This window comes from Chlorocebus sabaeus, chromosome 27 (assembly GCF_047675955.1).
Source record: "Chlorocebus sabaeus isolate Y175 chromosome 27, mChlSab1.0.hap1, whole genome shotgun sequence".
NCBI lineage: Eukaryota > Metazoa > Chordata > Mammalia > Primates > Cercopithecidae > Chlorocebus > Chlorocebus sabaeus.
This window is the reverse complement of record NC_132930.1, coordinates 48,652,487-48,795,222: the sequence shown is the minus strand read 5'-3', so window position 1 is coordinate 48,795,222 and position 142,736 is coordinate 48,652,487. Positions and strand designations below refer to the sequence as shown.

The window sequence follows — 142,736 nt, the reverse complement described above, 5'->3', positions numbered from 1 at the left end:
TGGGTGTGTTGACCACTCAGGATTGTCCGCGCTGTGTCCACCAGTCCTGAGGCTTCGCACCCCTCCCCTGCCGCCCAGCAAGTGCGCCGCATCCAACTTGGCCTTATATGGGCACGTTCGGGTGTTGGATGGCGGGCGGCGGCCAGGTGGGCCTTATGCCACAGCACCTCCCCACCCCCCTCCTGCCCACATGGGCCTGGCTGAGCGGCTGCTCTGAGGGCCCGGCAGCGTCCTGGGCTGTGTGGGCACTCAGGCCATACTGGGCGAGCCCCCACCACCGCCAGTGGCCTGGACTTGCATTCTCTTTGATCTGTTTGGCCTCCCCCATCCCTGCACCTGCCTGTCCTCTGTCCACTCGGCCAGGGAGGCTCTGGAGGCCTCTGTCCTGCCATGGTCCGTGGCTGGGGCTGAAGCTGACTGGTGGATGGCCGTGGTCACCCATGGCAGTGGGTGGCAGAGCCCGCCTCTTCGTGGAGACGCCCCAGTAGCCACCCCCTTCACTTTCGTCCTCCTCAGCTGCGGCCTTGGGGCTGAGGATATCCAGCCCTGGCTTTGCGTGCGTGGCAAAGGCCCTGGTGGCACTGGGGAGCTGGGATTGAGCGGCTTTCCAAGGGCAGGGGCCTCTGTGGTTTGGGTGGAGGTGGGGAGGAGGTTCTTCCGGACTGTACTGATTTTCCTAGCATGGACTAGGGCTCGAGGTCCATCCAAGTGTGTTTCTCCTGCTCTGAACGGCCCACTGTGCACCTTCGTTAGGCCAAGGACCAGCATGCAGAGGGTTTGGGTTGTTTTTGAAAAGCCATTTCCCGCTAGGTCATAAGTTCTGGAATCGGCACATCGCTAGACTCGGATCATATTTTAAAAGTTCCTCTTTTCCCAAAGTTTCACAATCTTGGTGGATTTGTCTAAAAACTGCCTTTTTTTTTTTTCCAATTTGAAAAAAGATAGGAATTGGCTTTCTTCCTTTCCCTTTTATTTCTCACAGTGGGAACTTGAGAGTTTGTGGATGAAATACCTTTTACAAATAATTCTGAAGGAAGTCGTTTCAGGGCTTTCTGAGAAGTGCCACCTTTGAACTTTTGCAAGCATGGCCTTGGGGACCAGCTCTGAGCGGCCTGCCTAGGAGGCCACTCCCCTCTCCTCTGCACCCGGCCAGCTGCTGTGGGCAAGCTGAGCCCTGACCCAGGTGGGCAGGATGCCTGTCCAGGAGTGCCCCACGCCTGGGGGGTGGCATGGTCAGGGTCGGCTCCCTGTGGGGGCAGGAGTCTGAAGGGTGTGTGACTCGGGGAAGCAATAGCCGTGGGTGCACGGTGCTGACCTCGGCCCCCAGCCAGGCCTCAGGGCCCTCCTCCCTCGCCCCAAGCCCTTCCAGGCAGTGGCTGGCCAGTGTGTAGTGGGCTGAGGTGGACGTGTGGGAGCTAGGCCCAGCCCCTGCAAGGTGAGGAATCGGGCCAGCTGCCCCGTTTCCATCTCGGGGCCCCACTCCTGGAAGGGAAAATAAATCACTGTCCCCTTGGGGGAGGGAGGGAGCCGTGAACAAAGTCGCCTTTGGCTGGGCCTGGAAACGCCGACCGCAGACTCCTTTATCCATTGTGCGGGAATCAATGGGCCTCCGGGCTCCCTTTCAGCCCCAGGCCCGCGCTGCGGCCCTGTCGAGGGGAAATGTTGGTTTTTCCCCAGCCGTGGCCTCCAGCCCCTGGCTTGCCCAGCCCTGGCTCAGGAACCATGGCTGCGCTGGGAGAGGTGGGCTGTGCCCACAGGCTGGACCTCCGACTGCTGCATGCTGGCCCTCTCTGCAGCCTGAGCTTGCTTCTTGGCCCAGGGTGGACTCCTTTGCCCCATCTGGGCCTCTGCCGGTGACTCCAGGCCTGGTGTATCCAGGTGACAGCCTCAGCGGGTGGGTCAGCACAGGAGGGAGAGGTGTGCCCACACCCCTCTCCCCAGAGGCCTCCTCTAGGGCTGCCCTCCCTGCCTGCCTGCCTGCCTGCCACTCTCCCTGGCAGCCATTCCTGGAGCTGCTGGTCAAGCCCCAGGGTGTCTGGCTGCCCTTTGCAGGCGGCTCCAAGGTGGGCCACAGCGCCAGGGCCCACGGTCCAGGATGGCTGGGGTAGAGTGAAGCAGGGGATGGGAGAGGAGGGGTCATGGGCCAGGGCAGGCCTAACAGGAGAGGTGGGTACCAGTCCCCTTGGAGCAAGTCAGCGTGAGTGGGGGTCTCCCTCTAGGACATGTGTGGGGCAGGGGGTGCCGCCCATCTTGGCAGAAAGCCCAACCACTTTTCTTCTTGCCTGGTGCTGTGAAGGGGCTGATGAGTGAACATTGGCTGAGCAGTGACAGGGAGGAGGGAGCTGGGCTGCTGCCCTGGTGTGTGGCATGGGGCCCGCTGGGCACAGTGACGCCCTCTGGGCTACTAAGACTGTGAGCCCCAGGACAGTTTGGTGGCTCCCTGGGGAGCTTTGTCCAGGCCCACCAGCCAGTGGCTTCGGGCCCCTCCTCATTCCCTGTAACCTTCCTGCCCTGTCCCCAGTGGTGACCGTAGGGCTTGGTCTGGAGCGCAGTACCACAACCCAGGGCATCACTATGTGTCCCAGAGAGGCTGGGTGGCTGTGCCCTGTGGCCTGCAGGGGCCTGGGGAGCTGCAGTGGACAGGCCCAGTGCCCTCCTGTCCCCAGCCCTGTCCTTGAGAAGTCTGCCATGTGAGTGGGAGCAAGGGCCCCTGGCCTGGTGGTGGTGCCCAGTGTGCCTGGGCTGCTCAGTGGTCACGGCAGCCCCACCCGGGGGCCAAGAGCCCTGGCAGGGGGCAGAGCATCAGCTCACCCCTGATCTCTGGCCTCGGGGGTTCTGGGATCAGGAAATGTTCTTGTTGATGCTTCTTAAGTGGGGAAGGGCTGCCAAGGTCTGCAGGCAGAGCCCCTCTGAGGAGTTCTGGGCAGGGGAGGCCTGGGGACTGCAGCCAGGCAGACTGGGGTTTTGAGGTGGGGGTGGGGGCGTGAACTGGGCTGGGCCTGGTGAGGTCTGGACTGAGATGGCTACGGAGGAATCTTTGCCTGTTTCAGCACTGTGCAAGGTTCTCTTCAGGGCGTGGCACCGCCTCACGATGCTCTGGTGCCCACCCTGTGCCCTGGTGCATCAAGAAGGGGGAGTAGTGCCCTGGGGCTGGGGTTGCAGAAGGTTCTGCCTCAAGGCTTCCAGAGGAGGCCCCCCAGCCTGCTGACTCGCTGGGTGCCCAGGGCTGGGCAGCGTGGTGGGGCACAGCCTGTGGGGTAGCCGCCTGTGCTGCAGGCCCCCAGGTCCCCGCACATCCTCTGGGTCTGCTCCCCGAGGGCCGCCTGGCTAGCTGGTGACTGTGTGTGTCCTGGGTCTGTGCATGCGGGTGCACATGCGTGTGCCTGAGCGTCCCGGGCTGGAGGAGAGCCTGGCCCTGGCACCTGATGGGCAGCAGGCTGTGTAGCGGTCACCTGTGCTGTGGCTTCTGGGGGCGGCCGCTCTTAAACTTGGCTTCCTGCGGAAGGGATCGGGCCCTGGCACTGACTCTGGAGTTTCCTACTCACTCCTGCCCTGGGTGCCCCTGGGGGCCTGGCACGGCCACATAGTGGCCATCTGTGGTGGGGGCACTGTGTCTCCTCTTGGTGACCAGTGGGGGGCTGCCGGCTGCAGAAGGCTCAGCACCTGGATTGGCTCTACACCCCCTTAGGGGTCTGGCACAGTGTGTCCTGATTCCCTTACCCTCCATTTCTGGTCAAGGTGAGCCCCCTTCCCCAGGCCACCCAGCTTCTCCAGGAGGACACGGGGCCTGGCCACCCGCACCCCATGGCCAGTTCCCTGGCCAGGCCAGAGAATTCCTCCAGCTGGAAACTCGGGGCCATGCAGGGCCCCCCAGTTCCCAGGCATCCTCGCTCCACTCTGGCCCTGTTCGGCTGCTAGGCCACTCTTGGTCCAGCCCTTCCATGAGGGGAACTTAGGATTGGCCAGTCAGGGCTAGGGTTGAGGGGACCACACAGCCAGCCCCTCAGTGGTCAGCTCCACCTGCCCCTCCCTCCCTGGCGCACAGTGGCTTGGTCTGTCCCCACGGACGCCCCACCCTGCCGTGTTGTCAACCAGCATCTGCCCCTGCTGCGGTGGACGCTCCTTCCTCAGGAAGCCCCCGTCGTCCCCACTGGGTCAGGAGTCCTGTCTGACCTGGGCCAGCATTGCCCCAGGCTCTGTAGAGGGGCGGACACCACTGGCTTGGGCTATAGAGGCATCCTGGGAGGTGCAGGTACACTGAAAAGTAAGAGGAGGCCGTTTCCTGGTCCCAGCTCATGTCTGCTCGCGACAGAGGGATCATGACACTGCACGTGTGTCTGTGCCTGGGCGCCTCTCCTTACGCTGAGGGCTGTGTTCTGGGGAGCACCCCCTCCTTGCTCCCTGTGCTGAGGGCTGTGTTCTGGGGAGCACCCCCTCCTTGCTCCCTGTGCTGAGGGCTGTGTTCTGGGGAGCACCCCCTCCTTGCTCCCTGTGGGAGCCAGGCCCCATGGGGAGGAGCTGCTGTGCCCTCAGGAGGGAAGCTAGGCAGCCCGGCCATGAATCCCCTGTACCTGCCCTGGCTGGCCACCACCCCCTGCCATTCTCCCTACGAATGCCCACTGAGCGTCTGCTGTATGCCAGGCCTCGGGACACCGCAAGCACGGGAGAGGGGCTTGGGTGTGGGTTTGGACCATGTGGCCAGGACGGGCCATTCCAGAAGAGATACTGGAGACCCCGAGGAGCTGCGGGGTGAGGGGCGTCGGAGAGGGCACTCCAGACGAGGCAGGTGTGGGGAGCTGATCTGAGGGCCTGTGAAGACGGGGAGGGGCAGGCCGCAGGGGGTCCTGCCTCTGTCCCTCCAGACTGCAGCTTCCTCCCCTCCATCCCAGGGCCTGCCCACCTCCACCCTTCCTGGGCCCTGGGAAAGAGGAGCCTCTGTGTCTGGGGATAGTGTGTGTGTGACAAAGCGTGTGGGCAGGGCGGCCTCTCTGGGCCTTGCTGCTGTGGGAAGCCCCTGTTCCTCCTTCTTCCCCAGTTGTGTTTTTTACAGCTGGGCAGGGGTGGCGGGGTGGGAGGGGTTGGCGGCATCCCCCTTCTTGGCCCCCCGCCTCCGAGTCTAGTCCTCCATAGCTGACAGCAGTGAGGCCCTGTCTCAGACTCAGTTTACCCTCATGTCTGGCTCCCGCGTGGCCCTTGGTGTCCTGCCTGTGCTGGGGGCCTCTCGACTGTGGCTAAGTGTTTGCAGGGCAGGGACTGCTCTGGAGGAGGAGGCTGGGGGGGCATCTTGGCGGGGTGCAAACCCTGGAGGTGGCACGGCGCCGCTGTCATGCCCCAGCAGAGCCCCGGTGCTGGCTCCCTGTATTTCTTCCTGGTTGCGGTGCGAGGCGGCCAGTCTCCCCACCAGGTACCTGTGCCCTCAGGTCCTACCTCAGTTTCCCCATAGGCTGCGTGGGTTGGACACCCGTCCAGGTGGTGTGGGCTTGCCTCAACATAAAGCCCAGGCCGCTGTCCTGGCATGCTCATTTCCCAGGAATCTGGGGGGCTGGGCTTCCTCCTGGTCAGGCCCTCCTGCGGGGGTCTTGGGCCTGCAACAGCAGGGTGTCCAGGGAGCCCAGTGGGGGTGGGATAGGCCTGGCGAGGGGGACAGAGGGAGGCTGTTTGCTTTAGGATAAGGCTGGCTCCTCTGGCCTGGCTGCCTCCACCCGTGCCTACAGCACTTGCAGGCCAGCCTCGGGGGCCACGCTTCCGGCCAGCCGGCGGTCATTTGGCTCTGCCCCCTTTCTCAGCAGTGACCATGGGCGGGGGTCCCGCCTCCCTGTCTGTGCCTGTCATCCTGCACCTCCCGCATGCCTGTGGGGACTTTACCTCCCCAAGCCTTGCTTGTGTCTGCCTGGGGCAGGGTGGGGGCTGGGGCCGGAGGTAGCCCTTTCCCGAAGTGCAGCTGGGCTTTGAGCCTCTGAGGCGGGCTCCCTCCCAAGATGGGGGGGCTGGGTCCGTGTGCCCCCACCCAGGACAGGGCCAGGCACTTGCTCTCTTGCTCCTTCTGGGCAGTTGTGTGGGTGGGCACTCATGTGCATGCATGAACATGCTTGCACGTGTGAGACCTGCGCCCAGGTAGCCCCTCAGGAGGCCCAGGTACCCCTGCAGGCTGTGGGCCACAGGGGCTGGGCTGGGCAGGAGCCTTGGCCACTCCCTCTTGATCCCGGAGGCCCTGTGGGTGGTGGGAGTTTGGGCAGCGACAGGTGCTGGTGGGGTCAACCTGGGGTGGGTCTGGGACCTGGGCAGGCTGGGAAGGGGTCAGGAGGCCCCTGTGCTGTGGGCCCTGTAGCCCCTTCCTCCCCGGGACACATTTGCCAGAGCTGCCCCCAGCCCTGGGCAGCTTACAGAACCACCCTGAGGGGGAGGTGGGCTGGCAGCCCCCACAGCCGCCATCTCATTTCCTCTCCGGGGGGTTACAGGGAGGGTACGGAAGGAGGGGCTTCAGGGCTGGGGCCCATGGCCAGGGTGGGAGGGTCCTGAGTTGAGGGAGAGATACAGGTCAGAGGAGAGACCCCCACATGTTTTCTCAGAGAGGCCAGGGACTGGTGTGGGCCGGGTGGGCCAGGGCTGGGAAGAATCCCTCCCTCCAGAGGCTCAGCCCACCCTTTGTGTTTCTGGTCACAGTGGGGAGGCTCCATGTCTCCACGCCCAGCCCCAGCGGCCGATGATGCCTGTGGGATCAGAACCCGGAGGCCCTGAGCCGTGCCCCCTGTGCTATCAGCACTGATTAGGCCTCCAGAGAGGTGATAGGGATTCTCTGTGGGGGTCCCTGTCCCCAGACCTGGGGGGTCACATTGGGAGCTGCTACCTGAGTGTCTGAAGACGCCGGTGGGAGACGTCACGGGGCCACTGTTCATTGCGTTTCGGAGAAACACGCGGCCCCGGCACTGTCGAGATGGCTGGGAGCAGCTGCTGCCTCTTGGTGTCTCTGCACCCAGCCTGGACACTCCCAGACAGCCGTGGCTGCAGTTCGGGAGGGACACTGTCACCCATGGGCTGGCCAGAGGTGCCCTGGGAACCGTGGGGTGCCTGTGGCCACCTCTCAGATGCAGAGAGCAGTGAGTAGGCTGTGGTTGCCGCTGCAGGACTTGGGAGCAGCACGTGGGGAGTGGGGCACGCAGGGCCCTCCTCACCCAGGAGCTCCATCCAGGTGCAGGCCCTGTGGTGCTCTGAGTTTCTGAGGCCTGCAGGGTCTGTGTGTTCTAGGCTCATCCTCCGGGCTGGCTAGGCACTGCCCACTGCGGCCGGTCACACACAAACAGGGCCCTGGCCCTGCCTTCCAGCTCAGAAGCACCCAGGCAGCGGACGGGGTGCGGTGGGGACCCAGGCAGGGGACGGGGTGGGGTGGGGACCCGGGCAGGGGACGGGGTCGTTTCTTTCTGCCAGGAAAGGAGGACTTGGCTTCTCCACGTGGGGTGGGGTAGAGTGGGTGGCCATGTGGAGCTGCAGCCTGTCTGCTCCTGTGGGTTTCACAGGCAGTGGGGGGACATACTGGCTGCCAGGTACAGCCTCGGGGCTGCCAGCCAGACAGGAGCCGGCAGTGCCCATGGCCAGCCCCAGCCACTGTTGCTCCAGAGGCTTGCCCTCTGACCCCGGGGCCTTGGGGTCATGCCCCCTCAAGGCTAAGGTGCCTGGCAGGGTAGGGCCCTGGGGGTGGGCAGACCTGGGCATCTGTGGTCCTTGAACTCAGGTCTGATACTGACAGAAACGTGGGTGCCGCACAAACTCTCATCCACACAGTGCCTGTGTGCAGGCGGTCTGCTGTGCCCGATTGCGTGTGGATAGCTGTGGGGTTGCTGGCCTGTGTCCAGGCCCGGCTGGGCCCTGGGCTGATGGTTGGGTGGGAGTTGGGTGAGGGGCCTGGAGCCTCTTTGGGACCCACCAGGCCCCCCATCCCCCTGCCGCCCTTGTCCTTGGGGGGCCGCTGTCCCCTCTGACCTAGGGTGTATAGCTGCTTCCTGTGTGACCAGGAGGAGCCCCTGCCCTCTTGGCTGGTGGGTTTTGAGGGCTACCAAGCACAGCTGTTTTGCATCCTCTGGGGACCCTACTCCCCTCTCATGTCTCAAAGAGCCGGCCTCTGGGACCACAGGGCCGCCCCGGCCATGAGAGGCTGCTGATGTGGTGTTCAGTGGGCCAGCACTCAGGGGCTTTGGTGCATGTGGGCAGCTGAGGCCTGGGTCGGGGGCACTGCGCCTGGGCCCCTCTACTCACCTTGGGCAGGCGACCCAGGTGGAGCTCAGGCCTGAGGTCTGTGCTGGGCCGTGGGTCCCCTTTCGATCCCCCTTGGCTCCGGACCCCACGCCCCTCCTCGTTGACTGTTCCTTGGACCCACCCACAGGCCCTCCCAGGATGGCGGACAAGGTGGTCCCACGGCAGGTGGCCCGGCTGGGCTGTACCGTGCGGCTGCAGTGCCCTGTGGAGGGGGATCCACCGCCGTTGACCATGTGGACCAAGGACGGCCGCACCATCCACAGCGGCTGGAGCCGCTTCCGTGTGCTGCCCCAGGGGCTGAAGGTGAAGCAGGTGGAGCGGGAGGATGCCGGCGTGTACGTGTGCAAGGCCACCAACGGCTTTGGCAGCCTGAGCGTCAACTACACCCTCGTCGTGCTGGGTTAGTCGCTGCTGCGGTCAGAGGTCATGGGCTGGGTTGGAGCCAGGCAGGGGCGTGCAGGAGGGTGGACGGGGACACACCTGGGGCCTGAGAGTCAGCCAGCCCGGGGCAGAAAGCCTTCCTTCGGCGCCCTGCCTCAGCTGACTGCACCTCTGCCACCATCCCCCAGGCTGGGCTCCGTTCCTGTCCCCATCAGGTTCCAGCCTCTGGGCCTTCCTCCGGGTGGAGGGCGGAGGGCAGCGGGCAGAGGGCAGAGGCCGGGAGCCGCAGGCCGTGGTCCCACAGAAGGGCTGGGGCCCGAGGCCTTGGCAGGGTGTGCCGGCCGTCGGCTGTGACTTTGAGGCTCAGGTTTCGGAGTTCAGAGGAGCCGCTGGGATGCCTGGCCTTTCTGTTCTCTTCTGCGCCTGGGGCCTGGGTGTGGGGCTTGGACAGGTGTCCAGAGACACGCCCTCCATACCTAGGGACCGGGCACCCCGCCTGCTCCGCTGGGCTCCTGGGTGTGGGGCCCTTCGGTGGAGCTCCTGGAGCTGGGCTGGCCCGTTTCTAAACGCAGGAGGTTGGCCCAGGCCCCGGCAGGGTCTGGGGGTGCGGCCTGAGACAGCCTGGTCCTGGGCTCAGTGGAGGAGCGGCTGTCACAGGGTGGATGGAAGGGACATTCCACAGCACGCCCTGCCCCTCCAGATTGTGTGGAATGGGAAAACTGTGGCTGTCCCCCACCCCCACCCCACAGTCTTTTCAAAGGCGACGATGACCGAGAGGTATGAGAGTCTCGTCTGTTCACCAGCCCTCGGCCCCTTGATGTAGGCTAGGGTTACCGCAGCTGCTGGCCGGGCCCGGCTCCCTCCTCCCCGGGGCCTGCAGACCCCCCGGAGCCAGAGTGGGGGCCAGCCCTCCAGCCCCACCCGTACCCGTCAGGATCACCTGCGCCTAGTGTGGGCCAGCGGCCCTTGCCCAGCTGTCCCTGGGATTCTGGGCTGTGGGTGTGTGGTGCAGCCCCCTGCCTGGGTGTCCAGGACTGTCCTGGCTGGGGCTGGGGGCACTATAGGCCATGTGAGAATTGGGGGTGCTCCTCAGGGCCCCCCTCACCTGCCCTCCCTGTGCACCTCCGTTTCTCTGCAGATGACATTAGCCCAGGGAAGGAGAGCCTGGGGCCCGACAGCTCCTCTGGGGGTCAAGAGGACCCTGCCAGCCAGCAGTGGGGTGAGCAGGGGACCGCCGTCTGCCAGGGTGGGGGGTGTCTGTCCTGGCCCCTCGGCCGCTTCCCCATCCTCTGACCTCCATGCCGCCCCACCCCACAGCACGACCACGCTTCACACAGCCCTCCAAGATGAGGCGCCGGGTGATTGCACGGCCTGTGGGCAGCTCCGTGCGGCTCAAGTGCGTGGCCAGTGGGCACCCTCGGCCCGACATCACGTGGATGAAGGACGACCAGGCCTTGACGCGCCCAGAGGCCGCTGAGCCCAGGAAGAAGAAGTGGACGCTGAGCCTGAAGAACCTGCGGCCGGAGGACAGCGGCAAATACACCTGCCGTGTGTCGAACCGCGCAGGTGCCATCAACGCCACCTACAAGGTGGATGTGATCCGTGAGTGTGGCCTGGGGCACTGGCGGGCCGGGGGTGCTGGTGGGGTCTGGGGGCTGGCGGGCCAGGTGGTGCTGGGGGCTGGTGGTCTAGGGGCTGGTGGGCTGGGGGCGCTGGTGGGGTCTGGGGGCTGGTGATCTGGGGGCTGGTGGGCTGGGGGCACTGGTGGGGTCTGGGGGCGCTGGTGGAGTCTGGGGGCTGGTGGGCTGGGGGTGCTGGTGGAGTCTGGGGACTGGTGATCTGGGAGCTGGTGGACCAGGGATGCTGGTAGGGTCTGGGGGCTGGTGATCTGGGGGCTGGTGGGCTGGAGGTGCTGGTGGGGTCTGGGGGCGCTGGTGGGGTCTGGGGGCTGGTGGGCTGGGGGTGCTGGTGGGCCCTGGGGTGCTGGCGGGTAGAGTCTGGCGGGGCCCGGGAGCCATGCCCACGTGCCGTGTTCCCACAGAGCGGACCCGCTCCAAGCCCGTGCTCACAGGCACGCACCCCGTGAATACGACGGTGGACTTCGGGGGGACTACGTCCTTCCAGTGCAAGGTGCGCAGCGACGTGAAGCCGGTGATCCAGTGGCTGAAGCGTGTGGAGTACGGCGCCGAGGGCCGCCACAACTCTACCATTGATGTGGGCGGCCAGAAGTTCGTGGTGCTGCCCACAGGCGACGTGTGGTCGCGGCCCGATGGCTCCTACCTCAATAAACTGCTCATCACCCGCGCCCGCCAGGACGATGCGGGCATGTACATCTGCCTGGGCGCCAACACCATGGGCTACAGCTTCCGCAGCGCCTTCCTCACTGTGCTGCCAGGTGCGCGGCCGCCACGCCACGCCATGCTGGTGCCCGGACCTGCCCCCTGGGCCCAGCATCCCACCCACCCACCGGGCAGGACGCCACCCTTCCCTCCTGGGCTCCACAGGCCGGGTCCTCTGCCGAGGGAGGGCAGCCCAGGGGTGCCGTCTCCACAGCCCCCGGGATGGGTCTGGGGTACTCTCCTGGTCTTTGTGCCGGCGTTCCCCTCGCCACCTCCTTTCCTCTCACTCTTGCAGACCCAAAACCACCAGGGCCACCTGTGGCCTCCTCGTCCTCGGCCACTAGCCTGCCATGGCCCGTGGTCATCGGCATCCCGGCCGGCGCCGTCTTCATCCTGGGCACCGTGCTCCTGTGGCTTTGCCAGGCCAAGAAGAAGCCATGCACCCCCACTCCTGCCCCTCCCGTGCCTGGGCACCGCCAGCCAGGGACAGCCCGTGACCGCAGTGGAGACAAGGACCTTCCCACGTTGGCCGCCCTCAGTGCTGGCCCTGGTGTGGGGCTGTGTGAGGAGCATGGGTCTCCAGCAGCCCCCCAGCACTTGCTGGGCCCAGGCCCAGTTGCTGGTCCCAAGTTGTACCCCAAAGTCTACACAGACATCCACACACACACACACACACACTCACACACACACTCACATGTGGAGGGCAAGGTCCACCAGCACATCCACTATCAGTGCTAGATGGCACTGCCTCTGCGGTGGGCGCATGGGGCCGGCCAGACAGGCAGGCTGGGAGGATGGAGGACGGTGCTGTAGATGAAGGCGGGGGACCCATGGCGAGGAGGAATGGCCAGCACCCCGGGCGCTCTGTGTGAGGCATAGCCCCTGGACACACACACACAGACACACACTGCCTGGATGCATGTATACACACACATGCGCACACACGCTGCCTAAACGCAGGCACATGCAGACATGTTCCCGGAACACATACGCATGCGTGCACATGCACAGGCATGCTGCCTGGACACAGATATGCTGCTCAAACGCATGCAATGCACACAGACATGCCAGAACATACATGGACATGCCTGGACACATCACACACACACAGATATGCTGCCTGGACACATGCACACACATGCACAGATATGCTGCCTGGACACACACACACACATGCGCAGATAGGCCGCCTGGACACACACAGGCAGTTATGCTGTCCGGACACACACGTGTGCAGTTACGCTGCCTCGACACGCACACACATGCGCAGATATGCTGCCTGGACACATCACACACATGCACAGATATGCTGCCTGGACACATCACACACATGCACAGATATGCTGCCTGGACACACACACACAGATATGCTGCCTGGACACATGCACACACATGCACAGATATGCTGCCTTGACACACACACACACACATGCGCAGATAGGCCGCCTGGACACACACAGGCAGTTATGCTGTCTGGACACACACGTGTGCAGTTACGCTGCCTCGACACACATGCGCACACACGTGCAGATTTGCTGCCTGGACACGAGCAGATATGCTGTCCAGACACACGCACACACACGTGCAGACTTGCTGCCTAGACACGAGCAGATATGCTGTCCGGACACACGCACACGTGTGCAGATACGCTGCCTGGACACGAGCAGATATGCTGTCCGGACACACGCACACATGTGCAGATACGCTGCCTGGACACATGCGGACTGAGGTGCTATTCAGAGGGTGTGCTGCGAGGCCCGCAGTGCGTGTGTGGTGAGGCTCATAGTTGATGAAGGACTCTCCCTGCTCCACTGTCACTCCCCCACCCCTGCCCGCCTCTGCCCTCGCCTGGCCTTCGCGGCTGTTTTTGCCACCTGCCTTGGGTGTCCAGGAGTCCCCTACTGCTGTAGGCTGGGGCTGGGGGCACAGCAGCCCCAAGCCTGAGAGGCTGGAGCCCATGGCACTCCCACCGAATTCTCCCCCTGCCAGCAAGAAGGAGCCTTGGTATTTATATTTAAGAAATGAAGATGGGCTGGGCGCGGTGGCTCAAGCCTGTAATCCCAGCACTTTGGGAGGCTGAGACGGGTGGATCACGAGGTCAGGAGATCGAGACCATCCTGGCTAACACGGGGAAACCCCGTCTCTACTGAAAAATACAAAAAACTAGCCGGGCGAGGTGGCGGGCGTCTGTAGTCCCAGCTACTCGGGAGGCTGAGGCAGGAGAATGGCGTGAACCCGGGAGGCGGAGCTTGCAGTGAGCTGAGATCCGGCCACTGCACTCCAGCCTGGGCGACAGAGCGAGACTCCGTCTCAAAAAAAAAAAAAAAAAAAAAAAAAAAAAAAAAGACATGAAGATGATATTAATAATGATGGATGGAGGGAGGGCTGGGTTGCAGGGACTGTGGTCTCTTCTGGGGCCCGGGACCCGCCTGGTCTTTCAGCCACGCTGATGCCTGCACCCCGTCCAGGCCAGGCACCACCCCCCACCCCACTGTCGTGGTGGCCCCAGATCTCTGTAATTTTATGTAGAGTTTGAGCTGAAGCCCCGTATATTTAATTTATTTTGTTAAACATGAAAGTGCATCCTTTCTCTCCAGGCTGGTGTTTCTGCCCGTGTCTGTGTGTGCATGTGCATGCTCGTGTGTGCTCACATCTGTGCTTGTGTGTCAGGCCTGGTCTCTCGAACCAGCAGCCCAGCCCTCCTGGAGTCCCCTTGCTGGGCCGGAGCCACAGGGGCTGAGACCTGAGGGTCTCCAGGTCTGTCATCTGCACCTCCCGGCAGTAGAGTTTGGGTCTACTGGGCTTCAGGTGGTGGTGGGTGTGAGCACTACCCACGTGCCTGGCCAGGCCAGCGTCCTGCACCCGTCGGATTCGCACCCTCTCTGTGTCCCGGGGCTGGCCCCTGTGGCCCTCAGTGCAGGGCCTGGTCACTTCTCGGCCGCTCTGCAGTGGGTGGCCCTACGGGAAGCAGCAGACCTGCCTCGGAACTGGGGGTGGGGCCAGGCTCAGGTCACCTCTGACCTCAGGGCTCCGTCCAAATGCCCTCCCTGCCACCCTGCAGTGCTGTGACGGTGGCCGCCCCCATCTTACCCAGTCAGCAGGAGGGGTTGGGGCTGCCAGCTCCACCCGGGGCCCTTGCCTGCCCGGGGGTTCCATTAGCCTCGTAAGAAAAGGCACCGAGGCCTCTCGTGCATTCAGCAAAGCGTGAGGCCTGTGGCGTTCCCGGAGCCTGGCCTTGCTGGCATGCAGGGTACTTCCTGACCCGCGCTGGTTCTGAGAGCTTTTCCCTGGAGGAAGCTCACCCTGCCTGGCTTCAAAGATGACAGGTGGGCTCTGGGGAGAGGTGTCAGGGACCTCTCCCCAGCTGGGGCTTCTGAGGACCCCATGGCCTTCAAGATGTCCCCTTTCTGTCCTCTGTCCTCCCCAGGGTAGACCCTACTCCTCTCCCCTGAGGGAAGTCCTGACTGTGGGTGGTGACAGCTTCAGGCATGGCCCTGGTGAGGGCTGCGTGTGGCTGGTGGGTGCTGTGGGAGGCCTGGCCACCCTGACTGGGGGGCAGTGGGGGCTCCAGGCGGCCCACAGCTGGCAGCCAAACAGATGTTCCCCAGACAGGGCAGGCTGCAGGCCGACGCCTGGTCGGGTTTCAGTCTGGAGTAGGGGAGGGTGGAAGGGAGACCTCAGGCGTCTGGCCACCTTGGACAGCAGGAAGGCCTCAGGCAGCAGGTCATGGGGTTGCAGAGGACAGGCTGCCACTCCCCAGGAAGTGGGCAGAGGGATGGGCAGTCTGAGAGGGCTGTCCCCCAGAGCCTCTGAAGGAGACACTGGGACCGCAGACCCCACGCCTGCACCCTGCCTGCTCTGAGGTCCAGGCCCCACTCAGGGCCACCCTCGACTTGTGGTCCAGCCCATCTCACACCTGCCCACGGGAGGTGCTGACTGGTGCTGTGTGGCCCTTGACAGACAGGACAGGCCTGGCACAGCCCAGCCTCTGGGTCCTGGGCTCTGGACTTTGTCACGCCGTGGCCATGTTGGATGCCAGGCTGGGCAGGGGGGGCCCCAAGGAGTTAGGACAGACCCATCTCCTGTCCATGGGGCCCCGGCCACCCCCAGGCCAACAGCCTGGAGCTCAGACCCCTCAGTCTTTCCCTAGCCTTCCTCAGGGGCTGCCTAGAGCCCCTGCTTTCTCCCCTGCGACCTCTAGACCCTTCCGCCTTGGCCGTCCAGTCCCGAGAGCCCTTACACTCATCCCGACGCCCCTCTGTTCCTGCGGTCTCCAGCCTGACCGGTGTTCCTGGCTGTCTCTTGCCTGGCCCTGCCCCATGGACTCCTGTGGCTGTGGCTCCTGCCCCCCCCCCACCACACGGCCACCCCGATGCCGTTTCCTGCATCTCCGTCACGGAAGCACACGTCCATGCCCTGCACCAGCCCCCTCGCATCTGCACCTCCACACTTCCAAGAACAAAGTGGCATTCCCCTCCCCTCCGCGTGCAGGAGGACTGGGAGCACAGAGCCCCTGTGTGCTTCAAGGACTTGAGGCAAGAGGCGGGCAGAGGCTCCCAGGGCGTGAGTGTGGCCAGCAGGACAGAGGGCAGGACGTGGTTCTGACAGTGGTCCGCCCTGGCCAAGCACCTGAAAGATGGGGGGCCCTGCACCCCAGGTTCACTGGCTGGGAGGTTCAAAGGGCCGGGTGGGGCCTGTGGGAGGTGGGGGTGCCGCTCTGTGGGCCCCGTCTCACCTGCGCTGCACGGGGCACCTGCACACCATTGCACCATGGGGGCTCCAGGCCCAGGAAGAGACAGACACGCGTTGGGAGGCTCCTCGGGGGCCAGCGGGCTTCCGGGCAGTGCCCTTGCAAGGGTGGGGCAGGGGCATGGTGTCTGAGGGGCAGGGCGACCCAGGGGGTCCAGGGAGAAGGGAGGAGCCCAGAGTGGCAGCCGTCTCCCCAGGGAGGGGCCGCACCTGGGGCTTCCTGGCTCCTCCACCGTCACCCTTCACATGGGCAAGACCAGGTCCCGCGCCCTTGGCCACCACAGGAAGGTCATGGGGCAGCCTCTACTGCAGGGACAGGAACGGGGCTGGGCACCCGTCCCCAGCTCCATCCTGGGCTCCTGGGGATACAGGTTGTGGGGGTGGGGGTTGCAGCCCAGGAGGCAGCAGAGGGGACCCAGCTGTGTCCTCAGGACGGCCCCCAGGCCAGGCCCTTTGAGTAGGAGACGGCGGTGCCTGGGGGAGGCTCAGCATGGCGGGGCGGGGTGTGGGCACGGGTCCAGGCCCACAGTCCTCCCTGGCCCTGCCCCGGTGGTGATAAGCTGCTTCCCTGTAAAGCCCGGCTAACTTGAAAGGGCTGCCCAGGCTCCAACACCCCCGGGTGTGACCCATCCCCGCCTGGCCCTCCTGGCTTCAAAGGGGTGCCCGCAAGCCGCCTGCAGCTGTCCCGGGGGTGCCTGCGCCTACTGCCAGGGACAGGGTGGCAGCGTGAGGCAGAGATGGGGGGATGTGGGCAGCCCCACCCCATGGGCGTGTGGGTCAGAGGACCTGGCCAGAGATCACAGCCTTGTCCCCGGCCGGGGTTGGGGACCAGGGGACCGGGCTGGGAGTGTGGGACGAGGGGCGCAGATAGGGGCACAGGCCAGGAAGAGGGGTGCAGGCTGCGTGCTTGGGGTGCGGGATGAGACTCTCTGCACAGCAGAGATATGGCCCTAGGACACAAGGCTCCAGGGCGCAGGGGCCAGCCGAGCTACCCCGAGCCTCCCCGGGACCTGCTGCGGGGCTGGGGTGGGCCAGGGGCCCCCAGGATTTGAATATGGGAGCACCTCCTGGAGGCAGAGGCAGGGAGGCCGCAGAGCCAGGTGTGTGGGGCGCTGGGCCCCTCGGGCTGGGCTGTGACATGGGGAGTAACCCCCACCCCCATGGCTAGAGCCGGCTTCTGGTAGAAGCTTCCAGATGTCCCGGGGGGACAAGAGTGCTCGGTGAAGCCACGCTGGGTGAGGCGGGGCAGGAGGGCAGCGGGCGGGGCCTGGTGGTCTTGGGCTGTCTGTGCCCTGCACTGGCCTCACAGTGTGCCTGGCCCAGGTGGCTGCCCGGGTTGGGTAAGATGGGGAAGGGGCTGTCCTGGGGGCTGGCGGTGCCTGGCAGGTCCTGGGGCTCAGCCACACAAGACCCAGGCCTGCGTTCCAGGGCCCTGGGCTGCCGATTAATTTGAGGCTTGCATTGCTGCGCCCGAGGAGAGAAGGCTGTACCTGAGAAGCACTGTCCCTGCCGGGGGGACCGCACTGGCCACCGTTGGCCTCCTCTGCTGGGCCTGTCTCTCCCTTGCTGCCTGCCTTGGGAGGAGCGTGACCAGCGAGGGTGGACAGGTGGGCCTCCCTGGAAGGCCCCTGCCACTGTGCGGGCAGCTGCGTGCTGGGCCTGAGTGGGTGTGGCCAAGACTGGGGCTCCCTGTGGACTCCTGAAGCAGAGGCGGTCTCGACCCCACGGGAGGGTTTCCCATTCCCAGCTGAACCCTGGGGCAGGAGCCCAGGCGGGTCTAGGGTCTGGGCCCCCCTCTGACCTCGTGACCCAGGCTGGCCTTGACACACTCGGGGGTGGGGGTGCCACTCTGTGGTTCCTGATCGCGCCCGCCCTACACTGGTCACCTGCAAAGTCTGCTGCTCCCCTGGGGAGCACATGAAGGGGGTCCCCAATCTCCCAATGCCAACTGGCAAGCCCGTCCACCCACAGAGCCACCCTCACACCACACGGGCTAGCCAGGCAGCCTCCTTGTGACCTGTGCCCAGGCTCCAATCGGGCTGTTCCTCCTGGTGAGCCCCTTCCCCAGCCGCCTGGTCGCTGCCTGACCGTATGTGGCTCCTCTGCTGTCCCGACCCCATGGGCAGCTCTGTCCTCAAACCCAGCTCCGCCCGCTAGAGCCCAACCGGGGCAGAGAGGTCCGAATTCAAGTCCCCCAGGGTGCCCCAGCTCTCTTCAACCCTTGCCTAGACTCCAAGCCCCCCAGACCTGGGTTCCTGGGCTCTCGGGCCTGTGCAGGGGCAGGGGCCGCGCACTCAGGCAGTTTGATTCAGTGACTGGGGAGAAGGGGGGTCGGTGGCCGCAGAGTGGGGCTGGGGTCCCCTGGAGCAGCTGCCATGTTCTGAGGCTTCCTTGTCCCCATGGCAGAGTGCTGGGGGGCCGGGCTTGGCACACAGCACCCAACACAGTAGGGAGAGTGCTCATCCTGGGTTCAAAGGTGACCTCTCCAGCCCCCTCACCCTGAATCTCAGCCTGGGTCACAGCAGGGCCTTTGCCTAAGGGCCGAATCCAGGGGTCCTGCTGGGAGCATGAATCCTGGGCACAGTGGGACTGGGGCACTCGGGGTGGCTCCTGCAGCCTGAGAGATGGGGACCAGTGGGCGCCTAACGACATTCAGCCCTGCAGGACCCTGTGACGGACGCCACGCCCCGCCTGTCTCCCGGTGCACTGTGTGGACTGCAGCAGAAACTCCCCAGTGTCCAGCAGAAAGACCGGGCCCGGAGGGTGGCCAGAGCGTCATTTTATTCTCCTTTACAGGAGGTCTGGCCACCAGTCCTGGCCCCTGGCAATTCGGCCAGGGCCATGGCCAGCAAAAGGGGTGGTGAAGCTCCACTCTCCACAGAGGGACCCAGGGATCCTGAAAAGGCCTCAGATGCCCTGAGACCCCTGAGGAAGGCAAGACCGTCCTGGGAGCCCAGGGCCCAGCTGCCAGGATCCAGGAGCCAGGGGCTGCCCCAGGGCAGCCCTGGATGTGCTCTTCTGGGCATGCAGGCCGGTTCGGATTCTGCAGCCAAGGCCATCTGCGTGTGAAAGCCACAGACACAGGTGGGCTTGGAGTGTCTGCCTACCCCGAGGCACCTGCCCTGGCCCAGGCTCTCCTTCCTGGGTGTCGGAAGACCTTCATCCGTGCCCCTGCCCTGTGCCCACTCAGTGGGCTGAGCACGGGCAGGGTGTGGTTCTGAGGGGCGACCCCACCAGCCAGCTTGGGCCCCAGCGTCTTCTCAGCGTCTGCCTCCCGTGAAAACCTTCCACTCAGTAAAGGAGCACATAGGTCGCTTACTACGCCAGGCCGGGGCGCAGTGGCTGCTGGTGGCTCCTGGAGTGTGTGTCCTCTGGGAAGGTGTTCTCTGCTCCAGGGGTGGGGGTATCCCTTGTACATGGGCGTCAGACGTGGTGTGAGAGCCGAGGGAACTTTGGGACCAGCTAGGGGCGAGATGCCCATTCCCGGGCCCCCAGGTGAGGGCTGTGAGAGGAGGGGCTGAGGCAGCTGCAGCCCTGCCTGCTCTCTGCGGCAGCCGCATCTGGCCCAGCCGGCAGGTGGTGACAGCTGCCAGCAGCTGGCTGGGCGAGGGCTGGCCTGAGTCCGGGGTGGTGGTGGAGGTGGGGCTGTGTGCCCAGGTCCTCCAGGAGCCCCTGGAGCTATGGCGGGTGGGCGGTGGTCCAGAGAAGGGAGGACCACCTACTCTGAGCCCTGAAGGACCTTTGGAGACAGAGAACAGCCCTTAGCGTGGGGGGCCCGTGGGAATCTGCCCTGGTGCCATATGGGGCTGGGGGCTCCAGGAGGCTCTGCCTGCCTCTGGGGTCTCCTGGTGTCTGGGGGCTCCCGATGTCTGGGGGCTCTCGATGTCTGGGGACTCTCGATGTCTGGGGGCTCCCCTGGTGGAGAGTAGAGCAGCAGAGGGCGGAAGAATGACAGACGCTGGCTACAGTCGGGGTCCCAGCCTCTCTCGAAAGCACAGGTCTTTGCTAGAAAGCAGCAACCCCATGGTGGGAGCAGGCCTGGTGGGCTGCAGCCAGGGAGCCTGGGGAAGGAGAGGTCTCAGGCCTGGTGGGGGAACTCAGTAGAGCCCACCCTAACCTTGATTTTCCTGGAAGGGTCCAGGGTCTCCAGCAAGTAGCTCCTCCCACCGCCTAGACTAGGGTGAGAGAGGGGTGCAGCGATGAGGACCGTGGCCTCCTTGTCCTCCAGCCCCCACCCACCTGTGCCCAGCTGCATCTCAGCAGCCGTTTTGGGACCACCTACCCATGTTAGCCCTGGCGCTGGCTTCCCTTCGGCTGGGATGTTCCACCATCAGCACCCTGGGGAACAGGTGGGGTGCGTGGGTTTGTGCCTGGGACCCCAGGGGTGCCTGGCTTCAAGCAGCACCAGCTGTGGAGGGTAGACAACCTTCACTGCGGCAAGACCAGCTGGACCCCTCTCCGGCCTCGCTCCTGGGCCACCTGCCATCTGTGGGCCTCCTTGAGGACTGGGCGTTGGGCCAGACACCTTCCGTGGACCCCTTGCAATGCAGCCTGCGCCGGGCCTGGGCTCTGACCCTCTGATATGCGGCAGGGAGGTAGAGCATCCCAGGGGTGGCCATCCCCACTCCCTCCTGGCCCCGGGCTGCAGGGAGCGAGGACCCCAAGGTGGCCACCCCCACTCCCTCCTGGCCCCGGGCTGCAGGGAGCGAGGACCCCAAGGTGGCCACCCCCACTCCCTCCTGGCCCCGGGCTGCAGGGAGCGAGGACCCCAAGGTGGCCACCCCCACTCCCTCCTGGCCCCGGACTGCAGGAGGCAAGGACCCCAGCCTCCATCCTCGTTGTCCGGTGCGGCCTAGTCAGTGCCCTGAGCAGCTCCCCACCCACGGTGCACCTGAGCCAAGTCCTCTGGGGCCGAGCAGCCTCTCTGCACTGTCAGACTCCAGGCGACCACCTGGCCCCTCTGGCCCTCGTCTGTGACAGGGAGGAACCACTGGCGACTGAGTGGATGGGTGGTGAGTCCCAGTCGCCCCGGGAGCCCGCAGAGCTCAGGCCGGGCCCAGGCTCGGGGAGGGGTGGGGCGGTCAGGGTGGCGCCGGCCTTCACAGAGGCAAATTCCTTCTCTGTTCACAGCTTTTTCCTCCGTGTTTTTTTCCTCTTTCTTCCTCCACCATTCCTTCCTGGAGCCCCTCCAAGACAATCGGCACCCGGCTCCACTTGGCGGCCACAAAGCCTCTTTGACGGCCCGGGCTCCAACAGTGGGCGGTGGGGGTGGAGGCTGGGGCAGCAGACGCTGGAGGCCGGCAGGGCCCTGACTGGGTCCGGCTGGGTGGGGCGGGACAGAGGGGGTCTTCTGCTGGGGCTGGTGAGGCCAGAATCAGCCCCGGGGGGTGTTGGGGTGGGGATGTCCCTTGTACATGGGCGTCAGACCCAGACTTCCCTGCCAAAGGCTCTGCCCAGATGAGCTTGCTGTGAAATCGGTGCTCCCTGCCCGGCCAGCTGGGAGCTGTGTGCCCAGAGCTCAGCACCTCCCAGCTCCTCTGGTGGAAGAACAGATGGCTAGGGCCTGCTTGGGGCCATCCATTGTGCCCCAGGTGGTTTTGGGGCAGGCTTGACCTCACCGGCACCTCCTGGCCTAAGGCCTTGGAGCACCGTTCACCGTTCACCGTTCCCCTGACCCCGTGTCTCTCCTCAGAGCTGGGTTCTGAGTGTGGGCGTCCAGTCAGCCAGGGACCAGGCCTTGCTGGGGGCCCAGGCCCACCTGGTACAGGATGGTGCTTGCCATGGAGGATGGTGCTTGCCCGTGGAGGATGGTGCTTGCCATGGAGGATGGTGCTTGCCCGTGGAGGATGGTGCTTGCCATGGAGGATGGTGCTTGCTCGTGGAGGATGGTGCTTGCCCGTGGAGGATGGTGCTTGCCATGGAGGATGGTGCTTGCCTGTGGAGGATGGTGCTTGCCCGTGGATTACCTGTCTGCCTCCAAGGGCTTGGGTGGGCTTGCAAACAGGGGTGCTCATTAAATGCTTGGTCGGGGCCAGGCGCGGTGGCTCAGGCCTGTAATCCCAGCAGTTTGGGAGCCCAAGGCAGGTGGATCACAAAGTCAGGAGATCAAGACCATCCTGGCTAACATGGTGAAACCCCATCTCTACTAAAAATACAAAAAGTTAGCTGGGCATGGTGGCAGGCGCCTGTAATTCCAGCTACTCAGGAGGCTGAGGTAGTAGAATCACTTGAACCCAGGAGGTGGAAGTTGCAGTGAGCCAAGATCATGCCACTGCACTCCAGCTTGTGCGACAGAGGGAGACTCCGTCTTCAAAAAAAAAACAGCTTGGTTGGAAGAGTTGTTGGACTTACGCTGTTGAGGCCTGTGGTGCAGTGCAGTGTTGGTGAGGCTTGGCCACTCTCCCCTCCTGGGAGCAGAAACCTGGCTCCCTTTGACTTCCAAAAGCCAACCCTGCACATGGGCACCCTAGGGGCCTGGAGTCAGGGAGGCCTGGCCACAGAGGGACAGCAGAGCCACTCGTTCCTGGCCTGGCACAGTAGATGGGCAGTGGCAGAGATTGCCAGACACGGGGCGGGGGTGCAGGCAGGGTGGGCCAGGTCCAGACACCCTTGAGCCAGGGGTTATGGCACCAAGTGGCCGCACAGAGGGAGGTGCCCATGGGCACAAGCGAGAGGCCGGCCACTGTCCCGGACGTGTGGAGGTCGCCGGGAAGGAGCCGTGGTTCACGTAGCGTAGGACTGGTGGCTGGGCTCCTGGCCTGTGGCTGGTGCTGCTGTGCTGTCCTGGCTGGCAGGGCTTACGAGGGTCGGCCTGGTCAGGGGAGCGCAGATGTCATCCGCAGAGCCCTGCCAGGGCAGCAGCCAGGCGGAGTGAGCATCGGGCCAGGGCCGCGAGTGGCCCCAGAGTGAGGCACAATCCAGCCTTTGTTCGAGGCAGCCCGGCCTGCAGGCCAAGAGGAAGCGAGAGGCGCGCCAGGCAGCACCCCCGCCCGCCGGGCAGCACTCGGCCGCCAGGGCCCGGCCCTGCAGAGGAGCTGTGGGGGCCCCACTCCGGAGGAGCAGGCACAGCCTCAGGCTGGCATCGAGACGTGGGTCCTGGAGCACAGCCCCGGGGCCATCCTGCCAGGAGTACAGAAAGTTCTGGAATTTGGAAGACCATGCATGGCCCGGGGTGGGGTGGGGCCCAGGGAGCCCCCCAGGGGAAGAGACAGTGCTGGGCCCACGGAGGGGCCCCAAGAGGGTGGACCTGGGCGAGGGTCCCAACTGTGTGGGTCAGGAAGCTCCATCCCCAGCTGCTCCCCAAGCCTGTGACCCAGCCTCCCACCCCAGGAGGCTCTGGCACCCCTCCCTCCACCCCACACCCTCCCGGCCCTCCCCTTCCCTGCCCCGGCCCTCATTCCTCCTCCACCCTCCCTGCCCCTCCCCCACCATGCCCCGGCTGTGCACTGACCTTTTGGGTAACTGTGCTGGGGCACCCATGGGGAATTGGCCTGGCCTAGACCTGCAGGGTGCGTGTGGCCACAGCTGCGTGTGCCCCGTGCTGGCTGCAAGCAGGTCTGAGGTGCAGGTCCTCACAGACCCAGCTCCCCAGGCAGCCACCCACATTCCTCTGCCCTCTCGCCCCTCTGGACCCAGCCCTTTCTGGCTGCAGTGGAAGGCAGGGTCAAAACAGTGCCCAGCCCGGTGGTCTGGGGGGCTCTGCTCTTCTTGCCATTCCCCAGGGCCCCCAGATGTGGTGGAGGGGCCTGCCACACTCCTCAGTGCAGCTCCCACGTCCCTCTGCCCTCTCTGCAAAAGGGCAACCAGGGGCCCCACAGGGCAGATTTGCAGGGATGTGTCCTCGGCCACCTCAGAGTCCCACCGTCTGCCCGGATGGGGGCACCGGTGTGTGCTCGTGTGTCTGGGGTGTGCCCTGAGACCCTGTCTGCCCTCTTCCTCACCCCTTCCTTCACACCCCTTCCCTGGTGAGGCTGGGGCCAGGGAATTCGGGGGCTGGGGAGCCCCAGAGGATCCTCGATCAGGTCCCAGTGCTCCCTGGCTGGCAGCTGCCCTGGGCCCCACACCCCAGAGGCTACCCGAGGGGTCTCCTGGCCCAGGGCTGAGCTGGGATAGCTGCGAGGCCCTTCTCAGGAGACATTTCAGTCTCCTCTGGGCCCAGCGGAAAGGTGGTCCCTGCAGCACCCACAGTGGGCCAGATCCTTATCTCGACCTCAGCTCCTTCCCAGCCAACTCGGCTGCAGGGGCCTGGCTGTGACCCCTGTAGGCAGAGGTCCCCACAGAAGCCTGGACTCCCCGGGGGGCACACCTGGCTTTCCCATCCGAGCTCCTGCGCAGGCCCTGGGCTCAGCCCTCAATTGTGCTAGATCTACTGGATAGCTGGAGACAGCCCACCCTGAAAGGGAGGGCCCTGGAAGGGGCAGCGGGGCCTGTTGGGGGCCGCGGGTGTCACTACGTTTCTGAAGTGGTGCCAGGCAGACAGGGGCTGTCCAATTCCCAGGACTGATGCGTGGGCCAGAGTGGAGCCCCTGGAGCTGAGGGTCCCTGCCCAGGGAAGGCAAGGGGGCTGTAGTGGAGCCCCCTCCAGTGGGGCCTCAGCCTTGGCCACCCAGCAAGGAGGGACTGAAGGTCTGGGGCCCCGTGAGCCAGAAAGAGTAGGGCCCCTAAGGTCTCGGACCCCAGCTCCCTGCCTGGTGTGGGGGAGAGTCTGCCCAGGCCTGAATGGCCTGACCTCCCGGCTGTAAGCTGTAAGTGTGCATACACGTGAGTGTGTGGCCCTGGAGGCAGCTGTCCCCAACCAGGCTCCTGCAAGTAGCCCTGAGGCCCAGGCTGCGGTGAGGTGGCTGCTGCTACACACCTGGAGGACCGCATGGCAGGGCCCTCCCTGCCCCTAGTTTCAGCAGCGCCCCCGTCCCACCTGGCTGCCCTGGGCCCCTGCGGCCTCCTCCTGACTATCCCCGCTCCCTCACAGCCCAGGCCTTGGACCACAGCCAGCCTGGGTGGCCTTCTGGCTGGGAGACCCCAGGACTGGGGGTCCCGGCCCACCCCACGTCCCCTGCGATGCTCCCCACTCAGTCTGTGCCGGCTGGAGCTTCTGCGACATCACTCAGCGAGGGGCCTGAGCTTGCAGCCCCGGCTGTGCCAGGATCACGGAGTCCCCATGACAGGCCTACTTCCTGTGACCCTGGACGAGGCCCCAGTCCACCCTCTTCCCTGGCACCCCAAGCTGAGCAGGTGGCAGACCCCCCACCCTCCCACCCCGCCGACTGACAGGGACCCTCCTGGGCTGTGGGAGGCTGACAGTGTCCCCCTTCACTACCCGGCAGGAAGGGCCAGGGGTGCTACACACTCAGGACAAAGAGGAGCTACATCAAAAGTGCCAGGAGAGCCCCCGCCCACTCCCAGCTGGTCCTACAACCCATCCACAGACACGGACTACTTTAAAGGAGGCCTCCGTGGCATCGGCCAAGGGTGAGCCAAGATGGCTGAGCTGCCCGGGGCCGCCTGCCCGCCTTCCCCAGCAGCCCCACCTGCTCCCAGGGTGCGTGTCAGCTCAGGCAAAGGCGTGATCAGGGAGGTGCGTGTCAGCTCAGGCGAGGGCGCCTGCTGGGTCAGGGAGGGGCCTCAGCATCCACATGGGGCTGGCCTGGGGGCTAGACAGGCAGACCCTATGGGACATGATCCCCAGGGAAGCTTCTGTGCTATTTCTTTTTTTTTCTTGAGACAGATTCTCGCTCTGTCGCCCAGGCTGGAGTGCAGTGGCGCGATCTCGGCTCACTGCAACCTCCGCCTCCAGGATTCAAGCGATTCTCCTGCCTCAGCCTCCTGAGTAGCTAGGCACGCACCACCACACCTGGCTAATTTTTGTATTTTTAGTAGAGATGGGGTTTTGCCATGTTGGCCAGGGTGGTCTTGAACTCCTGACCTCAGGTGATCCACCCGCCTCGGCTTTCCAAAGTGCTGGGATTCCAGGGGTGAGCCCTGCACCTGGACCTTCTCTGATGTTCTGCCCAGCACCAGCAGCTGAGGTCTCAAAGGGCCACCATTTATTTGATCTTCTCCACAAACATCCACAAAGCACTGGGCGTGCTGCCTTCGAGAAGCTCTTCCCGGGCGTCAGAAGAGGCTGCAGTTACAGCTGTCACCGTCTGTGTCTGTTGCTGAAGCTGGTGGCAGGGCGATGTCCTCTTTCCAGGAGGACCAGCAGGCACAGGTTTACCCAGCCTGGTGGGTGCCCTCACAGCAGCTGCCTCAGGAGTGTGGGAGCAACAGGGTCCCACCATATCGCGCAGCACCTGGGCCCATGGACCCCGGAGGCGACCTTGCTCCTGCTGGCTTCGTTCAGGGGTGTGTTGGCCATAGGGGCCCCGTGGTGGGGAAGGGTCTGCCCTGTGGTTGCCGGGTTCTCTGTGGTACCTGGGGTCAGAGGGGGCCTGGCTGGCTAAGGCTGAGCTGCCCTTGATTTGAGTGAACACCCCTGAGACAGAGCCTACCCGGCCATGGCAGAGGGTCTTCAGGGCCTTCTGCCTGCCCCTTGCGCCCTTGTCTGCCCTGGGCAGCTGCCCTCAGCCTCTCCTGCACACTGGTCTGAAGGCTTCAGGTGTGTGTGGGGGTGGCGGGTGCTGGGATGGGGCTTCGGGAGCCGGCCAGGCTTGGCCCTGAGTAAAGCGCGGTGGTGGGTGGGGGGGGCCGGGCCTCTGTGCGAGCGGGAGTGGTTCTGGGCTCATGTTACATTTTCCACTGGAAAAACAGCCCCATTTTGAATGTTGGCTCTGAGTGTTTTAAAAATTGCAAATATATCCAGTTTCCCAAACGAGTGCTCACCAGACGAATGTGGTGGTTCATGCGGGCCCTGTGGAGGGTGGGCGCCCGGTCCAGCGGGAATGAGGGGCTGGGGGCCTCGGGAGGGGAGGGCTGGTGCTACAGTTCTGGGACACTGTTGTCACAGCCCTGTTGTCACAGCCTAGGGACACTGGGCCCCTGCCACCTAGATGGGCAATTGGGACCCAAGCCCAGGTCCAGGGAGGTGGGGAAACTGAGGTCCTTGTGGCCTGGAGCCTGCAGGCCTGTCACTGAGGAACCCTCGGTCCTGAAATGGGCAGCACCTGGCCGTGGCGGGCTGCAGCCCACACCAAGGTCAGGGAGCCCGGCTGTGGGAGGCCTTGTCTCCCAGGCGCGCCTAGGTTCTGCATTCCCACCACTACCTCAGACACCTCCCCAGCCTGGCAGGGCCTCACTGGCAGGAGGCGAGGGAGCCCGGTGCAGACCCAGGCTTCTGGGCTGAGTCCTGACTTGGGTCTGAGGCTCCACGATCCCTTTTCTGCAAAGGCGTCACCTGGTGCTGTAGTTGTGTGTGGGGCCGGGATTTCGTGTGTGTGTGTGTGTGTACACACATGCGTGTGTGCATGAGTGGGGGTGTACACGTGTACTGGCGTTTCCATGCACGTGAGTGCACATGTGGGTGCCCAAGTGTGCGTGTGTGTGCATGGCATGTGCGTTCGTGTGTGTGTCCCTCACTTCCCTACTGCCTAGGGTCAGGGCAGCGCTCAGGGTTCCAGCACCGCTTGAACAACGGGGTGACCAGGACTCCAGAGGGGCACGTGGCAAGGGGGTCCCAGGCAGCCTCGGTCTGTCCACCCAGGCAGGGTGGACCGCGGAGGGTGCTGGCGGGCAGGCTCCTGGTTGGCCTAGTGCCCCTGGGGAGCAGGCTCACAAAGGTGCCATGCACTCTTCCCACTGCGCCAAAGCTTTGGGGCCTGTAGGTGTGTTCCTGCCATGCCAGGCCCCTCCCCAAACCGGGGTCAGGGGCCATGCCCACTGCCCAGCACAGGCCTCCTGCTGGCTGGCTGATCTCCTAGGAGGGCAGAGAGCATTCTTCGGAGTGGCATGGTTATGGTTGCCAGACCAAATGACAAAAGTGCCCACTGGGTGGACCAGAGATCCCAGGCCCGCAGCCCGGCTGCACCCCCAATTTCACGGGAGGCACTTTAATGCCAAAAACATCTGGAAATTGTTCCAAGGACTGGATTCCAGCCTTTGCCTTTGGAAGTTCAGCTGCCCTGTGGAGGGTGCGAGGGCCGCTGGTTCTGCAGGGCTGGAGCTGGGGCTATGAGTTCCATGAGCGATTCAGCCTCATGGGTGGCAGACGCATGGCCACCGCGGGGCTGGCAGCACCCGCTCCCCTTCTGCTACCCCCACCTGCGGGCGCTTGCCACTTGAGCCGCTGTGCCTCTGAGTGTGGCTCCTGTGATGGCCAGTCTTGAGGTGGTGAGGGTGGTCATTCTAGAGCTGTGTGTGATGTGTGTGTGTCCGGTGCATATGTGTGCACGTAGGTGTGTATGTGTGTGCGCTTAGCTGAGGCAGCACCCCTGGGGGAAGGAGCTGGTGAGTGCACACACACACACACACACACCCCTACATGTGTGTGCTGGCACATCTCAGCTCTTCCCCTTGGGGGTGCAGCCTCAGCTAAGCCACCTTCCCCACCCCACCAGAGCAAGCGAGGAGACACGGAGGGGACCTCAGGGGGTGACCCCAGCCCCCGGGGGTCATGTGAATGGGGCTCCACCCAGGCCAGGAATCCGGCAGCACTTTTGTTCCTTTTCACAAAGGGCGAGCACGATGCCCCGTCTTGTTCACCGCTCAGTGAGCGTTATAAACGCTTGCCAACACGCAGCTCCCTCGGCGCTGCCCGGCTGCAGCCAGCCAGGAGTGTCCGTCGGCTTCCACAGCTCCACTCTGCAAAGAAAACAAACTCAACAGCAAGGATGTTCTCCCTGAATGCTCTGGGCCATGCTCTCGAATCAGCAGCCAGCCTGTCCTCAAAGGGGTCTTGGCTCAGAAACATCCTATGGTGCATCGTTTTCTGCCAAATTTCAGTCTAAGATGTAAAAGTGGAGAAACCAGAAGCACTGGAAGTGAAAATCAGATAAAGGGAGACATCCCGTGCGGGAGGAAAGTAGGAGAAGCGACCAGCACAGGGGGCAGGAGGGACACTGGTGCCCCCACATCCGAAGGAGCCAGGTGTCCACACTCCCGCAAGCCCTGCCTCCCCTGGGAGCCCCGCCCACCGGCCACACTCGCCGGCTGGCGGAAACATGGAGTCAGGACGAAATCACCTGCACCTGGGGTCAGAAGCTGAGCAGCCACCAAAGACCACCGTCCTCCAAACCATCCTCCAAGTCCAGGGTCCTGCTGCTCTCCCCAACTCCCTCAGCCTCCCCAAATACTGAGTCTGCGAGTGCCCCCCAGCAGGGGCTGGGCAGAAGTTTACACACATACAGACACACCCACACGCACACCCTCCCAACGCCCGACACCAACACACAGACACATGCAGTCACCCCCACCCACCCCCACACACCAACCCACCCCCACACCTACACCCACACATGCACACACATGCACACACATACACATCTACACACGCATGCACACCCACCCCCACACACCAACATACACGCCCACCCACCCCCGCACCACCGACACACCCACCAACCCACTCTAGCACATCCACATACACACCCACGACCCCCCACACCCACACACAACCCACCCGTGCACACCGACACACCCACCCACCCCCGCACCACTGACACACACACCCCACCCCCACACACCCCACCCCCACACACCCACACACCCCACCCCCACACACTGATACACACCCACCCACTCACACACAACCCATCCCTGCACACCTACACACACACACCTGCACACCTACACACACACACCTGCACACCTACACACACTGTCACACACCAACACACACATGCATACCCACCCCCACCCACCCCCACACACCAACCTGCCCCTGCACTGACATACACACCCACCCCTGCACTGAGCCACACACACCCCTGCACACTAACAAACACCCACCCACCCTCGCACACCCACACACACCCATCCACCCCTGCACACACATACACTCGCCCATCCCCAACCCACACAGAACCCACCCCTGCACACTGACACACCCCACCTCTGCACACTGACACACACCCACCCCCGCACACTGATACACACCCATCCACCCCTGCACACTGACACAACCCACCCATGCACACCCACACACACAGCCACCCACCCCCGCACACCCACCCCCAACCTCCCACATGCCTGCACACCGACACACCCACACACCCTCCCCCACACACCTACACACACCCACCCACCCCCACACACCCACACACAAACCACCCATCCCCGCACACTGATACACCCCCCACCCCCCACACACCCACTCCACACACCGACACACCCCACACCTGCACACCAACACACACGCACCCACCCCCACACACCAACACACACCACCCACCCCCACACACTGACACACACACACTCCCACACCTACACACACACTTATGCACACCCACACCCACCCACCCCAGCACACCCACACACACCCACCCACCCCCTGCACACCCACATATGCACCCACCCCCGCACACCCACACACACCTGCACACCCACACACCCCTGCACACTGACCCACCCACCCCCACACACTGACACATACACCCACCTCTGCACACCCACACACACTGACACACACCTACCCTGCACGCCGACATGCACACACCCACCCCTGCACACTGACACACACACCCACCCACCCCTACATGCACACACAGGCACACATACACACATACACACCCACATGCACACTCCATATACATGCATGCACACACATATACACATACACATACACCTACACACACCTACATACACCTACATGCACACATACACACACGTACACACCTACATGCACACACATGCATGCACACACACGTGTTCACTGGCACAGAGCAGTGATGTACAGACACATTTCCCAGGCTGCCTGAGGTGGCCACGTGTAGTGCTTTGTGGCTGGGGCTGCCCCAAGGGGTCAGGAGGGACTGGGCCACACCCCGAAGGGTCCACACACTGAGGGCAAAGGGAGCTGTGGAGGACCTCGTCCAGGAGAGGCAGGCTTCCTATGTGCGGTGTGCAGGCTGCGTGGGGAGCAGGGCCTCGGTTTCCCTGACTGCAGCCACAGACGGATCGTGTCCATCCCCACAGCTCCTGCCAACTCCAACACTGAGAGTCTGTGTTTGGACGCCTCCAGTGACCACTGGCTCCGACAGTGATGACTCACACCCATCACTCATCCCCTTCCTGAGTCAGCCGCGGGGCCCTCCGCAGGGAGGCGTGCGAGTCATCGAGGTGACGCAACCCCTGCTTGGTCACTTGCTGACTCACGGACGCCCCCCACCCCAGCTCAGGGCCTCCTCTTCTATCCTGGACGGGCCTGGGGTGAGCTGCGGCCGGGCTGGGACGGCAGAGCAGGGGGCAGGGACCTGGGGGCAGGAGAGGCAGCCGGCATGGGGTGGCCGGGAGCAGGGCTGCTCTGAACCCAGTCTGCTGGCCCTGGCTCCGCAGTACTCCCTCTGCTCTCTTGCTTGGTTTGAGGGACCCTCTCAAACCCTGCTCTCCACGGCTCATGTGGATTGAACCAGCCACCACGTGGTCCCAGGAGGCTCTGAGCTGGGCTGAGCCTGGCCCCTCTCATCCTGGTGTTCTGGTGCCAAGCCCCCAGCCCACCCTAGATGCAGGTCCAAGCCCTCCAGTGCCTGAATCACAGACAGCCCTTGGCTCTGTGGGGCTTAAGGTCCCATTTCTCAGTGTTTCTATGAGGGCAGAAAAGACATTTCCTGAGAGTGGATTCCTGAGGTTTCTGAAGGTCCGTAAGTCCAAGAACCACATTCTTTCCAGCCTCCTGAGTTCCTGCAGCCACGTTTCCCTTCTCTTGGGGAAAACACAGCTCTGAGGGTCTGGAGCAGATGAAGGTCCCGTAAGTCCTGCCCTCCCCAGCTGTCAGGGTAGGTGCCTGGTGCTCTGAAGGTCCTGGGGAGCCCCAGCCCCTTGCCAGGCATGTGAGGCCTTCCCAGCCCACACATTCCGTGAGGACGGAGCCAGGTCCTGCGTTGCTTTCTGCTGCCTGGACGACTGGGAACGGCACTGGGGTGTCCTCTGCCCTGTTTAAGGCCACTCCTGTGCTGTGAGCCCTGGTGGGGCCACCTGGCGGGCATTCGCCAAAGCAACCTCACTGCCATGAGTGTTTTTCTGTTCCTGCGGTCATATGGGCTCTTGTGAAAGCAGTTTTCCAAGTAAATATGGTGATGATTTAAGTCTACTATATTTGCAAAAATGAGGAATGAACGCTGCAGCCCCGGTCCTAGCTCACAGGCAGCTTTGGAGAAAATCTGTTGCTGCCTCTGGAATCACTTGGCCCTGCCTGGGGGCGGCCGCTGGCCCAGGCCAACTCTGGAGCTGCCCTCCTGCCAGACTTGGAGAGGGACTGAGTGTCTGTTCCCAGCCTCAGACCCCTGCCCATCACCTGAGACTGTTGGTCAGTCCCAGCCACGTGTCTGAATGAGCCTGACCCGAGGAACAGTGGCCCTGAGAGGCACCTGAGCCCTGAGCCCCTCCCCACAATGCAGGCCAGGGGTGGTCTCTGTTTCCCCCAAGATTCCAGGCGTTCTCTGATTTCCAGTGGCTCTGGTCATCCTCAGCCTGGCGCCTGTGGGAGACCCTGGTGATAATGGCAATGGACTCCCTTCCCCACACGGGTGGAAACTGCAGGTCCCAGCTCCTGGGGTCCTGGCTCTGTAGTACTCTCTGCCTCGTGTGGCCAGGAAGGACGCTGCCCAGCAGCCCCAGCCGCTTGAGGCCAGGAGAAAGTCAGGGTGGGAATGTCCGTCTCTGCAGCAGGTACCTGCCCCGTCCTGGCATCATGGCCAAGGTGGCCACGCGTCCGTGGCAGGCGAAGAGCAGGGCCAATCCCAGGAACGACTGGAGTCCGGCACATGACTGTAGGTGTGTGCAGCCCGCACGACAAAGCAAACAGACAAGCTGTCAACAGCAGGGGAATCCGTGTTAGGACAGCCGGGTTCTGGCATCAACGCTAATACTGTTAACTTTTCTTTAAGTGTGGAATTCCTTCCCAGCTGAAAGTCACAAAAGGCACTATTGATGGGGGTGTGGGTCGGGGGGGCCCTGAGCAGACCCGGTATGAACAGGCACAGCACCCTGACCAGGGCGGGTCCCGGAGCTGGCTGGGCGCTCTTCCGTGCTCTGTGTCTGCAATACTGGTCGTCCTTCTGCGGGGACACGGGGGCCTCTCCAGGGCTTCAGAGAAGACATTGGTGAGACCTGGAGTTCGGAGTCCGGCGGAGGGGGCGCCCGCCGAGCTGCCCCTCGAGGGAGGCTCTCAGGAAATCAAATCAGCCGCCTCCGCGAGGCTCAGTGCCTGGTGCCCTCCGCCTCTGAGCCCTTCCCCAGCAGCCCCCGAGTCCTCCCCGAGCCCTCCCAAAGTCCTCCCCGAGCCCTCCCCCAGCCTTCCCCGAGACCTTTCCCAGCCCATCCCGAGCCCTCCGAGTCCTTCCCCAGCCCTTGCCGAGCCTTTCCCCAGTTCGCCCTGAACCGTCCCCGAGCCTTCCCGAGCCCTTCCCGAGCCCTTCCCGAGCCTTCCCGAGCCCTTCCCGAGTCTTCCCGAGCCCTTCCCGAGCCTTCCCGAGCCTTCCCGAGCCCTTCCCGAGCCTTCCCGAGCCTTCCCGAGCCTTCCCGAGCCTTCCCGAGCCTTCCCGAGCCGTGCCTCCCCAGCCCCGCTCCAATGTGAATTCGGTGTGCAGTCTTGGGTTTACCACCGAAGAATTTTAGGAATTTCCTCTTAGTCTGAAAAGAAAACGTGTTTAAAACCTTTCTTCGTGTTTATAGTTGCTTGGGTTTGAACGCATTTTCATCCTCTCCAGAGCGGCAGCAGAGGCTTCTGGGCAACCAACCTCGTGCCTGGGGAGGGGGCTCTGCGCCTTCAGGCTGCCTGGCCCCAACCCCCCTTGATTTGGGGGTCCAGCTCAGGTCAGCGTCAGGGTGCCATCCGGAAGCTGGCGAGGTGCACGCGGCTCCTCCCGCCTGGCAGTGGGTGGGCACACCTGCCCGGAGGTCCATGCGGAGGCGCGGGAACCGCTGAGGCGACTCGGGCCCGGGTGCGGAGATTTGGGTGTCTCGGAGGCGGCGAGCATCCAGGCGGAGCCCAGACTGCAGGGGCGTCCACCGTGACAGGTCCGCAGGTGTGGCCGGACCCATCTCCTTCCAGCCTGCCGACTTCCTGAGCCTGGTTTCTCCCTGGCCTTCCTGTCAGTTCTGGGGGCTTTCTGGATCGTTCTTTCAATAAAAATCGGTCTGCTGGGGCTGGCGGTGGAAGGCCAGGGCTCCCCACTCCCTCCAGGCAGCCTGTTTGCTGCCACCCCCGTCCCCCGCAAGGCCACCTCATCTGCTCCTGGGTTCCCAACTCCACGCCCAGGGCAGGGCAGCCCTACTGAAGATGCTGTGTCCTGGCAGCGCCAACTTCGCGAAGGTCAAATCGTCACCCTCCTCTCGGTAGCCTGCAGGTGTTTACTTTGCTGCAGTTGGGGAAATTGTGCTAGCTGGAAATTCTTTCACTTTTGATAAACACATCTAGCGATTGTGGACCAATACCTTGCTTTACACTATTCATCCATGGAGATTTTAAAGCTAAGAATGAGACTTCTGCCAGATGCCAGCCAGTTGCACTCCTCAAGGTGGCTGCCAAGGAAGGCCAGGCCCCGCCGGCCGCCACAGTGTGGAGTGGGCAGTCCGCCTCGGGAAAGTCACCCGATCCGATGCGGAGTGAGATGCTCACTCAGGGAGGCCGGCCTCTTTCCAAGAGGTACCCAGCAAGCTTTGGTGATGACTTAGGTGAAGAAGGCGGGAAAGGGTGGTGGTGATGAAAACCGTTCGGGGCGAGGAAAGGGAAGGCCACCCCGAGGGTGGGGCCCCAGCGTCCGTGGGGAGCATCTGTTACCCTGGGGCTTCGTGCCGGCCCGAGGGGCCTGAATACGAACTTGCTCCTATTAGAAATGGAAGCACACCGAGTGCTCTGGACAGACGTCCGGCCTGCTGCAGGAGCTCCTGTGCCTTCGGAGCATGCACCTGCATCAGGCGACCGCAGCACAGTTAGACTGATGGGCAGCCCCGAGCACAGGGCACGAGGAACCTCGTGCCTCTCCGCCTATCTGGTGGGAGGCGCCCACACAGGGGTCTCCTGGAGGGTCCCTGCGGGAGGCTGCAGTACAGGGCAGAGGTTCGGATGTGGCCGGATACTCATTCTCCTGGGCTGGGGCCCTACACTGGCCACTCCGGCCACATGTGGCTGCTTCTGCTTTGTAGTGAGTGACTTTCTCAACCAAGCCTGACCATGGCTCTCCACACGCTACTCTCTTGGGCTGCAGGAGAGACCGCCAGATGACCCAGCCCAGTGGCACTGGCTACTATCCCCTTCTGTGCCTATCCCTGACTTGCCCCCAACGCAGCTCCAGCTCTGCCCCTCAGCCTCTCACCTGCCGCCCTTCCCCCATCTTGGCTGGGCCGGGGAATCACTCTTGCCTTTCCTCTGCGTTATTAGTCCATTCCCACGCTGCTATAAAGAACTGCCCCAGACTGGGTAATTTATACAAGAAAGAGGTTTAACTGACTCACAGTTGAGCATGGCTGGGGAGGCCTCAGGAAACTTATAATCACGGTGGAAGGCAAAGAAGAAGCAGGCACCTTCTTCACAGGGCGGCAGGATGGACTGAGTGCGAGCAGAGGAAGTGCCAGACACTGATAAAACCATCAGATCTCATGAGACTCACTCAGTATCGCAAGAACAGCATGGGGAAGCCACTTCCATGATCCAGTCACCTCCACCTGCTCCCGCCCTTGATGCGTGGGGACTATGGGGAGTACAATTCGAGGTGAGATTTGTGCCGGGACACCGCCAAACCCTGTCACTCAGCTTCCCTCAGGTTTCCTGCCCTCCTCTCCAGCACTGCCCCTGAGTGCAGCCAGCAGCTCCTGCCCAGGGTCCTGGGGCCCTGGCCTCCCCTGTGGCCGCAGATCCTGGCTCTCTGTCCCACCACTCAGGCAGGCGATGTTCAAATCCATCTCCTCACTGATGCCCTCCTATGTGGCAGCACTGAGCCCTGCTCCCCAGCCCTGTTCTATTAGGGCTGGCAGAACTCATCAGGGGAATTGTTAGAACCCTAGTCACCCTTGCCCCTCCAGACCTCTCAACCTCTCCCCACCCCTCCAGCCCCAGCAACCCCTCACCCCGGGCTGCCTGGGTCTTACCCAGTCCCCAGAACTGAGGCCAGCCTTTTGTTCCCCTCCCTCAGCCTTGCTCACCTCCTGGCTGTCCTGGGACAGGGTCTTTAGGGTGCTGCCTGCTCATGACTTGCTCAGGGTCTCAGCCCCCTGCCTCCCACTGCGCCCGTGTCCTCGGTCACATGTTCTGTCAGGGTGCTGGCCATGGCACCGACATGGAAGCCCTGCCTGTCTGCTCCTCAGTGTGCCCCTTGCAGCTTGGCTGGCAAGTGCCAAAGGGGCGGAGGAGCCTGGTGCCCAGCAGGAGATGCAGCCCAGGAAGACCCCTGGGCTTGGCTCGTTGCTGAGGACAATGAAGTGGTGCTCACGGCTGCGCTGTCTGTGACAGGGAAGAGGGGAAGCCATGGTGCCTCTCAGAGCGGAACACGCGGTTGTGGTTCACTTCTGTGAGTGAGCTACAAGAGCTCACACTAAACAAAGGGGCCAGTCCATGGAACAACCTCAAGTGTGACCCCAATTTTTTTTTTTTTTTTTTTTTTTTTTGAGACAGAGTCTCACTCTGTTACCCAGGCTGGAGTGCAGTGGTGCGATCTTGGCTCACTGTAACCTCTGCCTCCCAGGTTCAAGTGATTCTCCCACCTCAGCCTCTCAAGTAGCTGGGATTCCAGGTGTGTGCCACCCACTCCTGGCTAAATTTTGTATTTTCAGTAGAGACGGGGCTTTGCCATGTTGGTCAGGCTAAGTGTGACCCCATTTTTATTAAAATCAAAACAAAGGACTTCAGTCCAACAAAACAGGAATTCTGAAAGACCAGAAACAGGTCTAGAAGGTGCTATGAGTGGGGGAGCCTACGAAGGTGGAGGCTGGACCCAGCACCTGGGGAGAGGCCTGGGGACGCCCTTCAGCCACTCCATCTCCAGTTGTCTGCCACAGGAGCCATGATGGTGGAGAAATAGTCAAATATTGATTTAGTACCTACTGGAGTAAAATGCTGATTACACATCAATGGATTAGGTAGAAGAAGATGCAAATCACATCACTGGGCACATTTGAATATAATGCATCGTAAGACACAGCCCAGGCTGTGAAGCCGCCCTGAGAAGTTCATAGTTGGTCTCATCGTTTTATGTCCATGCTGTGCATTTGCTTCTGAAGGACCATTGTGGGGTCTGCACTACTTGTAAAAGCAAGAATCCAGTCTAAAGACTTACCCTGTGGCTCCGTGTGATATCTAAATATGGCAGTTTTTTTTTTTTTTTTTTTTTTTTTTGAGACGGAGTCTCGCTCTGTCGCCCAGGCTGGAGTGCAGTGGCCGGATCTCACCTCACTGCAAGCTCCGCCTCCCGGGTTCACGCCATTCTCCTGCCTCAGCCTCCCGAGTAGCTGGGACTACAGGCGCCGCCACCTCGCCCGGCTAGTTTGTTGTAGTTTTAGTAGAGACGGGGTTTCACCGTGTTAGCCAGGATGGTCTCGATCTCCAGACCTCGTGATCCGCCCGCCTTGGCCTCCCAAAGTGCTGGGATTACAGGTGTGAGCCGCCGCGCCCGGTCTACATATGGCAGTTTCTGAGCGCCACGGCCTGCGCTTCTATGTTCTTTCCTCGAATGCTGTGTCTCTCCTCGGCTTCTGGGTTTGCTGCTGCTGTTTGACAGACAGCACCCCACAGGGAGCAGCCTGAGGATGCCCCGCTGCTTCCCTGGTCGTGGACAAGCCGGGCAGCTGGCGGATGGCACAGCACAAGTGCTGGTTGTGCCTGCTGGGCACTGCCTTCACGCACAGCAAATGGAGCCCCCGAACCCTGCCTCATCAGCCCAGGTCGTTGCTTTGCTGAGGTGCTCAAGGCTTTTACACTCGGCGGGCGGGCGGCGCTCCACAGACGCTTTCCTGGGGAACAAACCCAGCCGGGCGCCGGCGCCGCTCAGGCTCCCTTGGTCTAGTGCCCTCTAGCGGTGCCGGCCAGCACTGCCGCAGAGGCCGCGGGTCGCTCGGATGGGAACGGATGGAAACGTGGCTGAGGCCACTGTTAACCCGGAAGTATTTTGCCTGTTTCTCAGGAACTAGCTGTGAAACTAAACATTCTCACGCTGCCAGCAAAATGACCATTTTTCACTTAATTTGCAGACAACAGCATTCTTAATGGCGAACATCTTGAAGGAAACTAAGTGTGGTCAAATTGAGCAAACATCACATTATTTTCCCGAAGAATGCTGCGTGGACTCACGGAGTCCGTCTGCACTAATCCATCCAGTGAACGGCTTCCTTCTTCCTGGCCGAGTTCCTTCCTCAGCATTTCCTCCAAATCCCGCCCAGCATTAGTGACATCTTTCTATAAACATTAGCTTCAGTTTCAAATATTTTTTTCCTTCAAAACTCAGAAGTTTAGCAAGAAAATAAAAATCACAACGGGAAACGTGTCCACTCCCCTGGCACTTCTGGACTTCCCGTAACACATAAAGAGCTCGAACCACATGCTCTTGTTGGCAACTGCCTCTCTATGCCGTCACTGCGAGGGCCTTGCTGTGCTGGTTGATGAGATGGACATGGTGCTCAGACGGGCAGGTGATATGGTTTGGCTGTGTCCCCACCCAATCTCCTCTTGAACTGTGGCTCCCATAATTCCCACGTTGTGGGAGGGACCCCATGGGAGGTAACTGAATCATGTGGGCGGGTCTTTCCCATGCTGGTCTCATGGTCTCATGAGAGTGAATAAGTCTCATGAGATCTGATGATTTTATAGGAGCAGTTCCCTGCACACACTCTGTGCCTGCCGCCATGTAAGATGTGCCTTTGCTCCTTCTTCTCTTTCTGCCATGACTGTGAGGCCTCCCCAGCCATGTGGGGCTGTGAGTCCATTCGACCCTTTTCCTTTATAAACTATCCTGTCTCGATTGGGTATGTCTTTAATATAATAGCAGTGTGAGAACAGACTAATACAGCAGGGAACCATCTTTTTTCACCAAAAAAGAAAAAATTTAGTAAAACATCCAGACAGTGGCACAAAGCTATTCTGTGGATAGACCTGATGGATAGCACTGCCGAGGCGGAACTCCCACCTGTCCTTGCAGCAGCGCGGGGCCTGAGGGATGATGTGTGAGGCTGCACAGCAGTGGGGGACTCAGCCCAAGGTTAAGTCTTGGCCCTGAATCACAGCTGCACCATGAGTGGTGGAGGCAGCCCCCCAACTGCCTGCAGCCCAGCCCATGAGACACCACTGGGCAGGACAACTCACCGTGGGTGGTGGGGGGTGGGGGGAAAGGCTTGGCTGCTGTACACCCACACGTGGGTGTGGTGGAGCCCGCAGAAAAGGTGCCGCCCACTTCTAGCCCAGGACGCACGAAGAGCGGAGGGCACTGCCCCTCCGTGTTCCTGCCCCCCTGCCAGCCTCTGCTGCTCCATCACGACCCCATGGCTCGCCCTGGGCTTTCACAGTCTTGTTTCACACAGCTGGTGCCTTCACACATCATCCCTCAGGCCCTGCGCTGCTGTTCCTGGGCTGAACGTGGGCTTTCAGGCACTGCGTGAGGATAGATGGCAGTTCCGCCTCGACAGTACTGTCTGTCGCCCCCATCCACGGAGTAGGCTTGTGCCACTGTCTGGATGTTTTACTAAATTGTGCCTTTTCCAGTGACAATCACTGGAAAGGGAAGAAAGGTGTGCCGATGTGGGCCAGTGGCAAATCAAGGCACAAGGGCTGCCCCTGGCGAACGTCTGTACAGAACCAGGTGCTGTGGGGTGGACCCTGGCCAAAAGCAGGCTCAACTGTGAAAAACAACAATAAAGAACAGGAAATTCTGTAAGTGTGGCCTCAAGTTTATGTCTAGAAAGGTGAAGTGATGGAAGAAACTAAGATTTTAAAATCAGGGACGAGTCATCAGCCCCCAGACAGAAGGGCCCGGCGCTGCCTGGAGAGAGGCTGAGGCAGCACGGCAGCCCCGGGGAATATTTCTTGGCAAAGTTTTCAAAGAAGCCCCTTAAGGAACACCTCAGGCATGAGGACGGCCCCGGCCACGTTCCTTTGCAGGATCAGCTCCAGCAAGTCCACCTGCCAGAACCAAGGCGGCGGCTGCAGACTGAGCAGAGCCCTGCGAGGTAAACCGCGAGAACGGCAGCTGCAGGCAGAGAAGCGATTCCTCCCGCTTGTATTTCTCATGCAGCTGGACGTGTGAAGCCCTCATGCACATAGCACACAGCACACACAGGGAAGGAAACATCAGCGCCATCATTCGATTCACGATTTTACGTTTTGAAATTTCCGGGAATGAAACTGACTTAGAACATGCACATTTCTAAAGGATTTCTGCATATCTGATTTTAGCATGAGTTTTGGAGCACAGTCAGCTCCCGGAGGGGACAGTCAGCTCCCAGAAGAGACAGTCAGCTCCCGGAGGGGACAGTCAGCTCATAGAGGGAACAGTCAGCTCCCGGAGGGGACAGTCAGCTCCTGGCAGAGGGGACAGTCAGCTCCCGGAGGGGACAGTCAGCTCCCGGAGAGGATAGTCAGCTCCCGGCAGTGGGGACAGTCAGCTCCCGGAGGGGACAGTCAGCTCCCGGCAGAGGGGACAGTCAGCTCCCGGCAGAGGGGACAGTCAGCTCCCGGAGGGGACAGTCAGCCCCCAAGAGGGGGCAGCCATGAATGCCGTGACTTCCAGAAGGACATGGGCACCCTCTGTCCTGCAGCCCAGGCATTCTGGCATCTGGAGGGCCTAGAGCAGGCGCCTGGGAGGCTGCTGTGAAGGCAGGGATGCCTCACCTGAAATGAAGTCTCTGTGTGCAGCCTGGCAGTGCCTCAGCTCCGCCTGCAGTGAAGGTGAGGATTCTCTTGCTTCACGTGGTGCTCGGCTGCTGTTAACTCGGTTAACTTGAGTGAGATAAAGCTGACACTTTTTAGGTAAATGCAAACTAAAAGATTAGAACTAACCCCATAAGCCTCTTTTCCAACCCTGTGTGGTCCCGGCTGGCGGGAGAGACGTGGGGTCTGAGCCTCTCTGGGAGCCCCGTGCACAGGGGCGTCCCCTGCAGGAAACCCCACCCTCCTGACGGAGGAGGCGGCTCCACGCACACAGGCTGCACCTGCAGGATGAGCTCAGGCCCGGAATCCATCTCCGGACCTGACAGATTTATCCGCTGAAGCTGGCATCACAGGCCAGCTGAGTACTGTGTGAACAGAACGCATAGTAATCACCTAACACAGGATGCGGCGGAGCGGACCCACGCGGCGTGCGCACCCCACAGCAGACCTGTTTCCCCCAGGAGCTGCAGCCAGAACCTTCTCACAGTAAATCAACAGGCAGGTGTTCGTTTTGCCTCCAGCATCAACATTTTAAGGAAGTTCCAAGTTGTTAAGAGTGAAGTTTCAAACATATCACATATACGCTACCCGTGATAATCAGAAAAATACTTTATTCGACTACATTACTTAATTATTTCATCAAGTGAGAAAGTGTAGTCGCATTGGCTGTCTACCGTACACATGCTAGTGGGCAGAAGGCTGGAGGACTGGAAGGGGCAGAGCGGGTGGCTGGGTGTTCATCTTTCACGTGTCACTGCCCCAAGGTGAGCAGGTCCTGCAGGAAGCATTGAGAGTCGCAATAAAAACACATCTACTTTGTCTTTGAAATGACTTCAAAACTTCACACTGTTGAGGAAAATGAGGGTGCACATGTTACATACAAAAAATAAGGTGGGGAGAAGAGTTTATTCACTAAAATGTGTACTTTTAAAAATTCAGATTCATCTTAGTATTTTCAGAGTATTATCAATATGTTTTAAGTTGTAATTTTGGAAATTCACAATGAATATAAAAGTGAACCTTGCTACGTTTCTGAACGGCTAAGGCAAAGCTCAGAAACACAACTCTTGAGAACGTTTAGAGCTCCGTGTCTGCCCTTGGCGCACACTTAAAGACTTCTTTACACATGCACTTTCCCAAGAGCGTTTCCTTCCGAGGCTGCTGAGCACTTGCCTGAACACTGCCTCTGCAGCAGGCTGGCGATGCTGATGGGCGGCCTGGGGGGCAGCCCGGCCTGGGAGCTCCCGAAGCTTGGAGAGTCCCCTCCTCCTGTTCTCCCTGGTAACTGTGGTGTTGGCGTTAGCGGTGGTCCCTTGTAGGGGATTTGCAGAGGTGGAATCCTAATAAATTCAAGAAATACAAAATTATTAATGCTCCAAGCATCTCTGGTGACATGACAATTAGAGCACTGATGGTTTTGTGGTTTTAAAGGCCTGGATTCACAAGCATCTCTGAGTACCTTGGACCAGCACGCACAGCCCCACCAGGCGGCCAGCAGAAGACATGGACAGACGCTGCAGGGCCCGTGGGCACCCAGGAGGGTCAACACCCCAGGCCAGCGGGGTTGGGAGGTGGGGATGTGAGAGAACGCTGAGGCCTGCAGGCAGCCAGGGGTGGACTGGACAACAGGCATTAAAAGCCGTTCAAGGACTCGGGGGGGCTGACATGGGAGGGTCTGCCTTTTAGAGAGAGCACCGGACCTTTGAACACTTGAGTTCAGCTGACAGAGACATCGGTGTGTACTTAAATATGCAGCAGACGGAGTGGGAGGCCACCCAGAGGTCTGAGAAGAAGAGCGTGGGGAGGTGAACTGTGGTCTGTTCTGGGGCTGGGGCTGAGTCCAGCCTGCCACCTGCTTTTGTAAATAAAGTTTTACTGGAACCCAGCCACACCCATTAATTTACACACTGCCTGCCCCAGCCTTCTCAATACAGAGGCAGAGCTGAGCAGCTGCCCAAAAAGTCAAACATATTTACTACCTAACCTTTATAGAAGACGCCTGCTGACCCACGCCTATTCTTGTGGTAAAATAGCACACAGTCATCACGTGGTTCTTTTGAAGATTTTAGCAACAGGGCAAATGTCTACGTTGTATCTTAGCTTCAAAAAAGCAAACTCCTGGCCAGGCACGGTGGCTGATGCCTGTAATCCCAGCATTTCGGGAGGCTGAGGTGGGCAGATCACCTGAGGTCGGGAGTTCGAGACCAGCCTGACCAACATGGAGAAACCCCGTCTCCACTAAAAATACAAAATTAGCCATGCTTGGTGGAGCACGCCTGTAATCCCAGCTACTCGGGAGGCTGAGGCAGGAGAATCACATAAACCCGGGAGGTGGAGGTTGCAGTGAGCCAAGATCGCGCCATTGCACTCCAGTCTGGGCAACAAAGAGTGAAACTCTGGCTATAAAAAGAAGCAAACTCTAAAGTGGTATATGCAACAAAACCTCACTCAAAGCGTGTAAAAAAAGGGATGAAGGCCGGGCGCGGTGGCTCAAGCCTGTAATCCCAGCACTTTGGGAGGCCGAGACGGGCGAATCACGAGGTCAGGAGATCAAGACCATCCTGGCTAACCCGGTGAAACCCCGTGTCTACTAAAAAATACAAAAATCTAGCCGGGCGAGGTGGCGGGCGCCTGTAGTCCCAGCTACTCGGGAGGCTGAGGCAGGAGAATGGTGTGAACCCGGGAGGCGGAGCTTGCAGTGAGCTGAGATCCGGCCACTGCACTCCAGCCTGGGCGACAGAGCGAAACTCCGCCTCAAAAAAAAAAAAAAAAAAAAAAGGGGGATGAAAAGCAACACATTAAACTTTTAGCAGTAATTCTGTGGGTGAGATGATGAGCAGTTTTATTTTGCTGACAATTTCCTTTAAAACGCTGTGAGGAAGGTGCTTGCGGGGGATACTACCTGAGAGGCTTTCCCACGCTCCTCTGACTTGGCGTCAGGCCGGGATGCTCAGGGGCCCGGGAGGAGACACTGCCTGTGGTAGAACAAGAATAAAACACGAGTCGTTCACGGTAACACATCACGGTGCTTTGAGGATGACGACCAGGCCAGCCTGCTGCGCTTCTCGGTAGCTGTCACTGCCTCTCCGCCACGAGGGCAGAGGCAGGCAGAGACACACAGGCACGCGGGTTCCTCTTCGGTCACGCGCAGCCCTGGTGCCAGCACGGCACCCTGAGCAACCCCAGGTCTTCCACATGAGGGCGTAAATATCCCACATTTTAATCTTTCTACCTTTATGCACCTCTGCAGCTTAGAGAATATGTAAGCCATCTGAATCATCAGCAGCTGGAAAGCGAGACCTGAAAATGAACTGGCCAGTCCCAGCTGAGCTTCAGCCTCACTCAGGGGCCCTCGGCCTGGGGGCTCTGCGAAGGGGCCTGCCCGTCATGGGGGCAGCCGTGGGCATGCAGACTGTGCCTGGCATACACAGGTGCTCAATGAGCATCTGGAGCACAAGCTTCCTCCCCCACCTCTCCCAAGCCTTGGCTCCTGCTCCCCTAAGAACTGCCGGAAGGGCAAAAGCACGTCCAGAAGTTCTTTCAGCATCCCACCCGTGTTTGCTTTCTCCAGGCGCCTTGTAACGTGAAAGGGGAGATGTGACGACTGAGTTCTCAAGCAGCACCTGCTCGTGGACCCCAGGCTGGGAAAAGCCACCTGGTGAGGGAGCCCGAGCATTAGGCTTCCCCAGCGCAGTGACTGGTGACTGCCCAGTGCCTGCCTGCGGCGGCACGTCAGGGGGTCACAGGCCTGTGAGGCACAAGGCAGTCTCCGTACCCGCAACGGGGGTCTTGTCTTTGCCCCGGGGCTGTGCGGACCTTGTGAGGATGCTGCCTGCGGGAGGTATCATAACTCCTGAGTCTGCAGGTGACCCTGAGAAGGCTCCAAAGAACAGCTAAGAGCAAGAAGGAGAGCTGTCCTACTAGGCTGTGTGAGTGTTGCCTTCACTTCTGTCTTTTACCATGGTTTGGCATCTGGAGGCTTGTGGACCCTGCAGAGACTGCCCTCCTAGGGACAGCCAGTTCCTAGAGGCAGGAGGCCATGGTGAGCACACTTCTGATACGAAAGCCAACAAATCCAGAGCCCATGTTCAGAGCCAACCCCAAGCCTGGGCGGCCTGTTCCACTCACCCTGCCTGATCCTCCCATGAGAACCACAACCAAGGTGCTAGGTCTCCCCTCACTCCCTCCCTGGGGGTCTCTGGGGAACTATGAGTGGAAACTCCTTTCCTCACAGCCGTTGCCTCCTCATCCTTCGGCCTCACACCACCTGATTAAAACAAAACCCTGTACATTGAACACACAGAACCACAAATAATAACAATGGCAGGCATCTTTTGTTAAGTAACTTATGCTCAATACTATATGGTTAGTTGAAATTGTTGGCTGGGTGCGGTGGCTCATGCCTGTAATCCCAGCACTTTGGGAGGTTGAGGTGAGCAGATCACCTGATGTCGTCAGGAGTTCGAGACCAGCCTGACCAACAGTGGAGAAACCCCGTCTCTACTGAAAATACAAAATTAGCCGGGCGTGGTGGTGCGTGCCTGTAATCCCAGCTACTAGGGAGGCCGAGGCAGGAGAATCACTTGAACCTGGGAGGCAGAGGTTGCAGTAAGCTGAGATCATGCCATTGCACTCCAGCCTGGGCAACAAGAGTGAAATTCTGTCTCAGAAAAAAAAAAAAAAAAAAAAAAAAAAAAAGAAAGAAATTGTTTCCTGTTTACTCAATGGAAATTTTTCGAGATAACTATTATCAACAGAGATGAAGAGACTGAGGACCCAAGAGGCCAACAACTCACCCAGGCTCTGGCGAGCAGTGCTCAGACAGCCAAGTGTGGGCCATGGGATCTCAGACCCAAAAGACCCCTGCTGCTCGGCCCCCTGCCTGGCCCACAGGGCTCGAGGAATCCTGAGGAGTCCTTTAGGTTCTGCTGGGAATTAAGTCACACCAGGAATCATCCTGAAGAGCGGTGACTTGGAGACAGGGGTCGCCAGGGAGTGCTAGAGGAAGGCCTGAAAGCCACCCAGAGCCAGGCCAGCTCTCAACAGCACAGCAGCCCTGAGCGGGGAGGAGCTCCTCAGGGTGCCAAGGGGGCCCCGTGTTTCAGCCTCACTAAGAAGCAGGTGACCAGAGGGATAACCCATTCCTATGACACCTTCCAGCGCAGCGGTCTCTGTTCAGGGGAGTAATGCTGTTTAATGTGTTTCACAAAGATGTCCATTTGAAAAGTTTAACGAAAACACGCTGACATTTGAAGACGGTAAATTTCACCATCTGGGTGCCCAACAGCCTGCTTCCCTGTGGTGCCAGATCCACTGTGTTGTGTTCCGGAGGGGACCGCACACTGCAGAGTGAGCGCCCTGAGCCCCTGCCGACAGGTCAGACAGCCGGACACACTGCTCAGTGAGTCTGCAGGGCAGACAATGGACAGACTGCCCGCCTGCCACTCTGACATGTGAGGGGTCCGGGACCTGCCGTTCACCAACTCATTTAGTGAGTGCTTCCTGAGGAGCACCGCTGGCTACAGTTGAGTAGAAATCAGTGAATTATCTCTACGAAGCCAAGTATGAAACTGGACAAAATGGTAGAAACAACGGTTCAGGCCTCTGAAAATCAACTTGAGGCAGACAACAAATCAGAACACACTGACTCCTGAAATCACAACACACTGACTCCTGAAATCACAACACACTGACTCCTGAAATCACAACACACTGACTCCTGAAATCAGAACACACTGACTCCTGAAATCACAACACACTGACTCCTGAACAGAACACACTGACTCCTGAAATCACAACACACTGACTCCTGAAATCAGAACACACTGACTCCTGAAATCACAACACACTGACTCCTGAACAGAACACACTGACTCCTGAAATCAGAACACACTGACTCCTGAAATCACAACACACTGACTCCTGAAATCAGAACACACTGACTCCTGAAATCACAACACACTGACTCCTGAACAGAACACACTGACTCCTGAAATCAGAACACACTGACTCCTGAAATCAGAACACACTGACTCCTGAAATCACAACACACTGACTCCTGAAATCACAACACACTGACTCCTGAACAGAACACACTGACTCCTGAAATCAGAACACACTGACTCCTGAAATCAGAACACACTGACTCCTGAAATCACAACACACTGACTCCTGAAATCACAACACACTGACTCCTGAAATCAGAACACACTGACTCCTGAAATCACAACACACTGACTCCTGAACAGAACACACTGACTCCTGAAATCACAACACACTGACTCCTGAAATCACAACACACTGACTCCTGAAATCACAACACACTGACTCCTGAACAGAACACACTGACTCCTGAAATCAGAACACACTGACTCCTGAAATCAGAATACACTGACTCCTGAAATCGGAACACACTGACTCCTGAAATCACAACACACTGACTCCTGAACTCGGAACACACTGACTCCTGAACAGAACACACTGACTCCTGAAAAGAACACACTGACTCCTGAAATCACAACACACTGACTCCTGAAATCACAACACACTGACTCCTGAAAAGAACACACTGACTCCTGAAAAGAACGCACTGACTCTTGAACAGAACGCACTGACTCCTGAAATCACAACACACTGACTCTTGAACAGAACACACTGACTCCTGAAATCACAACACACTGACTCCTGAAATCACAACACACTGACTCCTGAAATCTGAACACACTGACTCCTGAAATCACAACACACTGACTCCTGAAATCACAACACACTGACTCCTGAACAGAACACACTGACTCCTGAAATCACAACACACTGACTCCTGAAATCACAACACACTGACTCCTGAACAGAACACACCGACTCCTGAACAGAACACACTGACTCCTGAAATCAGAACACACTGACTCCTGAAATCACAACACACTGACTCCTGAAAAGAACACACTGACTCTTGAACAGAACACACTGACTCCTGAAATCACAACACACTGACTCCTGAAATCAGAACACACTGACTCCTGAACAGAACACACTGACTCCTGAAATCACAACACACTGACTCCTGAAATCACAACACACTGACTCCTGAACAGAACACACTGACTCCTGAAATCAGAACACACTGACTTCTGAAATCACAACACACTGACTCCTGAAATCACAACACACTGACTCCTGAACAGAACACACTGACTCCTGAAATCACAACACACTGACTCCTGAAATCACAACACACTGACTCCTGAAATCACAACACACTGACTCCTGAACAGAACACACTGACTCCTGAAATCAGAACACACTGACTCCTGAAATCAGAATACACTGACTCCTGAAATCGGAACACACTGACTCCTGAAATCACAACACACTGACTCCTGAAATCACAACACACTGACTCCTGAACAGAACACACTGACTCCTGAAATCACAACACACTGACTCCTGAAATCACAACACACTGACTCCTGAACAGAACACACCGACTCCTGAACAGAACACACTGACTCCTGAAATCAGAACACACTGACTCCTGAAATCACAACACACTGACTCCTGAAAAGAACACACTGACTCTTGAACAGAACACACTGACTCCTGAAATCACAACACACTGACTCCTGAAATCAGAACACACTGACTCCTGAACAGAACACACTGACTCCTGAAATCACAACACACTGACTCCTGAAATCACAACACACTGACTCCTGAACAGAACACACTGACTCCTGAAATCAGAACACACTGACTTCTGAAATCACAACACACTGACTCCTGAAATCACAACACACTGACTCCTGAACAGAACACACTGACTCCTGAAATCACAACACACTGACTCCTGAAATCACAACACACTGACTCCTGAAATCACAACACACTGACTCCTGAACAGAACACACTGACTCCTGAAATCAGAACACACTGACTCCTGAAATCAGAATACACTGACTCCTGAAATCGGAACACACTGACTCCTGAAATCACAACACACTGACTCCTGAACTCGGAACACACTGACTCCTGAACAGAACACACTGACTCCTGAAAAGAACACACTGACTCCTGAAATCACAACACACTGACTCCTGAAATCACAACACACTGACTCCTGAAAAGAACACACTGACTCCTGAAAAGAACGCACTGACTCTTGAACAGAACGCACTGACTCCTGAAATCACAACACACTGACTCTTGAACAGAACACACTGACTCCTGAAATCACAACACACTGACTCCTGAAATCAGAACACACTGACTCCTGAACAGAACACACTGACTCCTGAAATCTGAACACACTGACTCCTGAAATCACAACACACTGACTCCTGAAATCACAACACACTGACTCCTGAACAGAACACACTGACTCCTGAAATCACAACACACTGACTCCTGAAATCACAACACACTGACTCCTGAACAGAACACACCGACTCCTGAACAGAACACACTGACTCCTGAAATCAGAACACACTGACTCCTGAAATCACAACACACTGACTCCTGAAAAGAACACACTGACTCTTGAACAGAACACACTGACTCCTGAAATCACAACACACTGACTCCTGAAATCAGAACACACTGACTCCTGAACAGAACACACTGACTCCTGAAATCACAACACACTGACTCCTGAAATCACAACACACTGACTCCTGAACAGAACACACTGACTCCTGAAATCAGAACACACTGACTTCTGAAATCACAACACACTGACTCCTGAAATCACAACACACTGACTCCTGAAATCAGAACACACTGACTCCTGAAATCAGAACACACTGACTCCTGAACAGAACACACTGACTCCTGAAATCAGAACACACTGACTCCTGAACAGAACACACTGACTCCTGAAATCAGAACACACTGACTTCTGAAATCACAACACACTGACTCCTGAAATCACAACACACTGACTCCTGAAATCAGAACACACTGACTCCTGAAATCAGAACACACTGACTCCTGAAATCAGAACACACTGGCTCCTGAAATCCCGCTGCAGCTTTGGGAGGAGCGGGACTTGGCTTCCCGGCCTGAGGGTGAATATAGACACAGAATTCCTCAACAAAATACCGCAAACCAAATGCAGCAGCATATAAGCAGCTGCTCCACCTCCCCCTACCCCACTCTACCCAGTAACAGCACAGCTGCACCAGGGTAGGTGACTGAGGACCAGCAGCTTTGCTTCCAGAGGGGGTGGGCTCAAGGTGGGAGGGGAACACTTTCGTCAGCCATGGGGTTCCATCTGCAGGACCTGGAGAGGCCCACAGCCCTGGCTGGGGAGGGGTCAGGAGAGCAGGGACCAGTCAGAAAAATAACGGGGAGATGCTGAGAACAAGAGAGCCAGACGGAGGTGGCTCACCTGGAACCCTGGCCGACAGAAGCAGCACAGGCATGTGCAGGGGATCCAGCGCGGCCACAGAAGTGATGCCACAGGGGACCAGGAACCCACTGGATATCAGCTCCCTACATGCGCGGATCATTGGCCTTGGGGAGCCTCAGGGATGCGCGGCGTTGGAGCACAACCACAGACGGAGCAGCAGCCCACCGCTGAGCTGTAGAGACAGGCGGACACCCCGGGACACCCTGGCTCAACAAGAAGAGCAGAAACCATGAGTGGACACATCTGCGGCTGCCATGGACACAAGTTCTCCAGGTCCCGGTGAAACACCCAAGCAAACAAAAACCAATCAAACAACCTCTGATAGAAATACAAGAATCCAGACTTGCTCAAATACAGTACCCAGGTTGTCCAGATTGCAGCCCCTAATCATGGGACAAGCAAAGAAACAGAAGCGTGACAACACTCAGGGAAAAGGGCAGATGGCAGAGGCCCGTGCTGCGTGGCCCAGATCGCATTTCCTAAGGACTCCAGAGTGGCTACTGTAAATGAGCCAAAGAATTAAAGGAAAATATGATGATAGTGACTCAACACACAGGGCTTCCAGCACAAACACGGAAACACTAAAAAAAAGAACCAAGAACGGAACCTTTTCTAATGCATTCTACAAGGACAGAATGAGGTCCTGACACCAAAAGCAGACAGAGACATTACAAGGAAAGAAGTGTGCTGACCAGTATCTCTTATGAATACAGACAAAATTCCTCAACAAAATACCAGCAAACCAAATCCAGCAGCGTATAAGAAAGATCATACACCATGACCAAGTGGGATTCGCCTCAGGAATGCATGGTTCCTTCAACACACAGAAATCAACACCATATTAATATATTCTATCGATGGAAGTAATTACATCTATGAACACATCACGGTAACAGAACAAAACCCAATGATCATCTCCAAAGATAAAGAGAAAGCACTTGAAAAATTTAACCCTTCTTCATGACAAAGGACTAGAAGGGCACTTCTCAACCCTACAAAGGGCGCCTCCAGGAAACCCTCGGTGAACACCATCCTCCATGGTGAAAGGCTGAAAGCTTCCTCCTAAGATCAGGAACAGAACAAAGACAAGGATGTCTGTTCTTGCCACTTGTATTCAACACTGTATTGAAAGTTCTAGAGAGGACAGTTAGGCGAGAAAAACAAATGAAAGTCCTGCAGTGGGATGGGAAGCTAAAAAATAAAAATAAAAGTAAAAGATAAATAAAAGGCACTGTGGTTGGAAAGGAAAAAGTAAAACGACCTCTACTTGCAGATGACATGATTTGCCATATACAGAAAACCCTGGAGAATCCACAAAACATTCCCCAGAGCTCATAAATGAACTCAGTAGATTGCAGGATACAAGATCCATCTATAAAAATCAGTTGTATTTCTATGTACTGGCAATGAAAATCTGAAAATAAAAGTTAGAAAACAATTCTATTTACAGTAGCACCAAAATAACAAAATACCTAGGATTAACTTTTACTAATGAAGTACAAGATTTCTTCACTGAAAACTACAAAATACCATTGAAAGAAATCAAAGAACTAAATAAAGGGAAAGCTATGTCCAACATTCATGGATTGGAAGACGCAGTGTTAGTATGAGATGGCAACACTCCCTACATTGATGTACAAGGTGAATTAAAACTCTACCAAGATTTCAACCTGCTTTGTCAGCAGAAATGGGAAAGCTGATCTTAACATTCATATGGAAATGCAAGGAACTCAAAATAGGCAAAACAACCTCAAAAAAAGAACAAAGTTGGAAAACTCACACTTCATAATTTCAAAAGTTACTATAAAGCTATAGTAAGTGACAGACAAAAAGAAAAATACTTAAAGCAGCAAGAGAAGAGCGACTCATCACCTATAGGACAATATGATTAACGGCTGACTTCTCATCAGAAATAATGGAACTGGCTGGGTACGGTGGCTCATGCCTGGAATCCCAGCACTTTGGGATTGAGATCAGGAGTCCAAGACTAGCCTTGGGCAACATGACGAAACCCTGTCTCTACAAAAAATTGAAAAATTAGGCCAGGTGTGGTGGTGGCTCATGCCTGTAATCCCAGCACTTTAGGAGGCCGAGGTGGGCAGATCACCTGAGGTCAGGAGTTCGAGACCAGCCTGGCCAACATAGTGAAATCCTGTCTCTACTAAAAATACAAAAATTAGCCAGATGTGGTGGCAGGCACCTGTAATCCCAGCTATTCAGGAGGCTGAGGCAGGAGAATCACTTGAACCCAGAGGTAGAGGTTGCCGTGAGATCACGCCATTGTACTCCAGCTTGGGCAACAGAGTGAGACTTAGTCTCAGGAAAAAAAAAAAAAAATTAACCAGGTGTGGTGGTGCATGCCTATAGTCCCAGATACTCAGGAGGCCGAGGTGGGAGGATTGATTGAGCCCAGGAGATCCAGGCTGCAGTGAGCCATGGTCAAGCCACTGCACTCTAGCCTGGGTGTCAGAGTGAGACCCAGTCTGGAAAAAAGAAAAACAAACAAAAAAACCCCACAAAAAAACCAATAATAATAATAATAATGGAAGCCAGAAGACAGAGGAATGACATATATACCAAGTGCTAAAAAAGTCAACCAAGAAAATGTATATTCAGTGAAATTATCCTTCAAAATGAAGACAGACATTCAAATATGAAAAAAAAAAAAAAACAAAAAACAATGAAGAGAATTCACTTCTAGCCAATCTTCCCTGCAAGAAAAAACTGGAAATGGTTAATATGTTGTGAATGATGTAATAAAATATTTTTTTTCTCTAAAGGACTTTAAGAAACGTAAGTTTAATTCAGGAAATAATAACACCATATTGTTCATTTATAACACATAGATCCCATATATATGTGTATAAATAAATATGACAAAGTAGGTGGGAGGAAGTGGGGCTATATGGGAGCAATGTGGTTATGGTCCACTGGAATTCAGTCAGTGTTCACCTCAAGTATTCTGTGATGAGTTCAAGATGCATGTTGTAATCTCTAGAGGAATCACTAAGCAAATAATAAAGCACACAGATAAAGTATCAACAGAAGAACTAAAATGTTTATTAGTCTGCTTGAGCATCTATAATAAAATACCACAGACTGGGTGGCTTACACAACAGAAAGTTGTATCTTGTAGTTCTGGAGACTGGCAAGTCCATCAAGATGCTGGTTAATGTGGGTCCTGGCTTGCAGACAGCAGCCTTCTCACTCTGTCTTCACACGGCCTCTTTTGTGTGTCTGTGCAGAGAGTTAGTGGGCAAGCTTCCTGGTGTCTCTTGTGTTTTGAAAATTTATTAGGATACAATTTCCTACCTTAACCATTTTCAGTGTACGGTTCACTGGTATTAAATACATTCCTAATGCTGTGCAACCATCACACCATCCATCTCTGTAACTGTTTTCATTCTGGGAAACTGAACCTCTGTTCCCATTAAACGAGAGCTTCCCACTCCTCCATCCCACAGCCCCTGGCAGCCACCATCCTCCTTTCCGTCTCTACGATTCTGACTACCTCACACGCGAGGACTCACAGAGCATTTGTCTTTCTGTGACTGGCTTATGCACTTAGCATAACGTCCTCAACGTTCATCCACACGCTAGCGTGTGTCGGAGTTCCTTTCCCTTTTAAGGCTGAATCACAGTCCATTGTATGGAGACACACATTTTACCCATCCGTATTCATCTGGTGACACTTAGGCGGCTCCCACGTTTTAGCCACTGTGAATAATACTGCTATGATCTTGGGTATACAAGCATCTCTTAGAGACCCTGCTTTCAATTCTTTTGAGCACTGAATTGAAATGCAGGATCATCTGGGAATTGTGTTTTTAATTTTTGGAGGAACGGCCACACTGTTTTCCACAGCGGCCACACCGTTTCACATTCCCACCAACAGTACACACGCTTCCAATTCCTCCGCATCCTTAACAACACCTGTTATTTTGAGTTTTAAAAAATGATTACAATAAATATTTATTTAAAGAAAACATCTGCAGACCAAATAATTCTGAAGTTTGTTTCAGGTTTAACCATCTTCATAAGAATACTCTGAGGAGAGCTGCATCCACAGACTTCAACTACGTGATTACTTCTTTCTTTGTCCATTCTTCTCTCTCGTTTCTTTCTCTTTATTTATTTATTTTTTTTGAGACAGGGTCTCACTCTGTCACCCAGGCTGGGGTGCAGTGGTATGATCACTGCTCACTGCAGCCTTGACCTCCCAGGCTCAGGCAATTCTCCCACCTCAGCCTCCCAAGAAGCTGGGACCACAGGTGTACGCCACCAGCCTGGATAATTTTTTGTAGAGGGGATTCTGCTCAGGGTGGTCTGGAACTCCTGGGCTCAAGCTCCACCTCGACCTCTCAGCCTCCCGAGTAGCTGGGACTACAGGTGTGTGCCACCACACCTGGCTAGTTTGGGTATTTTTAGTAGAAACAGGTTTCACCATGTTGGCAGGCTGGTCTTGAACTCCTGACCTCAAGTGATCTGTCTGCTTTGGCTTCCCAAAGTGCTCAGATTACAGGCATCCGTGCCTGGCCTGTTTTTGTTTTAAGAGACAGGATCTTCCTCTGTCATCCAGGCTGGAGTGCAGTGATACAATCATAGTTCACTGCAGCCTTGACCTCCTGAGCTCAAGCAATCCTGCCTCAGTGTCCTAAGTAGCTAGGATGACAGGTGTGATTTTTAAAACATATAGTAGCCATCCTAATGGGTGTGAGATAGTATCTTGCTGTTTTTTTTTTTTTTCTCTTGGAGATGAGGTCTTGCTGTGTTGCCCAGGCTGGACTCCATCTCCTTGGCTTGAGCAATCCTCCCACCTCAGCCTCCTGAATAGCTGGGACTACAGGCATGAGCCACCATACCCAGCTCTTGCTATAGTTTTGATTTGCATTTCTCTAATGATGAATGATGAGCATCTTTTCATGGCTTATTGACCATTTGTGTACTTTGCCCATTCAAGTCATTTGCCGCCCCACCCCCTGACTTTTCTTTTTTCTGAGACAGAGTCTCACTCTCACCCAGGCTGGAGTGCAGTGGCGCAACCTCGACTTATGCAACCTTTGCGCTCCAGGCTCAAGCAATCCGCCCACCTCAGCTTCCCGAGTAGCCGGGACTACAGGTGTGTGCCACCATGCCTAACTAATTTTTAAGTTTTTTGTAGAGATGGGGGTTTCACCATGTTGTCCAGGCTGGTCTCGAACTCCTGAGCTCAAGCGATCCTCTTGCCTCGGTCTCCCAAAGTGATGGGATGACAAGTGTGTGCTACTGTGCCCGGCCTTTGCCCATTTTTGAATCAGGTTGCTTGTTGTTAAGTTTTAGTTCTTTATGTATTCTGGATTGTAATCCCTTATTAGATACATATGATTTGCAAATATTTTCTCTGATTCATTCTGCAAGTTGCCTTTTTACTCTATTGACAGTATCTTCTGATGTGGAAAAATTTAAAATTTTCTGAGGTCGATTTGTTTAATTTTTTTGTTGTTATTGCGTGTGCTTTGGTATCATATCCAGGAAATCACTGCCAAATCCAACATTGGGAAGCTTTTGCTCTATGCTTTCTTCAAAGAGTTTTATATTTTATAGTTTTAGGTCCTTGATCCATTTTGAATTAATTTTTGTACATAGTGTTAGGTAGAAGTCCAACTTAATTATTCTGGAGGTGGATATACAGTTTTCCCAACACCATTTCTCGAAAAAACTGTCCTTTCCCCCGCTGAATAGCGTCTCTCTCCATTGACTAGTGTCTCTCCCCACTGAATAGTCTCTCCCCTTGAATAGCATCTCTCCCCACTGAGCAGCATCTCTCCCCACTGAGTAGCATCTCTCCCCACTGAGTAGCATCTCTCTCCACTGAGTAGCGTCTCTCCCCACTGAGTAGCGTCTATCCGCACTGACTAGTGTCTCTCTCCATTGACTAGTGTCTCTCCCCACTGAATAGTCTCTCCCCCTGAATAGCGTCTCTCCCCACCGAGCAGCATCTCTCCCCACTGAGTAGCGTCTTTCTCCACTGACTAGTGTCTCTCCCCATTGAATAGTCTCTGCCCCAAATAGTGTCTCTCCCCACTGAGTAGCATCTCTCTCCACTGAGTAGCATCTCTCTCCACTGAGTAGCGTCTCTCTCCACTGAGTAGCGTCTCTCCCCACTGAGTAGCGTCTATCCCCACTGAGTAGCATCTCTCCACTGAGTAGCGTCTCTCCATTGAGTAGTGTCTCTCCCCACTGAATCCAGTGAGTTGTCTCTCCCCATTGACTAGTTTCTCTCCACTGAATACTGTCTCTCCCCACTGAACAGCGTCTCTCCCCACTGACTAGTGTCTCTCCCACTGAAAAGCATCTCTCTCCACTGAATAGAGTCTCTCCCCACTGAATAGTCTCTCCCCACAGACTAGCGTCTCTCTCCACCAAGTAGCATCTCTCCCCACTGAGTAGTGTCTCTCCCCACTGAGTAATGTCTCTCCCCACTGAAGAGTGTCTCTCCCCACTTAGTGTCTCTTCCCACTGACGAGCATCTCTCCCCATAGTGTCTCTCCCCACTGCGTAGTATCTCTCTCCACTGAAGAGTGTCTCTCCCCACTGAGTAGCGTCTCTCCCCAGTGAGTAGCATCTCTCCCCACTGACTAGTGTCTCTCCCCACTGACTAGTGTCACTCTCCACTGAGTAGCGTCACTCCCCACTGACTGGCGTCTCTCCCCACTGAGCGGCGTCTCTCCCCAGTGAGTGGCCTCACTCCCCACCGAGTGGCGTCTCCCCACCGAGCGGCGTCTCTCCCCACTGACTGGTGTCACTCCCCACCGAGCGGCGTCTCTCCCCACCGAGCGGCGTCTCTCCCCACTGACTGGTGTCACTCTCCACTGAGTAGTGTCTCTCCCCACTGACTGGTGTCACTCTCCACTGAGTAGTGTCTCTCCCCACTGGGTAGCGTCTGTCCCCACTGAATAGCGTCTCTCCCCACTGAGTAGTGTCTCTCTCCACTGAGTAGTGTCTGTCCCCACTGAGTAGTGTCTCTCCCCACTTAGTGTCTCTCCCTACTGAGTAGTGTCTCTCCCCACTGAGTAGCGTCTCTCCACTGAGTAGCATCTCTCTCCACTGAATAGCGTCTCTCCCCACTGAGTAGTGTCTCTCTCCACTGACTAGTGTCTCTCCCCACTGACTAGTGTCTCTCCCCACTGACTAGTGTCTCTCTCCACTGAGTAGCATCTGTCTCCACTGAGTAGCATCTCTCCCTACTAAGTAGTGTCTCTCCCCACTGAGTAGTGTCTCTCCCCACTGAGTAGTGTCTCTCCCCACTGACTAGTGTCTCTCCACTTAGTGTCTCTCTCCACTGAGTAGTGTCTCTCCACTGAGTAGTGTCTCTCTCCAGAGTAGTGTCTCTCCCCACTGACTAGTGTCTCTCCCCACTGAGTAATGTCTCTCCCCACTGACTAGTGTCTCTCTCCACTGAGTAGTGTCTGTCCCTACTGAGTAGTGTCTCTCCACTGAGTAGTGTCTGTCCCTACTGAGTAGTGTCTCTCCACTGAGTAGTGTCTGTCCCTACTGACTAGTGTCTCTCCCCACTGACTAGTGTCTCTCCCCACTGACTAGTGTCTGTGCACTGACTAGTGTCTATTTCTCCACAGAATGGTGTCTTTTGTTCTCAGCACATGAATCTTATTGGATTAGGGCTCCATGCTTATGACCTAATTTAACTTTACCTCCTAAAGGTTCTAACTCAAAATATAGTGACATTGGGGGTCAGGACTTCAACATATGAATTTTGGGGGAACTCAAACCAGTCTATAGCAAAATGGTATGATAAAAATATTTATTGTAAACAAAGGCAGTTAAGGAGATACCAATAAACTAAGAATCCTGTCATACATAAAACAAAAACCAGAAAGATAGCAAGCACAAATCCAACCATAAAAATTAATAATTAAATATCAATGGACTAAATGATCAAATCAGAAGGTATAGATTATAACAGATCAAAAAACAAGATCTAACCATATGCTGTCTATCAGAGGCACATCATGGATTGAAAGACAGACAGGCTGAAAACCAAAGGATGGGAAAAGATACACTATACAAACGATAACCAATATAAAAATTGAATGAAGAAAATTCCACCAAAAATATAAAAAAATTAATTTTTATAATTCCATTATAAAAAGTAATGAAATACCTAGGGCCGGGTGCGATGGCTCATGCCTGTAATCCCAGCACTTTCGGAGGCTGAGGTGGATGGATGGCTCGAGGCCAGGAGATCGAGACCAGCCTGGTCAACATGGTGAACTCCGTCTCTACTAAAATTACAAAAATTAGCCGGGTGTGGTGATGCACCCCTGTAATTAATCCAAGCTACTCGGGAGGCTGAAGCACAAGAATTGCTTGAACCCAGGAGGCAGAGGTTGCAGCGAGCTTAGATGGCACCACTGCACTCCAGCCTGGGTCGCAGCAAGACTCCGTCTCAACAACAACAAAAAACAACCTACGTGTAAGTTTATCAAGAAAGTACAAGGCCTGCATAGTGAAAATTACTGAGGATTCTTGAGAGAAACTAAGGAAGCTCTAATCGATGAAGAGACACAGCACATCTATGGACTGAGACAGTTAAAACTGTGAAGATGGCAGTTATCCCCACACTGATGTAGGGATTCAATCAAAATCAAAATACCGGCAGACTTTCTTTGTAGAATTTGACATTATCCTAAAATTTATATGGAAATGAAGAGAACCTGGAATAGGCAAAATTATGTTGACAAATTAGGAAAAAGGTTAGAGGGCTATGCCATCTAATTCCAAAACTTACTGTAAAGCAAAAGTAACCAAGATATTGTGGTATTTGTGAAAGGAGATAATATACTGATCGACAGGGTCCAGAAGAAAGCCCTCACCAGCCGTTCTGCTATGTATTCTCCAGTGTCTCTGTCTCCTTTGTCCTTCTATTGTCGTGATTGTCTTTGTGTTTAACACATGCCTTACAACATCATTTAACAATCCCTCTTGATTTTTCAGCTGTGTTTTTTAGAGTCATGTATGCTGTGGTTCCATCTCCTCACTCTTCCTTTGTGCTTATTATCCTCTATGTTACATCTATTTGTTGTAACTCCAACAATACAACGTTATAATTGTTGCTTCAATTTTGTGTTTTGTAAAGTAACGAGAAGATAAAAGAAATTAACAATGCAGTCTCTTATTCTCATCCCATAATCACCATTCCCCATGCTCTTCATTCCTTCTAACAGATTGAAGTTACTGTGTGGCATCAGCCTAAATGCCTTCCTTTACGTTTCTTGTAGGGCAGGTCTGTTAGCAATGAATTCTGCTTGTTACTCCATGAATGTATTTAGTCTTCATTTTAAAATGTTAGTTTCACTGGATACAGAATTCCTGGTTGACGTTTTAAAAATGCATTTTGAACATGACCATATCTGGGAGGAGTTTAGCAGAAAATACAAACCTCTGAACAAAATAGAAATCTATGAATCTGGCTGGACGCAGTGGCTCACACCTGTAATCCTAGCACTTTGGGAGGCCGAGGCAGGTGGATTGCCTAAGCTCAGGAATTTGAGACCATCCTGGGCAACATGGCAAAACTACATCTCTAGTAAAAATACAAAAAAAAAAAAAAAAAAAAATTAGTCAGGTATGGTGGCACACGCTTATAGTCCCAGCTACTTGGGACGCTGAGGCACAAGAATCGCTTGAACCCAGGAGGCGGAGGTTGCAGTGAGCTGAGATTGCACCATTGCACACCAGCCTAGGCGACAGAGCGAGACTCTGTCACAAAAAAAAAAAAAAAAAAAAGAAATCTATCAATCCATATTGTTATAAATTAGTGAATACACAGATACCTGAATTGGGTAAAAGAAAAAGCTCTTCTTTGTAGTAGAATGACAATTAATACATATAGAAGGAACTGTGGAAATGGAAAAATTGCTATGAGGCAGTCATCAGAGTGGTGGCTGATTGGGGGGCGGGGGGCGTGAGGCCGGATGAGGAAAAAGGTATCAGTGTCATTTGGACTCTCTCTCCACAAGACACTCATCCATATGGCGGACATAGTGACTGCAGTGAGAAAGCCTGATAGATGCCTGTGTGGTCAGGTGACCAAGGTGAACACCCTCCTGGAGGAATCAGGCGACCACGGTGAACATCCTCCTGGAGGGATCAGGCGACCAAAGTGAACATCCTCCTGGAGGGATCGGGTGACCAAGGTGAACATCCTCCTGGAGGAATCGGGAGACCAAGGTGAACATCCTCCTGGAGGAATCGGGAGACCAAGGTGAACATCCTCCTGGAGGAATCGGGAGACCAAGGTGAACATCCTCCTGGAGGAATCGGGAGACCAAGGTGAACATCCTCCTGGAGGAATCGGGAGACCAAGGTGAACACCGTCCTGGAGGAATCAGGCGACCAAGGTGAACGTCCTCTTGGAGGAGTCAATCCGGTGACTAAGGTTAACGTCCCTGTGGCAGAATGGGTCAACTCTGCTCTGATGTGCGAAGCAGAGCAGTAGCATTTCTGGGGCATTCCCGCCAACAGAGGATGGTCTGGTCTCCTGAGGAAATACCAGACAACCCAGGTTATGGGTCACCCTTCAGAATGTGACGCCTAATTATTGTTCAAAACTATTGAGGACAAGAAACGGAAGTATGAGGAAATGTTCCAGCCCAGAGGAGACAGAAGAGATATTACAGCTGGATGTAGCTCATCTTTCCATGAGATTCTTGACCAGAGGATAGAAACTCTTGGCAACAGCTGATGGGATGGTTGGTAGAGCTGTGTCAGCGTGGACGCCTGGCCTTTGTTAGGACGGTGCTTGTCAGCGTGGACGCCTGGCCTTTGTTAGGACGGTGCCGTGTCAGTGTGGACGCCTGGCCTGAGTTGCAGGCGGTCTTGTAGGACTGTGCCGTGTCAGCGTGGACGCCTGGCCTGAGTTGCGGGCGGTCTTGTAGGACTGTGCCGTGTCAGTGTGAACACGTGGGCTGCGTTGCGGGCGGTTTTGTAGGACTGTGCTTGTCAGTGTGGACGCCTGGCCTTTGTTAGGACGGTGCCGTGTCAGCGTGGATGCCTGGCCTGAGTTGCGGGCGGTTTTGTAGGACTGTGCCATGTCAGTGTGGACGCCTGGCCTGAGTTGCAGGCGGTCTTGTAGGACTGTGCCATGTCAGTGTGGACGCCTGGCCTGAGTTGCAGGCGGTCTTGTAGGACTGTGCCATGTCAGTGTGGACGCCTGGCCTGAGTTGCGGGCGGTCTTGTAGGACTGTGCCGTGTCAGTGTGAACACGTGGGCTGCGTTGCGGGTGGTTTTGTAGGACTGTGTTCTTGGTTTTTAGCAGTGCTAGGGCACCAATTGGTAACATGCTCAGTGGTTCAGAGAAATACCAATGATGACAGATAGGGAGCAAGTTAACAAAATGTTAACATTTGGGGAAATCTGGGAGGGGAGATATTGGAGTTTTTTTTTTTTTAATACTGTTCTTACAATTTTTTCTGTGTGCTTGAATTATCTTCAAAATAAATTATTAAAAAAACTCATCTTACAACATACCTCAAGATTAACTCCAAAGAATTTGGAAGAAGGTAAACATTAAAAACTACAAGAATTCTATTCTGTGAAAGATAATGTCAAGAGAACAAAAGGACAAGCCACAAAATGGAAGAAAATATTTTCAAGATACATATTTATCTGATAAAGAAACATCATCAAAAAAAAGACTCACAAAAAAGAACTGTCAGCCGGGTGCAGTGGCTCAAGCCTATAATCCCAGCACTTTGGGAGGCCGAGATGGGCGGATCACGAGGTCAGGAGATTGAGACCATCCTGGCTAACACAGTGAAACCCAGTCTCTACTAAAAACTACAAAAAACTAGCCGGGCGAGGTGGCGGGCGCCTGTAGTCCCAGCTACTTGGGAGGCTGAGGCAGGAGAATGGCGTAAACCCGGGAGGCGGAGCTTGCAGTGAGCCAAGATCTGGCCACCGCACTCCAGCCTGGGCGACAGAGCGAGACTCCATCTCAGAAAAAAAAAAAAAAAAAAAAAAAGAACTGTCATCCAAAATATACACAGGACTCTTAAAACTCAACAATAAGAAAACAATACAATTAAAAAATAGGCCAAAACCCTAACAGACACTTCAGCAAAGAAGATATGCAGATGAAAAATCAGCGTAAGATGCTCCTAGTCATATGTTATCAAAAAAAACGCAAAATAAAACAGCAAGATACCACTACATACCTATCAGCTGGCCGAAATCCAGAACACTGACATCATCGAATGTGAGCACGTGGAGCAACAGGAACTCTCATTCGTTGCTGGTGGGAATGCGAAAAGCTGCTGCCACTTTGGAAGGTAGTTTGGCAATTTCTTTCAAAACTAAACACCCTCTCACCATCTGATCCAGCATTCACATTCCTTAGTATTTACCCAAAGGAGCTGAAAACATGTCCACACAAAACTCTGGCACATGGACATCTATAGCAGCTTAACTCCTAATTGCCAAAACTTGGAAGCAACCAAGATGCCCTTCAGCAGGTGAATGATAAACTGTGATACATCCAGATAATGGAATATTATTCAGTGACTAAAAAAATGAGCTAGCAAACCATGAGAAGAGATGGAGGAACCGTTAAGTGTGTGTTGCTGAGTGAAAGGAGTCAGTCTAAGAAGCCACATACTGTATAATTCCAACTCTAGGATAGTCTGAAAAAGGGACCATAGAAAGATCAGTGGCTTTCAGGTGTTGGTGGGAGGTGGGGGAGGGATGAACAGGTGGCACACAGAGGATTTTTAGGGCAGTGGCACTATTCCATATGCCGCTACGATGGCGGATACACATCACTGTGTATTTGTTCAAAGCCATAGAACATACAACGCCTAGAGTGAAGCCTGATGGAAACCACGGACTCCGGGTGACAATGGTGTGTTCATGCAGCATCATCAGTTTTAACACATCCGCTGGTCTGGTGGGGGATGGGGATGGGGGAGCTGTGCATGTGTGGAGTCATGGGATATATGGGAAATCTGTACCTTCCTCTCAATTTTTCTGTGAACCTAAAACTGCTCTAAGAAGAAGTTTAAAAAACCATCCAATTAGGAGAAAATGATTTAGGTATGTGGAAAAAACCTCCCCAAGCATGAGACTCTATGAATAGATTTGAGTACAGAAAAATATTAAGTCTCTCAAATTTAAAGGTCAAATATAAAATTACAAAGCAAATTGACTAAAAGGTTAATATCCTGCACACCGAGGGGTCCACATAAACGACAAAGGAATAAAGCAGATAATTCATAGAAAAAACACAGAGGAATAAATTTAAAACACTCAGAATCATTAATAGTCACATAAATGCAAATCAAAATTACTATTTCCTTTCAGACTGGCAAAGAGGAAACACAACAGACACAGTGAGTGTTCTGAGCGTGTCCAGGGTGCCTTCAGCTGGGAGAGAAACAAGGTGGCCCTTTGTACCTCAGCACATATTGGAAGCGTTTAGAGAGTTGGTGTGTTCCCTGTGCCTTCCAGAACTGAATGCTAGGAGGAGCATCCAGTGAGGACGGACGTCTATGCAGAAACACGGTGAACCTCTGCAAACGACACACACTCTGGGAACAGGGGGCTTAGACAAGGTCAACCATGGGATGAAACAGAAAGAAGCTGTTAGACGTGGCCCCGTGCAGATGCAGGAGACAGCGTGCGGGGAGATGGCCTGTGTGGGCTGAGGCCGATGTGCGCTGAGGGTTGAGGGAGGGATTCACTTTGAAAACGGACCAGCAATTCAAAGCCAATTACCAGGAAGCAAACCCAGTGACACTATTTTTTTTAAAAACCAAGAGGACATAGAATGCAAAGGAGCCAGTTTTCTCCTGTGACTTGTTACACAGTCATCAGGAGCTTCTGATGGTCACCTGCAACTCAAAAGCTGCACCATTTTGGTAAATATGTAGCCTTCTACACACCGGGTGGAAGGACAACACCCACTTGGGTAGGTTCTGACAACTTTGATTAAACATGACCTTTCAGGGAATATATATAGTTTGTTTGTTTTTTGAGACGGAGTCTTGTTCTGTCGCCCAGGCTGGAGTACAGCGGCACAATCTCAGCTCACTGCAAGCTCCGCCTCCCGGGTTGACGCCATTCTCCTGCCTCAGCCCCCAAAGTAGCTGGGACTACAGGCGCCTGCTACCATGCCCGGCTAATTTTTTGTATTTTTAGTAGACACAGGGTTTCACGGAATTAGCCAGGATGGTCTCAATCTCCTGACCTCGTGATCTGCCCACCTCGGCCTCCCAAAGTGCTGGGATTACAGGCGTGAGTCACCGTGCCCGGCCTCAGGGAATATATTTTAACTGACACGTGTATCGATTTGAGGTAAGGTTATAGGAAATTTTACTTACCCATGCGTCCATCTTGAGGTGGACTAATCACGGAGATTCTCGCAGGGCCGGCTGCTATCTCCGACTAAGAATGCAACAAGAAAACAATGGATAAAATACCAGTATTGCTGCTTGCGAGATTCGGACTCCCAGTGTCTGTTAGGAACACATTTCCTGGAACCCCATCTCCCTCATCTTTATCACCCTCTGACAAGTTCCTGTCTAACTTGATTCTGTGTCCATCTCCCAACTCTGCCTGCTGGTGGTAGAAGGGGTGTGGGTGGGTATTATCATTTGATTCCCTCCGTTCCACCAGGGCCTATAACGGTGAATGGATAACGGGCTCTACTAGGAATTTTAGGTGAAAAAAACAAAGTCTGCAGCTGATGTTAAGAGAATGTGAAATCCTGAGTAAATCATTCTTGGGTGCGTAATTTTGTCACCTTGAAGTCCAGATACTGACGGACAAGGTGGAGCTAACGCTGCTCGGAGCTGTGTGTGCTGGGCCCTGCTCTGTGCCCACCCTTCACCCTACCCAGCAACCACGAGGCCGCTGCTGCCACCCTCCCTCCTCAACCCACAGGAACCTGTGAACCCAGAGCTGCCAGCCCAGGTTCTGAGACTGGTGAGGGAGGCTGCTCTGCTCTGAGTCCCTCCTGCCTCTCAGCGCGACCTGCGGCATGGCAAGGTGCTATTTCTAGTCGCTGCCCCTTCCTGGGCTCGCTCCTCTGGCTCTCGACTCACTGCTGGCATCTCCTGTTCCCAGGCTCCTTGCCTCACCCCCGCTGGTCCTCAGGTTCTGCCGTCATCAGCTGTGCCCCGCCAAGACCTCTGCTGCCCACCTTCCCGGCTTCTGCCCCTGGCACAGCCATCCCACAGATCCTTTAATCCACAGGCCTTTCCAGTACACCATGGAAGCCCCTCTGTGTCCTCGTGGCCTCTCGAGCAGCACAGGAGCACCCTGCTCCGGGGACACTCTCTGCCACACCCTTGGCCCTACTCTGCCAGTCCTCTGCTCCTGCTTGCTGGCAAGACTCTAACCTTGGAAGGATGGACCCCCCCCGCTTGGCATGGCCCTCTGAGCTGCCTGCAGGTCAGCAGTCTCATGGAGCTATCCACTGGGCACATTCCCCATCCACCCGAAGCTCATGACCTCACTCCCACCCGCAACAAGGCAGAATCTTGTGAAACCAGGAGCTTTTGTCTCTGTACCTTCAGCCACTGCCTGCCATCCTGTGAACACCAGACATATTCCTGCCTCATCAGGACAGGCTCCAGGTACTTCCTCTCACCTGCCTGCAGTGCTGCTATGCCATCATTTCTGGATCCTTCCCATCTGCTAGGATGTCTTCAGTATCCAGTTCATCCTAAGAATCCCCTTGACATCACTGCCCCTTTGAACTACGTTCCATCTGCTGCTCCTTTTAGAGAAAATCTCCGTAGAGATTCGAGTGCTCGTGTCTTTCCCCGTCCTGGTGCTGTCTGATAGCTGTGAGTTACAGAAGAGAGTGGTGCAAATCTTTCTTGTCCATGGGCCGTGGCAGACTTGGCTGGGCAAGACACTGGTTCCTGCCATGTGGGAGGGGCTGTGTACCCATTGGTGTGTTCACATCTGCATTCCTGGCTGCCTACACACATATTTGCTCTTTGGATTCTCCTTTACACCAGTTTTCACATTTAACTGGTGGTGTATTAGGCCATTCTTGCACTGCGATAAATACCAGAAATTGTGTAATTCTTAAAGAAAAGCGGTTTAACTGGCTCATGCTTCTGAGGGCTGTACAGGAAGCATGGCAGCAGCTGCTTCTGGGGAGGCCTCGGGAGGCTACAATCAGGACGGGAGGCCAAGGGGGAGCAGGCGCATTGCAGGGCAAGTGGGCAAGAGACTGGGGGACAGTGCCATGTGCTTTTAACCAGCCAGATCTCATGAGAATTCGCCCACCACGGCAAAGACAGTACCAGCCATCAGGGATCTGCTACCAGCCCCACCTCCAGCACTGAGGATTATAATTCAACATGAGAGGCCAGCAGGGACGAATACCTAAACTATATCAGCTGGTTTCCCTCATTAACTCAAAACTTTTTTTTTTTTTTGAGACAGGGTTTCACTCTGTCATCCAGGCTGGAGTGCACTGGAGCAGTCACAGCTCACTGCAGCCTCAGCCTCCTGGTGGTGATCCTCCCACCTCAGCTTCTCAGTAGCTGGGACTACAGGTGTGCACCACCATGCCCAGCTAATTTTTTGTAGAGATGGGCTCTTGTCATGTTACCCAGGCTGGTCTCAAACTCTTGGGCTCAAGGGATCTGCCTGACTCAGTTCTCAAAGTGTTAGGATTACAGGCGTGAGCTACTGTGACTGGCCAATTCGTAAGTCGAAGGAAGTATGTGAATGGCATTCATTTTGTATTTGTGAGTCATTATTTTACCTTTTCAAAAAGATACGTTAACCCTGGTCAATTTTACATAATAGAAAATCCCATGCTCATTTAAGGTGAACAGATTTATCTGTTAATTATCTTAATTAAGTTAATTAAGAAATTATCCAGCCAAGCCCCACACCGTAGTCAACACTTCCATCTCCGTGTGAAAGCAGACTCTCCCTCACCTTCTCAGGCACCTTGTCCAGGAGGGTGGGGGCCTTAGGCTCTGCTTCTCCTCCTCCCCAGTGCCAGCAGCCTGAGGTCCCCAGGCCTGGAGCAGCAAGGGCAGAGGAGGAAGGAAAAGAACCAAGCCCCTCTGGGCAGGCCCAGCTGTGTCCCAGGCGCTCTCATGGGATGGCACTGGCTTTGTTTCTCCAAGTCCACCCAATGACAGACACTTGCACTGTGGCCCTCCCTCTGATGAGCCTTTGGGGCAGGAACCCTACCAAGAGCACCCCTGATAACGCTCTTTCCTATGCAGCCCTGAACAGTGTGGGAGGTTCACCTCAAGAGGCCTGCACACTGCTCTCCGCAGGCCAGAGAAGACCTCGGTCTGCACGGGCAACAGGTGGTGTCCCCAGAACCTCTGCTCAGGCTGAGGGTTACCAGGAGTACCTCTCACTCTACGCAGTCATGTGGGGCAGGGAGGACAGGAGCTCTTTCCAAAGGAACTGCTACACACATCCACTCCAGGGTGACAAGGCGTTTCAGGAGGTGAAAAACTGGTTTTAGTCACTTTCCTTGAAATTTGCATTCTGGTGTGGCACAGGGGTTGGCAAACTATGGCCCGCAGCCTGTTTTTGTTAATGAAGTTTTATTAGAACACAGTCATGGTCATGCCATTAGCTTCCGTACTTTCTATGGTTGCTTTTGCAATTCCATGACAGAGTTGAGCAGCTGTGATGGACTGTCTGGTCTGCAAAGTCCAAACGTTTTACTATCTGGCTCTTTACAGAATGTGTGTGCCGGTCGGGCGCGGTGGCTCACACCTGTAGTCCCAGCACTTTGGGAGGCTGAGGTGGGCGGATCACGAAGTCAGGAGTTTGAGACCAGCCTGACCAATATGGTGAAACCCCGTACCTACTAAAAATACAAAAATTAGCCGGGCATGGTGGTGTGTACCTGTAGTCCCAGCTACTCAGGAGGCTGAGGCAGGATAATTGCTTAAACTCGGGAGGCGGAGGTTGTAGTAAGCCGAGATCTCGCCACTGCACTCCAGCCTGGGCGACAGAGTGAGACTCTGTCTCAAAAACAAACAAACAAACAAACAAACAGAAAACACAAAAACCTGCCCCCCCACCAAAAAAAAAAAACAAAGAAAATGTGTGCCCATGTCTGGTCTTTGCCCCTCACCTAGGAACTCTGATTCATTACATTCTGGTTCCTCAGCAATAATTTCCAACAGTAACACCCAGTAAAGTGTCAATCAATTTAGCCTGCCAGTCTTTTCTTTCTTTTAGAGACAGGGTCTCACTATGTTGCCCAGGTTGGTTTTAAACTCCTGGGCTCAAGTGATCCACCTGTCTTGGCCTCCCAAAGTGCTGAGGTTACAGGCGTGAGCCCGACGTGCCTGCTGCCTGCCAGTCTTGAGTATTCTCTATTCTCGTCAATTACTCAGATCCTAAGGAAAGGTAGAAAGTTGACCTGACAGAACCAAGTTCTTCCTCCTTAAGCTGTGGGGACTTGGAGGCTGTGAGTTCATCCATTAAACAAGGTCCTAGTGCACCAAAAGACAGCTGGAAGCAGGTGTCCAGCCTTGGGGGAGCCAAGGCAGGTGGTAGGGACCTACAGGGACCCAGGGGAGGGTTCCATAAGAGCTTCCAGCAGGGCCTGAGGGGGCAGGTGGCGTGCTCGGTGTGGGCCAGTTGCCTCGGGACACGGGCACCCAAGAGGCAGTGTCCCTCTGGAAGCACGGCTCCAGTGCTGCCGATGTGTATGGGTGTGGCCATGAGGATGGAGGAGGTGAGCTGGGCAGGGAGAGGACATGTGTGCTTGACCCAATTGCCAAGGAACTGGCGTTTCTCTTTCACCGAAGCTGTGGCGGCTCTTCATTCCCTACGGAATCCAGTTCCGCCTTCTTATCCTGACTCCAGGTTCCTCCATCATCTGGCTCTGAGTGGGATTACTCATGTCACAGGGCTGCTAGGACGACAGAGTTCGTATCTATAAAGGCTCGGAACAGTGTTTGCCAATGAGCCACACTGTGTCGCACAACACGAAGCAACATATAAACCAAATAAGCCAATCACTGGCACTGCAACACAGGCATTCACCGCCGCCAGAACCCACTCGGTTTTCCTGCCTTTGCTCCTTGGCCCCCTCCTGCCCCACATGCTTAAGTCCTGATCCCTCCCATAGGGTGCAGTTCACTGCCCTGAGTCCTTCCCAAACTGCCTCCTCTCTCCTGTTTCTGAGCCACCTGGTGTGTGGCCGTGTACATCTGGTGCTGAGCTCTGCTGACCCAGGCAGACGACGGGAGAGCAGGGACTGGACTCTCCCTGAGTTCCGGGCAGGTTTCCTCTGGTCTTGCTTCTCTCCAGCTTGAAGTTGGTGCTTCCTGTTTCCCAGAATCCTTAGCTTTTCTGACCCATTTCTTTTCCTGGGCTGACAAAGTTTACTATTGTCTTCTTCGGCACTGTTTGGCACTTCATGAGACAGCAACTGAAGGCAGGTAAAGCACAGGGCCACCAGCTTTGCTGCCATTTCTCTTTGACACCAACAGGGACCAGCACGGGACCAGCATGGGAACAGCAGAGGATCAATGCAGGATCAACCCAGAACCAACATGGGACCAACACAGGACCAACACAGGGTCAACACAGGACCAACACAAGATCAACACAAGACCAACACGGGACCAACACAAGGTCAACACGGGACCAACACAATGTCAACACAGGACCTACATAGGACCAACACAGGATCAACACAGGGTCAATGCAGGACTAACACAGGATCAACACAGGACCAACACAGGGTCAATACAGGACCAACATGGGACAAACACAGGGTCAACACAGGACCAACATGGGACCTGCACGGGAACACAGGACCAATACAGGGTTAACATAGGACCAACACAAGGTCAACACAGGACCAACACAGGGTCAACACAGGACCAACACAAGGTCAACACGGGACCAACATAGGACCAACACAGGGTCAACACAGGACCAACATGGGACCTGCACAGGAACAACACAGGACCTGCGTGGGACCCTGCCACACTCCATCTGCATTTGCTTTTGTTTCTCCAGATGCAACTGCAGTCCCGGCCATTCAGGCAGAACAGCAGTGTTCTCATGACCCAGCTTACAGTCACAGCCCACCCCTCTCACCCACGGGGCCAGCACGTGATGCAGGAGCCAGCACATGACGCAAGGGCGCTGTGCAGTCTGTCTACTGTTGCATGAGCAGTGATATTTTTCAGTACTGAGGAAAATGGGCAATGCCACATGTCTGGTACATGGGAAATGAGGAACTCGGCAGGAGAGCTGTACTCACTTTTCTAATCGGAGAAGGAGAGAGATCAACTTCCATTGACTCCAGTCTGTTAAACACACAGTGAAAGGCTTTGAGTGAGCCCAGGACTTACCCATAACATCAGTTGAAATACACACAAGACAAGACCATGCATAAATGTCTAAATCTTCCTCTAGCTTTGTGCTGCAGCCAGAGTTGAGCCACTTAGGCATCTGATCACTGCCATTTCCCTCCCTCTTTAGGGCCACCCGCCGTCTGTACTGGGATGTAGCCTCTCCAGGACACAGAGGTCACTGGCCAACCTGCCCTGGCTGGGCTCTCCCTGACATGCCTCTCTTGCACCTCTGCACACTTGGCTTCTCCCTCCAGACCACCCCTTCTCTTCTCTCTGCCAACGCCTGCCTGGAGTCTGCTGGACTAGGACGTCCTGAGAGTGGGATCCCGAACTGACTTCTGTTATCACTCGCTGCCTGGCCACACATACCACACTGTGCATGCTCACTACAGACTAGTTCCTTCATTTGCCAAAGGGAGACAGGAAAACACTGGATTCATTTTGCATTGGCCCCCTCCTGGCCCTGCCATCCTTATGGCTCGCGATCTCTGCAGAAAGAGGCTCACTCTTTTCCAACAGCTCCAGCAAGAGTCCCATGGATGACTCCCATTAGTCCAGCCTGGCTGGAGTGAATTTTTCTAATTTTAGGTGGCCTCAGCAACCATTTGGAAGACAGGTTTAACTTTCTCATACCAGAGGCAGGGCTCAGTCACCTTCAACAGTTTTCAGTTCTCCACCAGCTCCCAGTGCCTCAGTGTGGTCCATCCGGACACTTGCCTCCCAGTGGCCGCCTCCCTGTGGGAGGGTGGACAAAACCCACTTGGCTGGCCCCGCTGACCCCTCACCCTGCATGGACCATGCAGATGTGCCACAGTGATGCCCTCAGTCACAATGGGACCTGTGGAGCTCGTGCCTGCCTGCTCTAAACCCACCAATTAAAACTCCCCACGAGAAACTTGCCTGGATGATGTCCTGAGCCTCAATAAAGGTGCTGGTCCACGGGGCCCCCCCTCTCTGCCTGACCCTTCTTTCCTGCTCTTGCTACCTGTGGACACAGCACTGTCCTCCCCACGCATGGCACCCTCCCCATCCAGGACCTGTAAGTAATAAATCTGAGTGTGTTTCCTTTCACAGGGGTGGAATGAATTTCTGCCTTGCATCTGAAGAGCTAGGAGCTACTCTAGGCCGGGTTTTCTCTGGGACACTGGAGGGAATATGAGGTTGGGCTCCCTTTGCCAGAGTGATGGCCCGGCAGGCATAGCCTGGAGACGGGGCAGACACAAGCCACAGGGCATCTGCCAGTACGAACGTTTCCTGTGTGAGGGACCCCCAGCCATGGGTTGGGTAATGGGTTCAGGCCATCCACCAGGTGAAAGGATTCCATGAAAGGCACCAGGTCAGCCCCTTAATTTCCTGTTAGGGCAGGGCTGTCAGCTGCCGGACACTGGATCCCCAGTTTAGCTGGAGGGGGGAGGGCATGCAGAACACTGGGTCACATGATCATTCCCAGACCAATCACTGTGGCTGCAGGGATGGAGTGCTCTGATTGGCCAGCCTGGATCACACACTTAGTTTGGGACCTGAGCCTCACAGGGATATGAAATAAGTACCAAAATGAGTTGATGTCCAGTCAATTGTCTGGACTAGCAAAACCTGGGGGCTTGGAGGGGGATGGGGTTGGGATGGGAAGGGACGTGCAGAAGCTGAGAGACCTGCGGGCCCTGTGATTTCTGCGAGCGACCCACGCACCTGTCGGGGGTTGATGAGTGAGGTGGCAGCAGGCATCCGTATGGCTTTGCTGGAAGAGTGATGACGAAAATGCCAACATCAGTGCACACAGTGTGATTCAGCAACATGTATCTCTATTTTGTTCTCTTTCTGGAATGATTCTACTTACTTGAAACTGAACTTTTTATTGTGCTGAAAGCTGTTTGTTGTGATGATCTCATACTAAATAGATGGAGAAAAGGTATTGAATTAAACCATAAAAACTGATGTCCCCTCAGGTCATTCCAACTGAAAGTGTAAGAAGGCTCTGATATCAGCGAAATGTTCTTACTGGGTTTGCAAAGGGCATTTCACAGGAATTCAGCGGTTCCCAAAGCGTCCTGTGAGTCCCACGGCCCTGCTCCTCCCCAGCACGGAAGCCAAGTGAACTCAACACTCACTGCCGTTTACATCACTGGCTCTTGCAACTACAACTGTCACTCAGCACACGGCCACCGCTGGTGTTAAAGCTGTGAAATGAAGACCTGAACGCACAACAGGAGCCACTAACGCACCAGCTTTGAAAGGCCACTAAGAGGCCAGCCATGGTGCCTCCTGTCCGTCATCCCCACACTCTGGGAGGCAGGGGTGCGAGGACTGCTTGAGCCCAGGAGTTGGAGGCTGCAGTGAGCTGTGATTGTACTACTGCACTCCTGCTTGGGCGAGAGAGCAAGAACTCGTCTCAAAAAAGGAAAAGGAAGGGGAAAGGAAAGGGAAAGAAAAAAGATAAGAAAGAAAAACAGGCCAGCAAGAGAAATATGGACAAGTCACTTGGTCACGTTTTCTGGTCTAGCAACCCTGGACTGATCTCCATGATGGCCAGTAGCAGAGACCGCCTGCTGTGTCCCATGACTCCCGGCCACAGAAGGCTGCTGCACCTGGGTCCTCTCTGCCTCACGGGGCCTGGTGGACATGCTGAGATGCACGTGTAAGACTGGGGGAGCGTGTCTGTTTCCGCAGACACACTGTTTCTGTGGACACACTGAGGTGCATGACTGCAGATGAGGGTGGGGCTGTCTCCTGGCACCGAGTGCCCATCTATGCTGGCCGGGTTTTGAGATGCGAACAGTCTGCCCTCAGCAATTTCAGTTCGGGACCAAGCTAGCTAGGAATAGGCAGTTGTGCAACAGCTCAACCACTCGGGCCTCCGCTGTGCAGTCACCTGCTAGAGCCCACCCTGGCACTGCCCCTCAAGCTCCTCACCCAGAGTCACTTATCCCGACAGCCTGTGTCCCGGCCTGACATACAAGTTCACTTTCTGCCTCTTCTCCCCCAACACAGAAGCTCCCAGAGGACTGGCACTTGGCTCGCTTGGCTTACTCTGAATTGCCAGACCCCAGAACAGCGCTGAGAATGCACCTGGTGCTCAGTAAACACTGGCTGTTGCGTGGCTGACTGTGGTGGGTGGAAGTACCTGACCTTCTGCGTCTGGCAGGGCTGTGGCCTGGCTCCTCTGCAGGGCACTTGCTCCTGCTTCCAAACCACTCTAAAACGCACTTTGTTTCGTGGGAACAAGAGGACGATGACAAAAACGACGACGACAACAAAAGTGGGTAGCGTGAACGCCACCACAGTGAGGCTGGGCAAGACGCGGTCGGGGGCAGTGGTCTGGGGCGGGTCAGCTGGGCTCGCAGAGCACACGGGAATCCTCTCTGGAGGAAAATGCAGGCGATACCAGGTATGTAGGGAGTGGGACTGACCTGTGCAACCTCACCAGAGATCAGCAGAAACACACCTCCTCCAGCAAGAGTGGAAGAAAAGAAGGCAGATTTGGATTCCTGAGGGTATCAGGTAAGGAAAATAAAAAGGCTGCCTGTGAGATGACTACATAAAAGACGAAGATGCAACAATGAGCAAAGATTATTTTCCAAATGGTGAAATGAGCAGGGATGTTCTAGAAATGTTAACTGTAATGGACAGAACAAAAACTCAATGGGGGCCGGGGGCGGTGGCTCACTCCTGTAATCCCAACACTTTGGGAGGCCCAGGTGGGCGCATCACCTCAGGTCAGGAGTTCAAGACCAGCCTGGTCAACATGGTGAAGCCCCGTCTCTACTAAAAATACCCCGTCTCTACTGAAAATTAGCCAGGCATGGTGGTGGGCACCTGTAGTCCCAGCTACTCCGGAGGCTGAGGCAGGAGAATTGCTTGGACCGGGAGGCGGAGCTTGCAGTGAGTTGAGATTGTGCCACTGCACTCCAGCCTGGGTGACAGAGTGAGACTCTGTCTCAAAAATAAACTCTCAGTGGGGTTCACTGGCTTAATTTGAAAATCCGGGAGCTGGAAGAAGCAACCAGCATGTGACCAGGTGGCCTAAGACGACGGAGATCACAGCAGAGGCTGATGTGGAGGGCAGGGAGCTGCAGGCCATGGCCGGGGATGCAGAGGGTACTACTTGAAAAGATAATGGGCAGGAATTTTACAGAATTGATGCAAAACACAAATCCACAGAATGAAAGAAAATTATACACCAAGAAGGAAAAAAATGAAAGTAACTCCACACTTTGATGCATTTTTTTTTTTTTTTTTTTTTTGAGAGACAAGAGTTTTGCTCTTGTTACCCAGGCTGGAGTGCAGTGGCATGATCTTGGCTCACTGCAACCTCCGCCTCCCAAGTTCAAGAGATTCTCCTGCCTCAGCCTCCTGAGTAGCTGGGATTACAGGTATGCACCACCACATCTGGCTAATTGTGTATTTTTTTAGTAGAGATGGGGTTTCTCCATATTAGTCAGGCTGGTCTCGAACTCCCGACCTCAGATGATCTACCCACCTTGGCCTCCCAAAGTGCTGGGATTACAGGCGTGAGCCACTGCGCCCGGCCCCTTTGATGCATCTTAAGTATCTGCCTTTCCTCTTGAGATGCTTTAAAGGAGGAATCTGCAAATGGGGCTACCTAGTAAATGTAGGAGGCTTTGCTGTCCACATAAAGTCTCTGTTGCAATGCATTTACAATCTTCTAAAAATGTAAAAGCCATGCTCAGTTTGGAGGCTACATGAAAATACGCTGTGGCCGGGTGCAGTGGCTCATGGTGGCCATTGCAGCACTTTGGGATGCTGAGGTGGGAGGATCACTTGAGCTCAGGAGTCCAAGACTAGCCTGGGTAACATAGTGAGACCCCATCTCCACAAAAAATAAAAAAATTAGCTGGCTGTGGTGGTGCATGCCTGTGGTCCCAGCTACTTGGGAGGCAGAGGCAGCAGAATCACCTGAGTCTGGGGAGGTTGAGGCGTGAGATGAGATCACACCACTGCACTCCAGCCTGGGTGACAGAGGAAGACCCTGTCTCAAAAAAAAAAAAAAAAAAAGCAAAGGAAAGGAAGGAGGAGAGAATACACTGCAGGCTGGATTTGGCCTGGAGTTTCCTTGCTGACACCTGGAACATACCCTTCACAAGACAAGCCTGTGGTAATTCTTAGAACCCAAAATAACGACAGGGGAAAGAAGCCCTTTTCACCAGAGGCCATCAGAACCTCATGTCAGGAGCAGGGCCACCAGCCAGTGTGACTGGCGTCCCCAGCTTCCCTCCGGCCCCACGGCCCCAGTGAGGCCATGCCATGCTCAGCTGCCTGACACAGCAGGGAGGCGGGCACCTACACACACGCTGGAGGCTCACCCACTCCTACACACACGGCCAATGGGAGGCAGACAGGGCTCCTGACTCCTCGACTTTCCCGTTGGTGTGCAGCCACCAAACAGCAACTTTTTTTTTTTTTTTTTTTTTTTTTTTGAGACGGAGTCTTGCTCTGTCGCCCAGGCTGGAGTGCAGTGGCCAGATCTCGGCTCACTGCAAGCTCCGCCTCCCGGGTTCACGCCATTCTCCTGCCTCAGCCTCCCGAGTAGCTGGGACTACAGGCACCCGCCACCTCGCCCGGCTAGTTTTTTGTAATATTTAGTAGAGACGGGGTTTCACCGTGTTAGCCAGGATGGTCTCGATCTCCTGACCTCGTGATCCACCCGTCTCCGCCTCCCAAAGTGCTGGGATTACAGGCTTGAGCCACCGCGCCCGGCCTAAACAGCAACTTTTGACTATTCAACATATCTCATAAAATCTAAGGCATCACCGAGTGTAAAATGTGCAGCATCTGTATATCACTGTGGTAACTGAACTCTGGCTGTTATTGAATCCAAATTCCAGAAACACTGACTGCAGTAAAAGCGCATTCAGAGCAGAGGCAATATGGCAAAGGCACAGGTGAGCTAAAATGTACAAGAAAGGAGGCTTTCAAATGGCTAGATTTTCCAGATACTGAAATGTAATGCTTTAAGTCTCCATTTTGGTTAATCCTAGCAACTCTGGATGTTTCTCCCTAAGATGCATCACCCATTCACAGCAGTGCCTTTAGACACAGAACTTGCCACATATATGTACCTTCTGCAAACGGCTACAACTCCTGGCAGAAAGCAGGCCGCCAGGCTGCAGGTGGAGTCCCGCAGTCCCTGGCCGCAGGGCCACCCTGCCTGTGCTGGGTCACTCTGGAGAGGCCGAGGGTGCCTGCTATTCTCCCAGGCCCCTCCCACTGCCTCAGGAATCACTGGGGCAGCTGCCCCAAGGGGAACCATTCATGTCTTTTTCACTTTTTCTTTTTTGTCTCCCTTCTTCCCTTTGGTTTTCCCACAGCATTTTTGCTCTGACAAAAGTTTCAGGTAAATGAACGAGCTCTTCCCTCTGCATCTGAGGTCGTCTTTCTTTCTTCATCTTGGAGAGTCAGACCAATGCACGTGGCAGTGGCTGCCCCCACTGCGCACTCACAGCGGGTCGGGGCGGGGGCTTACCTTTGCAGCTGCTCTATCTGCAGCACCGACTTCCTAAGGGATTCTTCCAACCTAGAAATCTAAACATAATTGCACAACCTCTTGTTATTAGACAGGCTGTGCTGAGCGACACTGTGACCCTCTAAATTTCTTAAACCATGAATCAGAATGTGGGTTACTCTGCATGGAGTTGCCCTCATGCTGCTCATGAGTAAATCTGCCTGGAGTCCGGTCCATCAGGTACTTAGGAAATTGGCCTTAGGGGCCATGCACAGCTAAGTCAAACTGAAGCCCCAGGAGACAAATTTCAGCGCTGCACTCTCCACAAGCCGACATGATGCGAATTCAGTGTCAGCCCTTCCAGGGGAGCACCCAGCCTCAAAGTCAGACACAAGCACCTTTTCCACACACGGTCACTGCCAGGTCATCTCACAGCACAGCCTCTGCTGTCAGGCTGGAACCCCGCCATGTGTGTGGGAGCTGCCAGACCCGAGGGAGTGACTGGAGTCTAGGATCCCACTGTCCAGTCTGTAATCATGGCTCATGCCCATCCTTGAGGTTTGCTGGGAGGATGTGGAGACAACAGACACAAAATATAACAAAAGCTAAGCCCAGGCCGGCTCCTGCAAGAAGCTTCCAGGCAGGGTTTTGGGTGGTTGTCGAGTAACATGGGGCTGTGGTGGGCCTGGGAGGGGTAGGGGAAAGAGGATGGCATGGAGGTGGCAGGACAGGGGTGGGGGTGAGAGGATGGGGTGGGGGAGAAAGGATGGGGTAGGGGTGAGAGGATTGTGTGGGGGTCAGAGGATGGGGTGGGGGTGACAGGAAGGGGTGGGGTGAGAGAGGATGGGGTGGGGGTGGAAGAACAGGGATGGGGTGAGATGATGGGGTGGGGGTGAAAGGATGGGGTAGGCATGAGAAAATGGGGTGGGGGAGAGAGGATGGGGTGGGGGTGGAAGGACAGGGTGGGGGTGAGAGGATGGAGTAGGGTGACAGGATGGGGTGGGGGAGAAAGGATGGGATAGGGGTGAGAGGATGGCATAGGGCTGGAAGGACAGGGGTGGGGTAAGAGGATGAGGTGGGGGTGAGAATGGGATGGGGAAGAGAGGAGAGGATGGGGTGGGAGAGAGAGAATGGGGTGGGGGAGAGAGAATGGGGTGGGGGTAAGAGGAAGGGGTGGGGGAGAGAGGATGGGATGGCGGAGAAAGGATAGAGTCGGAGACAATGGCATGGGGGTGGCAGGACAGGAGTTAGGGAGAGTGGATGGGGTGGGAGTGAGAGGATGGGGTGGGGGAGAGAGGAAAGGGTCGGGGAGAGACAGTGGCATGGGGGTGGCAGGACAGGAGCTGGGGAGAGTAGATGGGGTGGGGAAGAGAGAATGGGGTGGGGTGAGAGGATGGGGTAGGGGAGAGAGGATGGGGTCGGGGAGAGATAATGGGGTGGGGGTGAGAGGATGGGTGGGGGTGAGAGGATAGGGTGGGGGAGAGAGGATAGGGTGGGGGAGAGACAATGGCATTGGGGGTGGCAGGAGAGAAGTGGGGGCGAGAGGATGGGGTGGGGGTGACAGGATAGGTGGGGTTGCCAGAATGGGGTGAGGGTGACAGGGTGGGGTGACAGGATGTGGTGAGGGTGACAGAACCAAGGTGGGGAGTGACAGGATGAGGTGGGGGTGACACGACAGGGGAGAGGCTGACAGGGTGGGTGTGACAGAAGCAGGGAGGGGGTAATAGGATGGGGTAAGGGGGTGACAGAATGGGATTGAGAGGTGACAGAATGTGGTGGGGGTATGATATGGTTTGGCTGTGTCCCCACCCAAGTCTCATCTCAAATTGTAATCCCATGTGTCAAGGGAAGAATCTGGGGGAGGTGACTGGATCATGGGGGTGGTTCCCCCATGCTGTCCTCATGACATTGAGTTCTCACGAGATCTGAAGATTTAAAAGTATTTGGCAGTTCCCCTCACCCCCTCTCCTGCCGCTAAGTAAGATGTGCCTTGCTTCCCCTTTGCCTTCTGCCATGATTCTAAGTTTCCTGAGGGCTTCCCAGCCACGCAGAATTGTGAGTCAACTAAACCCCCTTCCTTTATAAATCAACCAGTCTCAGGTAGTTCTTTATAGCAGTGTGACAATGGACTAATACAGAAAATTGGTACCGGTAGAGTGGGGCACTGCTATAAATATATCTAAAAATGTGGAAGCAACTTCGGGACTGGGTAATGGACAGAAGTTGGAACAATTTGGAGGGTTCAGAAAAAGACAGAAAGGTGTGAGAAAGTTTGGAACTTCCTAGAGATTTGTTGAATGGTTTTGACCCAAATGTTGACAGTGATATGGATGGTGAAGTTCCAGTTGAGGAGGTCTCAGATGGAGATGAGGAATTTATTGGGAACTGGAGCAAAGGTCACTCTTGCTATGCTTTAGCAAAGAGACTGGAGGCATTTTGCTCCTGCCCTCGAGATCTGTGGAACTTTGAACTTGAAAGAGATGACTTAGGGTATCTGGCAGAAGAAATTTCTGAGCAGCAAAGCATTCAAGATGTGACCTGGCTTCTTCTGAAAGCATACAGTCATGTAAGTGTTCACAAAGAGATGATCTGAAATTGAAACTTCTGTTTAAAAGGCAAGCAGAACATAAAAGTCTGAAAAAATTGCAGCATGACCATGCAGTCGAAAAGAAAAACCCATTTTCTGGGGAGAAATTCAAGCTGGCTGCAGAAATGTGCGTAAGTAACGAGGAGCCAAGATGGTGGAGAACATGTCTCCAGGGCATGTGAGAGATCTTCACAGCAGCCCCTCTCGTCATAGGCCCAGAGAGAAAAAAGTAGTTTTATGGGCCAGGCCAAGGTCCCCTACCCAACTCTTGTGCAGCCTCAGGACATGGCGCCCTGTATCCCAGCCGCTCTAGCTCCAGCCATGACTAAAACGGTCCAATGTACAATTTGGGCTGCTGCTTCAGATGGTGCAAACCCCCCAAGCAATGGCGGTTTCCATATGGTGTTGGACCTGCATGTGTGCAGAAGACAAGAGTTGAGGTTTGGGAACCTCCACCTAGATTTCAGAAGATGTATGGAAATGTCTGGATGTCCAGGCAGAAGTCTGCTGCAGAGGCAGAGCCCTCACGGAGAACCTCTGCTAGGGCAGTGCAAAAGGGAAATGTGGGGTGGTTGCTCCCACACAGAGTCCCAACTGGGGTGCTGCCTAGTGAAGCCGTGAGGGCCACTGTCCTCCAGACCCCAGAATGGTAGATCCACTGACAGCTTGCACTGTGTACCCAGAAAAGCTACAGGCACTCAACCCCAGCCCAGAAAGCAGCCACTGGGGCTGTACCCAGCAGAGCCACAGTGGTGGAGTTGCCCAAGGCCTTGGGAGCTCCCTGACCCTTGCATCACCATGTCCTGGATGTGAGACATTGGATAAGAGGAGAAATTTAAGATTTAATGGCTGCCCTGCTGGGCTTTGGACTTGCATGGGGCCTGCAGCCCCTTTGTTTTGGTCAATTTCTCCCACTTGGAATGGGAACATTTACCCAATGCCTTTACCCCCATAGTATCTTGGAAGTAACTAACTTGTTTTTGATTCTACAGGCTCACAGGTGAAAGGAACTTGCCTTGTCTCAGATAAGACTTCGGGCTTGAACTTCTGAGTTTATGCTGGAATGAGTTAAAACTCTGGGGGACTGCTGGGAAGGTATGATTGTGTTTTGAAATGCGAGAAGGATATGAGATTTAGGAGGGGCCAGGGGTGGAATGATGTGGTTTGGCTCTGTGTCCCCATCCAAATCTCATTTTGAATTGCAATCCCCATGTGTCAAGGGAGGGACCTGGTGGGAAGTGACTGGATCATGGAGGCAGTTTCCCCCATGCTGTTTTTGTGATAGTGAGTTCTCATGAGATCTGATGGTTTAAAAGTATTTGGCAGTTCCCCCTGCCCTCTCTCCTGCTGGTATGTAAGACGTGCCTTGCTTCTCCTTTGCCTTCCGCTATGATTATAAGTTTCCTGAGGCCTTCCCAGCCATGTGGAACTGTGAATCAATACAACCTCTTTCCTTTATAAATTACTGAATCTCAGGTAGTTCTTTATAGCAGTGTGAAGACAGACTGATATGGGGTGACAGGACAGGGTGGGCGTGAGGGGTGACAGGATGGGATGGGGGTGATAGCATGGGATGGGATGATGGGACAGGGTGGGGGTAGCAACATGGTGTGAGTGGTGACAGGATGGGATAAGGGTGACAGAATGGGATTAGAGGTGACAGGACAGGGATGGGGTAACAGGATGAGGTGACAGGATAGGGTGAGGGGTGAGATGGGGGTGACAGGACAGGGCAAGGTGACAAGACAGGGTGGGGTAACAGGATGAAAGGGGTAAGGAGGGGGTGACCAGCTGGCAAGCAGGGCCAAGGGTGCTCTGTCCGCTCCAGGTCTGGGTGTACATAGAATGTTCATGCACAGACAGGAAGCAACAAGGTCACACACTGGCTTCCGTACTCAGGGAATGGCCCCAGGGTCCCTTGTCTTTAAAGCTGGGTTCCTGACTTTACTGACTACATAACCTTCAAAGTTTTTTTAAGAAGGACTTGCTTTTTAAAATGGGATGGTTGAGCAGAGAATCCTTCAAGCTGCCTCCCAAGCTCCCAAGACCCCGATGTCGACCCCAGTGGCTGAGGGGATAAACGTGGCTGGGCAGGGAGGCCCATGTGGTGCTGCACCCAATGGGCTACTTGGTAACTACAGACAAGGGTTGGGCCAATAGGCTGGTCAGAAGGGGACAGTGACAATGTCCCCATAGCTGGAAACACGCAGAGAAACAGATATTGCATCTAGCAGCCTGTCCCCTTTGAGAACAAGGTGTTAACAAGTCTGACATTTAAATCTAAAGGTCAAAATAATTCAGTGACAATGAATCTACTCGACTTACCTTTTCTGTATAGAAGGCTAACAATCTCTTCCTGTGTTTTTCTTGAAATTCTGAAACCTGAAAAGATCATACGTTTCAGCTGCTGACACAGGTACATGATCTCTGTGGCTGGAAGTTTTGTTGGGGGAGGAGGCGGCTGGAGGGACTCTCAGAACAGCTCACAGTGCTTGTCTTATGTGTGTCCTGCCCCCACAGACGCCCAGGGCAGACACCCCCCACGGGTGGGCAGAGAAGGTGTGAGTGCCAGCAGGCAGGGCCAAAGGCAAACACAGGGGAGGCTTAACAGGCACGACAGGAAAGTCTCCCCAGCAACCTGCTCCATTCAAGTTGTGCATGGTGCTCCCTCTGGGCCAACCACAGGGTGCTGTCCCTCTGATAACGGCCACTGGTTTGAGGAAGGGCCTCCTGACCAAACAGGGCTGGACCAATGGCAGGGGCAGATGGAAAGAGAGCTGGCACACAGAATGAGGCTAAGCGAGACCCACAGAGCTGGCAGACGCCTAGTGGGCCTGTCTGCACTCCCAGAGCCAGCCATGCCTGACACCAGCACCCTCCCATTTACAGGAGCCCCAGATTCATGTATGCTGTCTAGACAGCTTGAACTGGGTTTCTGAGAGGACCACCAGAAGCAGGAAAGACAGGCCTGTGATTTCCTCAGAGGAAGAGAGAGCTATTTCGTATGAGTCAAGTGTTCAGACAATGGTGCCTACCCTCTGGAAAGACCAGGCTGGAAAGGCCGACAAACAACAGGGCTAACTGTGGCTCCATTGCTACTGAAAGTCAGCATCCTCTAGCTCCATCCCCCACTTCATTCCACCCCACCATCTGTGGTGATAACACAAGCACAAGGGAGCGGCTTGCGTCTGCCCGTGGCTCACTGGCCCAGTGCAAACACAGGGCAGGCGTCTTCCCTTCTGTGGAAAGGCAGGCCCAGCACACGCCAGGCCTTTGTTCCCAACCTCCTCCATGACAGGCCATCTCCAGAGGACGGGGCTGCACAGGGGCCCTCCTACAGGACAGCAGGGATGACAGCCTCGTGGTCTCCCGGCTGCTGCATCCTCGGAGTGACTCGGAGCTCTAGGGTTCTCCCCTACTCGACAAGGGGACCGCGTCTCCACCAAGGAGGGAAGACAGTCTTGGGTACTACGCCATGGGCTATGAAGAGGAGTGGACAGGACTCTGCAGGCTGCCCTGACTCCAGTTCTCGGGCACATCGCAGGCCACGGCCAGGGCACCTTTCCAACCTTTGCCGACACTTCTCAAGTCCTGCTGCCTGTCGGGGACACCTGCAAGCGCCCCTCAAGCCCCGCTCAATTGTGCCTGTGTGGGAAGCTTCTCCAAAGCACCCTCAGCAGGAACATTCCACCCTGCAGGCAAGGGCCTCTGCTCCTCAGCTTCACATGCTTGCGGAGGAACCTACCAGCAGACGTGCCTGATCCCGACTGTGGGGGTGCCCGGTCTGGCTGTTCTCAGAGAAAGGCCTTGGTGACATGAGGTCAGTCTGTGGCTGGCTCTGATTTGGCAGGGCAGGCGTGGCTGCAGCAAGGACTGGGCTGCAGGGCAAGTCTCCAAGGGGACTTGAGCAGCAGATGGGGTGAGTTCAACTGAGCACAGAGCTGGGGAGCCTCACATGAGCTTGGGGGTCAGCCAAGACCCACTTGTCCGGGTGTTGAGGGGTCTACAGCAGCCTCCAGGGCTCCACTAGGGGGAGCCACACAGGCCTGCAGCATCATGCCGCCTTCGCGGTTTATCTGGCCTGGACTCTGACCAATGTTGGGGCCCAGAGACTTGAGACACGGGGTGTGGCCTCAGAAGAGGGTAGATTTTAATACTAAAACAAAGTTTAAAAGTGATGGTGAGTGTTTATCCTGCAGAGAATATGCCTCTTGAACTGAGCCAGAGAAACAGGTCAATGAAATCACTGCAAAACTCCAGGGCTGCGATGGTCACAGAGGCTGTGCTGGGCCAGGTCAGCCCAGGGCCCCAAGGAGGAGCTGCCCGGTGCTCATGCGTGCTTTGCCCACATCCTGCGAACCAGGAGGCTGTGAAGGCCTGAGAGTGAAGGTAGTCGGGGGACAGTGCAGGTCACTCATGCGGACTCTCGCCAAGAGGCCAGGAGAGGCGGCTGCCTGGTCCGAAGCACACTTCTGACTCTTCAGTTCACTACCAGTTCCCCTCCACAGAGTGGACTGTGCCTGCATTCATCAACAGGAGCTCCTGACCACACCAGGACCAGTGTCTGCATGCTCAGTGCTGACAAAGCCTGAGGTAGGGCAGCGGCTGGGTGGATGGAACGGATCTTAGAGGGTTATTGGGAAGAGGAAGATGTTTGTTACCAACTAGACTAGGAAGGAGGACTGGGGCAGGCAGAGGCTGAGGTGGTTTGTTGACGCTGTCCCAGGGCAGGTCCCAAGGCCTGAGCCGTGGTGCTCACAGTTTTGGTCTTGGGCCAGTTTTGCACTCTTAAAAGTTACTGAGGACCCCAAAGAGCTTGGCTTATGTGGGTTTTATCGTCGATATTTACCCTATTAGAAATTAAGACTGAGACAAATTTAAAAGTATTTATTAATTCATTTAAAAATAACAATAAATCCATTATGTGTTAATATATGTAACAAATATTCCAATATTTATGTTACGTTGATATTAGAGTGTAAATATGACAATACCACATCATGTAGCTGCAGGAAAATTCCACCCTGTGCTTGTGGCGCTCACCTCCGTAGTGTAACTGACAGACAGTGGGGCTGTGAGGTCACTGGGCAGAGCCTGTGCTGCCCAGGCTGAAGCCAGCCGTCTCCACGGTCCATGCCTAAAGCCTGAGAGGCCTGAGAGGCAGAGCAGACAGGTGGCTGGAGGGGCTGGTCGGGTCTGCTGGGTCTTCTCTCCTGAGACAGCACTTGGCCTCTGTGGCACTTGGCAAAACTACCCTGCAGCGCGCAGCCTGTGGCTCCGAGGTCTGTGATAACACACGTGTTTTATGAACTCCAGCGACTTCTGGCCCCAAGGGGACTTGGCTTGAATGAGGGTCCTGCTGGGTGCAGCAGGGTGGGTGGGGGGGTGAGGTGCATCCTGGATGGTGTTTCCATGGGACTCTGGCTGGCTCTGGGACCGCCGGCATCCTGGTCTGGGTGCCCGTGTGGTGCTGAGCCAGCACTCTCGGGGATCTCTGGGTGCTGCTTGGCTTCCACGGGTTGAGCCTCTGGGCACCTCCCTGGAGGACGTGACTGAGCATAACTTGAGATGGGAACAGCCTCAGGACAGCCTGAGACACTGTGGCTGATTCAGGCTGTTTCAGAACCAAGGAAGCTTGCTGCCATGGGACAACCTCCCAGAGAGAGGACAGTCTTGGTGACTTGGCTGACCACAGCCTGAAGGCACAAGCCCACCAAGGAGAGTGACATGCGGGGGTCCATCCTCAGTGTCTCGCCTCAGATCCTGGCTGCCCCTACTAGACCTCTTTCCCTGCAAGGCAGGTGGAGTGGCCAATGGTGGGAGCTGCACTCTTCACAGAAGAGGGAAAGGAAGTGCGGGATGGGGGCTACGGGAAGGACCCCTTCTTCTCCTGGCAGCTCTCCCCCAGACTGGTGGACTGCAGCTGTCCAGTGACATCCAAGGAGGCCAGAAGTGCCACTCAGCATGCGGGGGTGGGCACAGAGGACAATGACCTGTGTCAGAGCTGGGGGTGGGGGAGGCTTGGCATGGAGGCGCGTGCTAACTGGGAGGAGGGTCAGGAAGAAACAGGTAGAGAATGGACAAGCTGCAACTCAGAGGACTGGCACAGCAGCTGGCAAAAGCTGCCAGGGGAGGGGACCACGGAGCCAACACTTCCACAGCAGGGGCTCAGCTGCCAGGAGGGGGGGACCATGGAGCCAATATTACCATGGCAGGGGTTCAGCTTTCAGGAGGGGGGATCATGGGCCAACATTGCCATGAGAGGGGCTCAGCTTTCAGGACGGGGGATCACGGGCCAACATTGCCATGACAGGGGCTCAGCTACCAGGAGGGGGGCCCATGGAGGCAACATTGCCATGCAGGAATCAGCAGGGATCGGAAGCCTGGCAGGCAGAAGGCCCCAGGCGACTGTCAGAGAAGGACAGTGTCAAGAAGAAACCTGCTGCCCTGAACCCAGAGAGCCCTGACCTGGTGAGGAGGGTTCCCAAACCTGAGATTCTAAGGTGTGAATATGGGGAGAGGGCATCTTACCCAAAAGGACCCCAGAGCTGACTGAGACCACTTTGTCTCAATGTGACACCAAAAGCAAAAACAATAAAATAGACCAAATGGACGTTGTCAAAATCAGAACCTTTTGTATGTAAATGTTTCACCATTAAGAAAGTAAAAATTCAACCCACAGAAATATTCTGGCAGAAAATATTTGCTGATCAAATATCTTCAAAGGAACTTGCCTCCAGAACACAGAAAACACATGATCTCAGGATAGTGCACGTGGCTCATCACGGAACCACGCGCACCCCCACAGCTCCACAGTCTCAGGATAGTGCACCTGCTCATCACGGAACCAAGCGGACCCCCCACAGCTCCACAGTCTCAGAATAGTGCACCTGCTCATCACAGAACCAAGCGCACCCCCACAGTCTCAGGATAGTGCACCTGCTCATCACGGAACCAAGCGCACCCCCACAGTCTCAGGATAGTGCACCTGCTCATCACAGAACCAAGCGCACCCCCAACAGCTCCACAGTCTCAGGATAGTGCACCTGCTCATCACGGAACCAAGCGCACCCCCACAGTCTCAGGATAGTGCACCTGCTCATCACGGAACCAAGCGCACCCCCGACAGCTCCACAGTCTCGGGATAGTGCACCTGCTCATCACGGAACCAAGCGCACCCCCCACAGCTCCACAGTCTCAGGATAGTGCACCTGCTCATCACGGAACCAAGCGCACCCCCCACAGCTCCACAGTCTCAGAATAGTGCACCTGCTCATCACAGAACCAAGCGCACCCCCACAGTCTCAGGATAGTGCACCTGCTCATCACGGAACCAAGCGCACCCCCACAGTCTCAGGATAGTGCACCTGCTCATCACAGAACCAAGCGCACCCCCAACAGCTCCACAGTCTCGGGATAGTGCACCTGCTCATCATGGAACCAAGCGCACCCCCCACAGCTCCACAGTCTCAGGATAGTGCACCTGCTCATCACGGAACCAAGCGCATCCCCCACAGCTCCACAGTCTCGGGATAGTGCAACTGCTCATCATGGAACCAAGCGCACCCCCCACAGCTCCACAGTCTCGGGATAGTGAACCTGCTCATCACGGAACCAAGCGCACCCCCCACAGCTCCACAGTCTCGGGATAGTGCACCTGCTCATCATGGAACCAAGCTGCACTCCCCACAGCTCACCTGGGAGGTTTCCCTGGAGTACTTCTTACACAGACTGCCTATGCTCATGAAGAATGCCTGGATATCTGCGTCAGTCTGAAAGAGAAAGAAACAACTCTACATTTATTGCATCTAATAAATGCTTCAGGTCACCAGTTAAAAACTGTACTTCAAGACCTAGAATTAGCTGTAGATGACTCAAATGGCCAGTACATTGTGAATGGCCTCTCAGGGGCCCTGCCAGGCACAGCTTCGATCAGCAGGACAGTCCCTCGTCCTGGCCGCTTCCTTCTGAGGGCGGTGCCGGGCAGTGGTGAGGGCTGGGAGGCAGAGCCTGGTAGGCGCTGAGCTCCTCTGGGCTACGGCAAAGATATACTCCCTCCTCAAAAGGGTCTTAGTGAGGGCAGAAGGTCGCCATGAATGAAGGCCTCCAGCCCAGCCTCCTGCACAGTGGAGACACACTAAAATCAGAAGGATGAAATAAGCTGACAAGCATTAAGTCACCACTATGTAGTCACAAGTACATGTCGAGTTATTTAAAAAGCAAGCGTAAGGACCTTAAGGAAGGATGCAGGTTTAAGAAACAGCATCTGGTAGGCCAGATGTGGTGGCTCACGTTTGTAATCTCAGCATTTCGGGAGGCTGAGGCAGGCGGATCACGAGGTCAGGAGATCGAGACCATCCTGGCTAACACGGTGAAACCCCGTCTCTACTAAAAATACAAAAAAGTAGCCGGGCGTGGTGGCAGGCGCCTGTAGTCCCAGCTACTCAGGAGGCTGAGGCAGGAGAATGGTGTGATCCCGGGAAGGTGGAGGTTGCAGTGAGCCGAGATCATGCCACTGTACTCCAGCCTGGGCAACAGAGTGAGACTCCGTTTCAAAAAAAAAAAAAAAAACCGCGTCTGGTTACTAGCCCTCATGCAGACGCTGCCAACTTCCTTCTCAAGTGCCTCCAGGGTGCCCTGCCTCGCCTCCCCAGACCCCTGGCCTTCCCTCACTTTCCCCACCAAGGACCACACTAGCACAAAATATCAGGTGACAGCTGTGCCAGGCATGGAGCTGCCGTGAACCAGAATCGCCTGAGGATTTCAAAGAAAAGGGCTCCTGCTTGTAATCCCAGTACTTTGGGAGACTAAGGTGGGCGGATTGCTTGAGGTCAGGAGTTCAAGACCAGCCTGGCCAACATAGTGAAACCCCATCTCTATCAAAAATACAAAAGTTACCTGGGCATGATGGCAGGTGCCTGTAATCCCAGCTACTTGGGAGGCTGAGGCAGAATCGCTTGAAACCGGGAGGCGGAGGTTGCAATGAGCCAAGATCATGCCATTGTACTCCAGCCTGGGTGACAGAGCGAGACTCCATCTCAAAACAAACAAACAAACAAACAAACCCCTCAAACACCAAAATCCAAAACCAAAAACAAAGAAAGGGGCAAACACCAGAATGACAAGATGTAGGAAGAACCTTGTGCCTCCTCCCATTCTGTGGTTCAGGACGGTGAGTGTGTAGAAGGTCAAGATGGTCATCTGAGCCCATCCACCTACCTACCACTGGCTCCCCAAATCCCACTGAAATGATAGTAAAATTTAGGAAAAAATACTCTACTTGTGGTAGAAAACAGGAAATGATACCCTGAATCAATCAGACTGAAGAATTCTAGAAGACAGTATAGACTGGCTTAGATCAGGGTTAAGGCACCAGCTCCAACACCTGGGGCAGGTGCAGATGAAGAGGTCCTGGAACCCACTCCAGAATCCATTCCCAGGTCCCCAGAGGCAGAGGCCAAGCAGAGCATCCTGGAGGTGAGCTCCTCTGTAACGCGGGGACTCAAACCCAGTAGAGAGGTCAAGACCTGGCTCTGGCTTGGATGGGGTAGGAGCTCCTGTGTAACACCCTCCCATACATACCGAACAGCAAAGGCACAAGCAGTGTGTCCAATGGGACAGGGGTCACGAGCTCAGAGTCTGCCCTAAATCCAGCTCTGCACACCCTTGACCTGCAACCCTGCTTCTTCACCTAATTCCTCTGTGCCTTGGTCTCCCCATGTATAAAAGAGAAGCAGAAACAGCACCCCCTCAGGCCTGGCCATGGCAAGCAGCAGGTGACACAATACAGGAAAAGTGCCCCCAGCGGAGCATGGCCCATGTGAGTGCACAGGGAGCAGGGACTGTCACTATTATCTAAGGTACATTATAAATACACAGATGACTCAAAGACAAGACCAAGAGCTCCATGGACCAGAAATGGGAGCAACTGAAGAAGCTGTCACAGATCAATCTGGCTCCATGGCCTTCTGGGTAAGGGGGACTGGGTCATTCTACACATGACAGACACCCCAGAATGTCCAGAAGATGAGCTTAGAGACAGAACAGCCAAGAAGTCTACAAAACTAACTAATGGCATCATGGCACAGATGCACAGACCTCAGTGAGGCCTGGGCAGAACACAGGCAGCCATTCCTCCACCCCTGGCACCCATGTCGCAGAGAGCCGGCGATAAGCCAGGGCTGGAATTTTCAAAGTGCTAATTTTCAAGGTGCGTTCATTTTCAACAAAGAATTCTGAAGTCTGCGAAAATATACTTCAAGAAAAAGAGGCATTTTTAAAAAACAGAAACTGAAAATTTGTCACTAACAGCCCAGCACTAAAATAATAAAGGAATTCCCTGTAGGTAGGAAAAATAATTCCTGATAGAAGCACAGAGATTTGGGAGGCAGAGAGGAACAGGGAAGAGGGGGAAATGGGGGAAAATCTAAATGAATATTAGCTGTCCATGGTTGCACTGTATGGTGCGGCCTAGTGCAGTGAGAGCCAGTGTGGCTGGAGGAGCGGTGCGGGAAGGCCAGGAGAAGGGGGATTGGGTGAGAGCTGAGGCCCTCGCATCATCAGGAAAATTGAATTTACGTTAGACTTTTAAACGCCAAGATTGTTCGCACAATCCCTAGGAAAATCATAAACTAATGTTTTCTTTTTGTATTTAATTTTTAAAAGGTGGGTGTGTGCTCCACAATGGTACAGGAATGAGAATACACAGTTAAATCTCACAGCGTGACTGAAGGCCTTTGCTGCGTCTGACATTACCACAGCAGAGGGCGTAAAACTGGAGGAAACCAACGCCGGTGCAGAGCAATCAGTCCATGAGGCCCGAAGGCACAAGCAGACACGGGCGCACCACTGTGCGCGATCCACGGAGCTCTCCTCACGCAGCTGTAAAGGCGTGCTGTTGGTGACTCACTGTCAGACACAGGAAAGGGGCACTGCAAAAGAGTGCTCTTATCATCACGAAGGCTGATTCAGCCACTGCAACTAGGCAGGAAGGGGGTTCTCTGGCTAGGAATGCTAGCCCTAATTTACCGTCTTGAAACACACACAGATTATACTGGCTGCAGCACGATACTCTCCTTGGGGTGCCAGGCTCACGCGGGATTTCCTTGCTGGAATCTTGGCTGTCAACACTGATTTCATCTTCTTTTGCTTGCTGCCTGCACAGACTTTGCATGGCTTCAGAATTGTACCAGGCTTACTGCTTTCCCGTGATACTTCTAGGGTTAGGTCTTGTTTTGTGTTCCTATCAAACATTCTGAAATCACTGTAAGACCCAGTCACAACACTGTCAGATCCATTCCAACAACACGGAATTTGTCAGACTCATGGTCCTTTTCACACCGTGCACAGTTTACTTCCGAGCTACTCGTGCACCTGTTACATTTCCACAGGTATTTTCCATAATTTTTTTTTTTTTTTTTTTGAGATGGAGTCTCACCCTGTGGCCCAGGCTGGAGTGCAGGGGCAGAGTCTCGGCTCACCATAACCTCCACTCCCCAGGTTCAAGTGATTCTCCAGCCTCAGGCTCCCAAGTAGCTGGAATTACAGGCGTGTGCTACTGAGCCCGGCTAATTTTTGTTATTTTTAGTAGAGATGGGGTTTCTCCATGTTAGCCAGGCTGGTCTCAAACTCCTGACCTCAGGTGATCTGCCCGCCTCGGCTTCCCAAAGTGCTGGGATTACAGGTGTGAGCCACTGTGCCCGGCCATGTTTTCCATATTGAAGTTCTAACTTTTGACGAACAAATGGTCTCTATCATCATATTTGACCACTCTGGCTGAATTTTACATCAGAAATAAAGGAGATGATTTCAGACAAAAATGACCTGTTGCTGGAATCATCAGGTTCTTCAGCGTAGAATGCCTATCACAGAGGGCAGACACTCATGTCACATGAGCAAATAGTTCCTTTACTGCTGCTAGATACAGATGTGTTACAGCTGTTCAGATGGAATTCTGCAGCTGAAATCACCTGTTAGCTCTTCCATATTGTCAGGCTTGATATCTACAATATTAAAACTCCCATCTATAATTTTCAGATGCCAAAGACTTGTGTTTTTTTTTTTTTTTTTTTGAGACGGAGTCTCACTCGGTCACCCAGGCTGGAGTGCAGTGGCACGATCTCAGCTCACTGCAAGCTGTGCCTCCCAGGTTCACGCCATTCTCCTGCCTCAGCCTCCCGAATAGCTGGGTCTACAGGTGCCCGCCATCATGCCCGGCTAAGTTTTTGTATTTTTTAGTAAAGACGGGGTTTCACTGTGTTAGCCAGGATGGTCTCGATCTCCTGACCTCATGATCCACCTGCCTCGGCCTCCCAAAGTGCAGGGGATTACAGGCATGAGCCACCGCGCCCGGCCAAAGACCTGATTTTAATCTGCAAATCACCTGCAGATAAATATGTTTCAAAATCACTATTAACAGGAATTGAGTTGATGTGACAAGTATGAGCGTTGGCAGATGCTCTTTGTGGAGCAAAAGACTGGCACTCACAGTGCAGTAGCCGGGTAGCATCTCTACACACTCCATCTTCCTCTTCAAGTTATATCCTTCTGGTCTTTCGTACCTTTCACTGATTTTCCATAATTGTATTGTTTTATTTTATTTTATTTTATTTTTTTTTGAGACGGAGTCTCGCTCTGTCGCCCAGGCTGGAGTGCAGTGGCGGGATCTCAGCTCACTGCAAGCTCCGCCTCCCAGGTTCACGCCATTCTCCTGCCTCAGCCTCCCGAGTAGCTGGGACCACAGGCGCCTGCCACCTCGCCCGGCTAGTTTTTTGTATTTTTAGTAGAGACGGGGTTTCACCATGTTAGCCAGGATGGTCTCGATCTCCTGACCTCGTGATCCGCCCGTCTCGGCCTCCCAAAGTGCTGGGATTACAGGCTTGAGCCACCGCGCCCGGCCTGTATTGTTTTATTATTGGTAGACAATACTGAGCAGAATTTTTATCGGGTAACCACCTAGTTTTGTGGAACTTTTCTTCTCTTTCTGAAATTTTCAAGTGGTCAAACTCTGGCTCATGGTTCTGAAAGGTCCTGTAAACATGGTATTCCCTTCTGCTTAAGATGAGATTTTGTTCATCTGCTCCTGTTGAAGCATTATGACTCTGCCACCTGTATCTCCAGTTCCGACCAATTCTCCAGAATGAATAAATCCTACTATGGAAGAAAAAAACTAATGAAATAGTTATGGTCAACAGTTAGAGAAAAATTAATAAAATTCCACACCACTTGTGACATCATCTGCTACATCATCATCTATTGCTCCTTTCACCTGAGAAAACTCTACTGAGTGTCATCCCTCCTCCAGCTCCTACCATGGGGAAACAAAAACACACATGTGGCCATTATCTTTCACCTTGTGAAGGGTTCTTCCTTCTCCGTGCAAAAATATCTGTACATACACCTAAGAAAGCTTGCAGCAGCAGGTAAACTACTTTCCTTGGCCTAAATGTTGGTTACATTCTGATTGTGAAAAATTTACTGAGGTATACACTCATAATGTATGTACTTGGCTCTGTGTTAGACTTCAATAAAAGATCATAGAAATTGTAACTAAAAACTTGCAAATATTTAAAAATGAATATACTTCTAGGTAACACATGGGTCACAGGAGAAACTGAGTAGAAATCTCAAAATTCAAAGATAAAAATGTAATATAATCAAATATGTATACTGCAGGCAAAAGTGAACACAGAAAGTTATGACCCTATCGTGTAAATATTATAGAGGAAAGGTTGAAAATTAATCCTAAGCACCCACCTTAAAGAACAAATTAAATCCAGACAAAAAGGAAACGATAAAGATAATTAACAAAATAGGAAACAAATATAAAATGGACACAATCAAAAGAGCTAAAAATTAGTTTTTGAAAATACAGTCGTCCTTCAGTATATGAGGGGCAACTGGTTCCAGGACCCCATGTGTGCCAAAATCCAAGCATACTAAAGTTCCACAGTTGGCCTTGTAGAACTTGCGTACAGGAAAGGTCAGCCCTCCATCTGAGCAGGTTTTGTGTCCCATGAATACTGTAGTTTTGATCTGCATCTGACTGGAAAAACATCTAGGTATACATGGACACACACAATTCAAACCTGTGTTGTTCAAGAGTCCACAGCACTAATAAAAATCACTAACATTTGGCACAACTGGTCAAGTGAAAAGAGAATTCATAATACCCACTATTAAACAAGGGGCATCATTATGGAACTTACAGACATGAAAAATATGAGTGGATTACAAGCACACTGATGACAAGAAATTTGAAAATTCTGATGAAATGCACTAATTCCTAGAAAAATACAATTTACTTAAACTGACTCAGGGAGAATCAGGAACTTTAAATAGTTCCATGTCTAATAAAGATATTAAATCCCTAGTTTAAAATCTTTGCACAAAAAACTTACTGGGCCTAAATAGTGTCACTCCTGAATTCTACCAAACATTTGAAGAAATAACCCCAATCTTACAAAAAAACTTTCCAGAGAGGAGAAAAATAAAAATAATTTACAACTTGTTTTATGAAACTAGAATAGACCTGATTTACCAAAATGTGAAAGGGGCATTACAAGAAAAAAAATTTACAGGTCCAGCTCTCATATGAACACTGGTGCAAAAAACCCCATACAAAATAGTAGCAAACTGAATTTACTTACAGATACAAGCTATCTTATATCACTACAAAGTTGAATTTGTTCCTAGAATCTAATGTGGGTTTCAAATTCGAAAAATAAATGCAACTCACCACATTAACAAAATAAATGAGAATAATTAAATGATAATCTCGACAGCTATAGAATAAGCTAATAGTTATGGTCAATAACTATAGAAAAATTAACAAAATTCAATACCATTCATGATGATTAAAAAAACACCTTAGCAAAAACTTGATGCACATATGATACTTGATGAAATACTGAAAGTTTGACCTTGAAATCAGGAAAACGACAGGGGCGTCAGCTAATGCCACTACTACTCAGCACTGTACTGGAGGTCCCAGCCAATGCCGTTAAAAAAAAAAAAAAAAAGGAAGCACATAAGGATTACAAAGAGAAATCTAAAGCAGTCCTTATTCAAAGATAACATGTTTGTATATGTAAATGTTCTAGCAGAATCTACACATAAACCAACAGTTATCAAGTAAATTCTGCAAGGTCACTAGTGAAAGTTAAGAAAATCAACTGCATTTTTACATACTAGCAATAAGCACTTAAGAGATAATTTTTTTAAAACTGTAACAGTAGCAGTCCAAATCATTAAATACCTAAGAAAAATACTAACACTGATGCACAAAGCCGCTCTAAAGAACAGTAAGTGCACAATAAAAATCCCAACAGGATTCTATGTGTGTGGAAATTGCCGAGTTGCCTCCAAAATATATGTGGACATGCGAAGATGAATGTAGGCCAACCGGTGTATCAGACAACCCCCAAATCTCAATGGCTTGTTGTGGGGACGCTTGTTTCTTGCCCACACAATAGTTCAAGACCAGGCTCAGTGGGTGGCCTTCCACACAGGCCCTAGGCCCAGGTCACCCTGACCCCAGCAGCTCTGCTCTGTTCTCCTGAGCTTCTACCGTGAGGGAAGGGCGGTGGAGGGCTGTCCAGGAGGCTGTTTTTATGGGTCAGGCCTGGAAGTGGCCTTCATTGCTCCTGCTTGCATTTCAGCATGGGAAGGTAGACGGGGAGAATCAGTACAGCCAGGTGCCCAGGACAGAGGGAGCAGGTGTGGGGATGACTGCCCAGCCTGGCCCGGTCTGCCATGTGGTCACTGGTATCCAGGTCACTCCTCCTCTACACAGAAAGTCACTCCCCCAGAGTGGAGCACCCCCAACACCACTGTCACTGCCCAGCTCAGATGCTGGGGCAACTGGGTCCCGATTTGGCCTGCAGTCTACGAGCTAGAAAGACAATGAATGTGTCTGCATCCTTGCTGTGACCTGACGTCTAATGGGGGCACGGGGCAGGACAACTAAGAACACTCCCCACCGCACCAAGGGAGAAGGAAGAACACAGGTGCATGGCATGAGGTATTTGAGGATGGGTGCTGGGGGCTCCTTCCCCAGGGAGAGCCTGGGCTAGACTGCAGCTCTGCCTTCTGGGGGAGCTCTCTTGTCTGCTGTCTCCAAGCCCTGCTTCTGCCTGCTGGGGTTCCCATCAAGTGAAGTGAGGCAGAAGTGCTGCCTCAACTTTCAAGGCTTTCACCCTCGAGACTTATCTCTTACCACTTGGAGTTTAAAAGCAACTGGCGTGTCCATGACTGTGGGGCATCCTCATCCTTCATCTCCTTACTATAGCTACTCCTTTCCACGTGTGTGTAAAAACCGGCACAGTCTAGCTTACACTCTCTCTCCTCAAGGAGGCAGATGTGGGGAGAGCACAGCCCCTGCTCTGCTCCAGGCTCACCGGAGTCTCCCTTCCCGGGGGCCCGGCCACCCACCACATCCCCAGGCACATCCTTCAGTCTGCCCTGCTCCCTGGCCATCCACCACCCGACCAATACAGTGGTGCCCTATTTTGTGTGTTCAGTCATAACGGAGCATTTTAATGACAAACAAATCAATATATAAAGATATCTTAGGTGGTGACACACACTGCGAAGCAGAATAATCCAGGTCAAGGAACACAGCGTCAGAGGGTCACTTTTACACGGTGGTGTCTGTCACAATCAGGTCTGGGGAAGTTCACTCATAACATGTTTTGTTTTAAAGACAAAATAACATGAGAATAGAAACGATCAGAGGGTGCTGCACTAAGCGAGGGTAAGAACTGCTTCGTGAAATTGATTTCACAGAAGCGCTCATGCACAGATGCACCCACGTGCAAGTGCACACACTGCCATAATATAAAGCGTCCCTTCTATTGCAGGTCAGGGTCAAAGAAGCCAGTGTGACCCAGAGCTGTTGGTGATGTCTCCTGACATTCCATAGACACCTTAAGGCTGCGGGGGATGGAGCCTGTGGCCATCTGAGAGGACATTCCAGTCAGAGGGAACAGGAAAGCCAGGCACTGAGGTGGAAGACCCTGGCTCCTGGAGAGGCTGTAGCCCACAGTTGCTGCCTGGGGACCACAAGGCTGCCAGAGGCTAGGCCACAGGGCCTACAGGCGTGGGGGACTTTGGCATTGACTCCTGGAAATTTGGGATGCATTTACTCAGATCCCTCTGGCTGCAGGGTGAAGAGGCTCTAGGAAGCCAGAGTGAGAGGAGGAGAAACCAGAAGCTCCTATGGGGGGTGGAGCAACAGGGAAAGGAAGACCGGCATTCGGAAGAGACTATGGAAGAAAGAGCCCACACAGTCTGTGATGGTTTAGAGAAAGAGAAGCAGGAACAACTTCCACATTTTAAACAATTTTACTTACACACACACACACACACACACACACTCAGACACACAGAAAGGAACACATGCCTTTTTAAACGCCCATCAAATATGAACAATTACCATGTATTAAACCACAGTGAAAATCCTGATAATTAAAAAACCCACATAGCCATATTCTCTCATCAGAATGCCATAGGATGAAAAATTAACGATGAAAATGACAGGGAGCTAAAATCTAACCACTTGGAAACTAAAGCATATCCTTTCAAATAATTCTTGAGTTAAAAAAATAAAAAGACAGATTAGAGTTTATTTAGAAAAGAGAGAAAAGTGGTACTCAAAATGATATAGAATAGCAGTGCATAGAAAGACACGGATGGTCTTAAATATATTTACTAGGAAACAAGAAAGTAAGTAAACGACCTGAACATTCCACCCAAGCTAGAGTAAGGCTAAGGGCTCACCAGCCTCCAGTCTGACCATGTGACAGGGCTTAGTGTGGGATCACTACGTGAGGAGCAGAAGCAGGCAGTCACTGAGCCTCTAAGCTGCCACACGTGTGGAAGAAAAGAAAGTATTTTCTGTTAAAAGTGTAAACATTTACATCTTTTGCCCTTGCTTTTTCATCACTTCAGGAATTTATGTCACAGAAATATTCTTACAAATGTGGAGAGATACTGGTTAAAAATGTTCACTGGAAGGTTGTCTGAAACAGAAAAACCGAAAAAACCCAAAAACTCACTGATAGGAAAATACTAAAACATAATGCAGTCATTTTAAGAGTGAGTGTGCCCAAAATATAATGTCAACTGAGAAGACACCATTTTTTTTGTTTGTTTGTTTGAGACGGAGTCTTGCTCTGTCACCCAGGCTGGAGTGCAGTGGCGTGATTTCAGCTTACCCACAGCCTCTGTCTCCCAGGTTCACGCCATTCTCCTGTCTTAGCCTCTCGAGTAGCTGGGACTAGAGGCGCCTGCCACTACACCCGGCTAATGTTTTGTACTTTTAGTAGAGATGGGGTGTCACTGTGTTAGCCAGGATGGTCTCAATCTCCTGACCTCACGATCCGCTCGCCTTGGCCTCCCAAAGTGCTAGGATTACAGGCATGTCCTACCGTGCCTGGCAGAGAAGACACCATTTTTATGAAAAGGTAAATCACAATAACACACATAGAACAGGTGCCAAACTCCTGGTCACTGTCATCTCTGGGAAACAGGATCTGGGGACTTACACAACTGCCATTATCATTTCCTGTACTGTATGAATGTTGTGTAACTTTGTATTATGTTTGTAATCAGAGAAAAACAACTATTATATTTAAATCATCAGACCAAATGCACATTTTGGAGATCAGGCAGAGAAAACACCAATCATTTGTTTATACCAATAACAAGTTAAACTGCGTATTTTATAGAGAGAACAAAAGGCATTGTTTTAAGTCTTCAGCAGTAATTGATTTTAAACTTACTTTACCAACAACACTCTTAATTATATATAACCCCTATACAAATCCAAACTCTATCACCCGCTTCAGGTGCTTGTATGGTGCTAAAGAAATCTATTTAACCCACTTTCATTTCTAGGAACACAGCACGATTCAACAACCTAGGAATAAGGTCAATCTACAGCTAAGAAAGTTTTAAAAACGTAAGTTTTAAAAACTAAATCCTAACTGCATTTTGATCACTCAGATATCTTTGTTAACGTAGCAGAGTGACTGAAAATTTTAGACACCACAAATGACTAAAAATTAAATAACGAATTTAAAAGGAAATATGACTGTGATTAAGATGCAGATACTACAGATTTTAACTTACATGTTTTGAAAGTAAAACTGTACGACAAGGAGCTTTACAAATCAAGCATTCATTCTTTTTACCTGTAAGATAAAAATAGGCTTCATTATATTAGACTGACTACTGCTTTTAAGTATGTATACATGCAGACTTTACAATGTTTCTTCAAGAAATAAGCAGGATTATATCACAGGTTTTCATGTTCTGACAGGATGAGACTGTAGGTTCTGGTACAGTTGGAAGGATTTATAGAACGAACATCCTTTTCCCCTCCTTTGCCAATATGCACAAAAACAGTGACCATAAAGATCAACAACACTTAAGGCTAAGTCTATCCCAGGTATTTATTACAATAAAGCTTTTTAAAAATTAAAATTAAAAAAATTTTTTGAGACAAGGTCTTGCTCTGTTGCCCAGGTTGATCTGCAAGTGGCATGATCACAGCTCACTACAGCCTTGACCCCTCCCCGGGCTCAACAGTCTTCCCCTCTCAGCCTCCCTGAGTAGCTAGGACCACAGACGTGTGCCACCACGGCCAGCTAATTTTTAATTATTATTTTTTTTTTTTGTAGAGACAAGGTCTCACTATGTTGTCCAGGCTGGGCTCGAACTCCTGGGCTCAAACAATCCTCCCACCTCAGCCTCCCAAGGTGCTGGGATTGCAGGCGTGAGCCACTGTGCCTGGCCATAATTAGCTTTTTCTTTTTTTTTTTTTTTTGAAACAGAGTTTCACTTTGTCACCCAGGTGGGAGTGTAATGATGCGATCTTGGCTCACTGCAACCTCCACCTCCTGGGTTCAAGCGATTCTCATGCCTCAGTCTCCCAAGTGACTGGGAGTATAGGTGCCTACCAACACATTTGGCTAATTTTTGTATTTTTAGTAGAGACTGGGTTTTGCCATGTTGGCCACGCTCGCCTTGAACTCCTGACCTCAGGTGATCTGCCCACCTTGGTCTCTCAAAGAGCTGGGATTGTAGGCATGAGCCATACGCCCAGCCCATGATTAGGCTTTATAGTGACCTCTTAATCTAAATTTTTAACTATTCAAAATGAACCTCAAGCTTGATTTTCTCACTAGTCAGGTTGGAGCCCAGAGCGGACCAGGCACTATGAGCCTTCACGCTCCTGTCATTCCACGGAGGACACCAGGCCCAAACCTGAACAAGCCTGGTGGATTTCTCCCCTCCTCTGGGTCAGCACAGCTAGAACTACGAGAAAAACATCTCTTAAGTGAGAGGAGTGAGAGGTGGATTCACAGACTTGAGGATTCCAGCGCTGCTGAGTCAGCAACACTGCTGGGCAATCCTGCTTTTCCTGGGTGTTTTCTGCCCCATTCCCCACGGGGCTGTTCAAACCAGGGCCCTCATATCATCTACTGAGAAGCAGCCCTGGCTCATGACCTACCTCAATTTCTCTGCCCTCTCCTCTAGACTGACCCACCACAGAACAACCCACTTCACTCTACCTCCTTCCTTTCTGCCTTGGAGGGAGCATCTCTTCCAGTCCAAGCCCAGGCTTTCACTTGTGTATCCACACTCACCTCAGTGTCCGCAGCTCCCAGCACACAGAACGGTGTCCTACTGTGGAATGAGGGGTCCCCTTCTAACAGCCTCCAGAACTGTCTCCTTTCCTCTCTTCTTCAAGTTGCCCTCATGCTAAAAACATCTACCCTTGACAGTAGGTCCCTTCCCTTCCAGCTCTTTAACTGCGAATTCTGGAGCAAGAAAATTCCTCTTCTGCACCATCACAGCCAGGAGTTATGCAGTAAAAGATTAACAGAGCTGACTCATAAAAATCTAAAAGCTCTTACGAGGGAGGAGGATTAACAGACAAGACAGAGAGGAAATCACGTGCAGCCAATAGACAAAGGGGTTGATGCCTGATCTACAAATAGTGCTCACAAGTCAATTAAAAGGAAACACCTCAACAAAAGGCTATGAGGAGACCTGAACAGACATAGGAAAAAATGCAAACAGCCGACAAACACACAAAATGAAGGTCAAGGTCACTAGTAAGAGACACCAAAGAGGAGAGAACAACAGGTGCTCACGTGTCACTACAGGGAACAGAAACAGGCACATCCTTTGTGCCTGTTTGGGTCACAATTGGGTCAGTTTTCATGTGCACACCCGCAGCCTAGCCACTCCACCCCTAAGAATATATTCCAAGGAAAAAAAGTAAGAGAACAAGTGGTATCTCATAGCAAAATAGCAGAAAATATGTTATGGTATGATAACCAAAAGATACATCATGCAACCTTAAGAATGATGATACAGACTTATTTTAACATGGAAGGAGGTCCATGTTTGAGTAATAAAAGCAGATAACTGAATGACAGACACACTGTATTGCTTTTAAAAATCTGCATCTATAGGAAAAGCTTGGAAGGATATATGCCAGAGCTAAACAAGGGCTTCCTTCTGAGTGACACACCACTGGACAGCTACGGAGCTACAGTAAGGGCTCTGCCCAGAGCCTCCATCCCTTTTCACCATTTTTTGTGTGTCCTTGGATTTAGTGTCGTCCCAACATGCAGCATCAGTGGCTTTTTGGAGGCATGCACTCAGACTACCGGCTTTAAGAGATAGACAAACTTGTCAATCTCTACCTGCCCCAGGCCCTTAACCAGTCATCTGCCAACGCAGGGTATGCTGACCTCGAAAGCTATGACACTCTGAGCCGTCTTCACACTTTCCAACACCACGAAGGTACGTGTGTCTCCATCATTCCTAACAATGTTATCTTTGAGGAATGTTATCTTGGGTCACCAGTGCCCTCCTCACTGGTCCAATGGACACTTTCAAACACCAATTCCTTGATTTCACTGGGATGTCCAGTTCATCAACATCTCTCTTCTTCACCTGACATCTTCCTTACCTCCTTCAACAAATGCTCTTTCCAACAAGATAGTCTCTTACAGTTTCCTTTGCCTTTGGGGCTCTCCACACTCCAGTATCTGGGATTATTATCCTGTGTTAATCACTCCCCAAATGTATTCCTGGCTGTCTTAGTTCTGGACCCACACGGGCAACTGCCTCTTGTCTTCCCCTGGGTGGCTCTCACAGGACACAGGCCATGTCCAAACATGAGCTCAGGAGCCCTGCATCCCACCCTGCTACGTTCCCTCCCGCTGGGCTCCTCTCCAGTGTTTTGTCTAGCAGCGAAACTCTGTCCTGTTCTCTAGCCCTTGTCTCCGACTCAAGTCTGCTGAATCTACCTAACTTCTCCTGAACCCATCACTTCTCCCCATCACCTCTCATGTGCTCAGCTGCAGTCTCTCCCACAGTTTCTATCTCCCTCCAATCTACTTTTCACACGGCTGCCAGAGAGACTTTTGTTTTTAAATACACACCTGAAATCAACAACTCCACTCCTAGGTTACACACCCAACAGAAATGTGTACCTAAGATCACCAAACACAGGAGTGAGAAGATTCACAGCGGCACCATTTCTGCAGCCAAATCCGCAAACAACCCGGATGGCCATGGACAGTGGAAATGATAAATAACTTGGGGTGTATCCATACGATGGAATACCACACAATGAAAGTAGATGAACTACAGTTACATACAAATACAAAGACGACACTTCGGGAGGCCAAGGCGGGTGATCATTAGAGAACAGGAATTGGAGACCATCCTGGGCACCAAAGGGTGCCCCATCTCTGTGAAAAATTTAAAAATCAGGGGTACATGGCTGCACATGCTTGTAACCCCAGCCACCCCGGAGGCTGAGGCAGGAGGATCACTTGAGCCTGGGAGGCTGAGGCTGCAGTTAGCCAAGATCCTGCACTGAACTCCAGCCTGGGCGACAGAGCAGAGCTCTGCCTTGAAAGAGAGAAAGTAAGGGAGAAAAAGGAAGAAAGAGGGGGAGCCACGGAAAGCAGCTTTGCAGTAGGGCTGGTTGTAGGGCCACATTCACCAAGGTCCCATGGGTCTAAGGCCAACTCCGAAGATGGAGGTTAGCACAGCGGGCGTCCCCTGGGCTGGCTGTGAGCCACCGGCACCCAGCTGGCTGCTTTCCCGGGTAAGTTCACTTGGTAAAAGCTCATTGTGCTCTTGCTTTCGTTTTTGCATAAACATCACTTCAACACAAAATTTTCATAGAAAGAAAAACGCCTCCCTGACAATGCGATGTCCGCTTGACACCAGGGCCCAGCGCTGTCCGGGGAACAGGGCCAGAGTCCTCCACGAGCGTTAAGGCTGCCGTCCACCCGCCTTCTCCCCCAGGTCCTCCAGGCGGGACCCGCAGCCTGCAAGCCAGAGCCCCGCGATGACAGGACTCGCGGCCTGACCCCCGCTGTCACCCTCATCTGCTCCTCATGGCGGCCCTCCCCCTGCCCCCGTGGCCCCCCCACCGCCCCCGTGGCCCCTTCCTGCCTGCGGCCCCTCACCCGCGCCCTCCTCCCCGGTGTCTCCCTTCCCCCCATCTCCCCGGTATCCCCCTTCACCCCCTTGACCTCTCACATCCCCCCCGCCCCCTCCCCTAGCGTCCCCTTCCTCCCTGCAGCCCCCCCACCACCTCCGGGGTCCCCTCTCCCCCCACCCTCCCACAGCCCCTCACTCCCCGCCTCCCTCCCCAACGCTTCCCCAGTGTCCCCCCTCTCCCCAGCGGCCCCTCATCACACTAGAGGAGCCCTCTCCCCGGTGGCCCCTCCTCCGAATCCCCCTATCTCCGCAGCCCCTCACCCCCCCATGCCCCCTCCTTCTCCACGCGCCCTCTCTCCCCCGCGGCCCCTCCCCCCGAGTCCCCCTCCCCTCAGGGTCCCCCGGCATCTCCCCTGGCATCCCCCTCCCCCCGCGGCCCCGCCCCCTCCCCTTCTCCACCCGCCCTGTCTCCTCCGCGGCCCCCCACGTGCCCCCATGGCCTTCCCACCCAAGCCCCCCACCCCCCGGAGTTCCCTGCCCCCGCCCGCCGCTCCCCTCCCCTCTCCAGCCTGCGTTCCGGACGCCCTGACCTTTGCCGAGGCAGGCATCGCAGTACACGTGCCCGCAGTTGGTGAGGCTGAAGCAAGACGTCCTCTGGGGCGGCTGGAAGCAGCGATTACAGAACACCCAGTTGGCCATGCCAGGCAGGCGACCGCAGCGGCGAGGCCGGGCCCACGCGAGGCCCACGCAAGGCTGGGACCAGCCTCCACGCGCTGGGCCCGAGGGCGGGCAGCTCTGCGCCTGCGCAAACTCGACGGCAGCTCTGCGCTCGCGCCCTCCCGCCAACCCCGCGGGCGGCCCTGCAGCACTCGTGAGGGCGCGTCTGACTCCTCTCCCGGGTCGTTTCGGCTGGAGTAGGCGGAGGAACGCACCGCGAGCACCGACGTCCCGTCCCTGTTTTTGCGGTCCTCAGGTGTTTTGTGGAAGCCCGGCCTGGGTGGCGGGCGCTGGGAACGGCGGCTGCGCTGAGGAGGCGTCGGGCGCTGGGAATGGCGGCTGCGCTGAGGAGGCGTCGGGCGCGACCGCAGTGGGGGAGGGGCAGGGGGAGCGCGGAGGGGGTGGGGGATGCGGGCCAGGCCCACCTCGAGGGCGGGGAGCTGGGCCTGAGGCCAGGGCGGCCGGGGTAGTGTGCGGGGCAGGCCGGGGAGGAGTCGGGGGAGTGGGTGTGGGAGCCCTGGGAGCGGGATGGGAGGGAGGGAGAAGTGGGTGTGGGAGTTGGGGTGGGAGCAGGAGCGGGAGTGGGGATGTGGGAGTTGGGGTGGGTGTGGGGCCGTGAGGCGGTGGGGTTGGACGGCGGTGGGGGTGAGGCGGTGGGGTTGGGGCGGTGCGGGTTGGGGTGGGGTGGGGGTGAGGCGGTGGGGTTGGGGCGGTGCGGGTTGAGGTGGGGTGGGGGTGGGGCGGTTGGGGTGGGGGCTAGGTCGCACTGTGCGCTTTGGAGCTAGTGACCAGGTGGCTGCTGGTGCAGAGACCTCACCACGGGAGGCCTGAGCCTGCTTCCTCTGAAACAGAAGGCGTCGCCTGGGAAGGACCTTTGCTGCTTCCAGCTTCCAGCATGGGGAAGTGAGTTTTTATAAAATTGTCCTCCCCGTGGTTCTGAGTTTCCACCCTCGGGGACGCTGCAAAGCTCCGATCGAGAGGCTCAGGCACGTGCTTGTGCCGGAAGAGCACAGGGTGAGTGCGCTCGGTAGCTGCGGGCCAAGTGGCCCCTGCGCCCATACAGCTGTTTCCAGGGCCTCGTGTGAAAAACGTCTTAAATTTTATGTTGATTACATGTTAAAGTGATATTTTTGATATATTAGGTTAAATATATCACTAGCGTTGATTTTACTCTTTCAAAAAATCCTTTTCAATGTGGAGACTGGGAAACACAGAATTACGTATGGGCTGGGTGCGGTGGCTCACGTCTGTAATCCCAGCACTTTGGGAGGCTGAGGCGGGCGAATCACCTGAGGTCAGGAGTTCGAGACCAGCCTGGCCAACATAGTAAAACCCCCTCTCTACTAAAAATACAAAATTAGCAGGCATGGTGGCAGGCGCCTGTAATCCCAGCTACTCAGGAGGCTGAGGCAGGAGAATCCCTTGAACCCAGGAGGCGGAGGTTGCAGTGAGCCGAAGTCACACCACTGCACTGCAGCCTGGGCAACAGAGTGAGACTTTGTCTCAACGACAACAAATTAGAATTATATATGTAGCCCACTTTTATTTCTGTTAGACAGTGCTGATCTCTACCAAGTTTAAAATAGCAAGACCAGCAACATGGCAAAACCACGTCTCTACAAAAATTAGCTGGGTGTGGTGGTGGGTGCCTGGGGTCCCAGCTACTCGGGAGACTGAGGTGGGAGGATCGATCACTTGGGCCCTGGAGGTCGAGGCTGCAGTGAGCCTTAGGGCACCTGTGCAGCAGAGCGAGACTCTGTCTCAAAAATAAGTAAGAACAGGATGAGGTGCCTGATCTGTCAAATTCAGAAGCTGTATTATAAAAGCATTCTATCAATGTTACAATGATATAATGTTAATTTCAATCTCTGGTATCTTTGAAATCATAAAAGTAATACACATTTATGCAGGAATTTTGATTTATTAACTCAAACATTATGCAAATTATTTGTCCTTATTGATAATATTTTAAACAAGCTTCTTAGCTATAAAGAAATCTTTCAGGTATTTCATTTGGAAAATTCCTACTGAGATAAGGATTAGTATTTGTGCAAAAGCCCACCATAAAACATTACTATTTGTGTCTTCACTGGTCATCCGAAAATTTTCTTCACGGTCCTATGCGAAAAAGAAATAGACAGGTTTAGTGTCATAAAGTACTTAACTCATGATTTTGAGGAGAGGATTGTTGTGGGCGTTCAAGGTATTTAATATTACCCAATTAATACCTTACACCAATGTATCCGTGCAGTCTGCTTTTCTAAACCAGAATCCATTGCTTAGCCAAGTATAAGAGAGTAAAAATCAACCTTATAAAAGATGTTTTTGTATTTTGGTGTAAAATATCAAGAATTTGACCTATTTATATATCTTATTTGCTACCATCAGGCAAAGCGAACATTACCCAATAGTGGTAGATTTCATCATTTGAGTCCAGCTTTTATGCCAGGCATTAGACCAAGCACTTGCATGCCTTATTTGCTTATCACACCTGTCCTTATCTACCTGGTAAGGAAACTGAAGCTTAGAGATGACACAGATTACTGACGTGTAGATGAGATTTAAGCCCCTATCTGACCAACATCCACTTAGTGTAGTGACTCAAAAAGCACCTAATGTTATAAGAATAAAATTGTGATTTGGAAAGTGAGCACACACGAGTCTCTACAAATATATAGGATGCATTTGGAAGCATTTATTCATTCTGCAAGCTCACACTCGTGCTGCTGGGGACTTTGCTAGGCACAGGGCATAAAAAGATGAATGAACTGAAATTCTCTTTCCTAGAGGAGCTCATGGTCCAGCAGACAGAGTGAAGAAAAATTGCTCTCTCCAATCCCTGTGAGTCCACACGGTTCTACCTCAGATAGAAAGAGTGAACAGGCAGTTCATTCTTTCCTTGGTCCAGGGGCTTTGCGTTGAGAAATGCGTTGCTAGTAGCAAGAGATAAAATAAGCTGAATAGGCAGACTGACCCTTTGATAGTTTTGTTCTTTGACTATTTGCCCAATTTGTTCAATTAGATATTCAAGCTTGAAGGTAAGTTCATTAACTTTGTCCTTTGCTTGAGCAATGGCCGCATCAAGGTCGTGTTCTCCAACCCGAATATCTAAGTGGATCCTCTGTACAAACAGTAAAAAGGAAAAAATGGCATGTTTTTAAAAACAGCTCCACTCTTTTTCCTTACTTTCTCACTCTTGTATCCTCCCATTCCTCCGTCCTTCCTTTTTCTCCCTTCCCCCTTTTCATAAGCAGGGCGCTACTTCACTCTTCAGCTCCCTTTTTTCCCTCAGTGCCATTCTTCCTTGTTCTACTTGGTAGTCTTTCTTGTAATAATAATGCATTAAATGGTAAATTACTGACCTTACAGTATATTTATACCTTCCTGAACATCAAATTAACTATTAGGTAAATGACTTTCGTTTGGAGAAAATTTGATTAATGTTCTGAGGGAAATTTTCTTTACATATAACTAAATTTCTTATGCTAAAATACAAATTGTTTTCATCAGTTCTGAACACATTTAGAAAATAACCAATCACCATCTACCGTTTAAGAGTTTTATTTATTAGAATTCCATTATTAATCCACCCTTCAGCCTTCACTTGTTTTCAAGCCTGAATAATCACAGTTCTTTTAACCTTCCCTCACGGCTCTTATTTTTCAACCCTTTAATCAACTTCATGGCTCTCCTTTGAACCCCTTCCAAGCTCTCCAGCTCCCTCTTTGGTTGCTGCGATGAGATCTGGGCATAGGACTTTAATAAGTTTCTAGCCAGTTTGAGTGTAATGGATCTGCATACCAGTGTCATGCTTGAATAGTGCTGACGCTGTGTTCATCAACAAGGACATGGGAAGCATGTACTTACCAGCCTATTCCCTCCAAATGACACAAGCCTCGTAGAATTAGATTCTAAGCAAATGATGTGTTCACCAGGTGAATGTGAAGTAAAATAGAATGTCCCTTGCGGGCCATATAGCTTCGACAATATTACCTAGAATTAAGGATTTCCATAGATTGAGTTTATTATTTCCTAGTTTCCATTCTTAAAAATAAATCTCGTCTATATATTATCTAGTAAAAAATTGTGCCATTCCTAAACAAGAAATCAAATGGCTAATAAACATGAAAAATATTCAGCCTTGCTAGTAATTAAAAAATTCAAACTACAGTAAGATAGCCCTTGTTCATGGTCAGATTGACAAAGATTTAAAAGTATCCAGGGATAGTATGGAGAAAACACTCTCCTACTACTGTTGCCCCACAGAATATCCCAAGAACTGTGGAACAACTACAAAAGGTGTAACTTGACACATAATGGGAGTACCGAATGGAAGAGAAACAGAGAAAAGAAAAGAAGAAATATTTGAAGCAATAATGACTGAGAATTTTTCCCCAAATTAATATCAGATACCAAGCCATAGATTCAGGAAGCTCAGAGTATACCAAACAGGATTAATCCCCTCACCCCGTCATGAAATCCCCTCAACCCCAAGATGAAACCAAAAAGCTACAGCTAGGAATATCATTAAAACTGCAGAGAAGCAAACACGAATAAGAAAATCTTGAGCAGCCAGAGAGGGGAAAAACCTTACTTACAGAGCAGCAAATGTAAAAATTGCATCTGACCTCTCCTCAGAAGCTATGCAAACAAGAAGAGAGTAGAGTGAAATATTTAATGTATTGGGAATAAAAAATGACCAACCTAGACTTTGGTATCCTGCAAAATTATCCTGCAAGAGATAAGAGGAAGTAAAGCGTTTCTCAAACAAACAAAAACTGAAGGAATTTTTGCTGGTAGATCTGCCTTGTAAGAAATGTTAAAAGAAGTTCTTCAGAAAGAAGGAAAATTATGTAGATCAGAAACTCAAATCTGCATAAAGGATGAGCATTAGAAAAGTGGAGGTAAAATTAAAACTTTCTATTTTCTTATTCTTTTTTTTTTTTTTTTTTGACGGAGTCTTGCTCTGTCGCCCAGCCTGGAGTGCAGTGGCGCAATCTCGGTTCACTGCAAGCTCCGCCTACTGGGTTCATGCCATTCTCCTGCCTTAGCCTCCAGAGTAGCCAGGACTACAGGCGCTCGCCACCACGCCTGGCTAATTTTTTGTATTTTTAGTAGAGATGGGATTTCGCCATGTTGGCCTGGATAGTCTTGATCTCTTGACCTTGTGATCCGCCTGTCTCGGCCTCCCAAAGTGCTGGGATTACAGGCGTGAGCCATCGCGCCCAGCCTCTATTTTCTTATTCCTTTTTTTTTTTTTTTTTTTTTTTGAGACGGAGTCTCGCTCTGTCGCCCAGGCTGGAGTGCAGTGGCGCAATCTCGGCTCACTGCAAGCTCCGCCTCCCGGGTTCACGCCATTCTCCTACCTCAGCCTCCCCAGTAGCTGGGACTACAGGCGCCCGCCACTGCGCCCGGCTAATTTTTTTCTATTTTTTAGTAGAGACGGGGTTTCACCATGGTCTCGATCTCCTGACCTTGTGATCCGCCCGCCTCGGCCTCCCAAAGCTGACCTAAGAAATACCACTTTATTCAAGATAATGGCAACAATGTATCGAATGATCATAGTTTACATGTAAGTGAAATTAATGATAGCCATGATAAAATTAGGGGCAGCAAGGAAGAATTAGGAATACTTGGCTAATAAAAGGCACTTGAGGCTAGGCATGGTGGCTCACGCCTGTAATCCCCGCACTTTGAGAGGCTGAGGCAGGCGGATCACCTGAGGTCAGAAGTTCAAGACCAGCCTGGCCAACATGGTGAAACCCTGTCTCTACTAAAAAATACAAAAAAAAAAAAAAAATTAGCTAGGCGTGGTGGCGGGTGCCTGTAATTCCAGCTACTCAGAGGGCTGAGGCAGGGAGAATTGCTTGAACCTGGGAGGCAGAGGTTACAGTGAGCTGAGTTCACGCCAGCCTGGGTGACAGAGTGAGACTTCATCTCAAAAAAAAAAAAAGGCATTACCTGTAAAGTGGTAGTGTATAGTGTTATTTGAAATTAGATTTGGACTAGTTGTGAATGTATATGGCAAACTCTAGGGCAACTTTATATGCTAACAGAGAGAATGGAATCACAGAAAATGCTCAATTAAAACCACAAAAGGCGTGGAAAAGAGGAGAAGAAAAAAATAGAACAAAGAATGAGGGCAACGAATAAAAAATGGTAACAAATATGGCAGATAATCCAGCTATATAAATCATCACCTTAAATGTTAATGATCTGTGTCTTTGACCTCAGTAGAGTGGCACCTGGTTGGCGGTGCCCATCTTCTATTAGCCAGGGACAAAGCAACCCCTCGTTCATCCCAGCTTGGCTTTTGATCTGTACCCATACCTGGTTCATGCCTTGGACACATGGAAAAAAAATGTCTATGGTCTAAATACACCAGGTAAAAAATAGAGTGGATCAAAGAATGAGACCCAACTATATGTTGTCTATAAGAAAATCATTTGAAATGTAAAGACACATAGATTAAAAATGAAGGGCTAGAGAAAGATACACCATGCTAACCTTAATCAAAAGAAGGCTGGAGTAGCTCTATTAATTTCAGGCAGAGTAGACTTCAAAAGCAATGAAAATTATCAGGGATAATTACATAATGGAGCAGTACATAATGCTACAGGGGTTAATTCTCTAAGAAGACAACAATCCTCAACGTGTATGCACCTGACAATAGAGCATGAAAATATGTGAAGTAAAGCCTGATAGAACTGCAAGGAAAAAATAGATGAACACTTTATTATAGTTGTTTTCAACCCCTTCTGTCAAAAATGGACAGATCCTGCAGGCCAAGATCAGTAAGGACATCATTGAACTCAGTAGCACCATCAGTTGACTGGACATAATTGACACCTATGATTACTTTATCTATTGATAGCAGAGGACACATTTTTCTCAAGTTCATATGGAACATTCACCAATGTAGAACACATTCTGGGCGATATATCACACCTTAACGAATTTAAAATAATAGAAATCATACAATGTATGTTCTCAGGCCACAATGAAATTAAACTGGAAATCAGTAACAGAGAGATAGCTGGAAAATTGCAAAATACTTGGAGATTAAACAGCACACTTCTAATTAACACATGGGTCAAAGAAGAAAAGACAAAATTAAACTACAACTTATCAAAATTTGTGGGATGCGACAAAAGCAGTGACTAGAGGGAAATTGAAAGCATTGAATCCATATACAGTTGGCTCTCTGTAATACCAGGTTTCACTCCTGGATTGAACCAGCCATGGACTGAAAATATTTGAAATATGTATATATAACAAAAATAATACAAGTGGAAAAACTACAGTGTAACAACTCTGCAGCATTTACATTGTATTAGATATAAGTAATCTAGACGTGATTTAAATTAATGCGAGGATATGCACTAGTTACCTGCAAACTACACCATTTCATATAAGGGACTTGAGCATCTTCAGAATTTTATATCTTTGGAGAGTCCTGGAACCAATACCCCGCAAATACCAAGGGATGACTGTATTCAAAAGCAAGATCTAAAATTAATAATCTAAGCTTCTACCTAAGGAAACTAGAAAAAGAAGAGAAAATTAAGTGCAAAGTAAGCAGCAGAAGAAAAATAAAAACAGCAGAATCAATTAAAAACAAGAAATAGAAAAAAATCAACAAAACCAAAAGCTGATTCTTAGAAAAGGTTAAAAAGCTTCTAGCCAAACTAAGAAAAAAATGAAGATGACACAAATTACAAATATCAGAAACAAAAGAAGGGGCATCGTTACAAATCCCATGGACATGAAAAGAATAATAAAGAAATACTGTGAACAACTCCATGCCCAAAAATTTGATAACCTAGGTGAAACCAATTCCTTGAAATACACAATCTAATAAAATACAAGAAGTAGACAATCTGAATAGGCGTATATCTAGTAAGAGGTTGAATCAATAGAAACTTCCCAAAGCAGAAAGCACCAGGCCTAGATGGGTTCAGTGGTGAATTCCACCAAACATTTAAGGAAGAAATTGTGCCAATTCTCTACAATCTCTTCCAGAAGATAGACGCAGAAGGAATACTTCCTAATTCATTTTATGAGGCCAGCATTACCCTAATACCACAACCAGACAAAGACATTATAAGAAAACTACGTATCATTATATATCATGAATATAGATGCAAAAACCCTTAACAAAATATTAGCAAATGAAAATCCAACAATATATAAAAATTATATACCACAACCAAGTGGGTCTTATTACAGATATGCAATTAGCATTAGAAATCAATTAGTGTAATTCATCACATCAGTAGGTGAAAGAAGAAAAATCATACCATCATGTCAATAGATGCAGAAAAAGCATTTAACAACAGCCAACACCCATTTATGATAAAAATGCATCAAACAAGGAACACAGGGGAACTTAATTTGATGAAGAACATCTACAAAAAAACCTATAGCTATTATACTTATTGGTCAGAAACTAGAAGCCTTTTCTTGGTGGACTGGAAGTCCTGGCTAATGCAGTAGAAGGAAATAAGGAGTTTGGGAAGGACAAAATAAACTTTGTTCACAGGTGACATGACTGTTTATGTGTAAAACCCAAAAGAATTGACAAACTGCCAGAACTAGTAAGTGATTATAGTAAAGTTGCAGGGTACAAGATGAATATAAGAAAGTGAATCACTTTCCTGTATACTAACAATGAACAAGTGGAATGTGAAATAAAAAGCACAGTATCATTTACATTAGCACCCTCCCTCAAATTACTTATTTATAAATCTAACAATATGTGCAAGACCTATATGAGGAAAACAAAACTGTGGTGAAAGAAATGGAGAGAAGTCCATGTTCATAGATAAGAAGACTTCTTATTGTCAAAATCTCAGTTCTTCCCAACTTGATCTATAAATTCAACAGAATCCCAGTAAAATCCTAAAACTATTTTGTGAATATTGACAAGCTGATTCTAATATTTATATGGAGAAACAAAAGACCCATAATAGCCAACACAATATTGAGGGAGAAGAATAAAAGAGGACTAAGACTACCCAACTTTAAGATTTACTATGAAGCTGCAGTAGTCAAGACAGTGTGATATTGGTGAAAGAATAGACAAACAGATCAATGGAACAGAATAGAGAGTTCAGATGTTGTTTCAGGCAATTTCAGTTTTCAAAGAATGAGTCTTCTATGTCTTTTAAAAAAAACAGTGAATGGGTTTTAATGTGATAGTTTTTGGCTCAACTAAAATTTGGCTCTGGGTTTAATGTGCTTTGGAGACATTTTCAGATTGGTCATTAAGGATTATTGGGAAAGTACAAAAGAGAATTGGGGTTTGATATAACGGATCAGAAAGTGGGCTAGAAGCGTAGATGTGGGTGTGTAGAGAAGAGGGGGTAGCTGTCTTGACAAGTGCTGGAGCTAGGAAAACAGTCCCAGTGGAATTATTGTCAGTGAGGTGCCAGATGTGCCAAGAGAAAACTATTGAACAGGTAAAAATCAAGTGTCCAAAAATCCAACTGGATTGGAGTCTTCGTCATAGCGCTCTGTCTCCACATAAGTGGGGGTGTCATGGTGTCTTCCTGAGCTTGGGTCAACCAGTTACCCAGTTTTATGAGAGTGGGAGTCCTGTCCTGCCTACTTCAAGCACCCTTTTCTTGCCAGACTGTTCTGTTCTCCAAGTCTTTGGTCCACAACCATTCTGCTACCCCATGAGCACAACTCCAGGACAACTAGGTTTGAGTTAGTGAACTGAGGAATTCATTGTCTTGAGCTTACATAGTGGGGAATGGATATCTCTGTTATATCCATTGTATATATGAGAAAACAGCATCAAAGCAGTCAAATAACCCTTCCAAGGTTTTAGCTTATATGTGACAATCCATGCTTGAGTTTGATTCTGACTCCAAAATCCATATTCTTTCCACATTACCTGGTGACTTTTGTACTCCTCTGCTAACTCCTAGTGAGTAAGAGGTATATAAGACCGGGTAGTCCCTGAGGCTGCTGCATTGCTAGAGAACGCCCATGCCAAAATGGGAGGAGGGAGGAGTTGGCTTATCTGACCCTTATGCTTGGGTGGGGCTGCAGCACCAGCAAAGCAGATGGGGCCTGGGTGGTGCAAAACCACAGGGGTGCTTTGGCCCTAAGGTCCCTTTTGCTTAGCAATATCAGCAGACCTCAAGATGGCACATCTGGGGCTCCTCATTTTATTTTTTAAAAGCTTTTTATGTTATGAAGCCTGTCTCTGCTTCTCAACTAAACTATAGGCTCATTGAGGGCAGGCACTTTCTATGTTTTTATGTCATGCTATCATTCAGTGCTATATGCATTAAAAATTGTTAATGCTGGTGTGTAAGTGCTTCTGTAGAGATTTTAAAACTGGGCTACATGATACCTGAATTTTTGGCAAATGAAAAATTTTAGTAACAAAGTATAAAAGAATGTTTTACCTCACCATTGTAAGTTGTAATAGTCACAAACATTCCCAAACCAGGAGCAGATTCAAGGAACGTATGTCTGCCTGTGTCCCATTGCTGTATCTTGAAAGTCCCTGTTTCAAAAATATAAGACATTACAAAATGTAAGAAACAGTAATAATGTTTATTAGATGTTACTGCTAAATTAAATGAATTTGTCTTTCTCAGTTTACCTAAATCGTAAAACACTCTTAGTCTGAAGACCTATAACTTGGTGATTAGGTATCTAACAGAGTAGAGGACTCTGGAATATAGAGGAAGACTTGAGTTCTTCATTTCTCACGCTTGTTGACTAGGTAACTTGACAAATTATTTCACCACTCTAAGCCTCCATTTTCTATTCAGAAAAATAGGGGTAATATATATCCCTCTCAAATCTCAGTTGTGAGAACTGCCGAAAATAAGCATATGAAAGGTTTCCACCTAGAATGTAAACTCCATGTGAGCTGCCATTAAGAGAGAGAACTCTTGGACTTTTTCCAATACCTCCCCAGTAGTTCTCCCTGCTTTAACTTCTTCCTCCCATAACTTGGTCCCATACACTTCCAGCAGAATTCCTTGCTAAAACATCAGTATAGTCATGTCAGATCTTTCATTTCATTGTCTTCAGAGGTTTCTGCTGAAGGCTGGATCTGAAGGAGTCTCTGACTTTCTCCCATTAGTATGTGGTAGCTATCATATGGCTTAAATTCCCTCATGTGCCCTTGAAAGGTACAATGGGAATGAAAACCCAGCTAACATTTGTTGGACCCATATTTTGTGCCAGGCACTGTGCTAAGCACTTAACTTGCATCACTCATGTATAGATTTATATAAGTATAATATATGCTTATAAAGTACAAATATTATAAAATTTTATAAAGGTGAGGGAAAAGGCACTACACTGAGTTTGAATCCTGACTACTACTTGCTAGCTATGTGGACAAATTAATTTTTCTATACTTTAGTTTCATTATATCCAAAATCATTATAAAAGTAGTATTTACCAGCCGAGCATGGTGGCTCATGCCTGTAATCCCAGCACTTGGGGAGGCTGAAGCAGGCAGATCACCTGAGGCCAGGAGTTCGAGACCAGCTTGGCCAGTGTGGCGAAACCCCATCTCTACTAAAAATACAAAAACTAGCCGGTTGTGGTGGTGCATGCCTGTAATCTCAGCTACTCAGGAGGATGAGGCAGAAGAATTGCTTGAACCTGGGAGGCAGAGGCTGCAGTGAGCTAAGATTGTGCCACTGCACTCCAGCCTGGGCGACACAGCAAGACTCTGTCTCAAAAATAAAACAAAAAACAAAAAGTAGTATTTACCTATGTAGGGTTATTGTCGGGAAGATTCAGATGTTTGTAAATTGGTCCGTTAGAATGGTGCTTGACACAGCACTGAATAAATGTATTTTTTTTATATATATACACATACATACATAAATTATACATATATATAGTTGTGCCTCAGTATCCATGAGGGATTGGTTCCAGGATGTCCTCAGGACACCAAAATCTACAGATACGCAAGTTCCTTATACAAAATGGCATTGTATTTGCATATAACCTATGCACATCGTCCCATATACTTTAAATAATCACTAGATTACTTATAATGCCTAGTATGTAAATGCTGTGTAAATAGTTGTTATACTGTATTGGGTTTTTATTTGCATTTTTATTGTTGTATTGTTATTTCTTGTTATTTTTTCTCAACTATTTTCCATCTGAATTTGCCAATGCAGAATTTGTGGATATGGAGGGCCCACTGTATACACTCACACACTTTTTAGTAACCAAGGTGATTTTTTCCTTACCACCACATTATGCTGTCTCCATCTGGAGAAAGGAAATTCTGTGCAGAGACATTTGCAAAAGTCCTGAGGGCAGGAGGATGCTTGGAATTTTCAAGGAGCAGCAGAATGCCTGGAGTGAGGTTAGCAGGGAAAGAGTGGTAGGAGGTGGGGTTGAAAAGGTAGCAGGAGCCAGATCATAGAGTCCGTATGTCCATTGTAAGGATTTGGAGAAGCAGGTGGGTAGAGGAGTGACATGATGTAACTTTCCTTTTTAAGTTTCTTATTGTTGCTGTTATGTAGAGAAAAGGATGAAGAAGGGTCAAGAGTGGAAGCAGTGACACTATTGTAATCTAAGTAGCTTAGACTATGTGACAATAGTAGAGGTTGTAAAAAGTATTGGTTTCTGTATTATTGTCCCCATCTTACAGATTGGAAACTGGTTCTCAGATAAAGTCACATAACCAAGAAGTTGTAGAGGCAGAATTAGAACTAAGGCAGTCTGATTCCAAAGCCTGAAGCTGCTAGCTCCATTATCACAGTGCCTCCCTGAAAGGCAAGAGAGAGACAGTTCCCTGATAGGGGCTTGAGAAGGGAATGTGAGGCTGGAGATTGGCCACAGAGTGCATCCCATGGAATATGTACTCTCTGAGAGACAACTAGAGGGAACACTTCCAGGGATAAAAAAGCTGCAACTAACTTTCAAGCTCTGCCTGCACTTTAGAGTGACCTCAGTCTTAAGGCATCTTTCAAATAGTTCTGGCCCATTTCCCCTGCTCCCCGCATCCCAAAGTTTGTTAACTATATGTGTAATGTGTATTTAGTACTTTTTAGTATGATCCATTTAAAAAAGGTTTTAAAAAAGGTATCATTGATGGTTCTGGACAAGATGGGATAGGTCTGTTCCACCCTATTTCTCCTGCTGATTACAACTAAAAATCCTGGGCCAAATGTATAAAGCAACTACCAGAAGACTCTGAAAGGTGGAGGAAAGAAGATAGAGTGGCCAAGGACCTCAGGACTCATAGCACAACTCAGCAGTGGGTTATCTGTTTGTTTTCTTCCTCCTGTATATCCTGGTCTCAGTGCTGTGGAGTCTACAACCTACAATTACAGACCAAAATTTTAAAAAGAACCTAATGTCTCTGGCCAAAAGATCTGGAATAGGATGCCCTGCAAGATGAAGCTTCTTTGAGTATACCTCCCTGTATTAGGCTGTTCTTGCATTACAATAAATAAATATCTGAGACTGGGTAATTTACAGAGAAAAAAGGTTTAATTGGCTCATGGTTCTGCAGGCTTTACAAGAAGCATGGTGCTGGCATCTCCTTGGCTTCTAGGGAGGCCTCAGGAGGCTGACAAGCATGGTGGAAGATGAAGGAGGAGCAGACACATTACATGACAAAAGAGGAGCATCAAGACCAATGAAAGTATCAATAAAAAATAAAAGAAAAAAAGGAGCAAGCACGAGAGAGTGTGGGGGGAGGTGCCACATACTTTTAATTAAGTCATCGGATCTTTTGTGAACTCAGAGTGAGAGCTCACTTATCACCAAGGAGATGACCCAAACCATTCATGAGGAATCCACCGTCATGATCCAAAGACCTTTCACCAGGCTCCATCTCCAGCACTGGGGATTAAAATTCAACATGAGATTTGGATGGGGACAAATATCCAAACTATATTACTCCCCTCCTCCAGATGAACACCTTAAAGAAATTGCACCCCTCCCACTGGATGCTTCAGCATGGAGACTCTGAAGGGGAGCCCTGTCAACATGCCCAGCCAGCACTAAGTGAAGGACAATAGAGTCAGTGTCTCTACACTAGACAATTGGGGAGGATTTCAGAGAAGAGAGAACTGGAGAGAAAGATCTTTAATTCTGTGTATGAAGTCCTGAGCACACCTCTGAGCAGCTCATGCTTGAAACTGACCAGAATCAATAAAGCAAAAACTTTGAGAATTCAACTATGGTGTGGAATACTGCCTAGGTTTCAGATTAGTCGCTATGTAGCACACAAACGGCAGATGGAATACTACTCGGCCATAAAAGGAATGAATTAATGGCATTCACAGCAACCTGGATGAGATTGGAGACTTATTCTGAGTGAAGTAACTCAAGAATGGAAAACCAAACACTGTATGTTCTTACTCATAAGTGGAAGCTAAGCTATGAGGATGCAAAGGCATAAGAATGACACAATGGACTTTGGGGACTTGGGGAAAGGGTGGGAAGGGGGTGAGGGATAAGACTACAAATTGAGTGCAGTGTATCCTGCTCAGGTGATGGGTACACCAAAATCTCACAAATCACCACTAAAGAACCTACTCATGTAACCAAACACCACCTGTTCCCCAATAACCTATGGAAAAAAAATTTTAAATTATAACAACGCTTGGTATGCTTTTCAGTGTATGCAGAGGTAATATTTAAGATAACTATGTTATAAAGAATGGGAGAGCAAAGAGACTTAAATGGTGTTAAGGTTTCTGTATTTTTCCTGAAATGGTAAAATATTGATATTACTAGACTGATAAATGTGTGTACGATAATCTCAAGAGTAACCATGAATAAAAATTATAGAAAAAGATAAAGTGAACAACACTATAGGTAAAGCAAAATGGAGTAGTACAAAATGTTCAGGTAGCCCACAGGAAGGCAGGACATGGAAAACAGCAATAAAAAACAGGGAGATAATAAAAATAAAATAATAAAATGGCAGACCTAAATCTTGACATCTGTAATTACATTACATGTAAGTGGTCTAAACAGATTAGACAAAGATTATCAAAATAGATTTTTAAATGACCCAATTATAATGCAGTATACAAGAAAATCACTTTGAATGTAGTGCTATAGGCAGGTTAAAAGTAAAAATATGAAAAAAGATGTACCACTTTGACATGGGTTTTAAAAACTCTTGAGTCTCTATATAAATATCAGCCAAAGTAGGCTTCAGAGGGCTGGGTGTGGTGGCTCATACGTATAATCTTAGTGCTTTGCGAGGCTGAGGCAGGAGCATTACTTGAGGCTGGGGGTTTAAGACCAGCCTGGGCAACATAGCAAAACCCTGTCTACAAAAAAAATTAAAAGTTGGCCAGGTGTGGTGGCATGCACCAGTAGTTCTAGCTACTCAGGAGGCTGAGGTGGGATGAGCCCTTGAACCTAGGAGTTCAAGGTTAACAGTAAGCTATTATTGAACCACTGTACTCCAGCCTGGGCAACAGAGTGAGGCCCTACCTTAAAAAAAAAAAAAAATACACTTCAGAGCACAGACAATTACCAGGAATAAAGAGAGACATTACACAATTAGAAAGGCATCAATTCACCAAGACATAACCACCCTAAATGCACCAAACAAGAGAGCTTCAAAACGTGTGGAGTAAAACTGACAACTGAAAGGAGAAGTAGACACGTCCCTGTTTATAGTTGGTACTTCTGTACTCCTCTCTTGGTGCTTGATAGAACTAGACAGAAAATCAGCAAGGATGTAGAAGAACTGATCAGCATCATCGACCAACAGGACCTACTTGCCATTTATAGAACATTCTCCTGCACAGTAGAATACACATTTCTTTTAAAGTGCATTTGAAGCATTCAACAACACAGGCAACAAAGCCCTAAAGGTCATTAGGCACCTTTGCTGAAGCAGCTGAATGTTCCTGGAGAAAAGCACACAGCCAGACTTTCCAAGTCACTTTCCAAATGTATTACCATCTAAAAATCACGGTTATGTGTGCTCACTATTCTCTAAAACAACTGGTTCATGTGTGTCTTTTCTCTTAGCCTCTTCCAGTACCTTCCTGTCCCCACTCCCACTTCTCAGATGGTTACCCTGCGTCTTATGGAAATGGTAAGAGTCTCTACCTGCTGTTGCTTGATTGGCTCCCCTGGAGCACGTGTTGCTATTTAATTGCCATTTTACCAATATTTGGGGTGGAGTCTTCAAGAAGTGATTGGGTCATGAAGCCTCCACTCTCACGAAGGGATTAAAGCCATTGTGGGAATGGGGTTCTCATAAAAAGGATACGTTTGACCTACTTCTCTCTGTCTCATGCACTGACTTGACTTTCCACCCATGGGCTGACCCTTGTCAGATGCTGGTGTCGTGCTCTTGGACTCTCCAGCCTCCAGAACTGTCAACCAAATAAACTTTATAAATTACCACGTCTGTGGTATTCTGTCAGAGCAGCAGAAAACAGAATAAGACACCATCTTTTCACCACCAAATGTCCTAACCCCACCACATTTACCCTTTCTGGCTCCCTCTTGTTGGGATGGGTGGGGATTCCCTATTCTGTCAGTGGCCACCCCCTCTTATTTTCTAGGACTTGGCTCTTGTTGCTGCCCCCACTTGCCCATATGGAGCTAACCTTGTCAGCATACCCACATGTTCTGGTGCCCCCCTTGTCTGTATTCCGTGAGGTACTAGAGGGCAGATGTATTTTATTCCTGTTTCTTTGGCTGTCTAGAGCCTGACGGTAAGCCTAGGGTGGTGTTTGGCTCACCTTAGTAGGGGCTCAGTACATCTTTGTGGAATGAGTGGAAGTGTGTCCTACAGTACATGCTCAGCAAATGATTTTGAATGAGTGCCAGTTGCCCCCTCCCCCCATTAAAATGCCAGTATTCTTGGCATACTGCTTTGAGTTACCAGAATGGAAGAGGAGAATTTCTGCTTGATTTTGCCAAGATCCTCCAGCCCTAAGCACATGCCCCCTCAGGTGTCATGCCCCATGGCTGCCACCAGATGGCAGAAGAGAAGCATTGCTCCTGGACAGAGTAAGCCTGGGAGATGAGATAATCGTGTGACAGGATGTGTCTGTACAGATGAGATACTGTGTCATGTTTCTTACTGCGCGGCGAGAGAGCCTGCAGGGTTCACTGCTAGGAACTGGGATGGAGCTTACTAACTGTGCCGTCTTGGACAAGACACCGAGCTGCTCAGTGTTTCCCCACCAGTAAAGCAAGGATTATCATGGCATCTCTCTTAGGGTATGAAGAATATGTGGGTTAATATTTTTGTGCTATTTAACACAGATTAGCACCTTACAAATGAAGTTCCATGTAAGTACTTGATACATAATTCTTTACATTATTATTAGGCTTTTAACTCAGTTTTTCTAGCGACACTCCCATTTAACACCACGACCCTGTAAAGTAGGTCTAACAATACCCAGTTTTGCAGAGGAGGGGCCTGAGGCCTGAAGAGGCTGAGATGACTTATCTAAAATCCAGATAATAAGTGGCAGCTCCAAGATTAAAATTTAGCAGGGCCAAGTCCCACATTCCAGGCATTGTCCACCAAAAACACCACCACCACTCCCTATAGACTTGGATGTGGGGTATGCGTGTGTGCAGTAAACCAACTCCACGTGTGGTTCTTGCAGAGCCTCCAGGTAGAGGCCTTACTCCTCTTGGGTGTTCAGTAAACACTGGGCACCTACTGGGTGCCAGGAGCATCTGGATCCTGTGGGAGTGGAGCTGCCTCAGGGACACCGATGCTGTCCACCAGGCTGCACCTCTCCTGGCCTCCCTGGTACCCTGTGCCCATGCTTGATAAGGCGACCAGCCTTTCCTTGTGATCCCTGGCGTGGCTGCCCTGTTGGCTCCAGATGATGAGTTCTTGAGGCTGGCACTGTGGGTCATTTGGGTTGGTATTAGAAAAATAAAACATTCATTATAGGGAGTTTAGAAAGTAAAATATTTAGAAGTTTTGGTATTTCATATTATCCTTTTAGCCTTTTTCCTGTAAGTACATTTTTATATTTTATAAAAAATGAGATTATACGGCACATACTATATGTAGCTTGATTTTTCCACATAATGTTTTGTGACTGTCTTTCTGTTTTAAATACTCTTCTGTAAGCTAAATTCAGGTATATTCAGAGAGCTCAACAGAGACCCAACATTATCTTCCCAGTGCTGAGTATGGAGCTTGGCAGACACTGAGGGTCCTTCTGTGTTTGAGGAAAGGATGAGGCAATGGGAGGCCATGCACATGGTGGTTAAAGGCAGAATTACCTGGTTGACCCTGGCTCTGGCTCCACCACTCCCAAGCTGTGTGAGCTTGGGTGACTTTACAAAACCTCTCAGAAGTAAGACAAGGATAGTAGCAGGGCCTATGTCAGGGTGGTCATGGAGATTAATCAGTGCATTTTCTGAGAACACTGCCTGCCCATGGTCATCACTCAGAATGTGCTAACTACAATTAATTCATGTCTAACTGAGGCAGAATGGGGTATAAGTGACAGAAGAGGGATGATGTTTCCTTAATTTCTTCAATGCCTCCTTACTGCTCTTACAATGAAATCCAGATTCACTAAAGAGCTCCTCAGGCCTCTAGGACCTGGCCTTTTTCTCTCATTGATCATACTGCCTGCTCCTATTCTGAGGGTAACAGGAACCTCAAGGAGGGTAAGTGACACTTAGACTGAGACTCCAAGAGTGAGGGGAGACTTCCAGACTGGGGGCGGGATCTGTAAATTCCCACTATCAAGTGGTAGGAAAGATCGTCCAGTGGGTCCTGAAGTTGACTGCATGTTGGTGTCATCTGGGGACCTTTACATGCTGCTGATGCTCAGCTTCTGCCCCACGTGCTCTGATTTAGTTGATGAGGTGGAGACCTGGGCATAGAAAGTAGTTGCTTTCGAGAGTAGCTATGAACATGGTGATCTCTTCTAGAATGTCCCCGTTTCCCAGGAGGATCTTCTGTTTCCCTATAATGTTTCAAAGAGTCTCAGTAGAAGAAGCATGTTTTTGACAAAAAGATCATCAGAGTACAGCTCAGCACATTCTCACAGACGGAATCGCCCTGGTCCAGACATCATCAGCATCCTGGAAGTTGCCATGCCACCTATCACCACCTCCATGAAGGGAGCCACTACGCTGACTTCTAAAGACAGATTATTTTTGTCTGTTTCTGTGCTTTACATAAAAATACATGCTCTGTGTGGCTTCTTTTAATCGACACTTTGTGAGTGCCGTCTGTGTTGCTGTATGCCCATGTAGATCACTGTTTGCTGTTTAAGATTGTATTTTTGAATACACAACTATTCTTATACATTTGCCTATTGGTGGGCATGTAGGCAGTGTCCAGTTTTTGGCTATTTCACATCATGCTGCCGTAAAGATACTTGTGCATGTCTTGTGAACCAATGTGTTTGTGTTGTACATTTCCTGTGTTTACCTGGTCATGGGATGTGCCCATGTTCAACTTCAGTAGATACAAAAATGGTCGGGCCTGTTCACGACCCACTGTGTGTGGGAATTCCACATCTGCTTGTATGCTTGTTATTTTCTGTCTTGTTCATTTTGGCATTTGGTGAGTGTGTAGTCACATCCCAGTGGGCTTTGCTTTACGTTTTTCCTGACAGTTAAACTCAAGCACCTTCTCATCCACTTCCTGGCCATTCAGGTCTCGTCTCCTCTCGTGTGAAGCATCTTAATCTCCTACCCATTTTTCTATCCTGTGAATACAGGATAGCCCTCTGTGACTGGTTTGTTGTTTTCAATGTAGACATTGTGCACATTTACCTTATATTTATTCTTAGATGTGTGTCATTTTTCATCACCAAAGAGAAACAATTGAAAGGGCTGACACTTTACCCAAGTCAGCATCTTTAGACACCATGAGTATTTGCAGAGGGCCTGTGGCAAGGCCAGATATCAGCAACACTCCTGAGGTGAGAGCACTTGTCCTTGGCCACAGAGAAGACAGCTGCCATGACTCGGGCCCACAGGGCTGTAGTGGGCACTGCTGGTGCCCCCTTGGCCCTTAAGGTCCCTTCCTGCTCTCTTAGCCACCCCTGGCTTTGGCGTGCTTAACTGCAGCTTGTGGCCTTAGACGAGGCCTTGCGTACTGGAGCCACACCCTGCACAGAGGACAGGGAGAGCCTGAGCTGAGGTCTGCACCTCCCCAGCCTGAGCCAATGCCAACAAATGGGATGCAAGTACAAATGCCCAGCTCCTTTGCCCAGAGGTGGAACAAGCTGTGGTATATCTTATCCAGATTTAATTTTTTTATTCTTTTTTTTTTTTTTTTTTTTCCGAGATGGAGTCTCGCTCTGTCGCCCAGGCTGGAGTGCAGTGGCGCCATCTCGGCTCACTGCAAGCTCCACCTCCTGGGTTCACACCATTCTCCTGCCTCAGCCTCCTGAGTAGCTAGGACTACAGGCACCCACCACCACGCCCGGCTAACTTTGTATTTTTAGAGACAGGGTTTCACCATGTTAACCAGGATGGTCTTGATCTCCTGACCTCGTGATTTGTGTGCCTCGGCCACCCAAAGTGCCGGGATTACAGGTGTGAGCCACTACACCTGGCCCTTGTCCAGATTTTTTAAAAATGTTTTTAAAAAGTGTAGTAAAATATACATAACAGAAAATTTACCATTTTAACCATTTTAAGTATACAATTCGGTGACATTAAGTATAGCCATATTGTTGTGTAACCATCACTACCATCCATTTCCAGAATGTTTTCATATTCCCGAGCAGAAAGTCTACCCACTTAAGCAATAACTCCCATCCCCCCGACTCCTGAGAGTCTCTGTCTATGGATTTGACTCCTCTAGGTGCCTTACACGTAGTATCACACGGTATTTCTCTTTTTGTGTCTAGCTTATTTCACTTACCATAATATTTCCAAGGTTCATCTGTGTTGTGACATGTAACAGAATTTCCTTCGTTTTATGGCCGAATGATATTCCATTGTATGGATGGACCACATTTGTTTATCCATGCATTTATTTATTTATTTATTTATTTTTTTTGAGACAGAGTCTTGCTCTGTCGCCCAGGCTGGAGTGCAGTGGCCAGATCTCGGCTCACTGCAAGCTCCGCCTCCCGGGTTCACGCCATTCTCCTGCCTCAGCCTCCCGAGTAGCTGGGACTACAGGCACCCGCCACATCGCCCAGCTAGTTTTTTGTAATATTTAGTAGAGACGGGGTTTCACCGTGTTAGCCAGGATGGTCTCGATCTCCTGACCTCGTGATCCACCCGTCTCCGCCTCCCAAAGTGCTGGGATTACAGGCTTGAGCCACCGCGCCCGGCCTATCCATGCATTTATTGATGCACGCTTTTTGGCTGCTGTGAGCATTGATACACAAGTATCTCAGTCCCAACTTTTAGTTCTTCTGGGTGTGGATCCAGAATTGCTGGATCTGTCGTTATCTCATGCTCCTGGGCTCCTCCAGGGCTTAGGATGAGTCTGGGGTTAACCTGAAATAATGCCCTTGCTTGGCTTCTTCCCCTCCCTTCTTCTGGGAGCATTTCCTTAGCAAATCACTTGCACTTGAATCCTTGGCTCAGGGTCTGCTTTGTAGAACACCCAACCCAAGACAGTCCAGAGAGGCAGTGAGGTCTCCCATGAAGACAAGAGTGGGGTCTGTTTGCCCCAGTGGGATGATGAATGATGACACCCATTTAACTTGCCCTCCTGTTCCCCATCTAGTCTCTAAAACTTGTACTTTGAAAAATAAAACTATGGGTATTTTGCAGAATGCTTGAGATAGATCAGGGGACCCTTTGAAAGGGCGCATCCGGGAGCAGATGTTTTTGCTTATTAGTTGTGAATTCTAAACATTTTCTTTTTATGAACAGTCTGCTGCATTATGATCACTATGCTTCATGGTGCTTCTCCCTTTTTAACAGTCCCTGCTTTTTATAAGGGACTAATGCTTTTTCTTTTTTCTTTTTTTTCTTCAAGTGCATCAAGGACTGGAAAGCAAGTGACTTTAAGGGCTTTAAAACTAAAACTTGGCCAGACACGGTGGCTCACGCCTGTAATCCCAACACTTTGGGAGGCCAAAGTGGGCAGATCACCTGAGGTCGGGAGTTTGAGACCAGCCTGGCTAACATGATGAAACCCTGTCTCTCAAAAAATACAAAAATTAGCTGGGCGTGGTAGCATGTGCCTGTAATCCCAGCTACTAGGGAGGCTGAGGCAGAAGAATCGCTTGAACCTGGGAGGTGGAGGCTGCAGTTAGCAAAGATTGCGCCACTGCACTCCAGCCTGGGTGACAGAGGGAGACTCCGTCTCAAAATAATAAAAAAACAAAAAAACTGAAACTCACTAGGCAGGTGGGAAGAACGTACACAGTTACCCACCACCAGCGTCTTCCCTCCCTATTCTTCTCATCTCTACCCCTCAAACTTACCATCAAAGTTGCTTTATCTGTTTTTTTTTTAAATTCAAGACAATGGAATTTATTGTTAAGGGACATTAAATAGAAGGACTAAGAGAAACAAGATAAAAAATACAGAATATATTTGGCTTAGGAATTTTTAAATAAGTTTACAGGGCAAGGATTTCTTACCCCAGGTTTGTCAGCTGGCACTGTTGGCAGGTGCGCAAGCCCCATATCATCCCCCTCTCAGTGTCCAGTTGGGGAATGAAGGCCTTTGTCTGCTTCTGGAGCAGCTTCTCTTTCTTTCAGAGAGAGCTTTGAGCCAGAGCCAGAGCCGCACCTGTGTCTCTAGTAGTTTTAGGCTACCCAGAGGCCAAGGTGAAGAGAGGGTGGGAACCCACACCGACGGACCACCTGCAACATGTCAAGGGTGTGCCAAGTGCTCTGCTGCTCCAAGGCTCATGTTATCTTCAGTTTACAGAGAAGGAAACAGACTCACAGTCACCCGGCCATTAGGCATTAAGGTGGATGTCATGGCTTGTGTTTTTGTCTACAAAGTCTGTTTTCCATTCTACAGTGCTCTCGGCTACCTCCACTTGGGCAAGATGGAATACCAATCCCTTGCAGACTATTTTTAGTCCTAATGAGAAAAAACAAACTTTTAGGTAGATTTTGATGACTGGCTCTACGGTCATCTCTCTTGGACTAACTTTCTCTCTCTCTCTCTCTCTCTCTCTCTCTCTCTCTCTCTCTGAGTCTCGCTCTGTCACTCAGGCTGGAGTGCAGTGGCACCATCTCGGCTCACTGCAGGCTCTACCTCCTGGGTTCAAGCAATTCTCCCACCTCAGCCTCCCAAGTAGCTGGGGTTACAGTCGTCTGCCACCATGCCTGGCTAATTTTTGCATTTTTAGTAGAGATGGAAGTTTCACCATGTTGGCCAGGCTGGTCTCAAACTCCTGACCTCAGGTGATCCATCTGCCTGGGCGGCCCAAAATGCTGGGATTATAGGCATAAGCCACTGCGCCTGGCCTCAACATTCTTTTAAATAAAATTCATAACAGCTGAGTAGGAGATACCCCCTAAACCTCTTTCTGTTATTAAAACCAACATTGGTGATTTGTGTACCCCTGTAACTCCAGTAATATTTATGTTCTTAAAGTCTACTTTACACTATCTTTTTGTTCTTATTTGCATGGTATGTCTTTTTCTATTCTTTTACTTTCAGTCTTTCTGATATTTAAAGTTTTCCTTCGGAAACAGCATGTAGTTTTTTTATTTTTTGTTTTTTTAGTCTAGTCTGACAATCTTGGTCTTTTAATTGGAGTGTTTTGCCCATTTACACTTAATATAATGTTAAATAGATTTAGGTTTAAGTCTACCATATTGCTATTTGTTTTTCATTTGTCTTATTTGTTCCTTGTTCCTTTATTCCTTTCTTGCTGTTCTTTGGATTAATCCAGATTTTTTTTTTCATTTTTCTCTATTAGCATATTAGTTATGCATTCTTTTAGTACAGTATTCTTTTATTGATTACCTTGGTAATAATATGCATCCTTGTTGCGCTGCCTTCTTCCTTAAATTAGCGTATTTACTACTTGCTGAACATTGCGAGAATCTTTCAGCTGTTTAACTCCGTTTACCTGCTTTCCTCCTTTGTGCTATTGTTGTCATATATTTTACTGCTACATGTGTTATAAACTTCACAAGTCAATATATGTATACTTTCATTTCCCTTCGACTTGAAGAGCTCCCTTACATATTTCGTGTAGTACAGATCTGATAGTGAAACAATCTCTGAGCTTTTGGTTGTGTGAAAACATTTTTATTTCATTTTCACTTTTGAAGGATATTTTCACTGAGTACAGAAATCTAGAAATCTAGCTTTGTATTTTTTCTGTTATTTTTTAAACTTTATTAGGTTTATTATGACCAGAACACAACACGAGATCTACCCTCTTAACAAAATTTCAAGTGTACATTACAGTATTGTTGACTGTAGGTTCAATGTTGTGTAACAGATCTCTAGAACTTATTTATCTTGCTTAACTGGAACTTTACACTCATTAATTAGTAATTCCTCATTTCTCCCTCCCCCCAGCCCATGACAACTACCATTTCATTCTTTGATTCTACATATTTCATTGTTTTAGGTACCATGTGTAAGTGGAATCTTGCAGTGTTTGTCCTTCTGTGACTGGCTGATTTTACTTAGCATAGTATCCTCAAGGTTCATCCATGTTGCTTAAGATTGCACAATTTCCTTATTTCTTAAGGCTAAATAATATTCCATTGTATGAATATACCGTATGTTCTTTACTCATTTGTCCATCATAGATATATAGGTTGTTTCTACATTTTGACTATTGTAAATAGTGCTGTTATGAACATGGGGTGCTAGTACCTCTTTGACATCTTGATTTAAATTATTTTGGGTAAATACCCAGAAGTGGGGTTGCTAGATCATATGAGGTTCTAGTTTTAGTTTTAGTGGGTTTTTTTTGTTTGTTTGTTTCTTTGTTTTTTGAGACGGAGTCTCGCTGTGTCGCCCAGGCTGGAGTGCAGTGGCGCAATCTTAGCTTACTGCAACCTCCACCTCCCGGGTTCAAGCAATTCTCTGCCTCAGCCTCCCACCAGCATGCCCGGCTAACTTTTGTATTTTTTAATAGAGACAGGGTTTCACCATCTTGGCCAGGCTGGTCTTGAACTCCTGACTTCATGATCCACCCGCCTCGGCTTCCCAAAGTGCTGGGATTACAGGCATGAGCCACTGCACCCAGCCAGTTTTAGTGTTTTGAGGAACCTCCATTCTGTTTTCCACAGCAGCTGCACCCACTTTGCCTTCCCACCGGCGGTGCACAAGTGTTCCAGTGTCTCCACGTTCTCACCAATACTTGGTTTTTTAAAAAAGCAATAGCCATCCTGACAGATATGGGGTGATATTTCATTGCGGTTTTGATTTGCATTCCCCTCATGGCATTGAGCATTTTTTCATATGCTGGTCATTTGAATATCTTCTTTAGAGAAATGTCTATTTAAGTCCTTAGCCCACTTTCAAATTGGTTTATTCGGTTTTTTGCTATTGAGTTGTAGGCATTCCTTATATATTTTAGAGCGTAACCCCTTGTCAGGTAGACATATGGTTTGCGGTTTGCGAATATTTTCTCCTATCGCATGGGTTACCTTTTTACCATTTTGTTTCCTTTACCATGCAGAAGCTTTTGAGTCTGATGTAGTCTCATTTGTCAGTTTTTGCTTTTGTTGCCTGTGCTTTTGGCATTATATCCATGAAATTATTGCCAAGACCAATGTCATGAAACTTTTCCCTCATGGTTTTTCTTTTCTTTTCTTTTTTTTTTTTTTTTTTGAGACAGAGTCTCGCTCTGTCACCCAGGCTGGAGTGCAGTGGCCGGATCTCTGCTCACTGCAAGCTCCGCCTCCCGGGTTCACGCCATTCTCCTGCCTCAGCCTCCCGAGTAGCTGGGACTACAGGCGCCCGCCACCTCGCCCGGCTAGTTTTTTTTGTATTTTTTTAGTAGAGACGGGGTTTCACCGTGTTAGCCAGGATGGTCTCGATCTCCTGACCTCGTGATCCGCCCGTCTCGGCCTCCCAAAGTGCTGGGATTACAGGCGTGAGCCACTGTGCCCGGCCCCCTCATGGTTTTTCGTAGGAGTTTAACAGTTTCAGGTATTACATTTAGGTCTTTAATCTATTTTTGGTTTATTTTTGTGTATAGTGTAAAATAAAGGTCCAATTTCATTAGCTTGCATGTGGATATCCAGTCTTCCCAGCACCATTTATTAAAGAGACTCCTTTCTCCACTCTATTCTTGTCACCTTTGTCAAGGATCAGTTGACCATATATGTGTGGATTTATTTCTGGGCTCTTTATTCTGTTCCATTGGTCTGTCTTCACACTAATATTATACTGGGTTTTTTGTTGTTGTTGTTTGTTTTTTGTTTTTCTGAGACAGAGTCTCACTCTGTCACCCAGGCTGAAGTGCAGTGGTGTGATCTCGGCTCACTGCAACCTCCACCTCCTAGGTTCAAGTGACTTTCCTGCCTCACCTTCCCCAGTAGCTGGGACTACAGGCATCCATGCTCAGCTAATTTTTGTATTTTTAATAGAAAAGGGGTTTCACCGTGTTGGCCAGCTGGTCTTGAACTCCTGACCTCAAGTGATCTCCCCGCCTCAACCTCCCAAAATGCTGGAAATGCTGGTATTACAGGCGTGAGACACCACGCCTGGCCCATAGTGTTTTGATTACTGTTGCTTTGTAGTGTATTTTGAAATCGAGTCTAGATTAAGAAAAAAAAAGAGACAATTCAAATAAAACCAGAGTGAAAGAGTAGACATTAAAACTGATGCTATAGATACAAAAATGATCATGAGACTAGTATGAATAATCATATGCCAACAAACTGAATAACCTAAAAGAAAAGATAAACTCCTAAAATCACACAACCTATCCAGACTGAATCATGAAGAAACAGAAAGTCTGAATAGCTCCTTAACTAATACGGAGATTGAGTCCATAATCCAGCACCTTCCAATAAAGAAAAGCCACCAGGACCAGGTGGCTTCACTGGCAAATTCAACCAACATTTAAGGAAGAATCAACACCAATCCTCAGATTCTTTTCAAAAGTTGAAGAGGAGGGAACCATTCCAAACTCATTTTATGAGACCAGCACTACCCTGATACCAAAGCTAGACAAAGACACTACAAGAAAAGAAAACTGTAGGCCAGTATTCTTGATGAATATAGATGCAAAAGTCCTCAACAAAATACTGGTGAGCCAAATCAAAGGCACTTTAAAAGGATCATATCATACACCATAACCAAGTAGGGTTTATCCCTGGGGTGCAAAGATGGTTCAGCACACAGAAATCACTTAATATGGTACATTGTATTAACAGAATAAAAGATAAAAATCACATGATTATCTCAACAGATACAGAAGCAGCATTTAATGCAATTCAGCATCCTTTAATGATAAAGGTTATCAACAAACTAGAAATAGTAGGAAAGTACCTCAGCATAATAAAGACATTATATGAAAAGTCAACAGCTAACATCATACTCAATGGGGAAAACAAAAGCTTTTCCTTTATGATCAGGAAAAAGGCAAGGATACCTGCTTTTATCACTTTTATTCAACATTAGTACTGAAAGTCCTAGCAAGAACATTTAAGCAAGAAAAAGAAAAGATATCCAAATAGGAAAGGAAAATAATATTGTCTCTGTTTGCAGATGACATGATCCTATACATAGAAAACCCTAAAGACTACATAAAAAACTGTGAGAACTGGCTGGGTGTGGTGGCTCACACCTGTAATCCCAGCACTTTGGGAGGCCGAAGCGGGCAGATCACGAGGTCAGGAGATCGAGACCATCCTGCCTAACACAGTGAAACCCTGCCTCTACTAAAAAAAAATACAAAAAATTAGTTGGGCATGGTGGTCGGTGCCTGTAGTTCCAGCTACTCAGGAGGCTGAGGCAGGAGAATGGCGTGAACCCAGGAGGTGGAGCTTGCTGTGAGCTGAGATGGTGCCACTGCACTCCATCCTGGGCGCCACAGTGAGACTCTGTCTCAAATAAATAAATAAATAAATAAAATAACTGTGAGAACTAATAAACGAATTCAGTAAAGTTGCAGGATACAAAATCAATGCAGAAAATGAGATGCGTTTCTATACACTAACAATGAACTATTTGAAAAGACAATTAAGAAAACAGTCCCATTTACAAGTGCACCAAAAAGTATAAAATACTTAGGAATAGACTTAACGAAGGATGTGATAGACTGGTATATAAAAATTATAGAACATTAATGAAAGAAAGAAGACACAAATGAAAAGCCATCTCGGGTTCATGGATTGCAATACTTCATACTGTTAAAATGTCCATACTACCCAATGCAATCTATCAAATCAGTGCAATCCCTATCAAAATTTCAATGGACAGAAATAGAAAAACAATTCTAAAATTCATATGGAACCAGAAAAGACCACAAACAGCCAAATTAATCTTGAGAGAGAACAAAGTTGGAGTCATCACACTTCCTGATTTCAAAATCTATCACAAAGTCGTTTTTTCCCTTTCCGTTCAGCATCTTTGAAGATGCCATAACTTCTGTTCAAACATTAACAAAATTGTTTTTAAAATTGAAGAAACTGTGCCCTGAAATGATTGTGGTTTTCCCTTTGGTTATTTTAAATTTTTTTTCTCTTTGTATTTGGCTTTTGGTAGTGTGACAATGATGTACCTAGGTGTGGTTGTCCTTATACTTATCCTCATTTGGGGTACTCTGAGCTCCTTGAATCTCTGGGTTGATGTCTTCCATCAATTTTCAAAAATTTTTGGCCATCACGTCTTTAAATATTGCCTTTTCTCCATTCTCTCTCACCTTTCTCTTTGGGGCTGCAATTGCATGTATGTTAGACCATTTGTCTTCTTCACATATCTTACACTCCTTTCTGGTCTTTTCATTCTTTTTTCTATTGAAATCTCTTCCAGTTCACTAATCTAATCTGCTTCACTAATCTTTCCTGGTCCTTTGTTGACTCTATTTAATGAGTTCTTCAGACATTGTATTTTTCAGTTCCAGAATGTCCACTTGGTTTTTTAAAAAGAGATCCTAATTGTTGAAATTCTCCATCTTTTCATCTATCTTCTTTATCAATTTCCCTCTTTTCTTTAACGTATTAATGGTAATTTTAAAGTCCATCTCTGAATCATCTGTGTATCTCTTTCTATTGCCTGTTCAATATTTTGGCTTCAGGTCATTCAGTTTTTTTCTGTTTTTGTTTTTGTTTTTGTTTTTTTGAGATGGAGTCTTGCTCTGTCACCCAGGTGGAGTGCAGTGGCGCGATCTCCGCTCACTGCAAGCTCCACCGCCTCCCGGGTTCACGCCATTCTCCTGCCTCAGCCTCCCGAGAAGCTGGGACTACAGGTGCCCGCCACCATGCCTGGCTAATTTTTTTGTATTTTTAGTAAAGACGGGGTTTCACCATGTTTGCCAGGATGGTCTCGATCTCCTGACCTTGTGATCTGCCCGCCTTGGCCTCCCAAAGTGCTGGAATTACAGGCGTGAACCACCGCGCCTGGCCCAGTTTTTTTTTTTTTTTTAAAGCATGTCTCATAATTTGGGATTGGATGCTGTATACCATAGAGGGTTTTTTTTTTTTTTTTTTTTGGTGGGGTGGGTATATTGTAGAGGGTTTGAATAATGCTATCCTCCTCCAAGGAGGGTTATTTCCTGCTAGAAAACAGGGCTGATCTATTCCAGTTTTGTCCTTATTCCTAGAATGTAATCCATCCCTGGGATGTAGTCCTTATTTCTAGGGCCTGATCTTATGCCCAGACTGTAGCCCTCGTTGGGTCCAGGGTATTTTCTGAGATCCCTCCACCTTGTTGGGTCATGGTCCTTTCCCCCCGGGTCCATGTGGCTGACAAAACCTCTGCTTGATTCTTTAGCAGTTGCTGTTTCCTCCTGGTTTTTGTTTGCCTGTTTTGAGTCTCTCTCTACTTTTATGTAATTTAGGTATCAGCCAGTTATTTGAGGAAGATTTTTATCCAGATTATTAGGCTCCTTATTTTTGTTTCCTTCCTTTTCTGGATTTCCTTCCTCACTTCCCAGCCACTTTGGCAGTCCTGAACTCTGACCTCTCTTTCCTTAGCCCTTTCTCTTGAGATGTATTACCCTAATACACAATTTGAAATTTTCCTGAGTGGAAAACACCAGGATGATTGTGGAGCTCACCTCATGTCTTTTCCCTCTCCAAAGATCATGGCCTCTTAAGTCCTGTCTGTGTTGGTTGTACTCAGTGCCTTCAAATAGGTGCTTTAGATGCCCATTGCTATTGGAATTCCCAGCCTTCAGAACTGTGAGAAATGTATTTCTTTTCTTTATAAATTACACAGTCTGTGGCATTCTGATATAGCAACACAATATGGATTGTGACAGATGGCCAACAGGCATCTCAGATTTAATTCATCCAGAAAAAAAAAATCCTGACCCCCCACCCTCCCACCCTGACCCCCAAACCATGGTCTGCAGTCTTCTCCATCTCTATAAATTCCTCTTTACTTGTCTCTTTGTAAACCCCATTTTCATTCTGTCAGAATGTCTTATAGGTTCTGCCTTCCAAATGCATTTGGTATCTGACCATAACTCCCCTCGCTGTAGCTCCCTTGATCCAAGCCCCGTTCCTCTTTCCTGGATGATGGGAGGAGCTTCCCTGGATATCTCTGCTTCTGCAGCTGTGTGGCATTTAAAGTGTGAATTATACTAAAAGCTTTCTCACTCAGTCAAATTCAAAGTCTCTCTGTGACTATTGACCACGGTGCCATGATGCTGACCTTCCAGCCCCACCTTCTATCCTCCAGCCAGTCCAGCCTCACTGTCTTCTTCTTTAGACACACTCCAAGTCTCCCCATCCCCATGCATCACAGCTTCAGGGTTACTATCCCAGTGAGTTCTTCTCCATCCATGCTGGGAGCCTCCTGTCCCCCTGTCTGAGATGTTTTATGACTTGCTCATTTTCTAGGTTATTGTTTTTCTCTGTCCATGAAACCATAACACCCTGAAGGCAAGATTCCATTATTTTGTTTCTTTCCAGTTTGAATCCACAGAATCAAGAACAATGACTCATAGGTGAGCAATAGATATTTGCTGAATATATAAAGGAAGATGGGAAGAAAAGGAACAAGAGAGAGAGGGAGATAATCTTTAAAAGGAAAAGAGTGGAATAAATATAAGTGAAAACACAATCTTCAGTTCCCAAGAGAGCTTGAAATTAAGTCCTGGGCAACTGTCTGTTTCTGAGCATTGAGGAGGCCTGTGGCTTCACCAAGAAAAGGGTTGTGCCGCACAAGTCTCATTCCTTTTTTTGTTAGGGAATACTGACGGAGAGCTCAGAACACTGTGGATATCATGGAAATGGCACCGACAGGGAGAGCTCAGAACACTGTGGATATCATGGAAATAGCACTGACAGGGAGAGCTTAGGACACCATGGATATTATGGAAATGGCACTGACAGCAAGAGCTTAGAACACGATATTCCATGAATATCATGGAAATGGCACCTTAGAACACGTGGATATCATGGAAATGGCACCGACAGGGAGAGCTCAGAACACTGTGGATATAATGGAAATGGCACCGACAGCAAGAGCTTAGAACGCCGTGGATATCGTGGAAATGGCACTGACAGCAAGAGCTTAAAACACCCTAGATATCATGGAAATGGACTTCAGAAAGGCTTTTATGTGTGGTTTTTCAGCCAAGTCAAGAAGTGAGATGCATCCACATCTGGCTGCATGCTTGTAATTAGAATCTGACTTTCTAATTCATCTCAATGTGTCTGGAAGTCTTAGAACCACAGTTCATCCTGCAATTTGTTCAGTTCTGATTAAAAGCACTCACTCCACATGTGCCAGGCACCGCAATAGGCTTTGGGGATACAAAGGTCAGTAGAAGAGTTCATGCCCTCAAAGAGCTCATTCAGTCCTAATACACCTTCAAGCCAGAAGCGTCCCTGCTGACACAGAGCAAAATGACCACTTTTATGAGTGACATGAAACTGGGAAGGGGACCCAGGTGTCCTCTTTTCCCCATCCCCGTCCCCCTGGCACAGGGCCTGTGTCCCAGCGGCCTGCTGGTAGACCACAGCAGCCAAGGGAAAAGGCCAATCCCAACTCTTCCCCCGGCCAGCTTCGAACCACTCAATCTGTGGGAAATTGTGGCCCATTTTGAGGGCATCATATTTGGACTATGACTTACTTGTGGTGGTTTGTTTAATTGGTTTTGATGAGTTTGGTTTGCTTTTCTCTCCTCGTACTATTTGCCCATTTTCTGTCCTCGGTTTTTCCATGTCTGAGTAATAATCCTCTGTTGTCTTATGTGCATCCCCCATTTTTGCCAGAGCCTTCCACCCTCCTGCCTCAGTCTCCACAGCCTGCTCCCTCGGCCTCCTCTGGGCTGGCTGTCCTGGGTCAGTGGTGAGTTCTTCTTCCTTGGGTTACGTGCTTTGCGGCTTCTTTGCTGAATGCAGCCAAGGGCAGGGGCAGGGGCAGGGCCAGGGCCAGGGAGCTCGCCTGTCCTGCCCTACAGAGTCTCCAGCTCTTAGCTCTTAGCTTGGCCCAAACGAGATGCTTTCACGCATGCCTGTTACAAAGTGGAGTGAAACCACTCACTTGGCAACTAAGGAGAGTTAGCCTGCAAAGAGAAATCTGGGACGAATGGAATCTCTGACTTCAGTTATGATGGACTTTCAGGTGAAAAAAATGTGGATTTATTTTGAGTGGACCCAGATGGCAGAACGAGGATGATTGGATACAGTTGTGGAGATATAGTTCCTGCACTATGGACAGCTGTGGGCTGTGCTCCCCGGCAAAGAAAAGGTGAGCAGCCACCCCAGAGCGCCAGTGCAGAGGCTCCCTTGGCAGTAGGGCGTGGGGCAGGCGTGGGCTCCTCCACCGCAGGGCAGTGGGTGCAGGAGCACCAGACCCACAGGATGGCTACCAGGACCAGAATCTATAACTCTTGGACTTTAAGGTCGTACTGTTCTCTTTTAAAGAAAAGGTAAAACTCAGGCTTGACTTTTTTTTTTTTTTTTTTTTTGAGACGGAGTCTCGTTCTGTCACTTAGGCTGGAGTGCAGTGATGCGATCTCGGCTCACTACAGCCTCTGCCTCCTGGGTTCAAGTGATTCTCCTGCCTCAGCCTCCCAAGTAGCCAGGACTACAGGTGCCCACCACTAATCTGGCTAATTTTTTTTTTTTGTATTTTGAGTAGAGACGGGGTTTCACCATCTTGGTCAGGCTGGTCTTTAACCCCTGACCTCAAGGTATGACCTGCCTCGGCCTCCCAAACTGCTGGGATTACAGGTGAGAACCACCATGCCTGACCCTGATGCACTTTCAAAGTTTTCCGTAACCGTGAGTTTTAAGTAGCTGAGCTCTAAACCTAAATAATTGCCCAAGGGTGATGGTTAAGGAGACCGCAGAGTGGGAAGAACAGAGAGGAGAGAGGCTTGGGAAGACTAGGTGAGGAGGAGCAGTCAGAGTCAGGGAAGAGCCCTGGCAGGAACTGAGGAGGAAGAGTGGACAGCAGCATCCGAGGGAAGGAGGACTCCAGAGGCTCCTGACTTGGGCGAGGGAGCCAGCCACCATGGGCCCTGGGCTTCCAGCCAGATGGGACTGCTGTCACAGGATCCTTGGGGTGTCAACATTTCTAGCTGGAAACCTTTGTGGCTGGTAGCACCCTTGCCCAAGTTTTGCTTGGGCCCACTGGACTTGTTCTGCCCACTCACTCAGCCTGGCATGCTGCACTGAACTGACGCTACTGGCCTGGATCCCACGCCTGGCCAGAGCGAGTCAGGCACAGGGCAGTGAGGGGCGTGTGAGTGAGCATAGGGTCCAGCCACTGTGCAATCAGGCACGCCAGCAGCTGCAGCAGGGTGGGCAGCTCCAGGTGCTGGTGTGGGCACTGGCTCTCTGCAAGGCTGCAGCTGGACCAGCACACTGCAAGCAGCTTCCACAGCTGGCACTGGAGAGTGCAGTATGCCAGGAACCACAGGACCCCAAAGAGGGAGTTCAACTCAGAAGGGGCGGGGCTCCTGCTTGTCCCTGGCCTGGGGGGCTGCAGCTCTTCTCTCCTTCTCTTCCCCCACAGCATGGCAAGCAAGGGGCATGTTTCAGCCCTGTTTGTGTTACACCAGCTCTTTTAGCCTTGCCAGATTCAACGGGTCCCAAGTTCTTGTCCTGTGACCAGGAAGAATGAGGTGTGCAGACAAGTGGAGGGTGAGCAAGAGGAAGACGAGCTTTATTGCGTGATACAACAGCTCAGAGGAGACCCGCAGGGGCAGCTCCTTTCCACAGCCAGGGTGTCCCAACGAGTGTTCAGCTCCTAGCACAGAGGAGACCATAGAGGTGGAAAGCTCCTCTCGGCAGGTGGGCCATCCTGTCATCTCTGCAGCTCTCAGCAGAGAGGAGGCCCTGGAGTGGGTAGCTCCTCTGCATCTGGTTGCCCTGATGTCTGCTCAGCTCTGGTTGATCCTGGGGCTTTTATGGGCCTTATAGGGGAGGAAGTGCACTCCGATTGGTCCATCGGCAGTCATGGGTAAAGGCACCACAAGTTCCCACTCTGGTCTGCAGGACTGGCAGCCCAGCCCCCACCTTCAGGACTTCCCTGGCCTGAAGGTGGGGGCCTCACCAGGGACCTGCCCCCTTCCACCCAGGAACTTGTCTGCCTCCTGCCATTCATGGTGCCCAGGCTGTAGGTGCCAAGGGGTGCCTGTAGGCCAGTGCCAAGCTACCCTCAGCACCCCCTTGGCTTCCCTCCTATTCTCAGTGCTCAAAGTCTGGAGGGGGCTGAGGCAGCAGGGGGCTGGTGTATCAGCACTGCCCTGAGCATGTGCACACCTGGCCAGGCTGTGACAGTGCCCAGGCTCGCCCCGACTTTACTCTGAGATCACAGTGGACACTGACAGTAGGGAGAAGCCAGGCAGCAGGAGCAGGCCCTTCCGAACCTGTGAAGGCCGGGGATGGGGCTTCCTGGGCCCCCAAGAGTGCAGAGGTGCCTGGATCCAAAGCCATGGTTTGGGCGGCTGCAGCTGTGCCCAGGAGAGGGTGGCTTCTGTCTGCTCCCAGCTTCCCGCAAGAGCACAGGGATGCCTGGGTCTGCAGCCATGATTTGGGCAGCTGCATCTGGCCAGTGGGGTGGGGCTCCTGCCTGCTCCATGGAGCAGGAGGCCTGGATCTGCAGCTGGGACTTGGGTGGGGCTCTCGCCTGCTCTGTGGAGCGGGAGGTCTGGGTCTTCAGCTGTGACTTCAGTGGCTGCAGCTGTGCCCAGGAGAGGAGGGGGGGCCCTGTCTGCTCCCGGCCTGAGAGCACAGGGATGCCTAAGTCTGCAGAGAGCTCCCACCCCAACTCAGAAGGGGCGGGGCTCCTGCTTGTCCCCGGCTCCTGCCAGTTCCATGGAGCATGCAGCCCTGGCTGCGCCTCCCTGCTGCAGCTGGCATGATGGCACCAGCTGCTCTAGATGGACCATGGTGCCATCACTGAGACCCAGCCTTGACATAGCTGTCAGGACACTCTCTAGCCACACTTGCCTTCCTGCTGCCAATGCCTCCATGGCTCAGGTGGCTGCAGCTCCTTGAGATGTCCCAGTGGGTCCTGGGTGAGCCCATCCAGCTGATGGGCCATGAGGCAACAGGCAAGTGGACAGGACAGCACTGTCCCCCTTCCTCTTCCTCTGCCCCTTCAACTGCAGGCTGGAAAATTCACATGTTACTAGGAAAACAGCCAACTTCCCAGGGCTATTTACCTCAGGGGCCAAACTTCCCCTGGGATGAGATTGCTGGGCTCAGAGAACATGTTGAGCAAACACAGTACTTTCTGTGAGCTGGGTTAGGTTCTAAAAGCCTTACAAAGAGTAACTTAATCATCAGCACAACCAAAAGAAATAGATTTATCATTGCATTTCACACATGAAACAGAGGGTAAGTCACTTGCCCAGTGGCACACAGCTCTCAGGTGACAGAGCTGGGATTTGGGTCCAGGCAGGCTCGTACAGACTCGACATCCCAAATTGGCTCCATCCACAGTGACAGAGCAGCAGCGAGAGCTCTAAGACCACCCAGCTCTCCTCCTGGGTATTTTTTCCATTCTACTCATCCCAAAACTTGATCTCACATTGCTCTGTCTCTTTCTCTGCCTCCATGCTTGATGCATTTGCTTAATCTTTTGCAGGATGGGTCATTACTTTTTGCAATAGCACACTTAAAGGTAATGACCAAGATAAATTGAAAAGAGAATTCAACAGTATTCATTGTAAGATTGAATGGGATGTAAAATATGTAATCAGCACTTATGAGGAATATCACTACATTCTCTTCCTCCTCTTCCCCGTCCCCCCTTTTTTTTTTTTTTTTTTTTTTTTTTTTTGCATTAAAACCAGGGAATTTGATGTTGATTCTGGCCTGAATGTTAAGCACATTCTGGATTTTCTACACAGTTCTGACACCACAAGTACTTGTTTTTTTTCTCAGAAGGCAGGTGAAGCTCAGCTGTGTGGGGCTGTGCTTGGTGTCAGTGTGGGAAACGTGTGGAAGTCAGCATGGTGTTAGCAGGTTTTACCAGCAGTTTGCTTGGAAAACAGTCTCCGATCTGCACTTGCACGCCCACCACGATGCCTTCTCCCCACGGCTCTGCAGACACCAGGAGGCCAGGGCACAGAGGATGTGCGACTTGTGCTCCTGCCTTGCTGCACAATCTAAAGACCTCACATGCGTTTGGAATGTTCAACCACTATTAGAGTGAGAAACGGCATCCAAGATGCTTTTACTAAGGAACATTGACAACTGGAAAAACAAATCAAGCTTGGATTCCAGGGAACCGTGTCCAGATTTCCTGTTTTATGAATTTTACCATTCACTCTTAAGGCTATTTTTATGTTAGGTTTGAATAACTTGATAAACTATCAAGAGAAAACCATGCAGCATTATGTTCACTGCCAAGTAATATGGACTTAGAGGATGGCATAATTCTGTGAAATCACTTCTGGAGTTCAGCATTTAACCGAGCACATTCTCTGGAGTTCAACATTTAACTGAGTGCATTTTACTTACCTGTCACCATCGTGTCGCTTGGAATGTCTTCTATTAGGCATTTCTCCTCACGTTCCCCTGCGTGGAAATAAAAGGCAGTTGAAAGTGGAAAACCAAAACATAAAAGAAATGTTAACATTTGCATTTCTGTTGCTCAAGCCACTTCTGGTAATACTTTCTTTGAAATGGATCCGTTGCAGGTGCCACTGGCTATGAATGTTTGTATTTCATTGGCTAATTTTGTAAAATTGATTTTTGTGAAAAGTGACACGTGGCGCTGACACTGGGCAGGTACTTGGAGCAAATCCCATGAACAAGATAAAAAGGCATAAGAGGCCGGGCACGGTGGCTCAAGCCTGTAATCCCAGCACTTTGGGAGGCCGAGACGGGCGGATCACGAGGTCAGGAGATCGAGACCATCTTGGCTAACATGGTGAAACCCCGTCTCTACTAAAAAATACAAAAAACACTAGCCGGGCGAGGTGGCGGGTGCCTGTAGTCCCAGCTACTGGGGAGGCTGAGGCAGGAGAATGGCGTGAACCCGGGAGGCGGAGCTTGCAGTGAGTTGAGATCCGGCCACTGCACTCCAGCCTGGGTGACAGAGCGAGACTCCGTCTCAAAAAAAAAAAAAAAAAAAAAAAAGGCATAAGATTTTGGGGCCTTTCCTAGCTAATGACGCAGAGTTCCTTCTGATCTGCCACTTTGAAAAGATATTGAAGCATTCTGATGGAGTGAAGGAGAAGCTTCTAATGAAGATGGTGTCAGGAGAATGAGAAATGAGAGATGGGGAGGCAGGTGTAGGCAGGAGGGGAGGGAGGCTGGGTGCGGTGGAAAGGCTAGGTGGGGGGGGAGGCTGGGTGTGAGGGGAGAGGCTGGGTAGTCTGGGTGTGGGGGAGGATGCTGGGTATGGAGGAGGTGGGTATGGTGGGGGAGGCTGGGTGTGTGGGGAGAGGCTGGGGGTGTCGGGGAAGACTGGGTGTAGAGGGGGATGCTGGGTATTGGGGAGGTGGTGTAGTGGGGGATGCTGGGTGTGTGAGGGGAGGCTGGGTGTGTGGAAGTCTGGGTGTATAGGGGGAGTCTGGGTGTGTTGGGGGAGGCTGGGTGTCTAGGGAAAAGCTGGGTGTGTGGGAGGGAGTCTGGGTGTGTGACGGGAGGCTGGGCTCATGGGAGGAGGCTGGGTGTGTCGGGGGAGGCTGGGTGTGTGGGGGGAGGCTGGGTGTCTAGGGAAAAGCTGGGTGTGTGGGAGGGAGTCTGGGTGTGTCGGGGGAGGCTGGGTGCATGGGGGGAGGCTGGGAGTGTGGGGGGAGGCTGTGTGTGAGGGGAGGCTGGGTGTGTGGTGGGAGGCTGGGTATCTAGGGGAAAACTGGGTGTGTGAGGGGAGGCTGGGTGTGTGGGGGGAGGCTGGGTGTGTGGGGGGAGGCTGGGTGGGTGGCGGGAGGCTGGGTGTGTTGGGGGAGGCTGGGTGTCTAGGGGAAAGCTAGGTGGGAGGGAGTCTGGGTATGTCGGGGGAGGCTGGGAGTGTGGGGGGAGTCTGGGTGTCTAGGGGAAAGCTGGGTGTGTGGGAGGGAGTCTGGGTGTGTTGGGGGAGGCTGTGTGTGAGGGGAGGCTGGGTGTGTGGTGGGAGGCTGGGTGTCTAGGGGAAAACTGGGTGTGTGAGGGGAGGCTGGGTGTGTGGGGGGAGTCTGGGTATGTCGGGGGAGGCTGAGTGTGTTGGGGAGAGAGTTGCAGGGGAGAGTCTGGGTATGTGGGAGGAGGCTGGATGTCTGGGGAGAGGCTGGGTGTGTGGGGAGAGGCTGAGTGTGTGGGGGGAGGCTGGGTGTGTGGGGGAGAGAGTTGCAGGGGAGTCTGGGTATGTGGGAGGAGGCTGGATGTCTGGGGAGAGGCTGGGTGTGTGGGGAGAGGCTGAGTGTGTAGGGGGAAGCTGAATGTGTGGGGGGAGGCCAGGTGCCGGGGGAGGCTCACTTGGGGGGAGTCTGGGTGTAAGGGTGAGGGTGGGAGGCTGGGTGCGGGGGAGGTGGGTGTGGACCTGTGGGTAGGAGGAAGGGAAGCTGGCTAAAATGGAACCACCTGGACTAGGAAGAGCGCATGCCCTGAA

General features: G+C 51.8%; 2 protein-coding genes, 1 non-coding gene and 1 pseudogene across 8 annotated transcripts in view; 2 read left to right on the top strand and 2 right to left on the bottom strand.

Moving 5' to 3' along the window:
• The window catches only part of FGFRL1 (fibroblast growth factor receptor like 1), a 15,323-nt gene extending 1,757 nt beyond the window's left edge, over positions 1-13,566 (top strand). For all 3 annotated transcript variants that reach the window (XM_008018187.3, XM_008018190.3, XM_008018189.3), the window contains exons 3-7: positions 8,378-8,650; positions 9,770-9,850; positions 9,949-10,233; positions 10,673-11,026; positions 11,266-13,566. In XM_008018187.3, the coding sequence (XP_008016378.2) occupies positions 8,378-8,650; positions 9,770-9,850; positions 9,949-10,233; positions 10,673-11,026; positions 11,266-11,708 (1,436 nt within the window). In that variant the 3' untranslated portion in view covers positions 11,709-13,566. The remainder of the gene's footprint in view (positions 1-8,377; positions 8,651-9,769; positions 9,851-9,948; positions 10,234-10,672; positions 11,027-11,265) is intronic.
• A 27,684-nt stretch (positions 13,567-41,250) lies between these two features.
• On the bottom strand, positions 41,251-104,010 carry LOC103246511 (probable E3 SUMO-protein ligase RNF212). Of its 4 annotated transcripts, XM_073012596.1 has the most exons (12): positions 103,553-104,010; positions 98,616-98,677; positions 87,182-87,256; positions 81,810-81,866; positions 76,919-76,977; positions 72,275-72,327; positions 72,127-72,175; positions 70,344-70,389; positions 64,441-64,504; positions 43,562-43,634; positions 41,833-41,999; positions 41,251-41,505 (listed from the first exon to the last, which is right to left on the bottom strand). In XM_073012596.1, the coding sequence occupies exons 1-12, from the start codon at positions 103,659-103,661 to the stop codon at positions 41,501-41,503; spliced, it is 819 nt and encodes a 272-aa protein (XP_072868697.1). In that variant the 5' UTR covers positions 103,662-104,010; the 3' UTR covers positions 41,251-41,500. The 4 variants fall into 4 exon arrangements, with proteins under 4 accessions (XP_072868697.1, XP_072868698.1, XP_037839161.1 ...); XM_073012597.1 differs by lacking the exons at positions 41,251-41,505; positions 41,833-41,999; positions 43,562-43,634 and adding exons at positions 57,779-61,384; positions 62,281-62,357; XM_037983233.2 differs by lacking the exons at positions 41,251-41,505; positions 41,833-41,999; positions 43,562-43,634 and adding an exon at positions 62,106-62,357.
• LOC140710514 (uncharacterized) lies at positions 84,457-85,225 on the bottom strand (annotated as a pseudogene).
• Positions 104,011-109,898: 5,888 nt separating the features above from the next.
• On the top strand, positions 109,899-110,033 carry LOC119618859 (small nucleolar RNA SNORA48). Its single transcript, XR_005235222.1, has one exon. It is a non-coding gene; the product is annotated as a small nucleolar RNA SNORA48 (small nucleolar RNA).
• Positions 110,034-142,736: the final 32,703 nt, after the last annotated feature.

Coding starts and splice junctions, on each gene's coding strand:
- LOC103246511 (XM_073012596.1), bottom strand. CDS start 103,661: ATGGCCAACTGGGTGTTCTGTAATCGCTGCTTCCAGCCGCCCCAGAGG. Junction 98,678..103,552: donor CGATGCCTGCCTCGGCAAAG/GTCAGGGCGTCC, acceptor TTTATCTTACAG/GTAAAAAGAATGAATGCTTG. Junction 76,978..81,809: donor TAGCCTTCTATACAGAAAAG/GTAAGTCGAGTA, acceptor AATTATGTTTAG/ATTTCTAGGTTGGAAGAATC.